General features: G+C 43.6%; 3 protein-coding genes across 5 annotated transcripts; 2 read left to right on the top strand and 1 right to left on the bottom strand.

Annotated features, from left to right (window-relative positions):
- Positions 1–9,944: 9,944 nt before the first annotated feature.
- Positions 9,945–24,837, top strand: ash2l (ash2 like, histone lysine methyltransferase complex subunit). 2 transcript variants are annotated; one of them, XM_014128148.2, is made up of 17 exons: positions 9,945–10,051; positions 11,455–11,521; positions 11,612–11,757; positions 11,946–12,034; positions 12,146–12,240; positions 12,433–12,528; positions 12,670–12,765; positions 12,864–12,939; positions 13,130–13,147; positions 13,748–13,844; positions 14,054–14,271; positions 17,763–17,930; positions 18,070–18,263; positions 19,859–19,951; positions 20,503–20,601; positions 22,440–22,499; positions 22,627–24,837. In XM_014128148.2, exons 1-17 carry the CDS (start codon positions 9,993–9,995, stop codon positions 22,732–22,734), a joined length of 1,779 nt encoding a protein of 592 aa, XP_013983623.1. In that variant the 5' UTR covers positions 9,945–9,992; the 3' UTR covers positions 22,735–24,837. The 2 variants fall into 2 exon arrangements, with proteins under 2 accessions (XP_013983623.1, XP_082814240.1); XM_082958114.1 differs by lacking the exon at positions 13,130–13,147.
- A 2-nt stretch (positions 24,838–24,839) lies between these two features.
- LOC106562980 (G protein-coupled receptor kinase 5) lies at positions 24,840–58,383 on the bottom strand. Its single transcript, XM_014128146.3, has 15 exons — positions 58,000–58,383; positions 41,860–41,949; positions 39,261–39,373; positions 38,731–38,808; positions 38,451–38,548; positions 38,191–38,283; positions 38,032–38,095; positions 37,703–37,843; positions 37,369–37,559; positions 37,062–37,099; positions 34,900–34,989; positions 26,801–27,009; positions 26,081–26,218; positions 25,829–25,966; positions 24,840–25,661 (listed from the first exon to the last, which is right to left on the bottom strand). The coding sequence occupies exons 1-15, from the start codon at positions 58,049–58,051 to the stop codon at positions 25,512–25,514; spliced, it is 1,683 nt and encodes a 560-aa protein (XP_013983621.1). The 5' UTR covers positions 58,052–58,383; the 3' UTR covers positions 24,840–25,511.
- A 5,537-nt stretch (positions 58,384–63,920) lies between these two features.
- Positions 63,921–116,802, top strand: ttll11 (tubulin tyrosine ligase-like family, member 11). Of its 2 annotated transcripts, XM_014128145.3 has the most exons (10): positions 63,921–65,199; positions 75,352–75,451; positions 76,977–77,110; positions 83,490–83,780; positions 84,036–84,320; positions 85,164–85,259; positions 85,327–85,439; positions 112,236–112,463; positions 112,697–112,803; positions 114,955–116,802. In XM_014128145.3, exons 1-10 carry the CDS (start codon positions 64,630–64,632, stop codon positions 115,323–115,325), a joined length of 2,295 nt encoding a protein of 764 aa, XP_013983620.1. In that variant the 5' UTR covers positions 63,921–64,629; the 3' UTR covers positions 115,326–116,802. The 2 variants fall into 2 exon arrangements, with proteins under 2 accessions (XP_013983620.1, XP_082814239.1); XM_082958113.1 differs by lacking the exons at positions 63,921–65,199; positions 75,352–75,451; positions 76,977–77,110; positions 83,490–83,780 and adding an exon at positions 83,830–83,844.
- Positions 116,803–129,254: the final 12,452 nt, after the last annotated feature.

Genomic DNA, 129,254 nt, shown 5'->3' with positions numbered 1-129,254 from the left:
ATTACTGTAGCATGTAACCAGTCACCCAATCAGTCATACTGATGTCTCTATTGTATCATCTGTATCTGTGTGTCTCATGGAAAATTGGCAATTTATTTCCATAAGATCTCGTCTCTCTCTCTTCTGTTCACTTACACACATTTGGCCTTGCTGTTAGTGACTGTGATAGGCCTACAACTGTGTGTGTGTGTGTGCGTGCGTGCGTGCGTGCGCGCCTGAACTATTGGACTAAGTCTTATATTAGTCCCACAGTGACTGAGATCATTTCATGGAGAGAACCAGAGAACCCACCCTCCATTGTTAAAGACAGAGTCAGTGTTGACACTCTGCCCAACGGCTGTGTCCAATTATCAAAGCAAGGACAACGAGCTACATTTAACCCAATGAAGAAGACCATCCAATGACCCATATATTAGCCTGGGTACCAGTCTGTTTGTGCTATCATTCCACTCCTTGCCACTCTTTGTCATGTGAAACATGAATGATAACACAAACAGCCTGGTACCAGCTACCACATACAGTATATCAACAGAACCAATAAAGTATATACCCACGGAAATCAATCCAGAGATCAAATATCCTATCACAATCCATGTGGATGTTGTTCTTTAATTCTGGAAGAAAAAATGGTTTGTTTCTTAAATGTAATAGAAATTCAAGTTGCCATTTTCTATCTGTTTGAGTTAACATAATGTTCTCCCTGTTGTGCATTCTTTTGCGGTGGATCCATCTGGTTGTAATAGTGGTCCTGGAGGAGGTGCCTGGTGGTCAAGGAGGAGTTCTGCTCCTCTAAGATCTCTAGAACAAAACAATCTGCTATAGTTCAGATGGATGTAATGGACAGAGATTATTACATGGAAAGATCTTCCATGTAAAGAGCATAAGTGTTAATATTCTGTTAGAGAGATCTCTCTATCTCGGTGGTTACAGAGCACCGTCAACGAGTTCCCTTATAACTTGAAGTGCTCTCTAACTTCTGTCTCGGACTGTCTGTCCCCTTTGGCTACATGACAAAGTACAAGGAAATTGCTGTGAAACAACCAAAGCCAAAGAGCGATTTACACCAATGGGTATATCTATTATTTTACTGTTCCTCTTTGGTTTTTGAGTGACACTTGGAAGTTACAGATTGCAGTGCTCTGAATGGTCATATTAGGGCTGCCCTAAAATACCCTGAACATTTAGATCTGCTTATTTGTGAGGAGCCATAACCTACCGATCCACATTAAGAAAACCTAAGAAGCATAACAAGGATTATTTAATAGCTGCATCTCCTTAGTGATTATTCTGCTGGGGTTGGTGATAGTGAGGGAGGTGGTGGAGGGGGGATCTAATATCTGATGACCCGATAACACAGAGCACGTGTTTGGTCACACACTGATGTGCTCTGGCTGTTTGGATCCAGTGTGTGTATATATATGTGTGTGCTCCTGCTGGCCTGATTGGATGCATTCCTCATCCAAGTGGTGCCGTCTCTCGTCTGAGACCAGGAAACCACTAGAAGGACTGGCGGCTATTACGAGCATATCCGCTCCATCTGTGCGTGTCTTTCTTGCGTAATAAAAATGCAGGATTGATTTACTTATTTTATTTGGAAGAACACTCATTGTACAGTACAAAAATATGTCATCTTCATGCATGGCAATGTATCAAAATAACTTCAAAGCTTTCAACAGTAAGAAAGATAAGCCTATCAGTCAACATGTCACAGCAATAATCTTTTGGCACATTACAGGATAGCTTGGCATAGTTTTCCCACTGGCTTTCAAACAGCACATAAATAGTAACTCATTATAAATACTTACATTCATTTACAGTGGACTATAGTATATTGCACAAATACATTTATGATAGAGCAGGTTATAGTATCTAAACTGTGAACTCTGACGTCAATCTCCTTACAAACACCAATGTTAGCTCTTACAAACAGGCTACATCCTTTCTCATTTAATACGGATGACGGTGGTATTGTGGAACGAGGAAGCTTGGTGGCGTGAATAGTTGAATCTGTGGTCCCTGGTGACAATGCATAGTGTTGTATAGTGGCAGGGTTGTCGGATAGACAGGAGGTGGTGAGGGGTATCCGACTCCACACTGGAGCTGCTCTTCAGGCACCCCTTTCCCCTCACACTCTTTCTTCCACTTGGTGCGTCGGTTCTGGAACCAGATCTTCACCTGGTTCTCTGTGAGACAGAGTGTCGAAGCAATAGCATAACGCTCAAATACAGACAGGTAGTGGCTGCTATGGAAACTATGTTCTAGAATGCGTAGTTGGTCCAGGGTGAATGCTGTCCGGACCCGCCGCAACTTGCCCTTTGACCTCTCCAGACAGTGGAACGCAGATGCAGGATGGGCCTCGCTCGCTACCGACGACATAGCTGATTCCACTGTGGTGGAGCATTCGCTGGCTGCTGGACCACTTGGGAATTCTACTCTGGATTGGCGTTCAGGAATGGCTGCCCCATCTGAATAGAAAATAGTGAGTTTAGAGCAGGAACTCATCCATTCTTAAAAATCAGCAGTTATGATGATATTAGTTGAATGCTGACGAAGAAATAACCTTTTCATGAAAGTTTGTCATTATGATACTAGTTTGAGGCTGGGCCAATAATAAATAAACCAACACTGACCTCTACTGGGATAAAACTAATACTACTGCATCTAACGTAGGAGGATACTCTTATTAAACTAAACTTCTGTCTAAAACCTATACCTCAGTCCAAGGATCATATTTATAAAAAGCAACAGCTCACGAGTAAGTAAATAGCTTCGAAGCCATTCATGTATTTGTAAAGCTTTAAAGCCCTTAAGCTTTCAAAATAAATAGATAGAATAACAGATATCTCACCTGGGGTCCCTCTCGCTGCGTCAGTCTCAATTGAACCATGGTTTGGATGAGTAATGCTTGGTCTCCCAGTGAATTTAGACGGATCCAGGATGTCTGCTACAGAGAAAGAGGTTCTGCTGACCTGCAGCAACTTGTCTGGCTGCATTTCAATTTTTTGTGTTCTGTAAAATTGGACGAAAAGGCACGTTGTTCGCTGAAGAAGGTGGCAGAGAACTCGAGTAGGCTACCACTGCGCGCGTGTCTTATATCCACCTTGCTTCCCTGTGATCTGATGCATGTGGCCCTTTCGCCACATCTATTTATACAGGTCAAGAACACGCCCATCACAAGCATAACATTTACATTTCCAAAACAGTAAAGGTCCACAATGACAAGTCACTGCGCAATGCAAGACAAAACACACGCTCCTTCTTCCTGCGTGCCTACATTTGGCACGCGCCACACACACACACACACACACACACGATATCGATTCGTGCGCGGAAAAAGGAACCCCCGCGCGGGTACTTTTAAATGCTAATGCTAGCTGGGTTACTTATTGCAGGGCATCTGGTTAAAATGTGCCCCTCGCGCTCAGCTAGCTGGGTTACTTATTGCAGGGCATCTGGTTAAAATGTGCCCCTTTCTTTACAACCGTGTTCCTGTTTGTCGTTTGAGTTGTCGTTATTTGCAATTGTGTGATTTTACGCTGGTAGGACACGTAAACGCGTGTTGTAATGCTAATTAATCGACTCTACTCAGAGGGATTTGTAAGGCAAAATTCTGCTGCTTCACTTGTGCACGAATATCAATAGAGGCATTTGGGTTTTTTATTGAATGTGGTTAAAGTGTATAGCTTTGTAGTCAGTCTAATCAGACAAAGTACTTAGCTATAATTAGAGGGCCACACAATTAGAACTAACAAGATTATGAGTGCCCATCTGCCTGTTCAACAGGAGGAAACTAGACTGATTTTTATCATTGGGAAACATGTTGTGCCTTTTTGTTCATTTATTTCCAAGTGCTGCTGTAGCCTACTGTTAGAAAGTTCGTTTAAAAATCCCTTGATATTGGTTCTCCAAATGCTATTCATTGGTGTACAGTTTCTCCAACGTTTCAAAATACACCTGCTGGGGTCGAAGTGGGAAAATATTGCGATCCGATTGTGGACTGTTGTAGGTTGCAGTTCAAACCAGTCAACAAACGTCTATACAAAATCTCTTAGTCTCTTTCATATCAACCAAACCGAGATGAAAGCAACATCAGCCACAGAGCATAATATGACCACAGAGAGATCCACCGGGAAGTTTTTACTGTATAATAATCAAGCCCACTGATAAGTGCAAACTTTGTTTAGGTGGTGCAGCTCAGTGCAGTCTACAAGTCTTCCAAATAACTGTAGGGCCTACTATATGTAACAGTTTAGGTTCCGTCCCTCTCCTCGCCCCTACCTGGGCTCGAACCAGGGACCCTCTGCACACATCGACAACAGTCACCCTCGAAGCATCGTTACCCATCGCACCACAAAAGCCACGGCCCTTGCAGAGCAAGGGGAACAACTACTTCAGGTCTCAGAGCGAGTGACGTCACCCAATTGAAACGCTATTAGCGCGCACCACCGCTAACTAACTAGCCATTTCACATCGGTTACATATACATTATTTGCAGCCTACATGTTGTATATCTGCATCCTCTATCAGGAATGGTCTATTATTGCACCAAGCACTTTTAAGCCTTAGTAATAGTCCTGTCCTTAGCTGTACAGTAGTAATATGACTTCTACTGATCTGTAGTCTCCAGAGAATGAGTAAAGGGGGGGGGGGGGGGGGAGGCTCCAACCGAAGAGTGGTCCGAAGGGGTATATGAGGGGGTTAAATGACCTGACCCCTTGGAGCAGGCCAGATCGTAAAGGTGGGGTAGCAGGATGGCATCTGCCAGCGTCCTCCCAGCAGTGACCCCTACAGAGCGGCTGGTATTGAGGGGAGAAGAGAGGCCGGCCCACCGGGACAATTAGCAGATGTCACCAGTGGGCCTGACCCTCCCTGACCCATGCCTTTGTCCAGCAGGACCAGAGGAGACCAGGGGGGACCATTTATGATATGTGTGGTGAAGAGCATCAAACTTGCCAACCCACACCATGCACTGGCTTACCCAGAGTCGAAGAAAGAGTCCTAAGTATTATTGCATCAACTTTATTCTATATTCTTGACATAATCTTGACTTCAAAAGTGAGTGTATTTACCTTACATTTCACATGACCTTCCATATTGCTAAAAATCTAATAAAACTGGTATCTGATCTAAATCTGACGGAGAGGGGTGAGAATGAGGTGAGGATAAGGAGGGGGGAGGGCAAGAAGAAGACCGGAAGTGGCAGAGGTTTTCTAGATTATACAGCATACTTTTTAACTTTAACCAGGCCCAGGTCTATCCTTTGTGTCTATTAGTAAAGCCTAAATAAAGGTTGAATTTACCCATCAACATTGTTTCATGATAGACATCATGCATTGTGGTTAGATATCATTAGCTATACCGATGGTAGGGCCTAGGCTACAGTGGGTGAAATGTATGTATCCTGACAGTCATGGTGTAATTGAGAATTGAATGGGCATACAGGGGGTACCCCATTCATAACTACCCCTCAGCCCTTTCCTCCTTAACCCCCCCCATTCGACCTGCCTCTCTCCACTCTACCTCACAGATGGGCTCCACTACAATAAGAGAGCGAAAAGGAGGAGAACCTACAATATGTAATCTCCTTAACAACAGTTAAAAGCCCTTCTAACCACACTCAGGGGTGCTTTTAGCATTCCACAGCATTAGGATTCCTTTATGGTCTATCTGTCTGCCACACTTTTGGCCACACGCCTATGGGGTATAATGGTGCCCTTCTGTCCTCATGGTAAAGCCGGAGGAAACTGCCAATAAATATCAGAAGGGCATTATAGCATTGATGGTGGTAATAAAGGTGTTTTAGACATGTTTAACCACACATTAGGAAGGGGTTTGTCTGTGGTCATAAATGTAAGCTTATGTGTTCAAACAAGAAACTGCTATTTCATTTATAGACGTGGGTTTTGACTAAAAAACATGTTCTACAGCAATTCCAGTCCCCGAGGGCCTGATTGGTGTTACAGTTTTGACCCAGCCCCAGCTAACACACCTGACTCCAATAATAACCTAATCATAATCTTCAGTTTAGAATGCAATTTCATTAATCAGCTGTGTTTCTGTTTTACAATAATGCTGCACTCAGAGTGTTTTTTTTTTTTTATACGGACCATCCTAGCAGAGAAAAGTCTAAGTGGGAACCTTGGGACGTTCACCTCTGACCCAATTTAAGTTGAAATGTAAAACGGGTTATGGTATGGTATGATTGATGATTTCCGGAACTCCAATTTGAGCAGCAGCAGCTGAAAAATGAGCTCCTACAAATATTGAAATTTACATGGTTTTTAGAGTGAAGTACATCGGAAAAAAGCAAAAGAAAACTGCAAGACTGAATAGGAGAAAAAACAAGCAACAAACAAAGAAGATAGGCTTTTGAAAAATAACTATTTTTCATAAAATTGTAGTTATCTTAGCTAGCTGAATTGTTTACCAGTTGCTAAGCAGTTGCTAGGGACTCTTTTGGAAGAAGCTAGCTAGCTAACGAAGAACAACAAAGAATATCTAGTTAACAGAAGAAAAGAAAGAGAAAATCAGGACAGAAGAAAAAGGATATCAAAGTGAAACAGTTCTCTAAAGACACAAGAGACAATAATACAAGAAACAACACTTCTGTAGCTTGTCAACTATGTGTCTGTCTATCCCTGTTCTCTCCTCTCTGCACAGGCCATACAAACGCTTCACACCGCGTGGCCGCTGCCACTCTAACCTGGTGGTCCCAGCGCGCACGACCCACGTGGAGTTCCAGGTCTCCGGCAGCCTCTGGAACTGCCGGTCTGCAGCCAACAAGGCTGAGTTCATCTCAGCCTATGCTACCCTCCAGTCCCTAGACTTCCTGGCGCTGACGGAAACATGGATTACCACAGATAACACTGCTACTCCTACTGCTCTCTCTTCGTCTGCCCACGTGTTCTCGCATACCCCTAGAGCATCGAGCACTGGAATCCTCATCTCTCCCAAGTGGACATTCTCTCTTTCTCCCCTGACCCATCTGTCTATCTCCTCATTTGAATTCCATGCTGTCACAGTTACCAGCCCTTTCAAGCTTAACATCCTTATCATTTATCGCCCTCCAGGTTCCCTTGGAGAGTTCATCAATGAGCTTGACGCCTTGATAAGTTCCTTTCCTGAGGATGGCTCACCTCTCACAGTTCTGGGTGACTTTAACCTCCCCACGTCTACCTTTGACTCATTCCTCTCTGCCTCCTTCTTTCCACTCCTCTCCTCTTTTGACCTCACCCTCTCATCTTCCCCCCCTACTCACAAGGCAGGCAATACGCTTGACCTCATTTTTACTAGATGCTGTTCTTCCACTAATCTCATTGCAACTCCCCTCAAAATCTCCGACCACTACCTTGTATCCTTTTCCCTCTCGCTCTCATCCAACACTTCTCACTCTGCCCCTACTCGGATGGTATTGCGCCGTCCCAACCTTCGCTCTCTCTCTCCCGCTACTCTCTCCTCTTCCATCCTATCATCTCTTCCCTCTGCTCAAACCTTCTCCAACCTATCTCCTGATTCTGCCTCCTCAACCCTCCTCTCCTCCCTTTCTGCATCCTTTGATTTTCTCTGTCCCCTATCCTCCAGGCCGGCTCGGTCCTCCCCTCCTGCTCCGTGGCTCGACGACTCACTACGAGCTCACAGAACAGGGCTCCGGGCAGCCGAGCGGAAATGGAGGAAAACTCGCCTCCCTGCGGACCTGGCATCCTTTCACTCCCTCCTCTCTACATTCTCCTCTTCTGTCTCTGCTGCTAAAGCCACTTTCTACCACTCTAAATTCCAAGCATCTGCCTCTAACCCTAGGAAGCTCTTTGCTACCTTCTCCTCCCTCCTGAATCCTCCTCCCCCTCCCCCCCCTCCTCCCTCTCTGCAGATGACTTCGTCAACCATTTTGAAAAGAAGGTTGACGATATCCGATCCTCGTTTGCTAAGTCAAACGACATCGCTGGTCCTGCTCACACTGCCCTACCCTGTGCTTTGACCTCTTTCTCCCCTCTCTCTCCAGATGAAATCTCGCGTCTTGTGACGGCCGGCCGCCCAACAACCTGCCCACTTGACCCTATCCCCTCCTCTCTTCTCCAGACCATTTCCAGAGACCTTCTCCCCTTCCTCACCTCGCTCATCAACTCATCCTTGACCGCTGGCTACGTCCCTTCCGTCTTCAAGAGAGCGAGAGTTGCACCCCTTCTGAAAAAACCTACACTCGATCCCTCCGATGTCAACAACTACAGACCAGTATCCCTTCTTTCTTTTCTCTCCAAAACTCTTGAACGTGCCGTCCTTGGCCAGCTCTCCTGCTATCTCTCTCCGAATGACCTTCGTGTTCCTAATCAGTCAGGTTTCAAGACTGGGCATTCAACTGAGACTGCTCTTCTCTGTGTCACGGAGGCTCTCCGCACTGCTAAAGCTAACTCTCTCTCCTCTGCTCTCATCCTTCTAGACCTTTCTGCTGCCTTTGATACTGTGAACCATCAGATCCTCCTCTCCACCCTCTCCGAGTTGGGCATCTCCGGCGCGGCCCACGCTTGGATTGCGTCCTACCTGACAGGTCGCTCCTACCAGGTGGCGTGGCGAGAATCTGTCTCCGCACCATGCGCTCTCACCACTGGTGTCCCCCAGGGCTCTGTTCTAGGCCCTCTCCTATTCTCGCTAAACACCAAGTCACTTGGCTCTGTCATATCCTCACATGGTCTCTCCTATCATTGCTATGCAGACGACACACAATTAATCTTCTCCTTTCCCCCTTCTGATAACCAGGCGGCGAATCTCTGCATGTCTGTCAGACATATCAGTGTGGATGACGGATCACCAGCTCAAGCTGAACCTCGGCAAGACGGAGCTGCTCTTCCTCCCGGGGAAGGACTGCCCGTTCCATGATCTCGCCATCACGGTTGACAACTCCCTTGTCCCCTCCTCCCAGAGTGCTAAGAACCTTGGCGTGATCCTGGACAACACCCTGTCGTTCTCCACTAACATCAAGGCGGTGACCCGATCCTGTAGGTTCATGCTCTACAACATTCGCAGAGTACGACCCTGCCTCACGCAGGAAGCGGCGCAGGTCCTAATCCAGGCACTTGTCATCTCCCGTCTGGATTACTGCAACTCGCTGTTGGCTGGGCTCCCTGCCTGTGCCATTAAACCCCTACAACTCATCCAGAACGCCGAAGCCCGTCTGGTGTTCAACCTTCCCAAGTTCTCTCACGTCACCCCGCTCCTCCGCTCTCTCCACTGGCTTCCAGTTGAAGCTCGCTTCCGCGACAAGACCATGGTGATTGCCTACGGAGCTGTGAAGGGAACGGCACCTCCATACCTTCAGGCTCTGATCAGGCCCTACACCCAAACAAGGGCACTGCGTTCATCCACCTCTGGCCTGCTGGCCCCCCTACCTCTGAGGAAGCACAGTTCCCGCTCAGCCCAGTCAAAACTGTTCGCTGCTCTGGCACCCCAATGGTGGAACATGCTCCCTCACGACGCCAGGACAGCGGAGTCAATCACCACCTTCCGGAGACACCTGAAACCCCACCTCTTTAAGGAATACCTAGGATAGGATAAAGTAATCCTTCTAACCCCCCCCCCCCCCCTAAAAGATTTAGATGCACTATTGTAAAGTGGTTGTTCCACTGGATATCATAAGGTGAATGCACCAATTTGTAAGTCGCTCTGGTTAAGAGCGTCTGCTAAATGACTTAAATGTAAATGTAAATGTAATTGATATAAGGGTTAAGGTTATGGTTAGGCAAGGGTTTGGGTTTAGGGTAGGGACGTCCCAAGGATTCCAATTAGAAACTACCATCCGAGCAGTGCGACACAATTTCATGGCACACTCACAGAAGTTTCTACTTAATTGTCACTGATATAGGATCATATTTCCCCTACCCCAATGCATGTATAATGTTTACATGCGAAAAGCTGAAACTGACTCCAGATCAGCGCTTGGCGTCTAGCGTCAGTTTACACCAAAACGTCTCGCGAGATGTCATATTTCATAGATTTGAAACATGGCGTCGGAAGGAGAAGCGGGCAGTGCTTCTGTTGTTGAACCAGATACTGGAGACTGGTAAGTCTCCGTTAAAACAGGGAAAGGGTAGTCGCTTTGTTTGTTGTGTAAGTTTGATGCTAGACAACCAGATAATTATTGCTCAACAAGCTATCCCGCTGACGTTACCTAACTGAACTGAAGCTAGCTGGCTAGCAAGCTAACAACGTTAGATGTCTCATTCAAATGCCCAACTTGTAAGCTAACTTGCAATACACTAACTAAAGCATAAAAGAACAGGTTGATTTCCTTGTCGAATATTTGCTACTAAATAAATCTCTAGCATGAATCCCGCAGAACCTAGCTAACTAGCAAACCAAGTGATAATAGCTAGCTCAGGTCCGGGGAGTTACGTGTGGCTTGCGGATGCTGAGCCAAGGCTGAACGTTCTTCAGTGGGGTTCTGCATCTTTCTCTATTACTTTCGTTACTCACAAAAGTAAAGATGTTACTTATAGTGCTGAATAACGTTTGTCTGTGTGCACAAGCTGTCATTTATCCAAAATACGAAATAAACGAGTTTTGAGCGCTTTATCCTAGCTGTCAGCATTGGTATTCTTTTAGGATCCATAATACTAGTCGTTGCGAAAGCCGCAGCTACTCGTACTGTGGTCCACACAGAACATTACATAATACAGAACATTAATAGACAAGAACAGTTCAAGGACATAACTACATACATACACAAAATATCTAGGGCAAATATGGGACAGTTCTTGTGCTGTGAGGTGTTGCTTTATCTGTTTAAAAAAAACAAAAACAGGTTTGCTCTAAATTTGAGCAATATGAGATGGGAGTGCCATGCAATAATGGCACTATATAATACTGTAAGCTTTCTTGTATTTGTTTTGGATTTGGGGACTATGAAAAGACCCCAGGTGGCATGTCTGGTGGGGTATGTGTGTGTGTCAGCTGTGCATAAGTTGACTATGCAAATCATTTGGAATTTTCACGTTGTTTTTTATAAAAAGTGATGCAGTCAGTTTCTCAACTCTTAGCCAAGAGACTGTCATGTATAGTATTTATATTAGCCCTCTGATTACAATGATGCTCTACTCTGTTCTTGGCCAGCTGCAACTTAACTAGGTCTGTCTTAGCACCACTTGACCACATGGCTAGGCAATAATCAAGAGAAGACAAAACTAGAGCCTGCAGGACTTGCTTTGTGGAGTGTGGTGTCAAAGAAGCAGAACATCTCTTTATTACGGACAGACCTCTCCCCATCTTTACAACCATTCAATCTATGTTTTGACCTTGACAGTTTACAATCTAAGGTAACACCAAGTAATTTAGTCTCAACTTGTTCAACAGCCACATCATTCATTACCAGATTCAGCTAAGGTCTAGAGCTTAGGGAATTATTTGTAACAAATACATAGTGGAAGCTAAGCTAATGTTCATGTTGATATGTTTGTTTACTTTCAGTGATGCTGGATTTGGGGACCTGACAGGCAACATGGACACTGAGTCATCAAATGGCAAAGAGGCCATGGTATTACACCTCTTATACAGCAGTTATCTGGGCATCCCTGTTCTCAAACAGACAGACAGTAGCTAACCCTTTTCCCTGCGTTCTCCTCAGGACACGGGTGGTGAGGGTATGGAGGCGGCTGACACCCAGACAGGTTCTGGGGACGAGGAAAGCAGCAGGCACCAGGGAGAGGTGGAGCTGCAGTGTGCTCTCTGTATGAAGTGGTTCACAGCCGACACCTTCAGCATCGACACCGCGTACGTCTGACTCACTGAGCAACTCAATCTCTCTCTTATCATGGAGGCCTTTGGCCAACTGATTTTAAGACTAAGCTTGTTAGACCTTTTTAAATTGCTCCCTGTAGCTCGACTAACCAGGTACTGGCTGAGATTAACATATCAGGGTCAAGGTTTTTTGATGAGTCTTTCTCCCCCTCTCTCTCCAGGACTTGTTTGCCTTTCATGACCAACTATGTGTTCCATTGTAACGTGTGTCATCACAGCGGCAACACCTACTTCCTCAGGAAACCAGCCAGTAGGTGTTCTCATTCAGCTGATACACTTCTGTGTGCATGTGTGAGCTTGGGGATTATCGATGGTCTGTTATCGATTGCTTGTTCTGACTGAGTGTCGCTGTGTGTTCCAGACCTGAAGGAGATGTGTCTGACTGCCCTGGCTAACCTCACATGGAGGTCCAGGACTCAGGAGGAGCACCCCAAGACTATGTTCTCCAAAGACAAGGTCAGTCCTCTCAACAGTCCCTACATAATCCACTTTGAAAGCCAATGTGATCTTTTGAAAATGCTTGGCAATACATGTCACGCCAAGATACGACACAGTCGTTTGCGTATGTTTTTCTGTTCTCTGCACCTGCTTAAAGACTCCGAATGTGTTTTCTTCGTGTTTTCCTGTCCTCCCCCTCTCTCCTTGCAGGACATCATCCCGTTCATTGATAAATACTGGGAGTGTATGACCACCCGACAGAGACCTGGAAAGCTCACCTGGCCCAACAACATCGTCAAAACCATGGTGATTCTATGACCAACCACCGACTTACACACATGCACCAAACTGCACACGTCACACCAAATGTTCACTGTTGCACCATTGAAAAAGTAGCCGGGCTTTCTCTTTAGAATCACGTCTTTAGTTGATTTTACTGTGTTTCAGAGTAAAGAGCGGGATGTGTTCCTGGTGAAGGAGCATCCAGACCCAGGCAGTAAGGACCCAGAGGAGGACTACCCCAAGTTTGGCCTGCTGGACCAGGTAGGAAAACACAACTCACTCACTCACTCACTCACTCACTCACTCACTCACTCACTCACTCACTGTGAGGCTGACTGTTGGTTGATTTTTCATCTCAGGATCTGGGCAACATTGGACCATCTTACGACAACCAGAAACAGACTACCACTGCTCCCACTCCTGGAGGGCTCAACGGTAAGCTCAAAACATACCAACACACTCGCTAAACACATCAACACACATTCGCATCAAAAACACAACACATGTCACACACAAGGTTTTTCATGGAATTAGTTATCAAAGTGTCACAGAGCATAATTCCACGCTAAAGCCCTAAGGAGTTGTCCTGTTATAAATGCTCTGTACATGCTGTGTTGCGTTCCAGGTGGACCTTTTTTCTCAGGTGAATATGATGTGGTGGTTTGGCATCTACCTCTGAGCTCTGTGTTTTGTGCAATCACAACTTTCCGGTTAGAGGTTGCCATAGGCACAGATCTAGGATTAGCTTACCCTCCCACATTCCTTAGCTAAACAATTAAGGGGCAAAATGCAATCTGACCTTAGATCAGCGTCAATGGGCAACTTCACCTTACTCCAATGGAAACCCCATCCCTCACCTGCTCTGCGCTTATGCTTGGTGCCCTGAAGCTTTTACCCTTCTGATCTGGCTTTTGATTAGTGGACTGATTGAATGATTTCATTTCCTCTGGCTTTCTGCTCCTGAGTTCCCGGGCTTCATCCCAATGCTCTGGAACAGCCTCGTCTTCCTTTCCGTACCCAGTGATGAGTGGTAAAGGACAGACCAAAGGAGGCTGCTATTGTTGGGATGCAGCTGCGAAATGGTGTGAAATAATCCCCTGACTTCCTCTGTGTGGCTGCTACTCTCCTTTCACCCTAATATGTGGTGTCCCTCCCTGCTCCATCCATGCTTGTGCCTCTTCGGTGACTTTTTGCTGAAAGTGTGTGTGTTCTATATTGTAACTTGTGTATTTGTCGTGTGAAGGTGGTCTGGCCCCCGGCCCAGGGAAGGGTAGAGGAGCCAAGCGTAAGCAGCAGCAACAGGAGGGAGCCACAGCCGGAGCAGCCAAGAGAACACGCAGGTACAACACAGACTGAAACATATGTCCTTGGTGTTCTTATAGGTCTGAAGAGATATAGGATGTATTATAATATGCAACTCTCCTCTCTCTCTCTCTCTCTCTCTCTGTTATTCTCCTTCTCTTTCCCTCCACCTCATTTCTCTTTCTATCCCAAATACACACAATCCTGTTCTCTCTCTCATTCTTTCCTCTCTCCTTCCCCTCTGTAGTGACCCTCTGTTTTCGGCCCAGCGTCTACCCCCCCATGGTTACCCCCTGGAGCACCCCTTCAACAAAGATGGCTACCGCTACATCCTAGCAGAGCCGGACCCCCACGCCCCCGACCCAGAGAAACTCGAGCTGGACTGCTGGGCTGGGAAACCCATCCCCGGAGACCTCTACAGAGCCTGTCTCTACGAGAGAGTACTGCTAGCCCTGCACGACAGAGGTACACACACATAGGAAATCCTACTTTAATGTAGTGGAGATGGGCTTCTTCTTACTAGCCTTACCCAGTAATGTATTTCACCTTCTCTGAGAATAGTGTGTGTGGGTGGGTGGGTGGGCGGGTGGGCGGGTGGGTGGGTGTGGGCGTCTTTGTGCTTGTGTGTGTGTCTTTTATTTCCATTTTATGGTACTGATATCGTGTGTGTGTGTGTATACAGTTGACGTTGGAAGTTTACATACTTAGTTTGGAGTCATTAACTTGTTTTTCAACCACTGCACAAATTTCTTGTTAACAAACTATAGTTTTGGCAAGTCGGTTAGGACATCTACTTTGTGCATGACACAAGTAATTTTTCCGACAATTGTTTACAGACAGATTATTTAATTTATAATTCACTGAATCACAATTCCAGTGGGTCAGAAGTTTACATACACTAAGTTGACTGTGCCTTTAACTTCCCTGGGCTACGTGGGACGTGAGCGTCCCACCTAGTCAACAGCCAGTGAAATCGAGTGGCGCGAAATACAGAAACCTGAAATATGCTATAACTTCAATTTCTCAAACATATGACTATTTTACACCATTTGAAAGACAAGACTCTCGTTAATCTAACCACATTGTCCGATTTCAAAAAGGCTTTACAGCGAAAGCAAAACATTAGATTATGTCAGGAGAGTACCCATCCAAAAACAATCACACTGCCATTTTCAAAGCAAGCATATATGTCACAAAAACCAAAACCACAGCTAAATGCAGCACTAACCTTTGATGATCTTCATCAGATGACACTCCTAGGACATTATGTTATGCAATACATGCATGTTTTGTTCAATCAAGTTCATATTTATATCAAAAACCAGCTTTTTACATTATAATGTGATGTTCAGAACTAGCATACCCACCGCAAACTTCCGGTGAATTTACTAAATTACTCACGATTAACCTTCACAAAATACATACATTATTTTAAGAATTATAGATACAGAACTCCTTTATGCAATCGCGGTGTCAGATTTTAAAATAGCTTTTCGGCAAAAGCACATTTTGCAATATTCTGAGTAGATAGCTCGCCATCACAGGCTAGCTAATTTGACACCCACCAAGTTTGGCGTTCACTAAACTCAGAATTACTATAAGAAAAATGGTATTACCTTTGCTATTCTTCGTCAGAATGCACTCCCAGGACTTCTACTTCAACAACAAATGTTGTTTTGGTTCAAAATAATCCATAGTTATGTGCAAATATCCTCCGTTTTGTTCGTGCGTTCAGGTCCCTATCCGAAGGGTGACGCGCGAGCGCATATCGTGACAAAAATTTTCTAAATATTCCATTACCGTACTTAGAAGCATGTCAAACACTGTTTAAAATCAATTTTTATGCGATTTTTCTCGTAAAATAGCGATAATATTGCAACCGGGCGACGTTGTTTTCATTCAAAGGCTGAAAGAAAAGATGGAGAATTCTCATGAACGCGCATATCCAGTGTCACTGTCCCCAGTCTGACCACTCACAAAATCTGCATCAGTTCTTCGCCCAGCGACAGCAGACGCCCCAATCCACTTTTTGGCGCCTTCAGACAGCCAATGGAAGCCTTAGAAATTGTCACGTTACAGCAGAGATACTGTATTTTCGATAGAGATGCCACAGAAGGACAACAATGGTCAGACAGGGCACTTCCTGTATGGAATCTTCTCAGGTTTTGGCCTGCCATATGAGTTCTGTTATACTCACAGACACCATTCAAACAGTTTTAGAAACTTTAGAGTGTTTTCTATCCAAATCTACTATATGCATATTCACGTTTCTGGAAAAGAGTAGTAACCAGTTTAAATCGGGTACGTTTTTTATCCGGCCGTGCAAATACTGCCTAGCCCCAACAGGTTTTAAACAGCTTGGAAAATTCCAGAAAATGTTGTCATGGCTTTAGAAGCTTCTGATAAGCTAATTGACATCATTTGAGTCAATTGGAGGTGTACCTGTGGATGTATTTCAAGGCCTACCTTCAAACTCAGTTCCTCTTTGCTTGCCATCATGTAAAAATCTAAAGAAATCAGCCAAGACCTCAGAAAAAATATTGTAGACCTTCACAAGTCTGGTTCATCCTTGGGAGCAATTTCCAAACGCCTGAAGATACCACGTTCATCTGTACAAACAATAGTACGCAAGTATAAACACCATGGGACCACGCAGCCATCATACCGCTCAGGAAGGACACTGTCTCCTAGAGATGAAGGTACTTTGGTGCGAAAAGTGTAAATCAATCCCAGAACAGCAAAGGACCTTGTGAAGATGCTGGAGGAAGCAGGTACAAAAGTATCTATAGCCACAGTAAAACGAGTCCTATATCAACATAACCTGAAAGGCCGCGCAGCAACGAAGAAGCCACTGCTCCAAAACCGCCATAAAAAAGCCAGACTATGGTTTGCAACTGCACATGGGGACAAAGATCATACATTTTGGAGAAATGTCCTCTGGTCTGATGAAAATAAATAGAACTGTTTGGCCATAATGACCATCGTTATGTTTGGAGGAAAAAGGGGGAGGCTTGCAAGCCGAAGAACACCATCCCAACCGTGAAGCACGGGGGTGGCAGCATCATGTTGTGGGGGTGCTTTGCTGCAGGAGGGACTGGTGCACTTAACAAAATAGATGGCATCATGAGAAGGAAAATTATGTGGATATATTGAAGCTACATCTCAAGACATCAGTCAGGAAGTTAAAGCTTTGTCGCAAATGGGTCTTCCAAATGGACAATGACCCAAGCATACTTCCAAAGTTATGGCAAAATTGCTTAAGGACAAAGTCAAGGTATTGGAGTTGCCATCACAAAGCCCTGACCTCAATCCTATAGAAAATGTGTGGGTTGAACTGAAAAAGCATGTGTGAGCAAGAAGGCCTACAAACCTGACTCAGTTACACCAGCTCTGTCAGGAGAAATGTGACAAAATTCACCCAACTTATAGTGGGAAGCTTGTGGAAGGCTACCCAAAATGTTTGACCCAAGTTAATCAATTTAAAGGCAATGCTACCAAATACCCATTGAGTGTATGTAAACTTCTGACCCACTGGGAATGTGATGAAATAAATAAAAGCTGAAATCATTCTCTCTACTATTATTCTGACATTTCACATTCTTAAAATAAAGTGGTGATCCTAACTGACCTTAAACAGGGAATTTTAACTCTGATTAAATGTCAGTAATTGTGAAAAACTGAGTTTAAATGTATTTGGCTAAGGTGTATGTAAACTTCCGACTTCAACAGAGATCGCACTCTGTTGAATATCTATATATATAGCGTGTGCATTTTTTTTTTTACTTAGTATTGATTCCATGTTTTTTAAGTCTATTCTGGATTTGACAGTTTTCCATTTCTTTACATTGAATACTGTGTTGAGGAAGAGCTTGCAAGTAAGCATTTCACTGTTCTTTTTACGCCTGCTGTATTCTGTGCACATGACAAACGTTGATTTGATTTGTCTGTGTATGCAGCCCCCCAGCTGAAAATCTCAGATGACCGTCTGACAGTGACAGGGGAGAAGGGTTACAGCATGGTCAGAGCCTCCCACGGTGTCAGGAAAGGATCCTGGTACTTTGAGGTCTCCATCGATGAGATGCCCGCCGACACCGCAGCCAGACTGGGCTGGTCTCAGCCTCTAGGTAGATACTACAGAGACACGCACTCACACGCACTGAGAGACAGGTACAAACACCGCAGCTATATCTAGTTGGTCTCGATACTACACGTTAAAACATGTCCTGTCTCCCTGTGTGTGTGTGTGTGTGTGTGTGTGTGTAGGTAACCTGCAGGCCCCTCTGGGCTATGATAAGTTCAGCTACTCATGGCGTAGTAAGAAAGGGACACGCTTCCACCAGTCTGTGGGGAAACACTACTCCTCAGGCTACGGACAAGGAGACACTCTGGGCTTCTTCGTAGAACTACCGGACGGCACTGAGACAGCCAAGGCACTGCCTGACACGTACAAAGACAAGGTACTTTAAAAAATATATATTTTTCAAATACTATAGTTGATTAACCTCTATGGGCTAGGTGGGACGCAAGCGTCCCACCCGTGGTGCACTCCATCAACAGCAGGTGCATTTCAAGAGCGGCAAATTTGAATCCAAATAAATGTCAAAATTCAAATTTTTCAAACATACAACTATTTTACACCCTTTGAAAGATAGACATCTCCTTAATCTAACCACGTTTTACGATTTCAAAAAGGTTTTACGGCGAAAGCATAAATTTAGAGTATGTTAGGACAGTACATTTACAAGAGTTGTGTGTAATGTTTTGTCAATTCAAAGACAGGGTCACCAAAACCATAAAACCAGCTAAAATGATGCACTAACCTTTTACAATCTCCATCAGATGACACTCCTAGGACATTATGTTAGACAATGCATGCATTTTTAGTTCTATCAAGTTCATATTTATATCCAAAAACAGCGTTTTACTATGGCATTGATGTTGAGGAAATCGTTTCCCTCCAATAACCGGCAGTCAAGTCAGCACCACAAATTCAATAATTAAAATTAGAAAACATTGGTAAAATATTATATTGTCATTTAAAGAATTATAGATTTACATCTCTTGAACGCAATCAACTTGCCAGATTTAAAAATAACCTTACTGGGAAATCACACTTTGCAATAATCTGAGCACTGCGCCCAGAAAAATACGCGTTGCGATACAGACTAACCTTCATGTTGGGGAGATCTAAAATCGAAAATACTATGTAAATAATCCATTACCTTTGATTCTCTTCATCAGATGTCACTTCCAGGTATCACAGGTCCATAACGAATGTAGTTTTGTTCAAAAAAGCTCATCATTTATGTCCAAAAATCTCCGTCTTGTTAGCACATGATCTAAGCCCGCCGGACTTCACTTCATGAACGAGGGGAAAAAATATATTTACGTTCGTTCAAACATGTCAAACGTTGTATAGCATAAATCATTAGGGCCTTTTTTAACCAGAACATGAATAATATTCAAGGTGGACGAATGCATTCTCTTTTATAACGTATTGGAACGAGGGTACCCAACATGAACTAGCGCGCCAGGTGTCTAATGGGCCATCATCGTTCCATGGCTCTTGTTCGGTCAGATCTCCCTCCAGAAGACTCAAAAGACTTTGTAAAGGCTGGTGACATCTATTGGAAGCAATAGGAAGTGCCAAAATATTCCTCAGCCCCTGTGTTTTTCAATGGCATAGGTTTAAAGGTAATACAACACATCAGGTATCCACTTCCTGTCAGGAAATGTCTCAGGGTTTTGCCTGCCAAATGAGTTCTGTTATACTCACAGACACCATTCAAACAGTTTTATAAACTTTAGGGTGTTTTCTATCCATATATAATAAGTATATGCATATTCTAGTTACTGGGTAGGATTAGTAACCAGATTAAATCGGGCACATTTTTTTATCCAGCCGTGCAAATACTGCCCCCTAGCCCTAACAGGTTAATGAGTAACTGAGAATCAATAAAATATTCCAATGATATTTGCTAATCATAAGACATCCACTCTCTGTTTTTCTGAGACTTGACCGCTCATTCCTTTGTGTTTTGTGTTCTCTCAGGCGCTGATTAAGTTTAAGAGCTACCTTTACTTTGAGGAGAAGGACTATGTGGACAAGGCAGAGAAGAGCCTGAAGACTGTTACCCCCAGCAGGGTGAGGCTCCAGCATAGAACTAGAACCAATATCTCAGACATTCAAGCAATGGAACGCATAACTAGAACCAGTAGATCATTCAAAGCAGTGGAACACATAACTAGAACCAGTTGGTCATTCAAAGCAGTGGAACACATAACTAGAACCAGTTGGTCATTCAAAGCAGTGGAACGCATAGCTAGAACCAGTTGGTCATTTAAAGCAGTGGAACGCATAGCTAGAACCAGTAGATCATTCAAAGCAGTGGAACACATAACTAGAACCAGTTGGTCATTCAAAGCAGTGGAACACAACTAGAACCAGTAGATCATTCAAAGCAGCGGAACACATAACTAGAACCAGTTTATCATTGAAAGCAGCGGAACACACAACTAGAACCAGTAGATCATTCAAAGCAGTGGCAACCATAGGCCATTTTGGATGTACCATTTGGAATGTTGATGAATTTGGATCATCTCAATCAATTTTTGTCAATATCAAACGTTTGTTGACAGTAGGTATAGGAATCGGCTTTTCCATTTGTTGAAATCTCTGTTCTTCCCTCTTTCTAGATGCTGTTCTATAAGAACGGGGTGAACCAGGGTCAGGCCTATGAGAACCTGTTTGAGGGGCTTTACTTCCCTGCCATCTCTCTCTACAGGGGCTGCACGGTTAGTGCTGTGTGTGTGTGTCTGTTTGAAGGGTTCTATTTTCTCTATCTCCATCTGCAGCAGCCTTTCTTAAAGTATGGGTCGTGACCCACGGACCTGTTAATGGGTCGCGACGTGTCAGAGTAAATTTATAATTATTTCATTAATTACTGAAATTGATTTGGCAAAGTGCATTTGCTCTCTCTGTTCAGTGTGATCTCTGCTTAGCAGCGGTCTCTGCTCAGTTTGGCAGCTGCGGAAGTGTGAGAGGGAGATGCCCGTGTGCTTCGCGGTGTACCGGAACTTTTTTCTGCAGTTTTCTTTAAAGATCACTCGGCGACCCACATGATGCAGCGCTGTTGTTCAAGTCACTGACTTGTTATTCCCATTCGCCATCACTCACCGCTGTCATCAAATGGACTCATGCTAGCCACAAGTTCTGACTGAGCTCAATTCATACAAACTTATAACGAGGAGCGTCCACAATGTGTTTTGTGCGGGGAAGTGCATAGTAATGACTATCTCATAACAAACAAATTAATAAAACGACACGTCTTGACCAAACATCCACAGCATGATGGGAGTTCTTTCAGAACAGGGCTTAATGCTTCAGGAAACGGTGCTTCAAACGTGGGAAAGTAAGTCAGCTAGCAAGACATTGTTGGGGCGGCAGAGTAGCCTAGTGGTTAGAGCGTTGGACTATAACCGTAAGGTTGCAAGTTCGAATCCCCGAGCTGACAAGGTACAAATCTGTCGTTCTGCCCCTGAACAAGGCAGTTAACCCACTGTTCCTTGGCCTTCATTGAAAATAAGAATTTGTTCTTAACTGACCTGCCTAGTTAAATAAAGGTAAAATAAATTGTCATTTTATAACATGATAATAAGCAGAAATAAGGGCGTACTAACTGTCATAGTAGTAGATGTGAGTTTCTCTTTCAAACAATCCCATGTCCTTGTACACAGCTAATAGCTAACATTCGCCAAAGCAAGCTATGTACTGATAGTGCAACCCTAGTAACAGTACAGATGAAGATGATCAGGCCTAATGTACATCTTACTGTAGAAATGATTGTTGAAAACTAGTCTAGGATGGAACTGTTGCTGCTAAAATATAATCATATTTTTTATTCTTAACTGGAATAAACTGATTGAAGCAAGATGCTTTTTGAGGCAAACACACACACACAGTTCTGGGTTGCTCATCTACAGCAGGAAGTGGTCTCCTGCCTGACTGAGAAAGTAGTAGATGTTCTGGTCCAGTTTGGCACCACATACCTATGCAAGTCAGGGTTCTCAACTCTGACATACTTAAAAAACAAGTACAGAAACAGTTAAGGCTGAGCATGACCTCAGTGTTACACTGTCAAAATCGGAGCCCAGAATAGACATGCTCTCATTAGGACTGTGTGTGTTTTCTGGTCTACATCTGTGTGATGTGATCAATCAGTTTATTCCAGTTCAGAATTTAAATGATTTATTGTATTTTATCAGCAACAGTTGCAACCTAGATAGATATGTACGAGTGTTTTTAATGGGGGAAAATAAACATGAATATATATTTATAAGGATTTTTAATTTCACTGTTATTTGTTTTTGTCTGTATTGCATTTGTTTTAGGCATAAGGGCAATGAAATGTACCGATATTTATGTATAGTTGCATATTGTCCTAAGCTTGGGTCCCAGGAAAAACACAGAATTTCTCATTTGTGTCCCAGGCTGAAAAAGTTTAAGAACCCCTGCCCTACAGCACTGTAAATAATTCAATGCCCCAAAGTTTTGTGCTCTGATATAGCCCAGTATCTACTTCAGGGATTTCCATTTGAATCACATTATGTTGATTGTCCCTCCTTTCTCCCAGGTGTCCGTTAACTTTGGACCACATTTCAAACACCCTCCAAAGGTCATCAAGTACCAGCCAGTGAGTACACAATCATGCATGCTTTTTATTTGATTAGACAAGCAATAGAGATACAGTACTTGGGCGTTTTGACGTCATTTGAGGTGTAGATGGGATTAATTGGTGTCCGTTTGTGTGTCTCCCCCAGATGAGTGACATGGGTTGGGGAGCGGTGATCGAACACACGTTGGCTGACATGCTGTACCACGTAGAGACAGACGTGGACGGACGACGTAGCCCGCCCTGGGAAGGATAAGCGCACACCAGAGCTCAACACACAGACGGCCAGTTGAGTGCTCGGACAAAGGCACGGAGGAGTCCATTCCAGCAGATATAGGTGGATTGATGTCGACCTGAACACCGACACACTGTACTCTCGTTGTGGCGTCCCCTAAACATTACCTTCATTGGTAACTTTGAATAAATCCTAATGGAAAAGATGTGTGTGATCTGAAATAGGGAGACTTTGATGTCAGTTGACATTGATTTTTACATGTGTCTGAACATAACACTCTTAGCTTATGAAGCACTTCCAGGTGTTTCAGCACTGTAAATTCATGTACTAGTATGCATAAACAGTTAAAGGGAAGTGTTCATCATCTCCAGCATCACCCCAACGTCAACATATGTGAAAATGGCACGTTTCTATGTTTTGTAGTAAAAAAGATAGAGAACGTTGTGTTTCCAATGACATCATCGGTGTGCATCATGTGATTTTAACCAATTACGAGTAGGCATTGCCTACTAATTGGAAACACTTATTTTCCTTTTACTACAAAACATAGAAACGTGCCATTTTCACATATGTTGGAGTGGAGATGATGAATATGAAGTTAAAAATTTTGAAATTTTCCACAAAAGGAACAAATCTGTACATTGTTTTGACCCAACTAAGTTTCAATTTCATTATCCAGTTTAATATATCTAACGTTTGTCAGCACCCCAGGTAGTCTTATTGACAGACATTCTCTCTTCAAATGAACCGATTCAGTTGCCTATGTATTGTTTTTTGTCATAATACACTATATATACACAAAAGTATGTGGACACCCCTTCGAACTAGTGGATTTGGCTGTTTCAGCCACACCTGTTGCTGACAGGTGTATAAAATCGAGCACACAGCCATGCAATCTCCATAGACAAACATTGGCAGTAGAATGGCCTTACTGAAGAGATCAGTGACTTTCAACGTGGCACCGTCATAGGATGCCACCTTTCCAACAAGTCAGTTCATCAAATTTCTGCCCTGCTAGAGCTGCCCCGGTCAACTGTAAGGGCTGTTATTGGAAGGTCGAAATGTCTAGGAGCGTTGAGCAATAACGAAGTCTGAGGCTCAGCTGCGAAGTGGTAGGCCACACAAGCTCACAGAATGGGACCACGAGGGCTGAAGGGCGTAGTGCGTTATCGGTCATTGGTTGTAACACTCACTACCGCATTCCAAACTGGCTCTGGAAGCAACGTCAGCACAAGAACTGTTCGTCGGGAGCGCCATGAAATGGGTTTCCATGGCCGAGCAGCCGCACACAAGCCTAAGATCACAATGCGCAATGCCAAGCGTCGGCTGGAGTGGTGTAAAGCTTGCCGCCATTGGACTCTGGAGCAGTGGAAACTCGTTCTCTGGAGGGATGAATCACGCTTCAGTATTTGGCAGTCCGACGGACGAATCTGGGTTTGGCGAATGCTACCTGCCGCAATGTGTAGTGCCAACTGTAAAATTTGGTGGCGATGGAATAATGGTATGGGGATATTTTTCATGGTTAGGACTAGGCCCCTTAGTTCCAGTGAAGGAAAACCTTAACGCTACAGCATACAATGACATTCTAGACGATTATGTGCTTCCAGCTTTGTGGCAACAGTTTGGGGAAGGCCCTTTCCTGTTTCAGCATGACAATGCCTCCATGCACAAAGCTAGGTCCATACAGAAATGGTTTGTTGAGATCGGTGTGGAAGAACTTGACTGGACTGCACAGAGCCCTGACCTCAATCCCATTGAACACCTTTGGGATTAATTGGAACGCCGACTGCGAGCCAGGCCTAATCACCCAACATCAGTGCCTGACCTCACTAATGCTATTGTGGCTGAATGGAAGCAAGTTTCCGCAGCAATGCCTTCACAGAAGAGTGTGTGAGGCTGTTATAGCAGCAAAGGGGGGACCAACTCCATATTAATGTCCATGATTTTGGAATGAAATGTTTGACGAGCAGGTGTCCACATACTTTTGGTCATGTAGTGTAGCTGCTAGCAGGTCTCGTAGATGTAAAATATGATTGTTTTACCAAGTAGTTTGGTCAGTTTTTTTTTTTTTACGATGTTATGTTTTACATTCATACTGGTTTTAATAAAGAAGATTTTTGGAAAGATTTGTTTTCAGGCTCTTTATTCTGAGGTTACATACAAAACACAGGTAGGTACAAAATCAAAACACTGTCTTAGGGTTCCCTTTGATTGTTCTCATTCTAAATGAGTGTTTTACAGGAATAAGACCGCGTCTCCTCAGTATGATAGAATGGGGATGGTCCCTTTGGCCTGTGCTGGTGAATGATAGACAGTATGGCCCGAGTGTGTGACAGAGACATCTTTAAGACATCTCTTATATAAAGCCGTCTTATCCCTTCATCTTAAAAGTGTGCGTTCTGTAAATGCCGGAGAGAAAGTGACAAAATATTGCCACAGATTCTTGTTCTTCTTTGGCTGTGTTTGGGTTGTTGATTTGCAGAAAGCGGCAGGGTAGCTTAGTGGTTAGAGCGTTGGGCTAGTAACCGAAAGGTTGCAAGTTCAAATCCCCGAGGTGACAAGGTACAAATCTGTCGTTCTGCCCCTGAACAAGGCAGTTAACCCACTGTTCCTAGGCCATCATTGAAAATAAGAATTTGTTCTTAACTGACTTGCCTAGTTAAATAAAGGTTTAAAAAAAAAAAAGGCCTACCGTACTAACTGGTTGATCATCAACACCAACAAATCATTAATATATATTCATTTTACTCTACTCTATATTCTCATTTACAACAAAAGTTGCAGAGGAAGCCCATCCATCAACGGGTGTGTGTCTTGTGGAAGATGCGGTCCAGCAGGCTACGTTTAGGTTTCTGTGGGGCAGGATTCTGGTCCCAGTCCAGGTCAGGGGGTCTAGAACCCTGAGGGCCAAACACATTCAGCTCCTTGAAACAACCCATCTCTATCATCTATAGAGAGAGACGGGGGGGGGGGGGGGGGGGGAGAGAAGGGAGTGATCTCTATTAGCCTATGACATAACCATACCTAACCTTGTGTAACCATACCTAACCTTGTGATAGATTGAATTGAACAAAATGTAACTAAATCAAAGGTAATTTGCTGCAGTTGACTTTACCTCTGTCTGCCAGGGTATGGCCACGCAGCCTGTGTTAAACTTAGTGTAGAAGTCGTCGTCTGTCCTCTCCAAAATGACTCCTTTTACTGTGGAGAACTCATCAATGTCCTGAACATCCTTGCAGTACACCGCCCTGGGCTGGACAGAGGGAGGGAAGGATGGGGATGATGACGACATGCCTTCCATTAGGATTAAGGCTATAGTTGGGGGTTAACAAGTAGAGAGGTTAGTGGTTACAGATAGGGTATGTACATTTGGTTTGAAGGGTGGCTCAATGACTCCGGCCTCCAGCCTCCTGAAGTTGACGGTGCTGAAGAAGGGATGGGACTTGACCCCTTCCACCCCACACCTTCGACACCCCAACCTCTGTCTCGGGTCTTTGGTCAACAGCTGAGAGAGTGGTGGGGAGTGAAAGAGAAGGATTAGTGCGAGCGAGAGAGTGAGAAAAGCATCGATGCAGTTATAATATAGAACTATAGGTAACTGCTAAAATAAAGGAAACACTTGAGTATATTGAAAGCAGGTGCTTCCACACGTGGTTCCTGACCCATGCTTCGGGTCATGTATAAAAATGCAGTTGTCCATTATAAGAGATCTTAGTGACTTTCAAAGAGGGGTGTCAAAAGAACATAGGGTGTTTAAAGGTTGTCTCTGTCACCAGATCTTAACCCAATAACACTTATGGGAGATTCTGGAGTGGTGCCTAAGACAGTGTTTTCCACCACCATCAACAAAATACCAAATTAGGGAATTTCTCAGGGGGAAAATGGTGTTGCATCCTTTCATCAGAGTTTCAGACACTTTTAGAATCTATGCCAAGGTGCATTGAATCTGTTCTGGCGGCTGGTGGTGGCACAATGCCCTATTAAGACCTATTGTTGGTGTTTCCTTTATGTTGGCAGTTACATTTACATTTGAACTACATTTAGTTGACAAGCTTCAGGTCAAAGCTGAGCAAAAATCTAGTCTCACAGAGCGGCAGAAGTCTTCTGTCTCGCTGCTAAATGTCTTCCTGTACTTCTCTTCCGTCTCCTGTATCCTTCTCTCCATCTCCTTTTCCGTCAATTGCTCTCCTTGTCTCTTGAACGGGGATCGTCCGGCCGTCATCTCGTACACAAGGCAGCCCAGGCCCCACCAATCAGGGCTTATCCCGTAGTACTCATGGCCAATCACCTCTGGAGCTGAGGGAAAGAGGGATGGGTTTGGAAATGTCCACTCCCTGTTTGTTGTTGCGCCTAAATTAGATCTTTAATGAGACTTAGTGATAATACAACATCTGGAAGGAAAATGTGAATATAAAAAAAAATATATATATTCATTTTGACCACTGTGGGTATTTGGCATCTAAACAGTGTGCAAGTATTGTAATGATATTTCATATACCTTGCACCTTTTCAAGTCCGCAAGATATGAATACACAGCCTGTTTTGGAGCCAACTTCAAGACCATGATTGTAATTTTGTCAAATCGCCATCACAAAAGTTCAAAATGTCCACTATTTCAACTGTATTAGGGCAAAATGTTGAAGTGGAATCAACTAATCACATTTTGACTTAATGGATGGGACCATTTTTACAATAATTTAGGGGAACTTTGTCTTCTTGAAGGCCAACAGCTTACTATGCAATAGCGAGCAGTAGTGTTCCCATGTACAGGCTAGCTAGCTTTTGTTGTTGGCTAGTTTGCAGCGGCTGCAGCAGGTGTTATCAAAGAGGATGTTGTTGCTAATTTGTTAGCTTCTCCCTTTTCAGGAATAACTTTCAACAAGAAATTAAGTTTCAAATGATCACCATCTGGTGAGTGGAACTGTTTTTACATTTTTTTTATTGCAGCTCGTTTGCTGTTAGCTATCTCTTTGAAAATAACTTGTGTGTGTGGCTCAGTTGGTAGAGCATGGTGTTTGCAACGCCAGGGTTGTGGGTTCAATTCCCACGGGGGACCAGTACAGAGAAAAAAATGTATGAAATGTATGCATTCACTACTGTAAGTCGCTCTGGATAAGAGCGTCTGCTAAATGACTTAAATGTAAATGTAAACATTGTTGCACTTAAAGTGGTACTGACAGCATTTTAGCAACTTAAAATCAGTTAATATAAACCCCCAGGAAGAATATGACACTTAAAAAAACATTTTCTGACAAGCGACTACTTAGATATGGTCATTTTAATGTTTTCATAAATTCTTAGAATGTTAGAGAATTACATATACTAAGGCATTTATGAAAATTCTATAGCCATATAGAGTGGGAAAGCGGTCGTGCATTTGGACAATTAATACACTGCAGTAAATAAACCTGAATAAAAACATCTGTGTTGTCCAGGACCGGTCTACACAGACTGGTGCACTATAGCCAATCAGAGCTACAGTAGGCCTTTATACAAACAAGCCATTTGTGTCGGAAATACTTCTTAAAAATATATCTTAGACACCGGAGCTTGTGAATTCAATATTGATTTTATTACACAGTAACAAGCCGAACTGGTCCACGGAGCAACTGCCGGTCCCAGACTGAGATCACTTTATATACAGTTTCAGTTTGACACAACATTCATAGTCACTCCTCTTTATGTATATGATCCACATCTTTTGGTATTCTGCCCACTATTGTTTCCTGATCTTACTTCTAGTCTGTCTATGACCATCTACTTGGTTTCTCCTCCCCTTCTTGACACATACTTAAGGGAATAGATTATATTGATGGTGTAACCATAGCAATGATACAGAAAATAATACAGACATGCATTCATAATGCAGGTGCATGTCCAAGGACACCCACGGGACTAGACAACGGCCTCCCCCAAGCCCACAATGGCCCAGTCACACACACACACACACACACACACAATGGCCTCCCCCCAAGCCCACACTGATTGTGCTCACCACTCCGAGACACACAACACATGCACCGGAAATTCCCCGTATTTGCCACACGGGCCTGTCATCATTCACTTTGAAATTAACTGTTTTTACAGTCAGTTGCAACAGCGTGACTTTAGATCATTACAACACATTCACCAAAACCCACCAAATACACCTAGATGGATTTCTGTAAATATGTAAACACCACGGGAGTCCTCTTACATTTGGGAACTTTACCGTCTTATTGATCAAACTATGAAAAAGGTAGTCTCCCTCACACACATCACACACAACGAAATCAACAACTAACGCTAGCCAGAGCAAGATGAGCTAAAATCTAATGAAGGAACATTAGATAAACCTTCTCAAACTTTTTCAGCTACTTGGCCATCAAAATTGCACTGAAAAAAGATGGGGATTTGTAGTCTCCTCCACCTACTGCAGCTCGCCTGCCAATTCTTGCTTGTCCCAACCAAGCACCCAAGCTAACTGGCTAAAGTTGGCTAGCTAGCTTCTTCCAGACACAAATGAGAGAACACCCCACGCTGACCATTTTACTCACTGTAGCAGAGCTGGTTAGGCTGTTTACATGTTATCTAGGGCGTTCTTGACTATTACTTTTTTTGCCTACGTTTACTGACACCGGTCATATTCAGCGGGTGTTGAGAGTTCGTAAATTCATCAGTTGTTCTGCGCTTTGGCACACTCAGATGAGAGTGCTCTGAAATCGGAGTAGATAGCCAGAGTAAATGTGTGAACGAAAGAGATATGCTAACTGGATAACAGTTGTTCAAGTTATTGCTAGCTAACCAAATGAAACCTCTATCTCTAGCTGTGTTTATCCACCGAAAAACAATATGAGGGGAAAAAGTCAGTCACTCACCCACTCCTTCCATGACATGACATCCTCCAAGCAGCTAGCTAGCTGTTAGGCTCTGTGTTTTTATCTTGCTACATAAATATATATGCTAGCCTATTAGCCACGTTATGACTGACTTGTGATGATTGCTCTTGCTAGTTTGATTGTATTGACATTCCTAGACTTAGTTACATTTCTGTTTTTGTCCAGAATATTGAGTCATTGAAACTGAAACAGTGCATCCCGAATGGAGGCAGCAAACAATGTACCAGGCCAGCTGTGATTTACAACCTGATAGTAATATTTTTTGGAATATCAATAAATGTATTGGTGAATTCTATTAATCATGCATTGAACTGCATCCATCTATTCGGCTAACAATTCCTTAGTGTACGTCATGGAAAGTTGAGATAACTGTAACATATTTTTAAAACCTCTTTATAAAGTTGGTTTTGTAGCATTAACTGGGAGTTTTATATTTTTGACTGATATGATTGTCTGTTTCATATTAAAATGCTGACAGCTCCACTTTAAACTTTGTCACTGGTTACTTTGTGTGCTAAATGTGATGTTTCTTTGGGAAGTAATAGCTGTACATTTCGATTTGGGAAATGCTTAATGGTTGTGTTTTTGTATTCTTATGATTGGGACCTCTACAGCCTTTTACGTCTGAGTGAATGGACTGTTTATCCTTTAAACGTCATGGGAGCTCCCGTGTGGCGCAGCAGTCTAAGGCACTACATCTCAGTGCTAGAGGTGTCACTACAGACCCTGGTTCGATTCCTAGTTAAATAAAGGTAAAATAAATGTCATGTTTGACCTGTCCCCAAATGAATATAGTTGGTTCAGGGTTCATTTTGATATTTCAACCTGCTTGTCCTGATCGCGTCTAGTCAGCATGTAAGCCGTACACCCACTTTTTTTTCAGTGGGCATTACGTATATTCACTTCTTATTCCCTACTGATGCGTATCGAAGTAGTGTAGTGGAGGTATACGACTTATTATTATGTAGTACAATAGAGAAATCATGCAAAAAGTTGCCTACACAATTGCAAAGTACATGAAATATATTCACATATGCGCCGCACACATAGCTTACTTTCAACGGAATATCATCTGCAGGCAGCAAGTGTGTGCAGCTCAACTGGTTTTGGCATGGAGCAGCTCACGAAGAATGACATCGGTAGCCGGTAGGGTAGGAAAGACGTTTCAATTTATATCTGCCAGTAAATGCTAAGGCAACAATGGGTATGCAAACCAGGTATTGAAAAAGTTTAGTCTGAGGTGTTGGTTAGTAGGTTATTTGTGATGTGCAATTGTCTTCATGTGCTATTTGCATCAGGGGCGTAGATATGGATGGGGCCTGGGTGGACAGAGGCCCACACACTGGTGAGCCAGGCCCTGACTGGCCCACCCAATCAGATTGATGTGGTTTAAGCGTTGTTGTAGACTTAGACCATCAAATTGTAACATTTTTTTTATATTTAAAAATAAAACTACTGGCAGTGAAAATCAGAAAAATCTATAGGAAAACAAACAAAACAGGATTTTTCACACAGGGTGCATTTCCTTTGCTGGGCGGGCCGTGTGGGAACTTCTTGGCAAAATTTGAGTATACCCACTCCTCCACTGCATAGGGCCGATAGAAAAACAGCAGTCACACAGAGCATATTTAAATTTTATTTAACCTTTAACTAGGCAAGCCAGTTAAGAACACATTCTTATTTACAATGACGGCCTACACCGGACGATGCTGGGCCAATTGTGCGCCGCCCAATGGGATTCCCAATCACGGCCGGTTGTGATATAGCCTGGATAAACATTCATGGCGATTTAGCTATCTAATTTGTCCTGGGATATAAACATTGGGTTGTTATTTTACCTGAAATACTCCGACAATTAATCCACAGATAAAAGAGTAAACCGAGTTAGTTTCTCGTAATCTCTCCTTCAGTCTTTGTCTTCTTTGGACTTTATATGGTGGTTGGCAACCAACTTTTAGGTGCATTACCACCACCAACTGGACTGGAGTGTGGACCTCAGTTCATCTTCAATCACCCACTTGGGTATATGCTCCTATAAACCAATGAGGAGATGGGAGAGGCAGGACTTGTATCGTGTCAAGCGTCACAAATAGAACCAAGTTATATTTTAGCGCCTGGCTACGCAGACGCTCGTGAGCAGTTTGGATGCAATGATTGAATAACTTATGTGTACATTTATTTTGCAACGCTCGCATTACGTGAGCGAGTGGTGTGGTTAGCATGTTATACCAGCCTATAGCCTCCACTACACCACTGGCCCTTTTGTGTTTGACGAAAAGTATACTCGCCTACATTAGTATGCTGGTATTACATTTCTGTCCTTTCAGAATCACAAACCTGTCACACAATGAAAGACTATAGGTTCACCACTGTGCAAACATGGCTATAAAATATATAACGGCTGTTAAGATACTGTATTAATGTTTCAAGAAAGGAGTGTATATATCTGGCAAAGTGGTTTTATGCACTGACTTAATAGATGCTGATAATTGAGTTTTTTACTCAGGCTGGTCTCGGGAAGAAATTATGAGTGCTCGCTGTCCGAGACCGAGTCAAGGCCGAGTACAAATGTATCCAATCAATATGTGGTCTCGAGACCGGTCTCGGGTACTACAACACTGACTGAAGCTAGTGTAACTCTGACTGATTTTGATTTCCGCTTCGTGCTACTCACTGTGGAGAAGGGTTATGAAGTGTGGTTACTCTTTCTATTACTCAATCTGCTCGAGGTGTTGGATGAATTCGGGAATTTTTGAGATTGTGGAACTTTAGTTTGTGTGTGTCTTCTGTTGGATACGCGCTCTGAGTTGAGAGCTCTCTTAGACTACAGGTTCTTTGTTCGTGCCTTTGAACATGCTATTGAAGACAGTACGGAGAACACCAAAGACAGGCTGTACTTTTTGGAGCAATTCACCCTGGGCCAACCTAGACATCTAGTCTGCAGTTGCCAACATGTGGAGGCTGACAGAGATTATGCAGATGCCAAAAGGCTTCTGAAAAAAACCACTGGAGATGAGTATAGAATCGCCACAGCTTACATTGAGAAGGTTCTAAGCTGGTCGCCAATCAGGGTTGAAGATTCCGAAGTTTTTCTCACTGGATGCCTCAACACTATGGATAATGTTCAATATAGGGAGGAAATGGACAGCCCAACAAATGAGAGCTATAGTCTCAAATCTGCCATAAAAGTTTAAAGAAAATTGAAGAGGGTCGGCTACCTACAAGAGAAATGGAAGAAGAGCCAGGTTTGCTGATCTGGTTACCTTTGTTGATTGCCAAGCCAGGATAGCATAACATCCTGTGTTTGGAAACCTAAGGGAAACCCCCCACCTCAGCAGTGAAGGGAGGTTCAGGACCTGTACATAGGCCAAGTGTTTTGAAAAAGAGGGAAGATGGTTTTGCCATCAGTGTCACACCAGCTGTGAAAACAGTGAAGAGCTGGGTTGGCAATCCCTCTGGTGCGGCACTCTGGCAGTGTCCGTTCTGTCAAAGAGAACACAGTCCAGGCACATGCACAGAACTGAACAAAAAGCCACATCAAGAGAAGTTGGACTTGTTGAAGACCCATAGGAGTCTGCTTCGGTTGTCTGACCCCTGGAAATATGAGCAAAGGATGCACACAGACTTACCCGTAAAGTTTGTTCACGTAAACATCCTACCATGTTGCACATCACCTACAAAAAGGTAAACCGCTGCAAAATATATGAAAACGGAGAGCCACATTTGGATGGAGATGCTGAGAGCCACACACGGGCCGGGAATCCTGATTGCATCTTAGTCATCGTGCCTGTCAGGGTTAATAAAATAAAATAAAAAGTCAGAATTTAACTCTGATTGGAAATTGGACTAATGGATCATTGCATGCAGAATGTCAGGTTATTGGAATCACTCATGCTATGCCTGTGACAACGAACAAGGATTGTGGCAAACATTTCCCGGCAAAACGAGAAGAGTCCGGGAGCCAAATCTTCCGCGCCATTGCTCATCAAAGCACATTGGTATGTGTGCTAAACTCTTGTGTTGCGCGATGCAAGTTGAACATTTTGTTTTGTAAATTGAAGCGTTGTGGAATAGGAATTGGAGTCAGTGTTTCATAGGGAAATGCTATCCAGTATGTTGATGCTTCATTTATGAACATTAGAACAGAGTATTGGGCTCTGTATTATCTTCGCATTGGTGAAAAGGCAAAGAGTGGCGTCATGTTATTGAATAATCAAACATTCTGGTGAGTGGGCTGCATGAGATGAAGATGGATTGTAAAGGAAGAAGTGGAGAACCACTGCTCTGATAACATGTAAGAAATTGACAGATAAAAACTCCAAAATGGTGGATTGGCAGCGATGCTCCACAGGCCATCGACCCTGCTGGTGACGACCGTGTTGGAGATGTATCCGATTGGTGTGGGTCTTTGGCGGTACCTTAGGAGAAGGTGGTGGCAACCCAGGACAGATTGGTTGCCCTGCTGTTACTGCCCATCTACACACAGGAGTGGCACACTGGGGTGAAGCTCCCTTTTTAAAATGTAACTAGGCAAGTCAGTTAAGAACAAATTATTATTTACAATGACGGTCAAACCCGGACAATGCTGGGCCAATTGTGCACCACCCTGTGGGACTCCCAATCACGGCCGGATGTGATGCGGCCTGGATTCGAACCAGGTACTGCAGTGATGCTTCTTGCACTGAGATGCAGTGTCTTAGATTCAGAAGCTACTACAGAACTTAACTTGTTATGCTGAACAGGGGCAAAGTGCTAGCAACCTCTGGTCCTAAAGATCATCCCTCCATGAAGACTCATCCACACACATACATTGTGTAATTTGTGTAATTGTTTCTTCCGTAAATCAGAGAACAATTAGGGGCCGGTGTGTAGGAGCCATTTTGGCCTGTTTATGTGTTGTCTGTCAAGGGCTATTTTAACTTGTTTTGTACACTATATGATGGGGTCATTGGTCGTGTGTGTGTGTGTATGTGTGTGTGTGTGTGTGTGTGTGTGTATGTGTGTGTGTGTGTGGCACAGGTGACCAGGAAGGGTAAGCACAATTGAGAGGAGAGCGCTTACAGTTCTTAACCATATCACAGATACAGCTTATAAAATGCTTCTCTCTGCACCTTTTGTATAGGAATGTGTGTATTGGAGCTATTTATATTTTATTTGCGCAATAAATGGGAACTTCACCCGACAAGAGTAACGTTTGGAAAGTTGATTCTTGTGGTCGTGTTATGGACGGCTCTCTCCTGTGCCAGCGGCTTTTCACAGGGAATCACCACTACAACCTGTAAGTGTACAGTAGGTTAGAGCCACGTACCCATGTACCCCAGGGTCCCCACCCTGCCTCGTACCAGATTCCCTTCAGATAGCTTCACCGCCAGGCCCAGGTCTGAGATACGGATGTGCCCTAAGAGAGGAGGTGAGGGGAGGGGTTAAGTGGGGCATTATTTCATATAGTATGGTAGCCACAGATGATTTCACATAATAGATCGTTTTCCCATGACAGGGAAAATCATGGAACACAAAGTACAGTGCATTTGAAGTGTTCAAAGCCCTTCACTTTTTCCACATTTTGTTACGTTACAGCCTTATTCTAAAATTGATTAAATAAAAACGTTCCTCATCAATCTACGCACAATACCCCATAATGAGAAAGCGAAAAGAGGTTTTTTGAATTTTTTCAAATTTATTGAATTATCTACGTAAGTATTCAGTCCTTTTGGTATGAGACTCGAAATTGAGCTTAGTTGCATCCTGTTTCCATTGATCATCCTTGAGATGTTTCTGCAACGTGATTCAATTGATTGTACATGATTTGGAAAGGCACACACCTGTCTATGTAAGGTCCCACAGTTGACGGTGTATGTCAGAGCAAAAATCAAACCATGCGGTCGAAGGAACTGTCCGTAGAGCTCCGAGACAGGATTGTGTCGAGGCACAGATCTGGTGAAGCATACCAAAAAAATTCTGCAGCATTGAAGGTCCCCAAGAACACAGTGGCCATCATTCTTAAAATGGAAGAAGTTTGGAACCACCAAGGCTCTTCCTAGAGCTGGCCACCCGGCCAAACTGAGCAATCGGGGGAGAAGGGCCATGGTCCGGGAGGTGAACAAGAACCCGCTGTTCACTCTGACAGAGCTCCAGAATTCCTCTATAGAGATGGAAGAACCTTCCAGAAGGAAAACCATCACTGCAGGACTCCACCAATCAGCCCTTTATGGTAGTGGCCAGATGGAAGCCACTCCTCAGTAAAAGACACATGACAGCCCTCTTGGAGTTAAAAGACACCCATGGGACTCTGACTATGAGAAACAAGATTCTCTGGTCTGATGAAACCAAGATTGAAGTCTTTGGCCTGAATGCCAAGCGTCACATCTGTGGAGATGTTTCCAGTGGCAGGGACTGGGAGACTAGTCAGGATCGAGGTAAAGACGAACGGAGCAAAGTACAGAGAGATCCTTGATGAAAATCTTCTCCAGATCGCTCAGGACCTCAGACTGGGGCAAAGGTTCATCTTCCAACAGGACAACAACCCTAAGCACACAGCCAAGACAACGCAGGAGTGGCTTCGGGGAAAAGTCTCTGAATGTCCTTGAGTGGCCCAGCCAGAGCCCAGACTTGAACCCGAACAAACATCTCTGGAGAGACCTGAAAATAGCTGTGCAGCGACCCTCCCCATCCAACCTGACAGAGCTTGAGAGGATCTGCAGAGTAGAATGGGTGAAACTCCCAAAATACAGGTGTGCCAAGCTTATAGCATCATACCCAAGAAGACTCAATGCTGTTATCGCTGCCAAAGTACTAAGTAAAGGGTTTGAATACTTACGGTATGTAAATGTGATTTCTGTTTTTATTTTTAGTAAATTGCAAAAGTTACTAAACCAGTTTTTGCTTTGTCATTATGGGGTAGTGGGTGTAGATAGTTTTCCCCCCCTATTCAATGTAATCCAATGTCGAATAAGGCTGTAACGTAACAAAATGTGGAAAAAGTGAAGGGGTCTGAATACTTTCCGAATGCACTGTATATGAGGGAAGGAGTAGGATGTTTCTGGCAGGTGACATTGGCAGTGTGTGTGTGTCCTGTGAGGTAGTTACTAATTACAGTGGTATGGTTGATATCATCTACGGGTGCCTCCAACACACTGCCAAGCTTGGAACAGGTGCAAATAAGTTGATCTAAATATATACTAGACCTGCTTATCACACACTGTTAACTTACTTGCTGATAGACCAACCGTTTGTGTGAAAAGAAAATCTGAAATTACGTCACCAGGATATCCTGCTTGGAGAAACTAGATTCTGCATTGATGGAAGAGTGATCTGATCTGGGCGTGAAGCACAGATAAGGTTGCGACAGGGGCGCAACTTTCAACTTTTGTTTGGAGTGTTTATCTGACTGGATAATAATAATGTCCCCCCCCACTTCTAAAACTAAAGTTGTGCTCCTGAATTATTATTATATTATTAAAGTATGCCTACCATTGTCATCCAGAAGTATGTTCTCCGGTTTTAGATCCCTGAAACAAAAAACAAAAGACAGAAGTCAGTACAGTGCCTTTTCAATGTCACAATCTGTTTTAATCTGGTCGTGTTCCAATTCTCCACCCTTTTCCAGAAGTGTGCAAGAAGTGTGCAAACAATTTCTCGCACAGATTTAACAACGGGGGAACTCCTTCCAGTCAATGCTTACACCAATCCTATGCTTTTAAAATCCATGAAGGGGAGTGTCCAAGTGCACACTTCTGGAAAAGAGTGTAGTATCAGGACAGAGCCAGTGTCTACTGACCTGTAGACAATGTTCCTCTGGTGGAGGTGGTGGAGACCACAGCAGACCTCAGCAGCGTAGAACTGGACCCTGGCCGGCTCCAGGCCTGGAGGACCAATGTTATAGATGTGGAACCGCAGGTCTCCTCCGTTCATTATGCTTAGCACCAGACAAAGAGATTGTTTGGTCTCATACGCATATGCCAGACTCACCTAGAGATAGAGTTATAGGAGGATGGAGGGGAAGAGAGGACATAGAGAGACAAAAAGAAAAGAGGGGATGAGAGAAAAGGATGGAAAGAAAGAGAAGAGGATGGAGAGAGAGAGAGAGAGTCCGATTGTGTGAAGAACCCTACCACAAATCTGCTGTTGAGCTTTTCCAGTATCTGTTTCTCGTTGAGGGCCATGGCCTCTCCTCTCCTCTTCTTCATGTGAGTCTTCTCCAGCTTCTTACACGCATACATCTTCCCAGAGGCTCGCACCTGGCATGCCCACACCTGGGGGAGAGGGGAGGAAGGGAGAAAAGGATGGGGAGGCGGAGATTGTGTGAGCTGAATCCTCACTATCAAAATTGTAGTTAATAATTTGCATCTCAAGTTGGATTTGGGCTCTATGTTTTCAGAGTTTTGATTTCGCTCCAAAACTTTGTGAAAACATGTTTGTTTTGTAGTGAAAGAAGCCTAACCTCCCCGAAGCCTCCCTTGCCCAGCATCCTGTACTGTCTGAAGGTGTGTTTGGTAACGGGCTGTCTGGGGGGAGAGAAATACACATTTAGTGGCTGGGGGGACATATCTCACTTAGTTTGATTACTCAGTCAAACACACACCCGTCCATATGCACTGACCTCTCTACCATCTTCCACTGCAGAAAACGCTCAAAGTACATGCTCTGCAGGTACTGAAGGAAGGGGTCACCGCTCAGGTACTCATGGAGGTCACTGTAATCACACAGTGAAAGAAGGGTGAATTAATTCCCAGAACAAACATTTACTCACATGTGTTGGGTAAGATAGTGGAGGGAAGGGTGAGAGCAACATGGGGAAGGTTGGAGTAAGAGGGAGGTCAGGGTTTAGACATCTGTGGTTAGGATAAGGGTCAGACTCACTCTGTGCAGTCAATGAAGATGTCTCTACCGTGCCACACCTCCAGACTCTCTCTGCACCTCTTACCATAGCTCTCCACAACCTGTACACACTCAGATGACTGGCAGGAGAACATACACACAGTTATTTAGCACAAATCTAAAGTGAGAAATCAACCTTTAGTGTGTTTGTGTGTGTGTGTGTGTGTGTGTGTGTGTGTGTGTGTGTGTGTGTGTGTGTGTGTGTGTGTGTGTGTGTGTGTGTGTGTGTGTGTGTGTGTGTGTGTGTGTGTAAAGACGGTACCTGTCTACTGAGGAACCTGTTAATGATTTGCATTCCAAAACTCTTCCTATCTTCATCTGATTGCACCTCATACTCCCCCTGGAAAAATTCAAAGACATCTGCACTTGTGATTCCTGTTTTGTCAACATGAATTTTGAAGATCCCTGTCTAGTATCTGTCACTGATCGCTTGATCGTTCTTCATGAACGACCCAGGTCACTAAATCTCAGCATGCCATTGAGTCCAGGCCAATAAGGAAATACATTAGAGATATGAATAACAGAGTTATTTATAACCCAGTAGACTTAACTCGTAATCTGCATACTGTAACATACTTTACATTTCAAACAAAGTTATCATATTAGAACTCTTTCCTGGCCGTGCGCCCAAAACACACACCCTTCGGAAATATGGCATCACTTTGCTATGACACAGGTCTTTCAGCAGAGTGTACTTTAACATCAGCTCGCAGCATTCAGTCGGATCATCTCCCCCAAAATGGACCATACCACCTCCTTCATAGTGAATAAGGCCTATATAGTGGATCATACCATTTTGTCCAGTAGGGAGTTGCAGTGCCGTAGCTCAGGTTTGCTCTGACAGAAGAGACAGAATAGTTGTCTGCCAATAGGCTGCTTCACACACAGACTGGAGTAGTCTCTCGCTGAAACAAACACATTACAAACATACAGTATTCCAAATACAAAACTTGCACTCACACATGCACATAGACACACATACACACCAGGGTTGTGCTCAATTCAGAATTGAATTGAGAATGCGTCGTAAATCATTTTGAATTGAAGTAGTGAACACGATACAGAATTCCAATTGAAATTGGTATTAAAGGCAATAGAACTGAATTCAGTGAAATTAATTGAAATTCAAATGCCTCTTCTATTGTATATTAGGTGTAGTCTATACAAATATACATATTGTACATAAAACATCAACCATGTCGTTATATACAGTTGAAGTCGGAAGTTTACATACAGTTAGATTGGAGTCATTAAAACTCGTTTTTCAACCAATCCACAAATTTCTTGTTAACGAACTATAGTTTTGGCAAGTCGGTTAGGACATCTACTTTGTACATGACACAAGTAATTTTTCCAACAATTGTTTACAGACAGATTATTTCACTTATAAATCACTGTATCACAATTCCAGTGGGTCAGAAGTTTACATACACTAAGTTGACTGTGCCTTTAAACAGCTTGGAAAATTCCAGAAAATTATGTTATGGCTTTAGAAGCTTCTGAAAGGCTAATTGACATCATTTGAGTCAATTGGAGGTGTACCTGTGGATGTATTTCAAGGCCTACCTTCAAACTCAGTGCCTCTTTGCTTTACATCATGGGAAAATCAAAAGAAATCAGCCAAGACCTCAGAAAAGAAATTGTAGACCTCCACAAGTCTGGTGCATTCTTGGGAGCAATTTCCAAATGCCCGAAGGTACCACGTTCATCTGTACAAACAATAGTACGCATGTATAAACACCATGGGACCACGAAGCCGTCATACCGCTCAGAAAGGAGATGCGTTCTGTCTCCTAGAGATGAATCTACTTTGGTGTGAAAAGTACAAATCAATCCCAGAACAACAGCAAAGGACCTTGTGAAGATGCTGGAGGAAACAGGTACAAAAGTATCTATATCCACACTAAAACGAGTCCTATATCGACATAACCTGAAAGGCTGCTCAGCAAGGAAGAAGCCACTGCTCCAAAACCGCCATAAAAAAGCCAGACTACGGTTTGCAACTGCACATGGGGACAAATATCACACTTTTTGGTCTGATGAAACAAAAATAGAACTGTTTGGCCATAATGACAATCGTTATGTTTGGAGGAAAAAGGGGGAGGCTTACAAGCCGAAGAACAACATCCCACCGTGAAGCACGGGGGTGGCAGCATCATGTTGTGGGGGTGCTTTGCTGCAGGAGGGACTGGTACACTTCACAAAATAGACGGCATCATGAGGCAGGACAATTATGTGGATATATTGAAGCAACATCTCAAGACATCAGTCAGGAAGTTAAAGCTTGGTCACAAATGGGTCTTCCAAATGGACAATGACCCCAAGAATACTTCCAAAGTTGTGGCAAAATGGCTTAAGGACAACAAAGTCAAGGTATTGGAGTGGCCATCACAAAGCCCTGACCTCAATCCCATAGAATATTTGTGGGCAGAACTGACAAAGCGTGTGCGAGCAAGGGGGCCTACAAACCTGACTCTGTTACACCAGTTCTGTCAGGAGGACTGGGCCAAAATTCACCCAACTTATTGTGGGAAGCTTGTGGAAGGCTACTCAAAACGTTTGACCCAAGTTAAACAATTTAAAGGCAATGCTACCAAATACTAATTGAGTTTAAGTAAACTTCTGACCCACTGGGAAAGTGATGAAAGAAATAAAAGCTGAAATAAATAATTCTCTCTACTATTATTCTGACATTTCACATTCTTAAAATAAAGTGGTGATTCTAACTGACCTAAGACAGGGACTTTTTAATAGGATTAAATGTCAGTAATTGTGAAAAACTGAGTTGAAATGTATTTGGCTAAGGTGTATGTAAACTTCCGACTTCAACTGTACATGCGTATGAAATATTGTTGAAACAATAGATTTTCAGGACAAAACCTTAAAATGTATGATCAAGGAAAACAAAACCTGCATGTGAATTTTCTAAGTTATTTTTTTTCAGTAATCACTTCAATATGGGAAAAATAATACATTTCCCAGAATGCATTCGTTTAACCCTCAAGTTGACCCTGAGGCCTTACATTTATTTTCCAAACAAATGAAATGGTTGGTGGAAATATAATTGGCTATTATTAAGTTTCAAAGAGCATATGAACATTGTTTCCAGAGAAAAGTTAGATATTCTTTGTTATCTGGAAGTGTGACCTGTCAGATTCAATGAAACTCTCATGTTCAACGATTGAGTGGAATTTCTTTGAATTGAACCAAATTAAATTCTACTTCCTGATATTCATATTCAAATTCTACATCCTGTTGGGTGTGGTAAATTCAATTCAAATTTCAACTCATGAGTTGAATGGGAGCCAATTCCAAAATGATGAACGGAGCACAGCCCTGATATATATATATATATATATATATACACACACACACACAAACACACACTGACCGATGGTGTTGCCCAGCTCCATACACTGGCTGATGTGAGGGAAGCGCAGCATCTTTTTCCATTTCCGACTCCTGCCTTTTCCTCCTCCACCTGGAGAGAGATGCAATAGGGTAGAGAAGAATGAGAAGACATTTGATATTACAGCTGAGCTGTCATAGCATACTGTTTTTCTTACCCAAAAGCATGTGAGTTCATTCAACCCTTTGGGTTATGTATTGTGTGTGATATGTTAGCAGGGGGCTTCAGAAATAAAATAAATAGATAAACAATATCAGCAGTAAGACCAAGACATCTCATATTTGATAACTGGACCGATTCAGGCTTCTAGTTGAGCAGTTACAACCTTAACCTGAAGGTCTTTGCTCTGTTTACCTTTTCGTTCACCTCAACACACTGGAAATAGATTACTATCAGTCTGTCAACAACAGCCTTCCAGTGTGTGTGTGTGTATAGTTGTTCGTTGTCAATCAGGTTCCAGCCCTGGCATCCATCCACTCCAAAAGAGAGATCTATAAATAGGTCTAGGAGCAGGAACAAAGCCTATGAGCCCACATACAGTAGCACTGCATCCTACACACACACACACACACACACACACACACACACGTTTGTTTTACAATTCTTGTGGGGACCAAATCATTGATTCCCATTCAAAATCCTATTTTTCCTAACCCTAACCTTAACCCCTAACCCTAATTCTAACACTAATTGTAAACCAAACCCTAAACTTAACCCCTAAGCCTAAAATAGCCTTTTTCTTTGTGGGGACCAGCAAAATGTCCCCACTTGTCTGAAGTTGTCCGAAATTTCTGGTCCCCACAAGGATAGTAAAAAAATAAAAAAAACACACACATACTCACAGTGCAAAAAAATAGCCGTTTCCTGCCCTACAGGTGTCCCCTACTGATGATGTCAATGACAGATAGAATCTAGAGAGGAGTCCAACCTGTTTTGTGACCTCACGCAAAATCCCAACATTAACGTCTCACAGAATGGACAAACAAAATATAAATTCAACTTTTGATGCGTGTGCCTACCACAGGAGGTTGGTGGCACCTTAGTTGGGGAGGACAGGCTCGTGGTAATGAGCCATCCTCCCCTCAGCAGCCTCCACTGGTGTCTACAGTACTCCTTGGGGAGGGTATACCCAAAAAAAGCCAATAAGAAACGTTATGTATGTTACATGAAATGGACAAACTTTTTTGGGCAGACTGAACATATAAGCAGAAGTCTGAGTTTGTAGATCTTAGGTCAAAATATGCATTGTCAGTTGGAAGGAAAGGCTTGGTGAAACACAAAAACAATAATTAAAAGAAATGTGTCATTTCCATTAGTACTTTATAGAGGAAAAAAACAACCGCTTTGGATGTTACAGAGTCTGAATTAGACATTCAAATCTTTAAAATGTCTTGATCAAAATCTATCACAACACATTTGTTGTCATTTAGGCTGTTTTTAAAAAGTCCTGTAGAAGGCATATTATATTAGGATTGCATACTTAACATGTAGCCTGGATAATATATGGCCAGGCACCACACCCTAATAGGTCATTTTTTTCCTCTTGATGTATTTATAAATGTACCTTTACCAGTTAAATAAAACATTTTGAAATATTTAAATGTTTCTGAAATATTGTCACAAAGCATGCAAATAAGACCATAGACGTGCCTATACTGCCAATCCACTTTTCTGGACACTGGACGAAGTCAGTATATTTTGAAAAGGACACTTATCTTTCTATCTAAAAAACAGTACTGCCATATATGACAAATGTATTTCAGCATATATTTTCCAAGAGAATCTTAGCTAGAACCCATAATTTTCAAGATATCAACAATTGCTTCAGTAAAAGTCTGAAGAACACAGTGCATTCGGGAAGTATTTAGACCCCTTGACTTTTTCCAAATTTTGTTAAGTCACAACATTATTCTAAATTTGATTAAATAATTTTTTTCCCTCATCAATCTACACACAATACCCAATAATGACAAAGCAAAAACAGGTTTTTAGATTTTTTTGCAAATGTATTAACAGTAAAAAACAGAAATACCTTATTTACATAAGTATTCAGACCCTTTGCTATGAGACTCAAAATTGAGCTCAGGTGCATCCTGTTTTCATTGATCATCCTTGAGATATTTCTACAACGTGATTGAAGTCCACCTGTGGTAAATTCAATTGATTGGACATGATTTGGAAAGGCACACACCTGTCTATATAAGGTCCCACAGTTAACAGTGCATGTCTGAGCAAAAACGAAGCCATAAGGTGAAAGGAATTGTCCATAGAGCTCCAAGACAGGATTGTGCCAAGGAACAGATCTGGAGAATGTTACCAAAAAATATCTGCAGCATTGAAGGTCCCCAAGAACACAGTGGCCTCCATTAATCTTAAATGAAAGAAGTTTGGAAGCACCAAGACTCTTCCTAGTGCTGGCCGCCCAGCCAAACTGAGCAATCAGGGAGAAGGGCCTTGGTCAGGGAGGTGACCAAGAATCTGATGGTCACTCTGGCAGAGCTCCAGAGTTCCTCTGTGGAGATGGGAGAACCTTCCAGAATGAATACCATCTCTGCAGCACTCCAACAATCAGGCCTTCATGGTAGAGTGTCCAGATGGAAGTCACTCCTCAGTAAAAGGCACATGACAGCCCGCTTGGAGTTTACCAAAAGGCACCTAAAGATTCTCAGACCATGAGAAACAAGATTATCTGGTCTGATGAAGCCAAGATTGAACTCTTTGGCCTGAATGCCAAGCGTCACATCTGGAGGAAACCTGGTACGGTCTGAATACTTATGTAAATGTGATATTTCAGTTTAAATTCTTTCAGAATTTTGCAAAAATTCATAACCTGTTGTCTTTGTCATTATGGGGTTTCGTGTGTAGATTGATGAGGGGTAAAAAACTATTTAATCCATTTTAGAATTAAGGCTGTAAAGTAACAAAATGTGGAAAAGGTCAAGGGGTCTGAATACTTTCCGAATGTACCGTATATCACAGAACAAGCACAAAGCATGTAGTGAATTCACATGCTTCTGAAACTATGATATAATACATACAATACCCATCACATCCAGAACCGTTATGGATGTTACAGATATCAACACGCTGAAAAAGGATACTGACAATGAAAAGAGAGAGAAACCAATGATAGACCATATAAAAACTTAATCAAAGTTCGCTTACAGAGAAAGTTTCAAGAGGATCTGATGTAAGATGCATGTTTTACAAAAGCCTTTCCTAAAAAACGTTATGAATGTTCCATTGCCTCTCCCAGTCCCCCCCCTCCCCATCTTTACACGGCTGTAGAACACGCAAACAAAACTCAAGACGCTTCAGTTTGGCCTGTACTGGTTGAGGCTTTTACTTCTGGCCTGTACTTCTCATCTTCATTACCAATACTATGGTATAGCTGTAAGTGGGAGGGTTTGTGACCCCTTTCTCAAAGCCATGAAATATGATTGATGCAATTTCCAACTTCAACTTTTTTTAAACGCCTAAACCTTTTTTCAAAGCCTGAACTCCAACATATAGACCTTAAGGCCAGGAACCACACCCCTCATCTTTATCAAGGGATCCAATCATTCTGGACACCACTGTATACAGATATGTTTTACCCATGACCCACAGACAGGTCATTTATTAATAGAAACATCTGTCTTCTACCTGCTTTTACAACAATGACAGAATGTGCATTCATTACATTCTGCTTCTAAAGAATTTGATGAATGCCTTTTGAAGTGCCTCCTCGTTTCTCCTTCAAGGAATGGAGGAAGGTGAGATGCTTTTCTTAAGTATTAGAACAGGCTTTTATATTCCTATTTCTGTGTGTGTGGGGGGGGGGGGGGGGGGGGGCTGAGGAAAGCAGAGGAAGTAGTACTGTAGAAAATACCTGCATGTTAATTCTAAGAGATTCCTTCACCACATACATTGTTCCTCAGAAGGGAATAACATTCTCTGGGACCCGTACTCTCAGGTTATGAATTTCTATTGGGCACAAAATCATCTGAAACACAACCAAAATAAACAGCAAATGTATCCAACAAATTTGAAGTCATTGCGTGCTATGAATATGGGACCAAATGCTTAACTTTTGGTCCCCTAAAATGTACAAAAAGTGCTGTAATTTCTAAACGGTTGACCCGATATGTATGAAAATCCCCTCAAATTAAATTCGACATTCTGCACTTTAACCTCATATTCATTGTATATTTTCAAATCCAAAGTGCTGGAGTACAGAGCCCAAAAAAAAAAAAATCTGTCACTGTCCCAATACTTATGGAGCTCACTGTACGGGACATTCATAATAATGTAGTACTAGTCAAAAGTTTGGACACACCTACTCATTCAAGGGTGGCAACTATGAAAAATCTCAAATATAAAATATATTTTGATTTGTTTTGTCACACCCTGATCTATTTCACCTGTCTTTGTGCTTGTAATAAACTTTTGTTACTTTGACACTGTCTGCATCTGGGTCTTCCCTCAAACTTGATAGTACGAACTGGTCATGACTGACCAAGCAGACTTGGACCAGCTCCGCAACACCTTCTCCTTCCAAGGAGCCACCATTGGAAGGCACGAGGTGTTGCTTCGTGGTCTTATGGAAGGGTTCCAGACATTGGACTGAACGCCATGACCGCGTGTTGAACACATTGCTGGAGCAATTCCGTGGGTTTTCTGTTAGACAGCCTACCACGACGGTAACCTCCCAGCCCCTCAGTACTTCCCCCGGAACGCTTCGATGGAGGGTCGGGCACCTGTCGGTGTTTCTCGCTCAGTGTTCCCTCATCATCGAGCTGCAGCCCTCCTGCTTCCCCTCGGACCGGTTTTCGATACTCCATTGTCCGGGAGGGAGGCTGCCTGGAAGTTACTCCCGCAGTGTGGCAAACTTAGCAGTGGATTTCCGCACGTTGGCAGCTGAGAGTGCCTGGAATCCGGAAGCACTGTTTCGACACGTTCCTGCACGGAGTATCGGAGGAAGCAAAGGATGAGCTTGCAGCTCGGGAACTACCGACTCTGGGGCCGATGAGAGCTTTATGGACACTACCCTGGCGTCCGAGTTGAACATCCCCACTCAGCCCCTCTCCATTCCCATGGACGTTAGAGTGCTGGACAGCCGCTCTATAGGCCGGGTCACCCACAATACCACCTCCATCAACCAATCTGTGTCAGGGAACAACAGCGAGACAATCCAATTCCTGCTCATTAACCTGTCTGGGGTATGTGGGATGTTACCGTCCCACCTGCGGGACACACTGCCAACAGCCAGTGAAATAGCAGGGCGCCAAATTGAAAACAACAAAAATCTCATAATTCAAATTTCTCAAACATACAACTATTTGACACCATTTTAAAGATAAACTTCTTGTTAATCCAACCACATTGTCCGATTTCAAAAAGGCTTTATGGCGAAAGCAAATCATTAGATTATGTTAGGACAGCACCTATACAAGAAAAACCACACAGCCATTTTCCAAGCAAGGAGAGGCGTCACAAAAACCAGAAGTACAGCTAAAATTAATCACTAACCTTTGATGATCTTCATCAGATGGCACTCATAGGACTTCATGTTACACAATACATGTATGTTTTGCTCAATAAAGTTCATATTTATATCCAAAACCCCCATTTTACATTGGCGTGTAATGTTCAGAAATGTTTTGCCTCCCAAAACTTCCGGTGAATGAGCACATCAATTTACAGAAATACTCATCATAAACTTTGATAAAATATTAAACTGTTATTCAAAGAATTATAGATAAAGTCCATATATATGTCCAAATACCTCCTTTTTGTTAGCGCGTTCGGTCGAGTACTCCAAATGCGCTGTGCTCGCGCATTAAGTTCAGACGAAAAGTCTAAAAAGTTATATTACAGTTCGTAGAAACATGTCAAACGATGTATAGAATCAATCTTTAGGAAGTTTTTATCATAAATCTTCCATAATATTCCAACTGGATGATTCCTTTGTCTTCAGAAATGAAAAGGTACACAGCTAACTCTCACGTGAGTGCACGTCACTGAGCTCATGTCATTTTCTCTGTCATCTATTTCCAGGAGCTCTTATTCTCTCCCTATTCACAGTAGAAGCATGAAACAACGTTCTAAAGACTGTTGACATCTAGTGGAAGCCTTAGGAAGTGCAAAATGAACCCTAAGTCACTTTATACTGTATAGGCAGTCACTTGAAAAACTACAAACCTCAGATTTCCACACTTCTTGGTTGGATTTTTCTCAGGTTTTTGCCTGCCATGTGAGTTCTGTTATACACAGACATCATTCAAACAGTTTTAGAAACGTCAGAGTGTTTTCTATCCAAATCTACTAATATATGCATATCCTACCTTCTGAGCCTGAGTAGCAGGCAGTTTACTACGGGCACGTCTTTCATCCGGACATCAAAATACTGCCCCCTACCCTAGAGAAGTTAAGTCTCCTCAGGTTCCCGTGATGTTAGGATTCTCTTGGCTCCAGCGACACAATCCCCTTATTGACTGATCTGCTCCCAAGGTTCCGTTCACGTGGTCCCCAGCTGCTAACAGGGCGTTTCGGGATCTCAAACACGGTTTCACCACAGCTCCCATCTTGGTTCATCCTGACCCATCCCGCCAGTTCGTAGTGGAGGACAATGCTTCGGATGTTGGAGTGGGGGCTGTCCTGTCCCAGTATTCTGCCCTGGACCTCAAGTTACATCCCTGCGCCACCTTCTCCCATCGCCTCTACGCCATGGAGAGGAACTACGATGTGGGGAATCGTGAGCTCCTCACGGTGAAGATGGCGTTGGAGGAGTGGAGGCACTGGCTGGAAGGGGGTGGAACATCCATTCATTGTGTGGACCTGGACAAGAACCTTGAATATCTCCGCCCCGCCAAGCATCTCAATTCCAGGAAAGCTAGTGGCGCCCTGCTTTTCTCCCAGTTCAACTTCTCCCTCTCATACCGACTGGGATCCAAGAATGTCAAGCCGGATGCTCTGTCACGCCACTATAGACCCACGGCTACAACCCCAGAACCCGAGACCATCCTTCCCACCTCATGCCTGGCGATTGCAATCAGCTGGGGAATAGGGAAGCAGGTTTGTGAGGCTCAGCATTCCCAGCAGAACCCTGGGGGAGGCCCAGATAACCGAATGTTTGTTCCTGACGTGGTCTGCTCCTCGGTCCTGGAGTGGGCCCACTCCTCCAGGCTTGCCTGCCACCCGGGCTCCCGTCAAACCCTGGCCTTTGTGCGACAATGCTTTTAGTGGCCATGACGTCGCTGCATTCGTCGCCGCATGCACGATCTGTGCGCAGGACAAGACTCCTCGGCAAGCTCCGGCTGGTTTCCTTCAACCTTAGCCTGTCCCTCACCGTCCCTGGTCTCACATATCCCTGGACTTTGTCACGGGTCTCCTCCCGTCTGATGGCAACATCGCCATTCTGACAGTAGTTGACCGGTTTTCCAAAACTGCCCACTTCATTCCTCTCCCCAAGCTACCCTCTGCCAAAGAGACGGCCCAGGTCATGGTGCAGCACGTCTTCCGGATCCATGGACTCACATTGGACATGGTCTCCGACTGGGTAGGCTGTCATTGTAAATAAGAATTTGTTCTTAACTGACTTGCCTAGTTAAATAAAGGTTAAATAAAAAAATTATAATAATTCTCGTCCCGGTTCTGGAAGGCGTTCGGCACACTCATTGGGTCGTCGGCCAGCATGTCCTCCGGGTTCCATCCCTAGTCCAACGGCCAGTCGGAGCGAGCCAACCAAGACTTGGAGATGACTCTTCACTGCCTGGACTCCACCAACCCCACCACCTGGAGCCAGCAACTAGTGTGGGTCGAATACGCCTGCAACACCTTTCCTTGCTCTGCCACGGGTCTCTCGCCCTTTGAGTGTTCCCTGGGTTATCAAACCCCGCTCTTCCCTGAGCAAGAGCGGGTGGAGTCCCGCAAACTTTCCCCCCGGGTTTATCGGTCCTTTCCCCATCTCCAAGGTCATTAGCCCCTCTGCTGTTCGTCTTCTGTTGGCCCGTACCCTCCTTATACATCCACCTTTTCATGTGTCTAGAATCAAACCCATGTCTCACAGCCCTTTGTCTTCTGTTTTCAGGCTCACCCCTCTCCCCCGTCTCATTGACGGCCAATCGGTGTACACGGTGAGGCGTCTCCTGAATGTTCGACCTCGGGACAGGAGACTCCAGAACCTGGTTGACTGGGAGGGTTATGGCCGGAGGAGAGGTGCTGGGTCCTCGCTAGGGACATCCTGGACCCAGGCCTCATCACTGATTTCCAACGCCGGCATCCTGGTCAACCACTCATGTGCCCAGGTAGAACGCCAGGTGGCGCCCCTAGAGGGGGGTTACTGTCACACCCTGATCTGTTACACCTGTCTTTGTACTTGTCTCCACCCCCCCTCCAGGTGTCGCCCATCTTCCCCATTATCCTCAGTGTATTTATACCTGTGTTCTCTGTTTGTGTGTTGCCAGTTTGTTTTGTTCGTCTAGCCTACCAGTATGTTTACCCTTGCTCTTGTCTGTTTCTAGTTCCTGTTTTCCCGGTTTGACCATTCTGCCTGCCCTGACCCTGAGCCTTCCTGCCATTCTGTACCTTGTCACACCACACTGGATTATTGACCTCTGCCTGCCCTGACCCTGAGACTGCCTGCCGTTCTGTACCTTGACCTGTTGTTTTGCCTGCCCCCTGCTCTAGTAATAAACGTTTGTTACTTTGACACTGTCTGCATCTGGATCTTCCCTTAAACAAGATATGTTTAACAATTTTTTTGGTTACTACATGACTTCATATGTGTTATTTCATAGTTTTGATGTCTTCACTATTATTCTACAATGTAGATAATAGTCAAAATAAAGGAAAACCCTTGAATAAGCAGGTGTGTCCAAACTTTTGACTAGTACTGTATATCAGGTTAAGAATAACAAGGGTGCACCGCAATATCCCACAAAGCAGGGCATGGCCTGTAGCCAGTGGCGACGTATTATTCAGGGTCATGTTTAACTAAAAACTAATAATATATAGATTTTTTTTCCTGTTTTGCATGTTATTTTGGTATTAATATATGTCACATATCAGTTTACAAAAGCTGCATACAAACATTTGTCTCTTTTTGCTTTCTTGAGTAAGGCAGCTCCAAAATTCATGTGTTTCAGCCTAGCTCAGTGCTTCTGTGGTGGTGGGGCAGCCAGCGGAAAATATGGTGTGTAGAGGTTGGAAATGTTCTCTAGTTGCGCCGTGATTGGCTCAGTGTTCTGTCACTCATGGGGACACCTCACCGCAAAATCTACAGGTAGAGCTAGAAAATTCAAGCCACTTGGGTGCTGCCATAAACCTACATTAGAAGTGCCCATCCAAGAAGGCTCAAGGTCATTGGCCACAGATAAAATGATGTCAAATCACGTTATATCTACTGTGGCTTTGATTGGACTGACCATCATACTTTCAAAATCTTAGCGAGCAAGCTAGACAAGCAGTCATGCATCAAGTAGGCAATCTACTGGCAAATCTTTTTCAATCCTTGTCATATGAAAATAAATTATCGATAAAACATATCGGTGCCTATCGGCCATTGGACATAAACAAAGTTGGAAATGGCAAATTCAACAATGAGTGCTGAGGCGCCACCGCAGCCCCGGGTTCGATCCCAGGGTGTGTCTCAGCCGGCTGTGACCGGGGACCCATGAGGCGGCGCACAATTGGCCCAGCGTTGTCCGGGTTAGGAGAGGGTTTGGCCGGCCGGGATTTCTTTGTCTCATCATGCTCTAGCGACTGCTTGTGGCGGGCCAGGGGCCTGCAAGCTGACTTCGGTCGTCAGTTCGACAGTGTTTCCTCCGACACATTGGTGCGGCTGGCTTCCGGGTTAAGTGAGCAGTGTGTCAAGAAGAAATCCGTAGGGGAGTTGCAGCGATAAGACAAGATCATAACTACCAATTGGATATTTAAAAAAGGGGGGTAATGCCATGGGCCAGAAAAGTTTTAATATATTGGCCATGCTGTCAATCCAGCATGACTTCTGCCGCGTTCAAAACAACTGGAAACTCGGATAAAACTAGCTCAGACTGGGAAAATACGGAAAATAATTTTGAACAGTCATCCATCTCGGAATTCCAAGTCAGGATTTCGGGCCTCTTTCTAGAGCCCACAAGAAGGACCGCCGCGCCACCTTCCTGTTCAAGTGAGCACAACACAACAAGGTGAGTCCAAAATTGTCTTGTATGCTGCTGCATAAATTATGTAATATGCCAGGGAAATATGTATACTGAAAGTAATACTAAGTGTATGTTGTGTAGTAAGCTGTTAGTAGCCCAAGTGCCTCACCCTAATAATTTGGTCCCTTTCCTACCTCATAATTTAGCCTACTGTTCTGACTGTTCTTACTGTTAAGATGGCATTGAAGAACACGGTTTACATTCTCCCAACTAATTGTGCTATTTAGTTATTTTTTTGTGTGTTTTGTGTAACTTGTTTTTTAACTTATTGTGTACATAATGTTGCTGCTACCGTCTCTTATGACCGAAAATAACTTCTGGACATCAGAAAAGTGATTACTCACCGCGGACTGGAAGAAACTTTTTCTTTTAACGAGTCCAACAAGAAGGATATCCTGCTTTCCCTGGAACAGGCCCAGATCCACGTCTTTTGCATGAAGAAAAGACGCTGGAAAAGGGGACGCAGATCGGGGATCCTTCTGAGAATCCGGAGGCGAACGAGTAAACTCCCAATGCCTTCCATTCTTCTTGCTAACGTGCAATCATTGGAAAATAAAATTGATGACCTACTATTAAGATTATTCTAACAACGGGACATTAAAAACTGTAACATCTTATGTTTCACCAAGGCATGGCTGAACGAAGATGCGGACAATATAGAGCTAGGTGGATTTTCCATAAACCGGCAGAACAGAGACGCTACCTCTGGTAAGACGAGGGGTGGGGGTGTGTGTCTTTTTGTCAATAACAGCTGGTGCTCTCCCCCACCCTACATTTGGCAAATCTGACCATAATTCTGTCCTCCTGATTCCTGCTTACAAGCAAAAACTAAAGCAGGAAGTACCAGTGACTCGCTCAATACGGAAGTGGACAGACGAGCTAAATGCCTTTTATGCTCGCTTCGAGGCAAGCAACACTGAAGCATGCACGAGAGCACCAGCTGTTCTGGATGACTGTGTGATAATGCTCTCGGTAGCCGATGTGAACAAAACCTTTAAACAGGTCAACATTCACAAAGCCGCTGGGCCAGACGAATTATCAGGACTCAAAGCATGCGCGGACCAACTGTCAAGTGTCTTCACTGACATTTTCAACCTCTTCCTGACCGATCTGTAATACCTACATGTTTCAAGCAGACCACCATAGTCCCTGTGCCCAAGGAAGTGAAGGTAACCTGCCTAAATGATTACTGCCCCGTTGCACTCACGTTGGTAGCCATGAAGTGCTTTGAAAGGCTGGTCATGGCTCACAACAACAGCATCCTCCCGGACACCCTAGACCCACTCCTATTTGCATACCACCCCAACAGATCCCCAGATGACACAATCTCAATTGCACTCCACACTGCCCTTTCTCACCTGGACAAAAAGAACATCTACAGTGAGGGAAAAAAGGTATTTGATCCTCTGCTGATTTTGTATGTTTGCCCACTGAAAAAGAAATGATCAGTCTATAATTTTAATGGTAGGTTTATTTGAACAGTGAGAGACAGAATAACAACAACAAAAATCCAGAAAAACGCATGTCAAAAATGTTATAAATTGATTTGCATTTTAATGAGGGAAATAAGTATTTGACCCCCTCTCAATCAGAAGGATTTCTGGCTCCCAGGTGTCTTTTATACAGGTAACGAGCTGAGATTAGGAGCACACTCTTGAAGGGAGTGCTCCTAATCTCAGCTTGTTACCTGTATAAAAGACACCTGTCCACAGAAGCAATCAATCAATCAGATTCCAAACTCTCCACCATGGCCAAGACCAAAGAGCTCTCCAAGGATGTCAAGGACAAGATTGTAGACCTATACAAGGCTGGAATGGGCTACAAGACCATCGCCAAGCAGCTTGGTGAGAAGGTGACAACAGTTGGTGCGATTATTCGCAAATGGAAGAAACACAAAAGAACTGTCAATCTCCCTCGGCCTGGGGCTCCATGCAAGATTTCACCTCGTGGAGTTGCAATGATCATGAGAACGGTGAGGAATCAGCCCAGAACTACACGGGAGGATCTTGTCAATGATCTCAAGGTAGCTGGGACCATAGTCACCAAGAAAACAATTGGTAACACACTACGCCGTGAAGGACTGAAATCCTGCAGCGCCCGCAAGGTCCCCCTGCTCAAGAAAGCACATATACATGCCCGTCTGAAGTTTGCCAATGAACATCTGAATGATTCAGAGGACAACTGGGTGAAAGTGTTGTGGTCAGATGAGACCAAAATGGAGCTCTTTGGCATCAACTCAACTCGCTGTGTTTGGAGGAGGAGGAATGCTGCCTATGACCCCAAGAACACCATCCCCACCGTCAAACATGGAGGTGGAAACATTATGCTTTGGGGGTGTTTTTCTGCTAAGGGGACAGGTCCGAGACTCCAAGTTATAGACTGTTTTCTCTGCTACCGCACTGCAAAAGGTACCAGAGCGCCAAGTCTAGGACCAAAAGGCTCCACAACATCTTCTACCCCCAAGCCATTAGACTGCTGAACAAATCACAAAAATCGCCACTGGACAATTTACATTGACCCCACCCACCCCCTTTTGTAGACTGCTGCTACTTGCTGTTTGTTTGTTATCTATGCATAGTCACTTCGCCCCCACCTACATACTGACTCGGTACCGGTAACCCCTGTATGTAGCCTCGTTATTGTTATTCTTATTGTGTTACTTTTTATTATAACATTTTATTTTAGTCTACTTGGTAAATATTTTCATCTTGAACTGCACTGTTGGTTAAGGGCTTGTAAGTAAGAATTTCACAGTAAAGTCTACACTTGTATTCGGCGCATGTGGCAAATAAAGTTTGATTTAATTTGACTTGATGGTGCCCATGTAGCCTATAGACTGTTTTAGAGAAATGTAATCATTGAATATTGTAAGAGCTTTCATTGTCTGCTTATATGCCCCCAAGCCATAAGACTGCTGAACAATTAATCAAATGACCACCTGGAGTATTTACATTGACCCACCCCCCCATTAGTTTTTACACCGCTGCTACTCGCTGTTTATTATCTATGCTTGGTGGGGAAAACAAACTAAAATGTGGGATGCATGCCAACAAAGCCACTACACAACACTAAACAATACATTAATTGCACTATAACGATGACAAACGGTGACCACAAACTGTTCGGGCCTACATAAAGCTGTCCCAGCAGAGTCCCAGCACCTTACCACTGCTACACCTAGCTTTCAACGGAGCCTTGTCTGGCAGCGAAACAGTTCATTCAGCCTCATTTACTGCCTTTTAAAGAATCATAGCTGATATGGCTGACTTGCTTAAACAAATGTGGTTTCTACTTACAATTGAGATGTACAAACTATGGCATAAGGGGACGACAAGCAGATAAGAGGCAAACCGTAGTTTCGATATAGACATTAATGAGCGAGCGACGACGGACGTAGTCAATATAACTATTTGTTCAGCACTTTTGAAATGTACAGCGAGAGAATTCAGAACATGGGCCATTCTTACAGTGTACTCCCTGTACAACAGGTCAGAACCGTACGATAAATAAAGGGGGCCTATAAACAGACAATGAAAGCTCTTACAATATTCGATGATTACATTTCTCTAAAACATATTATAGGCTACATGTGCACCATCAAGTTAGAACAGTAGGTGAAATTAAGAGGTGAAAATAGACTAAATTATTAGGGTGAGGCACATTGAACGCTGTTTGGGTCTTTGTGTCAAAAAGGATACACGTCATATAACACGATTTGACGCGTTAAATAAGCTTTTCATTTGACAGGTCAAATAACACAATTCTATTATAGAAGGTTGTGTGTGCTGAATTTGCATGTGCAAGCCAAACGCCACCACTACTATCAGTAGCACTGTCAAAGCAGCACACCAGCCACGAACGATGTCTTTACAATACCGCGTTGGTGAAAACAGACCAAATTATTAGGGTGAGGCACATGGGCTTACTAACAGCTTACTACACAACATACACTTAGTATTACTTTCTTAGCTACAGTATACATATCTCCCTGGCATCTTACATAATTAATGACGAAGCAAAATACATTTTTGGACTCACGTTGTTGTGATGTGCCTGAACAGGAATGTGGTGGTCCTTTGTGGGCAAATTTTGTCACCAAAGAGAAAGATGCCGGATTTACAATTCTGAGTTGAATGACTGTTCAAAGCGTATTTTCCCAGTTTGAGCTTGTTTATTCCCGACTTCCCAGTTGCAATGCTTGCAGTTAGCCACTGTCCCCGATTCCTTACAAACCATTCATTGTTGAATTTGCGATCTCTAAATTGTTGTGTATGTTTATGAGCGCCGATACATTTTATCTGTATTTTCTCTTAATTATTTATCTTCATATGACAAGGATTAAACAGGATTTGCCAGTAGACTTGATTCATGATGATGACTGCTAGCTAAGATTGTGAAAGTAAGATGTTGACATGACCAGTCCAATCAAAGCTACTGTACATATAATGTGATTTGACGTCATTTCTGTGGTCAATGACCTTGAGCCTTCTTGAAAGGGCACTTGTAATATAACTCTATGACAGTACCCACAGGGCTGAAATGTTGGATGTCTACCCTTACTAAGGACTTAAGCTTGGCGATTGCGTAAGGTCCCCATGAGTGACAGAACACTGAGCCAATCACGGCGCAATGTTCTTATTTTCTGCTAGGCCCACCCCACCACCACAGAAAGCACTGAGCTAGGCTGAAACACTTGCATTTTGAAGCTGCCTTACTCAAGAAAACAAAAAAGAGACCATATATATTATTTGTATTTTTTAAAATTGTTTGCTAAAAATGTGGGTCTCAAAGCCCCACCTGCCCTGAATGACGGGTCGCCACTGGTCACTTTACCCCTACCTACATATACAAATTACCTTCACTAACCTTTACCCCCGCACACTGGCTCAGTACCGGTACCCCCTGTATATAGCCTCATTATTGTTATTTTATTGTGTTACTTTTTCAAATTTTTTACTTTAGTTTATTTGATAAACATTTTCTTAACTCTTTCTTGAACTGCATTGTTGATTAAGGGCTTGTAAGTAAGAATTTCACGGTAAGGTCTACACCTTTTGTATTTGGCGCATGTGACAAAGTTTGATTTGATTTATCCTTCGGTTCTGACTTGGTGTACAGGGAGAATAATGTAAGGACTGCCCATATTCTGAGTCCTGTCACTGTACATTTCAAAAGTGCTGGTCAAATAGATATATTGACTAAATCCGTCCTAGCTCGCTCATTATAATGGCTTAATTCGAAATTATGGATTGCCTCTTTTCCACTCGTCGTTCCCTTATGCCATAGTTTGTACATCTGAATTGTCAGTAGAAACCACATTTGTTTAAACAAGTCAGCCAGATCAGCTATATTTTTTTTTTAAAGCCAGTAAATGAGTCTGAATGAACTGTTTCGCTGCCAGACAAGGCTCCTTCACTTCATCATGTTGAAAAGAAAGCTCTGCTGTTGGGACAGCTTTATGCAGGCCCTATTATGCAGGCCCTAACAGTTTGTGGTCACCTTTATGGTGCAATGAATGTATTGTTTAGTGTTGTGTAGTGGCTTTGCTGGCATGCATAAAAAAATGTTTTTAGTTTGCCCCACCAAGATGTACATGCTAAAATCGCCACTGCCTGTAGCCTACTGTAACCCCCCTACTCATATGTGGCAACACAGCATTGTAACAGAGGGCAACACAAACTGGAATAATGTTGAGCTCTGAAAACAGTACTGCTTGAGTTAGGTGTAAATAGGCTATGTTTTTCTAAACTTCTTAAACTAATATATTGTACAACTAACTGTAGACGCATCAGTACTGACTTCCATGGTTAAATAAAACGAATACATAAAGACAGACATGTTGACAAGTGACAGCTAGAAAAATGTAATTTCCTGAAGAAAATGTTTTCTTGCTTCTGTATGGTAATGGCAGAAGTCGTTTTTCCTATATCTTTCTTACCTTCCCTGGCACGGAGGAGTGCGCTGTTTGCAACCATACCATCTATTTCCATTGTTGCAGAGGGATGCGGTCTGGAACAACTTTCGTTTTTCTCTCCTTTTCCTTATTCAAACCATCCGTCTGCAGTGACAGATTTAACCACCATCCATTCTACAGATGACGCGCATAGCCTGGTTCTCGTTCTCATGTGGAGATAGATTCCATAAATTGTGAAAGTGTTTCTTAACCAAATACCGATCTAAAAACGCAGTAGCCGACCCTACCCTAACATAAACTTGTTTAAAAAGTGGGATAAAGTAGACTAGGCTAAAGCGTTCAATCTGTCAGCGTTTAGGCCTACAGTAACCGACCACACGAATACAGGTGCGCCCAGGTGCACCGGCAGCGGCATCACAGGGGTGGGGTAAGTGCCCCCCCCGTAAATCACATTAAGACCACAAGATGTCACCAATTATTTCCCCAACAATTTCCCTGGCTGCCACTGCTCTTGCTCAATAAAACATTTCCTCTGTTTCATCACAACTTTTGGAGATATTTATATCATTATTTTTTTTAAAGCCTTAAGATAAGTAATCCACTTTTAGCTAATTTACACAGCATTTTATGTTATATAAATTAGCTAGCTATGTTTTTAAGAGAGAACTTTTCAATTGGCATCTCTCCCCCTGTTTTCAGTCACAGGTGGGGGCTGGATTAGGCGTGAGCAGTGCAGACAGGTAGGCTCATAAATTGTTCTCCAATTTTACTGGGGATTGCTTTATTTGTCACCTAGAACCGTGCAATAGCAGAGCATAAGAGAGTTGCCACATCAATGTTACACTGAATTAATGAGTTATTGTTATTAAATGTTATATTCCAATGTTATTTACTGTTATTAGTTATATTCCATTCCAATATTATATTCCAATTAATATTTTTTCATGAATTCATGAAAACAACAATTGAAAACCTTGTGCTCCTGAATTTCCTTTTTAAGACGGCTGAGATTTAGTGCAATTGTACATAATGGATTGTATGGAAAAGGAACAACAAAGAAAGAACAAAGAAAATGAATGTGCATGTGAGTTAAAGAGGGACTTTACATCAAATCTCCTCATAGTGTGGATATCAATGGTGACATGTGCAACACCATTTATCCCCCATATTTTATTTAAATAATTAAAATAAGACAACTAGATTTAGCTTTTAAGTATTACTTACTAAATATTTTCTAAATAAAACTGACTGAATGGATGTTAACACACTTGTGTGAAACCCCATGCCATAATCTTCTGTCGTTGTACCGGGGTAACTGGCACCCCCCATGAAATAACAAAAACATTTATTTCCCTTTATAGTTTATTCGCCTAAGCATGATCTTCATTAACATCCACATTTTTTTCTCCAAAATGTTTTTTTTTTTTGTGTCAGCAATTAGACATTGTTCTTAGGGGGGCTAGTTAGCTCCTAGTACCCTAAGTTGCTGCCAAAGGCAAGCCATGAAAAAATGATAAAAGTGTACTGCAGTTGAACTGCAGTTATCCTCTACAGGATGCATGAGGTTGTAGGTAACAAGAACATGTCCCAGGACATAGACATATCTGTTAGGTGCAGAAAGCTTAAGTTATTGGTAATCTAACTGCACTGTCCAATTTACAATAGCTATTACAGTGAAATAATACCATGATATTGTTTGAGGAGAGTGCACAGTTATGAACTTGAAAATGTATCAATAAACCAATTAGGCACATTTGGGCAGACTTGATACAACATTTTGAACAGATATGTAATGGTTCATTGGATCAGTCTAAAACTTTGCAAGTACACTGCTGCCATCTAGTGGCCAAAATCGAAATTGCGCCTAACCTGGAATAATGCATTGTGATCTTTCTCTAGCATTTCAAAGATGATGGAACAACAAAAAGAAAATGCATGTTTTTTTCTTTGTATTATCTTTTACCACATCTAATGTGTTATATTCTCCTACATGAATTTCTAATTTCTGCAAACTTCAAAGTCTTTCCTTTCAAATGGTATCAATAATATGCATATCCTTGCTTCAGGGCCTGAGCTACAGGCAGTTATATTTTGGTATGTCATTTTAGGCGAAAATTGAAAAAAGTTACACTGCAAAATTACTGTAGTAAAAAAACGTATTTTGAACACGTGTTTTCTGCAGTAATACCACAGTAGTCTGACTGCAATATTTTTGTCTTAAGGGTGGGCACAATACAGGTACTTGTGCAACCTTCACAACCACTAATACTTCACCACACCTTCCGCGTCACTAATCCGCGTAGAGGGAGTGTTGTTAGAAATAACACATTGGCAGCATATCGGAGAAACAGTAGATAAATGTACCTAAAATAGAGAAAGCACGTCCTCTGTTGGTAATAGAACTACAGCACTGCCAGCTTGTCAACTGTTTTGTCCCTCAAACTTTTCCGTCAGTTGCGTTGTCAAGGGGATAAAAAAAATAGGCGCTGTCCACCGTACAACAAAATTAGATGACCGTTCTCCTCCTGGAAGCGGGATATCATGCTGGCAGCACGATGGTGCATTTCTTTTCAAAATAAGAGTCGCCTTTGGAACCACCTTTGGAAAAATAAATGGATAAATGGATATTATATTATTTATACCAGCATTTCTTTAGAAGGTTTACTCACCAATACTGGTATGTTAAAAGCTATTGTGTAGGCTATATTTAAAGAAATACAATTTAAATAAAACACTAATACACATTAGGTACAAAAGTATGTGGACACCCAGTCAAATGAGTGGATTCGGCTATTTCAGCCACACCTGTTGCTGACAGGTGTATAAAATCGAGCACACAGCCATGAAATCTCCATAGACAAACATTGTCAGTAGAACGGCCTTACTGAAGAGCTCCTTGTCTTTTAATGTGGCACAGTCATAGGATGCCACCTTTCCCTTCTAGAGCTGCCCCGGTCAACTGTAAATGCTGTTATTACATCTAGGAGCAATAAAGGCTCATCCACGAAGTGATAGGCCACACAAGCTCACAGAACGGGACCGCAGTGTGCTGAAACGGGTAACACGTAAAAATCGTCTGTCCTCGGTTGCAACACTCACTACCGAGTTCCAAACTTCCTCTGGAAGCAATGTCAGCACAATAACTGTTCATCTGGAGCTTCATGAAATGGGTTTCCATGGCTGAGCAGCCGCACACAAACCTAAGATCACCATGCGCAATGCCAAGCGTAGGCTGGAGTGGGGTAAAGCTCGCTGCCATTGGACTCTGGAGCAGTGGAAACAGTAATCTGACGGACAAATCTGGGTTTGGCAGAAGCCAGGAGAATGCTACCTGCCCGGATGCATAGTGCCAAATGCAAAGTTTGGTGGAGGAGGAATAATGGTCTGGGGCTGTTTTTCATGGTTGGGGCTAGGCTGCTTACTTCCAGTGAAGGTAAACCTTAACGCTACAGCATGCAATGCCATTATAAACGATTATGCGCTTCCAGCTTTGTGGCAACAGTTTGGGGAAGGCCCTTCCCTGTTTCAGCATGACAATGCCCCCGTGCACAAAGCGAGTTCCATGCAGCAATGGCTCGTCAAGATCGGTGTGGTAGAACTTGACTGGCCTGCGCAGAGCCCTGACCTCTGCCCCATCCAACACCTTTGGGATGAATTGGAAGGCCAACTGCGAGCCAGGCCTAATCGCCCAACATCAGTGCCTGACCTCACTAATGCTATTGTGGCTGAATGGAAGCAAGTCCCCGCAGCCATTATGGCAGCAAAGGGGGGACCAACTCCATATTAATTCCCATGATTTTGGAATGAGATGTTTGACGAGCAGGTGTCCCCATGCTTTTGGTCATGTACTGTATATGTAATTGGAATTACTCAATAGAGTCTGCAAAACTTCAGTTGGTCTCTTGTGCTGATCAATGAGTTTAATATAGAGTGCTGGTGACTACGTACTCCACCCACTCCATTCACTGCAATGCATTACACTGTATATAATTTACATAATTGACTCAAATTGGCTCATAGAGAAAAAAACGATTCTATGTGTAAAAAGTAAAAGTGAGGTTGGAAATACTCAGTAGGGTCTGTAGAATCTATATATGGTGTTATTTGTTGGGGGACTGAGGTCTAATTACCCAGCAGCACTTTCTACTCCACCCAGTCCTTTCACTGCAATGCAAGACACTATAGGCCTGTAAATTACATATTGGCTTATAGAGAAACTATTCTATGTGCCGAGGTAAAATTGGGGTTGGGAATACTCAGTCGGGTCTGTATAATCTATATATTGTGCTATTTCATGGGGGATTGAGGTCTAAAACCCCAGCAGCACTTTCGACTCCACCCACACTCCATTCACTTGCAATGCAATAAGCCTACACTAGACTCTTAGAAAAAATATGCTGTCTAGAAACTAAAATGGTTCTTCGGCTGTCCCCATAGGAGAACCCTATTGAAGAACCATTTTTGGTTCAAAATAGTTTGACCAAGAACCAAAAAGGGTTTTCTTATGGGGATCACCGTAGAATCCCTTTGGAAACCTTTTACATATTGGCTTGTAGATACAAAAAAAAACTATTCTACATGCCGAGGTAAAAGTGCGATTGGGAACACTCAGTAGGGTCTGTATAATCTAAATATGGTGTTATTTGTTGTGGGACTGTTGTGTAAATACCCAGCAGCACTTCCTACTATGCAATTTATAGGCCTATAGTGTATTACAGTGAATGTAGTGGGTGCAGTATAAAGTGCAGCTGGGTATTTATACCACAGTCCCCCAAGAAATAACACCTTATACAGTACCAGTCAAAAGTTTGGACACACCTACTCATTCAAGGGGTTTTCTTTATTTTTACTATTTTCTACATTGTAGAATAATAGTGAAGACATCAAACCTATGAAATAACACATATGGAATCATGTAGTAACCAAAAAAGTGTTAAACAAATCTAAATATATTTTATATTTGAGATTCTTCAAAGTAGCCACCCTATGCCTTGATGACAGCTTTGCACACTCTTGCAATTCTCTCAACCAACTTCATGAGGACTGCTTTTCCAACAGTCTTGAAGGAGTTCCCACACATGCTGAGCCCTTATTGGCTGCTTTTCCTTCACTCTGCAGTCCAACTCACTCCAAACCATCTCAACTGGGTTGTCTCAGAGGGGGACAAGGGGGGAGTGAGGCCAAATAGGGTTTTATAAATAAACATCAACCAGTGGGTCTTGCGACGGGTATACAGAGATGACCAGTTTACAGAGGAGTATAGAGTAATCTCTAATATAAAATATATTTTAATTTGTTTAACACTTTTTTGGTTACTACATGATTCCATATGTGTTATTCCATAGTTTTGATGTCTTCACTATTATTCTACAATGTAGAAAATATGAAAAATAAAAGAAAACCCTTGAATGAGTAGTGTGTCCAAACTTTTGACTGGTACTGTATACATTCTACAGACCCTACTGAGTAATCCCAACGCGACGTTTACTTCGACACATAGAATATTTGTTTCTCTATAAGCAATTATGTAATTTATGTGCCTATAATATATGCCTATAGTATGCCTATATTGCAGTGAATGTAGTCAGTGGAATAGAAAGTGCTGCTGGGTATTCTACAGGCCCTACTGGGTATACAGACCCTGCCACAACCCATCTTTTTCCTCTGCACATAAAATAGTTTTTTCTGTACAGCCCAATATTGTGAACATAGCAGTCTGAACATTGTATTCTTCGATAGTGGCGTTAATTTTTTTGGGGGGAAGCATAATTTTTTCCATAAATTCCTCATCCTTATAAGCACAATACAAATGGACATTGGTTAAAATGTCTTATCTTTTGAATGAGTTATTCACATTTGCAATGTTTTGAAATGCGGGCTTTTATTTTGAAGGTTTCAGTCTTTCCATACGAAGTGACGTCATCATTTGTGCTGCTGGCCTTGCATAATTGTTGTCAAAATGACTCTTCCACCGACCCAGGCACAGTGACAGCCTGGCAGGGGCACATCTGCTGCACGACAGTCTTGTCCCGATGATCGGACGATATTCACTACCTATCAATGCATTTGAAAGGTAACTCGATACAATCTGTAGATGAAATGGCGAAATTCTATTCTGTGGATGACACAAAAGACAATTGATGTATTATTGTTCGCTAGGTGCAAGCTAGCGGTGTGAGGCAGTCAAGCCAGCAATGTCAACTGGTGTTAGCTAGCCTGCTAGCCCTGCAATTTACTCTATTCAGCCACAGTGATTGAATAATGATAGCCAGCTATCGCAACCTAAACAAACATTTGCTTTCCGGGGATGAAACAAAGTGTCTAGCTAGCTAACGTTAGCTATATATTGTGGGAAGATTTTGCCCAAACGTCACTTACAATAGCCTAGTTTAAAGCCTTACTTAGTTAGCTACTAGGTAACTTAATGATGACAGCTGACATGGGCTTCGTCCATGGGCGGTTTCACTGAATCATCTGCAGTCTAGCTGAACTGTCGGCACCGTTGTAACGTTAGACAAGCCGGTCCACGAGTGGTTACACTGTAGCTAGCGTGTGACTGGATAGCTATGCAAAATTCTGTTTGTCACTGGCACACACATTATTTTCGGGCTGTGCATTATTGCCGAGCCCTGCCTTGTGGTATTGATTCGTATAATGAGTGATCATTATGTAAAAGTGAAGGTTCAACTCGAACAAATGAAATCATCAGGCGAGGGTGTGGAGAAGGAGGAGGCAGATATAATCGAGGATGAGGTGCTGGTGGCATCCTCGCCCGCATCTGTCTCCCCAATCCAGGCTAGTGGTACCCCCGCAGCCCAAAGGGAAACACCCAAGACCTCTGTCACTTGCAGGAATCAGAGTAAAAGTAGGAGCAAACTAGGCAAAGATGAGAAGAACACCTGCACCAAGCAGGATTCAGTCCCTGCACTGCAAGGGACAATAGTAGCTTCCAATGCCAATTCGGGGAAACCTGTGAATCGAAAAGACAATGAACAGCAGATGCTTCAAATCAAAGGGACTGGGAAGATGCTGCAGGGGAAGACGGAAACAAATGGTAACACTGTTCCCATCCACCTGCCGGAAGACATCAAAGTAGGCCCACACAACAAAGAGGACGCCAACAAAGTTGCGAAGAGGAGGAAGCCAGTCACCGTGGACACGTTCAAAGCCAAAACCTCTTTGGAGGCACTGAAGCTCAGCATCAGGCAGCTCAAATGGAAAGAGGTAAGTCCTTGCTTCATTGATTAATATTTATTGCCAAAATGTAGGCTATAGATAGTCATCATTGTCTCTGTGCTTAAGTTAGGGAGTTCAGAAGCCTCAGGGCCGGTCCTTGCCATTCCGCCGCCCTAGTCGAGACCAAAAAATGTGGCCCCTGCAAAACTAGTATAGTCCCAATAAGCTAAATGACATTGAAAATATGTCTAAAATACGTATTTTCCAGATGTTGAAGTTGTGTTCAATTTAGGTTCTGAATGAAAGGTGAAAAGACCTATTTTCCGTATGTTTAGAATACATATTTTCCAGAACATTGAGAAGGCATCTTCCGGACATTGAAAAATACTTATTTTCCGGAAGTTGAAACTAGGTCATTTTTAGGTTCTGAATGAAAGTTGAAAAGACGTAATTTATAGACGTCTATGTTTGGGCCAAATCAAGGCTGGTCCAGACCTGACCAAATCTGAACCAAATATAGATGTCTATGATTGGTTCAGATTTGGTCCGGACCAAAAATCTATGTCCGTGGATGTCAAGGCCGGTCCGGACTGCACCAAAAAAAGCATCCAGTCGGAGTCGGCCTGTGCTTACTGAGGTGTAGCCTACAGTGTTACCTGAAATTTAATTTTAGGAATACCCAATTATGTGGTAAGCCTACCGTTTGTAATACACCAAAAAAAAAAGATGTCTGGTCAAGACCAAAAAAACAAACATCCAAAAGACGTTGGCTCTTGTTAACTGGGGTGTAGTTTACCATGTCAGCCCTCAATGGAATTGTATGAATGACCATCACAGGAGGTTGGTGGCACCTTTTTAATTGGGGAGGACAGGCTTGTGGTAATGGCTGGAGGGGAATACTATCAAACAAATGGTTTCCATGTGTTTGATGTCATTCCATTTGCTTCGTTCCAGCCATTATTATGAGCCGTCCTCCCCTCAGCAGCCTCCACTGGTACTCATCCATGTGGTAGGCCCACCATTTATAAAAAAAGGCTGTCCATTTTACTTTGACCTGTCCTGTTACTTTGACCTGTCCTGTTACTTTGACCTGGCCATTTAGGTTAGGCTATTTGACTGGATAAACCTGTTATATAAAGTGTCTGTCTCATTACATCGTTATACATTGTATCTCCAGCTTGTAGGCTACAAAAAAGGCCACATACTCTTTCTGCCATATCCTTTGCCTCCTACGTCATTTATATTAATGTATTTCTATGACTGAACGTTGGTAGAGCGCCGCAGCGGCGCGTCTCTCCAACGGCACCCTGGAGAGGCACGCTGGGAATGGACAAGCATCATATTTTGACAAAGTGGGCACTGCTTATCACAGGGCGACATCAACACTCAACCTAAAAAGCCGTTATGCCACTGGATGAAGTAAATTGTCATTGTTTTTGGGGGCAGGATTATGTGAGGTTTTATGTGTTGTTGTTGGGCAGTTTACCTCAGAAAAGGCCGCCCGCGTCAATCTGCCGCCATAGACGGCCGCCTAATCCTGCCTAATGTGCGGGCCGGCCGTGAGTGGCCTACATCTATCAGGGGTGCACGACTCCAGTTTACTGTAGGACTGACGCTTATTCCGCTTACGTAATAATACAAACGGCATAAATTACTATAACAACTATATAAAGGAACAACAATGTTATAACAGGTATAGCAGCTACCACTATACACCCCATTAATCTTTGTTGCATCGACAGTTTTAATCTGTTCATAGTCTTTTGTCCCTCAAGGGCTTGATAAAGAATAGTATATTCTTCAATGTTAAAGTGTTGATAGACAGCGTCCTACAACACATTGAGGTCACACGGTCTCTGTTAACCCTTTCACACCGGCCTGACCGCTCCAAGTCCAGTATACGTTTACACAGCCTGCACCTGGGTATGTGCCGTCTGAAAGTTGTCCTTAATGGAAAGGAATGTCTTTAATACATTTATGAGATGGCTAATTGATACGGGTCCCCTCACGTCGCCAGGCGAGCTCCATCTGTTCGGCCCTACAGGCATTGAATGTGACGCAATTAATACCTGCCTTCAGCCATTATCAACAGTGTGGTTCATTATACATGAGACCCAGGAGTTTGTGAGAGGTAAACAACTCTCTTTTCTATCACCATGGATGACCGTCATGCGTAGAAACGTAATCCTTTCCAAGTCCGCCTCAGCACGTCTGATCTGGTTTCAAAACTCTTGTAGCTTGAGGCCCTATACGTTACCCTTTGTTCTGACAGACACATCTTTAACATAGTCAAAGGCGTAACTGATCGCCTGTCAGTCTGAAAAGAGTTTTGAGGCATGCAGTGCTGAGGTGTAGTGAGTGATTTCTCACAACTAGAACAGAACAATATCATTTTTTGGGGGGGGGGGGATTTTCGCAAATTTCTATCCATATTTAGGGTCATTTGGAGGAAGGATTGTTGACATACAGTACCAGTCAAAAGTTTAGACACCTACTCATGCAAGGGTTTTTATTTTATTTTTTACTATTTTCTATGTTGTAGAACAATAGTGAAGACATCAAACCTATGATATAACACATGTGGAATCATGTAGTAACCAAAAAAGTGTTAAACAAATCAAAATATGTTATATTTGAAATTCTTCAAAGTAGCCACCCTTTGCCTTTGACAGCTTTGCACACTCTTGGCATTCTCTCAACCAGCTTCAATGCTTTTCCAACAGTCTTGACGGAGTTCCCACATATGCTGAGCACTTGTTGGCTGCTTTTCCTTCACTCTGCGGTCCAACTCATCCCAAACCATCTCAATTGGGTATAGGTCGGGTGATTGTGGAGGCCAGGTCATCTGATGCAGCACTCCATCACTCTCCTTGGTCAAATAGCCCTTACACAGCCTGGAGGTGTCCTGTCATTGTCCTGTTGAAAAACAAATGATAGTCCCGCTAAGCGCAAACCAGATGGGATGGCGTATTGCTGCAGAATGCTGTGGTAGCCATGCTGGTTAAGTGTGCCTTGAATTCTAAATAAATCACAGACAGTGTCACCAGCAAAGCACCATCACACCTACTCCTCCATGCTTCATGGTGGGAACCACACATGCAGAGATCATCCGTTCACCTACTCTGCGTCTCACAAAGACACGGCGGTTGGAACCAAAAATCTCAAATTTGAACTCATCAGACCAAAGGACAGATTTCCACCGGTCTAATGTCCATTGCTTGTATTTTTTGGCCCAAGCTTGTCTCTTCTTCTTATTGGTGTCCTTTAGTAGTGGTTTCTTTGCAGAAATTCAACCATGAAGGCCTGATTCACGTAGTCTCTGAGCAGTTGATGTTGAGATGTGTCTGTTACTTGAACTCTGAAGCATTTATTTGGGCTGCAATTTCTGAGGCTGGTAACTCTAATGAACTTATCCTCTGCAGCAGAGGTAACTCTGGGTCTTCTTTTCCTGTGGCCTTCCTCATGAGAGCCAGTTTCATCATAGCGCTTGATGGTTTTTGCGATGGCACTTGAAGAAACTTTGACTGACCTTCATGTCTTAACCTCTATGGGCTAGGTGGGACGCTAGCGTGCCACCCGTGGTGCACTCCATCAACAGCAGGTGCATTTCAAGAGCGGCAAATTTGAATCCAAATAAATGTCAAAATTCAAATTTTTCAAACATACAACTATTTTACACCCTTTGAAAGATAAACATCTCCTTAATCTAACCACGTTTTACGATTTCAAAAAGGTTTTACGGCGAAAGCATACATTTAGAGTATGTTAGGACAGTACATTTACAAGAGTTGTGTGTAATGTTTTGTCAATTCAAAGACAGGGTCACCAAAACCATAAAACCAGCTAAAATGATGCACTAACCTTTTACAATCTCCATCAGATGACACTCCTAGGACATTATGTTAGACAATGCATGCATTTTTAGTTCTATCAAGTTCATATTTATATCCAAAAACAGCGTTTTACTATGGCATTGATGTTGAGGAAATCGTTTCCCTCCAATAACCGGCAGTCAAGTCAGCGTCACAAATTAAATAATTAAAATTAGAAAACATTGGTAAAATATTATATTGTCATTTAAAGAATTATAGATTTACATCTCTTGAACGCAATCAACTTGCCAGATTTAAAAATAACCTTACTGGGAAATCACACTTTGCAATAATCTGAGCACTGCGCCCAGAAAAATACGCGTTGCGATACAGACTAGACGTCATGTTGGGGAGATCTAAAATCGAAAATACTATGTAAATAATCCATTACCTTTGATTCTCTTCATCAGATGTCACTTCCAGGTATCACAGGTCCATAACGAATGTAGTTTTGTTCAAAAAAGCTCATCATTTATGTCCAAAAATCTCAGTCTTGTTAGCACATGATCTAAGCCAGCCGGACTTCTCGTCATGAACGAGGGGAAAAAATATATTTACGTTCGTTCAAACATGTCAAACGTTGTATAGCATAAATCATTAGGGCCTTTTTTAACCAGAACATGAATAATATTCAAGGTGGACGAATGCATACTCTTTTATAACGTATTGGAACGAGGGTACCCAACATGAACTCGCGCGCCAGGTGTCTAATGGGACATCATCGTTCCATGGCTCTTGTTCGGTCAGATCTCCCTCCAGAAGACTCAAAACACTTTGTAAAGGCTGGTGACATCTAGTGGAAGCAATAGGAAGTGCCAAAATATTCCTCAGCCCCTGTGTTTTTCAATGGGATAGGTTTAAAGGTAATACAACACATCAGGTATCCACTTCCTGTCAGAAAATGTCTCAGGGTTTTGCCTGCCAAATGAGTTCTGTTATACTCACAGACACCATTCAAACAGTTTTAGAAACTTTAGAGTGTTTTCTATCCATATATAATAAGTATATGCATATTCTAGTTACTGGGTAGGATTAGTAACCAGATTAAATCGGGTACATTTTTTTTATCCAGACGTGCAAATGCTGCCCCCTAGCCCTAACAGGTTAACCTGTTGAGTATAGGGGGCAGTATTTTCTCAGCTGGATGAAAAACGTACCCAAATTAAACTGCCTACTATTCGGGCCCAAAAACTAGAATATGCATATTATTAGTGGATTTGGATAGAAAACACTCTGAAGTTTCTAAAACTGTTTGAATGATGTCTGTGAGTATAACAGACCTCATATGGCAGGCAAAAACCTGAGAAAAATCCAACCAGGAAGTGGGAAATCTGAGAATTGTAATTCTTCTTTTGAATCCCTATCGAAACTACAATATCTGTGGGGTCACGTTGCACTTCCTAAGGCTTCCATTGGCTGTCAACAGCCTTTAGAAAGTTTTTTTCATCCTTCTCCTGTTACTGGGCAGAGAATAGTAGGTCAGTCAATGAGTGGACTGCCTGAGGACAAAGGGCTTGGTGATGCGCAAGCACGCGAGCGTGCCGTTCCTTCTTTTTCTCCTGGAATGAATACGCTATTGTCCGGTTGGAATATTATCGCATTTTTACATTAAAAATACCCTAAAGATTGATTGTAAACAACGTTTGACATGTTTCTACGAACGGTAATGGAACTTTTTGACTTTTTGTCTCTGGTACTGCGCTCGCGCGTTATGCCTTTGGATAGTGACCTGAACGCACGAACAAAACGGAGGTATTTGGACATAAATATGGAGTATTTCGAACAAAAATAACATTTTTTGTGGAAGTAGGAGTCCTCGGAGTGCATTCTGACGAAGATCAGCAAAGGTAAGAGAATATTTATAATACTAATTCAGAGTTTTGTTGATGCCAGAACTTGGCGGGTAGCTGTATAGCTTGCTTCGATGGCTGAGCTATGTACTCAGAATATTGAACAATGTGCTTTCTCCGTAAAGTTATTTTGAAATCTGACAAAGCGGTTGCGTCAAGGAGTAGTGTATCTATAATTCTTTCAATAACTGTTGTAAATGTTATCAACGTTTATGATGAGTATTTTTGTAAATTGATGTGCACATTCACCGGCGGTTTTGGTGGGAATACATTTTCTGAACATCACGCGCCAATGTAAAATGCTGTTTTTGGATATAAATATGAACTTTATCGAGCAAAACAAACATGTATTGTATAACATGAAGTCCTATGAGTGCCATCTGATGAAGATCATCAAAGGTTAGTGTATATTTTAGCTGTACTTTTGGTTTTTGTGATGCGTGTCCTTGCTTGGAAAATGGCTGTGTTTTTTTTGGTGAAGTTTATGTCCTAACATAATCTAATTTTATGCTTTCGCCGTAAAGCCTTTTTGAAATCGGACAATGTGGTTAGATTAACGAGAGTCTTATCTTTAAAATGGTGTAAAATAGTTGATTGTTTGAGAAAATGAAATTTAGGTTTTTGCTGTTTTGTATTTCGCGCCATGCTATTTCACTGGCTGTTGAATAGTGTGTCCTGCAGGTGGGACGCTAGCATCCCACGTAGCCCTGAGAAGTTTAAAGGATGGACTGTCATTTCTCTTTGTCTATTTGAGCTATTCTTGCCATAATATGGAGTTGGTATTTTACCAAATAAGGCTATCTTCTGAAGACCAACCCTACCTTGTCACAACACAACTGATTGGCTCAAACCATTAAGAAGGAAAGAAACTCCACAAATTAACTTTTAACAAGGCACACATGTTAATTGAAATGCATTCCAGGTGACTACCTCATGAAGCTGGTTGAGAGAATGCAAAGAGTGCGCAAAGCTGTCATCAAGGCAAAGGGTGGCTATTTTGAAGAATCTCAAATATAAAATATATTTTGATTTGCTTAACACTTTTTTTTTGGTTACTACATGATTCCATGTGTTATATCATAGGTTTGATGTCTTCACTATTATTCTAAAATGTAGAAATAAAGAAAAACCCTTGAATGAGTAGGTGTGGCCAAACTTTCGACTGGTACTGTAAATCTGATATTTGTATCTTAAAGCATAATTTACATAAATCATTTTAAGTTGGAATATTTGTGGCATTTTGGCCTTACCCAGGCCTCCTTTAAAACTCTGTTTAATCTGTAGGTGCTAAAAAGCTAAAGTTGGTGTCATATGAAACTTGCTCTGTAATATGATTTGGTATTTTGATTTCAATACCAATTTTCTTACATATATATTTTTTTCAATTTTCATAAATGAAATGTGTGTGTGTGTGTGTGTGTGTGTGTGTATATAATGAATAATGGAGGCCAACGTGTCATAAATTACTTCTCAATTATGTTTTAAGATATATATGTCAATAATCCTTCCTCCAAAAGACCGTTCTATGGATGACATTTTGTGAAAATCCCCCAAATCATGGTATTTTAGTTTCATAAGGAATTACACTAGTGTAGGTAGGAAAGTATGTTAAGGCCCACCCACCTTTCAGTGGCAAGAGAATATTCAGCTTAACATGTTTTGAGTGACACTTTGACCTTTTGTAGGTGTATGGAGAAGAGGAACTTGAACGATTTGATTATCTAATGTAATTTATTATCTGAGTAGCTCTTTGAAGATTTTGACCCATATGTGAACTCAGAGAGCGGTTCCTCCCTCTATATTCAATTACCATAATTACATTACAATAATGACATCTAATTCCCCCATTCCTTCTTACGGCAGGAAGCAGGTCTAGTTAGTTGATTCCAGAGCCATTTACTGTACGGCTCTGGTTCTCAACTCAGCTTTTCACTGATAACCAGTAAGGAACATGCAGTTTAGAGTTTTGCCAGTAGCCTAACATGACATTGGATATGCTTGCGGTGCATTGCCTCGACGAATACTCAAACATGACGTAGCCTAGGCCTATAGACGAGATGCACAGCGGGAGAATCGCACAGTCTTCCCGCTAAGCCTAAATGTATTGATCGACGGCAGAGAGAAAGTGACCCATCTCTCCTCTCATTTCCTATACTACTCCGCACTCTACGGTTGTTATTGATCCATGCTCCACTGCAGATGACCCACCCTACTGTCATCTGTCGTTAGACATTATCCTCAGTCGCTCACTACACCCACTCACTGCTATCCATTTCCTGATATCTTTTTTTTTTTGTTTTTTTTTATAGGATGAGAACCGACGCTGGTGTTATTCCCCAGGCGTAGGCTAGTCTTGTGTAGAGTAGCTTCAGCCTGCATGAGAGAAACTGTCCAAAGCCTGGCTCTGCTATGGGGGAACAAGCCCTCTGTATCATTGACTGTCACTAAGGGCATTTTGTTCGTTAGATTATAGTACTATAATAGGCCCTGGGCAGGGTCCTAATCCATGGTTTGCTCACTGAGTTAGTGTAGCCTATAAGGCTTGGCCATAATGTTTCAGTAAACCAGGCCTAACATCCTGGCCGCTGTCTAACCGGGTGGTTTTGATGGCACAGCACTTTTGAAGCCTCAGAGGCATCTTCCTGCTGACTTTCAGCGTCTGGCCTTCTCTTAACGGTAGGAAATGATTAGAGGTAATCTCTGATAATCCAATATGATTATATTCCCCTCAGGGAGCTGCACAGGAAAGAGTCAGATTGAGAGGGAGAAAGAGAGTCAAACGTGAAATAGGGAGGATAATGTCTGTTTTTTAATTTGGATCTGATAGATTATCTTTCTGTTTTCTTTTACTTGCGAAGTGAGGTTGAGAAAAAATAAAAAGACAGTAGGCTGTCATCATTGACCTTTTATGGATTAAAATAAAATTATTTTAGTCTTTCTGTGGAACCAAAAAGGGTTGTCCTGGAACTAAAAAAGGGTTGTCCTGGAACTAAAAAAGGGTTGTCCGATAGAGGCAGACAAAGAACCCTTTTTTTTCTTCCTAAGAGTGTAGGCAAGTCTTCAGGTCTTGGGCAAGGTTACCAATCACCTGAACGTGGTTCACCAAGTCACCTCTATTAAACCTGTCTGTCTCTCACTTGTCCTCTACCAACAACACCATACATAGCCACGTGTGCCAAGTGCTGACTTAACCGCTTGGTGTTTTCGGCCACGGGGTAGTGTTGTTGACATGGATAGCTTGCCTAACAACTCCAACTTTAGTATGATGTGAAAGAATAGACAGGCAGAGTCCAGGTCTTGTTATACAACTGTTACGTGCCCACTGCCAGGCAACCTTACCAGGCTGGATCGGGAGGAATGATCAGGCTTGCCAAGACAAGTCTGCTAATTCATGCCAATGTCTCTCAGCCAATTATGATTGAATGTTAAGAAGATGAGCTCATGTCCTCTTCTGAACTGTGGGATGGTGCCAGGGGAACTAGAATTGTTCATTATTCACTCAAATCACGCAATGTCCACAAGTGACTCTTTGTGTGTGTGTGCGCATGTGTTAGTGTGTTTGTTCTGGAATGCACTCTCAGATGGGGCTATTCCCGTCTCTCTTCCCCCTCCTCCACTAGATACTGCCCAAATTAATGTGACCCAATTGGCTGATAAGATTAAGGGGTGGTTAAACATCGAAATCTACGAGATTGTATTTATAGCAGGCTTTGTCTGTCATGCATGTTTTCTCTCGCACTCTTTCTTTATTTATTCCGTTTCGCACGGGATGGTCCTATACCTCCCCTGGCATGTAGCTCCCCATACAGGAAAAAAACGAAATGACTTCACGTGGAAAATCCCGATTTTCATATTTCACATGTTTCGTGTTATCACGTTGCTTTGCGTGTTATCACGTTAACTTCACATAAGATCACGTGTTCACATCCGAAATTCAAGTCGTTTTTCTTCAAGGGTCGCGCCTTGGGCCTATTCACTGAGGTGGCAATGAGGATATTTTAAAAATATTGCAGATAGAAATACAATGTGTAGAGAGTTGTGAGATTCCTTAACTTAACCGTCATAAAGGTACATTCCAGACAAGGACCTACATTTTCTGTCTGATGTGACGAGACAGTATGTTGCCACCGCTGGTGACCCCAAGGGTTTCTGAGTGGGTCATGGTGTGTGTGTGAAGGGTTAGCAGGAAGGTTTCAGTGGTCCAGGGCAGGCCCCAGCAGAGGGTTGTTGTAATCCTGTCAGAATATCATGTCGTCCCCCTGCCAGGGCTCCTCCTAACCGTAGACTTACAGTATATGATTAGCTAACACAAGATTGCAGTCTCATTCACTTTACCCACTGGGAGGATAAGCTCTGTCTCCTAGTGTCACTGGAAGGGCCACCCCTACGCCTTGGCCTGAAATGATTTTTCTATTCGTTACAATCAAATGGCCTCATCAAAACCCCACCCTCAAACATCTCTCTCCTTCCTTTTACAGTTCCCTGTGGGTAGACGGTCTGCCTGTGACATCTACTGGCATGGAGTCTCTTTCCATGACAATGACAACATCATCTCTGGACAGGTCAACAAGTTCCCAGGTACACTGATCCCCTCTATTTATGGAAAGAACCTATGGGAGATGCCGGACACCATTTTGTATGTTGTCACAGTGTTTCCCATAGATGATTTTCCAGCTTCCCAATTCAACATCCAGTGCCTCTTTAACTAAAAATGTATTAGTCGGTCCTACCCCCTGTATAATGTTATTGTGGGAAACACTGTTGTCAGGCAGATTTTTGGCATGCATCCTGTTATGTGAGCCTTGCAAAGCCCAGCTTTGTTAATGCCTTGTCATGCCAAGGTAAAAACCAAGTATTACGGACTATTGTAATGTCTTTCTACATCACCGGGTGATGTAGAACCCTTTTGGGTTCAGTGTAGAACCCTTTCTACAGAGGGTTCTACCTGGAACTAAAAAGGGTTGTCCTATGGAGACAGCCACCCTTTTGGAACCTTTTTTTGTAAGATCTTAGGCAAGTCTTCAGGTCTTGGGCAAGGTTGCTAATCACCTGAACGTGGTTCACCAAATCACCTCTTTTACACCTGTCTATTTCTCTCTTGTCCTCTACCTCTCAGTATACACTATATATACAAAAGTATGTGGAAACGTCTAGGAGCAACAACGGCTCAGCTGCAAAGTGGTAGGCCACACAAGCTCACAGAACAGGACCACCGAGTGCTGAAGCACATAGCGTGTAAAAATAGTCTGTCCTCGGTTGCAACACTCGCTACCGCGTGCCTCTGGAAGCAGCGTCAGCACAAGAACTGTTTCTTCAGGAACTTGGGTTTCAATGGCCAAGCAGCCGCAAACAAGTCGAAGATCACAATGCCAAGCGTCGGCTGGAGTGGTGTAAAGCTTGCCACCATTGGACTGTGGAAAGACGTTCTCTGTAGTTATAAATCACGCTTCACCATCTGGCAGTCCGATGGACGAATCTGGGTTTGGCGGAAGCCAGGAGAACGCTACCTTCCCCAATGCATAGTACCAACTGTAAAGTTTGGTGGAGGAGGAATAATGGTCTTGGGCTGTTTTTCATGGTTCAGGCTAGGTTCCAGTGCCGGGAATTCTTAACGCTACAGCATACAATGACATTCTAGACGATTCTGTGCCACTTTTATGGCGACAGTTTGAGGAAGGCCCTTTCCTGTTTCTGCATGAAAATGCCCCCGTGCACAAAGCGAGGTCCATACATAAATGATTTTTCGAGATCGGTGTGGAAGAACTTGACTGGCCTGCACAGAGCCCTGACCTCAACCCCATCAAACACATTTGGGATGAATTGGAATGCCGACAGAGCCTAATCGCCTAAAATGAGTGCCTGACCTAACTAATGCTATTGTGGCTGAATGGAAACAAGTCCCTGCAGCAATGTTCCAACATCTAGTGGAAAGCCTTCCCAGAAGAGTGGAGGCTGTTTTAGCAGCAGCGGGAGGACCAACTCGATATTAATGCCCATGATTTTGGAATGAGATGTTTGACGAGCATGTGTCCAGATACTTTTGGTCATGTAGTGTACCTTTTTAACTTGGCCTCTGTCTGGCCATCTGTGAATTGTTCTGTAGGTATGATTGAGATGCTGAGGAAGATCAACCTGACCCGAGCTGTGAGGACCATGCAGGAGCTGTTCCCTGAGGAGTACAACTTCTACCCCCGCTCCTGGATCCTGCCCGAGGAGTACCAGCTCTTCTCCACACAGGTACAGGACAATAATTGGGCAAAAGATTAGAATTGGGCTGCCTGTGTAAATGCCTGTCTCCCCACCTCTGTTTTCAGCTGTGCTCAGCGTTTCCCCTAGGATTTTTTTCAACAACGGTGGCAAAGTTAGTGTGGGTTTTAGAGGCCCTCTGTTTTAAAGCAAATTTATTGCAATTCTACACATTTTGCCATGGCTTATGCCGTGTTCTTATATCTAAGTTAATTTTTTTTAAGTAAAATCAACGGGGTCCCCATGCCATGACACTAACTCAAGTTGATTTTTGATTCTCCCTGACTCTATTTTTTGGGGTGATTGTTAGTTCTCAAAGATGATCTTATTAAAAAACTATATATAGCGTTATCATTTCTGCATACTTTATCTGGTTTTAGTAGTTTAAGTTTACAATGAACACGTTTTACCATCCCCAAAATTATATAAAAACATACAGTATATACTCTGTGGACTGTTTATTTGGTACACCACCCCATTCATGAAAATGGTTTGCTCCCACAGACAGTGGCCGTGGCTTGTTATATAAAGCAGGCATCGAGGCATTCAGTTACTGTTCGATTGAACGTTAGAATGGGCAAAACGAGTGACCTAAGAGACTTTGAGCGTGGTATGATCGTCGGTGCCAGGCGCGCTGGTTCCAGTATCAGTCAATGTTTTCCTGGCACACGTTAGGTCCCTTAATACTAATTAAGCAAAGTTTCCATGCCCCGAAGAATTCAGGCTGTTCCAGAGGCAAAGGGTGGGTCTGACCCGGTACTAGATTGGTGTACATAATAAACTGAGTATATATTATCATTAATCTTTTTTTGTGGTGGCAACGATTTAGCACTGGCGACCCGCCCCTACTAAATTAAAATAGGTGAAACACTGGCACTGTAAGACTCTACTTCCCTCCAGAGACTGTCCTCCATAGTGGACCAGGGACATTCACTCCCCATGGCATCCAGTCACAAGGCTGAGCTCTTGACCTTAATTGGATGTTGTAAAATAGTGTAAGTGCTCGCTGGCTCCTCTGAGTCAATGATGAGGTTTTACTATTCTTAGTTAACTTTCTTTGGCACAGTTTGGAGATGTACCGCTAACCCATCTGTCGAAAATGGCAAACTAGACAGTGTCTTAACTCCTATGGCACAGTTTTGCGTCCAATGATTTCATGCAAACTAGTGGTGAACAGGCCTTTGTGTATTCCACACACACGTGTACACACACACGTACACTAACACACACACTTCTGGGGTAATTGGCAGGGACAGTGGATCTGTGCTGAGCGTGCTCAGTGCGAACAGGGCATGGGCTAAGCAGTTTAGCGCAGAGAGAGCCAGCAGCAGCTGCTAATAGTGAATGACACGCTCTCTAACAGGCTGTGACACACCCTGGTCCCTACCATACCACAGGATACCACACACGCATACCGTACCACAGCGCCAGCTGTGTTAAACACACACATACTCTAATGCTCGCATGCATACATGCATACATATACAGCCCCCCTCTCCCCTCTACTCCTCCTGCCCCCTTATTGAAGCCTCAGCATTGGCACCAATGACTGTATATACAGTCAGGTCCATAAGTATTTGGACAGTGATACAATTTGCATCATTTTGGCTCCGTTCTCCACCACAATGGATTTGAAAGGAAACAATCAAGGTGTGCTTTAAGTGTAGACTTTCATCTTTAATTTAAGGGTTTTGTCAAAAGTATTGTATGAACGGTGTAGGAATTACGACCATTTTTATACATAGCCCCCAATTGTAGGGGCTTAAAAGTAATTGGACAAACTAATCTAAATTAAATTGTGAGTTAATTCTTGGTTGCAAATCCTTTGCAGTCAATGACTCTCTGAAGTCTAGAACCCATAGACATCACCAGATGCTGGGTTTCTTCCCTGGTGATGCTCTGCCAGGCCTTTACCTCTGCTGTCGTCAGTTCCTGCTTGTTCTTGGGGCGTTTTGCCTTCAGCAAGTGAAATGCATGCTCAGTTGGATTCAGGTCAGGTGATTGACTTGGCCATTTGCAGAACGTTCCACTTCTTTGCCTTAAAGTATTGGGTTGCTTTCGCAGTGTGCTTTGGGTCATTGGGGCGGCACGTAGCCTAGTGGTTAGAGCGTTGGACTTGTAACCTGAAAGGTAGCAAGATTGAATCCCCGAGCTGACAAGGTAAAAATCTATTTTTCTGCCCCTGAACAAGGCAGTTAACCCACTGTTCCTAGGCCGTCATTGAAAATAAGAATTTGTTCTTAACTGACTTGCCTAGTTAAATAAAGGTAAAAAATGTAATTGTACATCTACACTGTGACATGCTGTCCAATGAGTTTTGATGTATTTGGCTGAATCTGAGCAGATAATATAGCCCTAAACCCTTCAGAATTCATACTGCTGCTTTTGTCAGCAGTCACATAAATCAATAAATACAAGGGAACCAGTTCCATTGGCAGCCATACATGCCCACGCCATAACACTACCTCCACCATGCTTCACAGATGAGGTGGTATGCTTCGGATCATGAGCAGTTCCTTCCCTTCTCCATACTCTTCTCTTCCCATCTTTCTGGTAAAAGTTGATCTTTGTCTCATCTGTCCATAGGATGTTGGTCCACAACTGTACAGACTTTTTAATGTTTTTTTTTGACAAACTCTAATCTGGTCTTCCTGTTTGAGGCTTAACAATGGTTTACATCTTGTGGTAAACCGTCTGTATTTACTCTGGTGACGTCTTCTCTTGATTGCTGACTTTGACACAGATACGCCCACCTCCTGGAGGGTGTTCTTGATCTGGCCAACTGGGGGTTTTTCTTCACCAGGGAAATAATTCTTCTGTCATCCACCACAGTTGTTTTCCGTGGTCTTCCCGGCGTTTTTGTGTTCCTGAGCTCACCAGTGTGTTCTCTCTCTTTAACCTCTCTTGGGGAGGTGGGTAGCTAGCGTCCCACCCACGGTTCACACTATTCAACAGCCAGTGAAAAATCAGAGCGCCAAATTCAAAACCACAAAATGTCATAATTCTAATTTCTACTATTTTACACCATTTTAAAGATACGTCTCCTTAATGTAACCACATTGTCCGATTTCAAAAAGGCTTTACGGCGAAAGCATAAAGTTAGATTATGTTAGGACAGAAAATGACACACAGCAATTTTCCTAGCAAGGACAGGCGTCACAAAAACCAGAAAACCAGCTAAAATTATGCACTAACCTTTGACGATCTTCATCAGATGACACTCCTAGGACATCATGTTACACAATACATGCATTTTTTGTTCGATCAAGTTGATATTTATATCCAAAAACAGCCTTTTATATTGGCGCGTGATGTTCAGAAAATATTTTGCCTCCAATACTGCCGGTGAATCAGCACTACAATTTACAAAAATACTCATCATAAACGTTGATAAAATATTAAACTGTTATTCAAAGAATTATAGATGAACATCTCCTTTATGCAACCGCTGTGACAGATTTCAAAAAAGCTTCACAGGGAAAGCACACTTTGCAATAATCTGAGTACTGCGCTCAGAAAAAGACATCAAGCAATACAGATACCCGCCATTTTGGAGTCATCTAAAATCATAAATAGCATTAGAAATATTCACACACCTTTGATGATCTTCATCAGAAGGCACTTCCAGGTATCCCAGGTCCACAATAAATGTTGTTTTGTTCGATAAAGTCCATAATTTATGTCCAACTAGCTCCTTGTTGTTTGCGCGTTCAGTAAGCTACTCCAAGTGTAGGAAGCGCGGCCAAAATGTCACGACGAAAAGTAAAAAAAAGTTATATTTACGTTCGTTCAAACATGTCAAACGTTGTATAGCATCAATCTTTAGGGCCTTTTTAACTTAGAACTTCAATAATATTCCAACCGGATGATTCCAATGTCTTAAAATGTTTTGGAACACAGCTACCCCTCACGTGAATGCGCGCCAATGAACTCATGTGCTTTCCTGAGTTGACAACTTCCAACTTCCTTTGTTGGCTCTCTGTTCACCATAGACGCCTCAAACAACTTTCTAAAGACTGTTGACATCTAGTGGAAGCCTTAGGACGTGCAAAATGAACCCTAAGTCACTGTGTGTTAGATATGCAATCACTTGAAAAAACTACAGCCTCAGATCCTCCACATCCTGGTTGGATTTTTTCTCAGGTTTTTGCCTGGCATATGAGTTCTGTTATACTCACAGACATCATTCAAACAGTTTTAGAAACGTCAGAGTGTTTTCTATCCAAATCTACTAATAATATGCATATTCTAGTTCCTGGGCCCGATTTAGTAGGCCGTTTAATTTGGGTACGTTTTTCGTCCGGCCGTGAAAATACTGCCCCCTACCCAAGAGAGGTTAAGAATGTACCAAATAGTTGCTTTGGCCACACCTAATGTTTTTGCTATCTCTCTGATGGGTTTGCTTTGATTTTTTTTCAGCCTAACGATGGCTTGCTTCACTGGCAGTGACAGCTCTTTGGACTTCATATTGAGGGTTAACGGCAACAGATTGCAAATGCCACACGTGAAATCAACCCTAGACCTTTTATCTGCTTAGTTGTTAATGAACTAATGAGGGAATAACACACACCTGACCCTGGAACAGCTGAGCAGCTAATTGTCCAATTTACTTTTGGTCCCTTTAAAAAGGGGCGGACCACATGTATAAAGTACTGTTATTCCTACACTGTTCACCCGATTTAGATGTGAATATTCATTATTTAATATGCTGTGGTAGACAGGTAAAATAATAATAACTTGGTCAATATCCAAATAGTTATGTACCTGACTGTATGAATGGATAAAGCCTTTGATCACGTGACACCATATATGTCTAATAACGCATTGAAGCCAAATGAAGTCGGTTATGATGGTGTCTCATGGAGACATAACATGTGCAGTTTGAGCTACTCCAGGAAGTGATGCTGCAGGCTAGCTCAGTGCTGCCCCCTCTCATTGAGTAACTCAAGTTGATGGCCGACCGGGGTACTGCAGGCTCCCATTAGCAACTCGATTATCTTTATAGCTTATTTTGTGTGTGATTTTTAAAATGATTGGTTCAAGGACATACATCTTGTGTAAGAAGCAATTATTGGTACCTTGATTATCTTTGAAACATTTTATTATTTACAAGAAGATTGACCTATTCACTATTCACCTATTCACATCCTGTTTTCTGCTAACAATGCCTGCCGTACAGAAGTTGGCCTTGAACTATTGTGGCTTCGATGAGAGGGGGCAGTCGTTCTCCCCTGGTTGGCACGCAGGATTATTTAGAGCTAGGAAATGTAATGGTGTTTGACCTTTCGGAGGTCACTGACTTTGAGAGGGTGCGTCCTCAGACGGCCTCCCCTGCCTAGCATAGGGATGAATGGTGGATGGGTCATTCAACTGGCTTTGTGAATGAACTGACATTGAAAGGGCACAGTGTAAAAAGATACAGCTCAGCTAGTCCGACAGAGGGGGGCACTACAGCCCCTTTTAAAAAAAGGCTCTGCATCTTAACCACAGACCGTCTACAGCAGGGCTCTCCGATTCCGGTTCCTGGAGAGCTCGCGTCGTGTAGGTTTACGCTCCGACCCTAATCTTGTGCACCTGATTTTAATAATTAGCTGGTCGGTAAGATGAATCAGGTTAGGTTAGTTACAACTGGGGTTGAATTGAAAACCTAGAGGACGGTATCTCCAGGAACAGGGTTGGAGAGCCCTGGACTAGACATAGACTAACCTTGATGGGGCTGTGCCATAGGATACTATCAGAGCTGAGGGCATTAAGTATTAACATTAGTCTGAATTACTTCATTCTTCAAACAAGGTAGGTCACAATAAGGAATGAGACTGTGTATGTAGTTAATATGAATGAATCCCAATGTAGGAAATTGCTGTAGATGAATATAAGCCCTCCGAGCTCAATATCTGGCCTTGGGATGTGGTGTCTGACTGGTGCAGAAATACTCATGAGAGAGTGAATATTGAAAAATGTCCATACAGACATTAGCAGTAATGTTTTTCCAGAGAGACACGGACAGGATAATGTCCTCCGCTAAAGATGCAGTCATGCATAGACGAAGCCAATAGCTATACGATTAGACTCCTTATATCACTCTGTATGAGCTTAAGTCACGTTTACGGGGATGACAGGAAGTCCGCTATCATCTTTCAGCACTAAATGTAATGGGATTTGACTCGGAGGGGGCTCCTTTACAATCCAGCTGATTTGGCCTCTTTGCCATTGAGGAGAATTGGTTTGAAAGTTAAAGAGCAAAAATATTTGGCATTTTCCCCTAAACATCAAATCAGATGACCCTTGCTTGATTGACCTTTAACGTCTTCTTCCATTTAGACTCCTGGTTGGTCAATGTTTTATTTCTGAGTGTTGCTGTCTGTCTCAGATCAGTCTGGCCAAGGACAGTGACCTGTCCCAGAAGCCCACCTTCATCATCAAGCCGGACGGAGGGTCCCAGGGGGACGGCATCTACCTCATCCGTGACCCCGGCGACCTCAGGGTCATAGCAGGGTCACATACCAAGCAGTCCGTGGTCCAGGAGTACATCCACAAGCCCCTGCTCATCGACAAGCTCAAGTTCGACATCCGTCTCTACGTGCTGGTCAAGTCCCTGGAGCCGCTGGAGATCTATATCGCGAAAGAGGGGCTGTCGCGTTTCTGCACCGAGCCATACCAGGTAAGAACATGCATAATGACTTTATAACATGTTCATAAACCCATTCTGCACCGAGCCATACCAGGTATGAACAGTAGGAACACTTTATCTGAAGAGTACCTACGCATGGACTTCATGACGCATACAGCATTCATAAGCAGTACATAAGATATCTCATCTTCCATTCGGCCTAAAAGCATACTACTAGCATTTTAAACATTGAGTGAATATACAATTCTGAAATCTGTTTCTCCCATCTCCCTGCCACCCCACTAGGAGCCCAGTCAGAAGAACCTGAGCCATGTGTTCATGCACCTGACCAACTACTCCCTCAACGTCCAGAGCGGGAACTTTGTCCACTCAGACAGCCTGTCGTCGGGCAGCAAGCGCACCTTCTCCAGCGTGCTCTACCGCCTGGCCTCTAAGGGAGTGGACATTAAGAAGGTGTGGTCAGATATCATCTCTCTGGTCATCAAGACGATCATCGCCCTGGTTCCTGAGCTCAAGGTTTACTACCAGGCCGACATACCGCCCGGCAAACCAGGACCCACCTGTTTCCAGGTACGGAGTAGGGACAGGAGAGTGTGTGATTCAGTTAGTTGTCATGTGAATGTAATGGGAAAGAGGTTTTACAATATAATATAACTATTGTCGTGGAATATTCTACTCAAGTGAGAGAGACTTTGTCATTTCTTCAACCAATCATCTTTATTCAATATTGATTAATTATTGCAATAATGAGGCTGGTTGAGTAACCTAACCTTTACACAAATGCAGAGTCCTATATTTAGCTGACACTAAAAATGCTTAGTCATGATTGGTTCCACCCATCCCATGCAGATTGGGGCATCATAAGCCACTCTGGGTTCATCCAGTCGTTATCTGCACGGGGTTGTTGTCTTAACCCCACCCTGTTTTTAGTTTCCCAGATGCAAGGATGATTTTGAGACAATGAGGGATTGTTCTACTCCTAAGCTATCCCTAGTAAAAACACATGCTTGTGTTCTGTAATGCAGTCTTTAACTCATTTGTCAGCTCAAGCTCAAGCCATACGCCCAGATTAGCTGCAGGGAACTAGAGTGGAGACCATTTAAAAACACAGACACTCGTAGGACAGAAATGTCTTTACTATTAGTTAAATATGAGTTGTTAACCATTAATATGAAATAAATCGGGTAAATACGTAATTTTCCTCTCACACTATCTTCAGTTGTATCAAGGAGAAAGACCATGAATCCACGTGTCGAGAGCTCAGACGGAGTTATGAAAAACTACACTAATATGGACGATATTAAAATGTCTTCTTAGGTACTAGATGTATTTTAGGGATAATGTGACTGAGTTTTAGATGTGGTGTTTTGCAATACATAACGCCCATTTCTACCGTGTGTGTGTGTGTGTTAGATCTTGGGATTTGACATCCTCCTGATGAAGAACCTAAAGCCAGTTTTACTGGAGGTCAACGCCAACCCCAGTATGAGAATAGAACACGAGCAGGAGGTGAGTAGGACCATCATCATCACCACCACTGCCGTGCTCTGAAGTGCTAATGGTGTGTCTGTTGCAGGTGTCCCCGGGGGTGTTTGAGTACGTCCCCAGCCCAGTAGATGAGGAGGTGAAGGTGGGAGTCATTAGGGACACACTTCGTCTCATGGACCCTGCTCAGAAGAAATCACTAACGTGAGTCACGCACACACGTGGCCATGAAGCTATGGTTAGCTTCATGGGGTTTGGATTGACCTGGGATGTGGACGTGAAGTTAGGGTTCAGGGCTCTACGACATCACAGCGTTAGGCTTTCACAATGCAATTCAAGGAAACAGGTTTGTAATTTTGACGCGCATAGAAAGGAGTCCTCATGAGTGCGTTCAAGTGCGTGTGTCCCGGCCAATTCTCTTCACAATATACAAACACAGGCTCATTCTGTTCAGAACAACCCAGGGTAGCCTAGCGGTTAAGAGCATTGGGCCAGTAACCGAAAGGTCGCTGGTTCGAATCCCTGAGCTGACTAGGTGAAAAATCTGTCGATGTGCCCTTGTGCAAAATAAGTTAACCCTAATTGGTCCTGTAAGTCGCTCAAGATAAGAGCTTCTGCTAAATGACTACAATGTAACTTTACATCAAGCGTAGTGATCGTAAATGTTATGACATCATAAACTATATGACATTTTTGTTTTTATGCTGCGGAAATGTGAAGTGCGCATTTGGACTCGGGGGTGTTGCTTGTATGGCATGAAAGCGGTATTTATTATAATCCTCAATATCTTATCGTTCAAAATACAGTCCTCTTAACTTATAGTATTTCCCTCACTCAGACAACAACATCGGGAGGGATGGGGGGGTGTGTGTGTGTCAACGTCTTGTCACGCGAGGTGCTCAAGTTCAGATCGGCTTTCAGTCAAAACCCCATCCAGCGCAGAGCCAGAGCTCTGACGTCTTGTATAGCATGTTACTGTACAGCCACTGTTCCAATTTTAGGCATTTATCGGTGACCAAATATGCAATGTAGTGTAAAAGGCTACAAAGCTTTATGACATATTTGAGCAAGGTAAGACATTACTCTATTCTTTAGAATTGCATTGCGTTTATTTTTGTTTCCAAAGTAGGCCTGTCTTTTTAAGTTTGACTACAGTAGGCTAGCCAAGACAAATGCTAGGTGTCTTTTTGTACCTTTTTTCTTTTTGTAGACTATCAGTAGCCAATAGACACATGTTTTTTTCCCAGTGACAAGTAAGACAAACCTAGATGGTAGCCTAAGATTAAACAAGTAAGCTATTTCATCTGACATATCCAGGGAATGCGTGATTGATATTTTGATGCGCAACCTATCGAATTATCAGATTTTCTTGAATTTTTAGGTTGTTTTTGTGCATATTGGCCTGGGCTATATTATTCACCACCTGAGGAAGTGGGAACTCCAAAACACTTAGATTTCTAACTCTAAATAGGATATTGTTGCTAGATAGCCATGTAGGCTATTTGAGTCATCAATCAGTAAATGTAATGTCCTACAACAACTTTCCAGCGCTGGGCCTATACAGGCTACTTTAGGTAGGCCTAGTCACCGCAAGTGGTGTGCTCCGCTCTGCGGGCGCATCAAAACCATATACTACATACCACTAATATAACTAGTAGTATGTACGGGATACACCTGGTTTCTTGCAGGTTCCTTCTCGACGATGCAGCAAACAATACGAAATAATAAGAATACAAATCTAAAGTAAATGGCTCAGTAGAATGTGTGTGTATGCATAATACAGGAAGACACAATTTATAGTTCAATATTTACACTTGTTTTGGCGAAGGGGGGATTGGCGGGCAAGTGTTTTAAACTGTGCAGTATTTAGCAATCATAATAAGTGTGTGTGTGCTAACGTGTGTAGAATCAGTGCAGGTGGTCCGTCCAATTTAAGTCTTCGACAATCTGATGGCTTGTAGATACCAACAGGCTCCGAGAGTTTCTATCAGACCTCATGCTTCCGATACTGTCTGCCCGACGGTAAGGCACAGCTCTTGGCTGGGGTGTGTGGAGAGCTTGAGGATGCCGCCTTAGGAAGTAGAGATGCTGTTGCGCCCTCTTGACAAGAGTGGTGGTGTTGTTGGTCCATGTCAAGTCCTCAGTGATGTGGACGCCGAGGAACTTAAAACTGCTGACTCTTTACTGCAGTCGTGTTGATGTGGATCGGGGCGTGCTTGGATCGGGGCGTGCCTCTGCTTCCTGAAGTCAACAATCAAGTCATTTGTTTTGCTGACGTGGAGGGAGAGGTTGTTCTCCTGGCACCACAATGCCAGTTCACTCACCTCCTCCCTATAGGCTGAGTCGTCATTGTTGGTTATCAGGCTACAACCGTGGTTTTGTCAGCAAACTTGAAGCAAATTTGATGGAGTTGGTGTCCTGCAAAGCTGTGCAGTCGTGGGTGAACAGGGAGTACGGCAGAGGACACACCCCAGGCCCCTGTGTTAAGAGTCAGTGTGGAGGAGGTGTTGTTGCCAATCCTCACAGCCTGCGGTCTGCTTTTCAGGAAGTCCAGGATCCAGTTGCAGAGAGAGGTGTCCAGACCCAGGGCTCTGACCTTGGTGTCGAGCTTGGAGGGAACAATAGTGTTGAAGGCTGAACTGTAGTCAATGAATAGCATTCTCACATAGGTGTTCCTCTTGTCCAGATGTGTTACGGTCGTTTGAATAGCGATGGAAATGGCGTCTTGCGTGGAACTGTTGGCGGTACGCAAACTGGAGTGGGTACAGTGTGCCTGGCATGTTGGCCTTAATGTGGGCCGTGACCAGCCTTTCGAAGCACTTCATGATGACCGGGGTGAGTGCGAAGGGGCGATAGTCATGTCACCTTGTTTTTCTTGGGCACTGGGACGATGGCGGTCTCCTTGAAGCAAGTGGGGGCTACAGCCTGGGACAGGGACAGGTTTAAGATGTCCAAGAAGAATCGAGGGGTGAGAGGTGAGAAATAAATGCTGTACTCCCAGAAAGCCGTGACTCTACTCTATGTAACTGGAACAACAGTAGTTGCTTTGAAAACGGTATATTTCCCAGGATAGCGTTTTGAGCAACGGTGATATGGTTGTGCTTATTCGAATGCACCACTCTCTCCTCCGTGCTAACAGCAAGGAGAGGGAGTGGCTCAATCACACAGCACCCGACAGCGAAACAGGGACAGGCAGATACTTTCATATGGTTTATTTTTGGTCAGTTGCACATTTGCTTGAATAAATCATGATGATAATAATTTAAAAAAGCAAAAATGAGCGTGACCAGCTACATTGTTTTTACTGGCACCCTAGCGACCAATACATTTTTTTTTTTTTTTAAGTATTGTCGCACTGCCAAGTCAAAGGCGAGTGTTTTGATCACAGTTTTGAGCCCTGGGTTTAGGGTTATGTTTGAGGCTAGGGTTAGGGTTCAACTGAGATGTGGATGAAGCTTAGGGTGAAGATGCATCATTCCTCCATTACCATAGATGGTGTCAGCGACCCAAGTCTCTCCTTCCCTACCTCCCTCCATCTCGACTAAGTTCATCCTGTGTGTGTGGTGATATTAGCCAATCAGTGTGACGTGTCTGGGTCTGGGCTCTAGGCTGGACCTGGGGATTGCTGATAGGGGAAAGTCTCTCTCTCTCTCTCCCTCTGGTCTCTCTGGCCAGCCAGCTTTAGAAACGCCCCAGTGAGCAGCTCTCCATAAGCCTGTTAAAGGGAAACATTCAATTCCAGCCCAGACGTGATGAAATTTCACACGACTGCCGTGTGTGTGTGTGTGTGTGTGTGTGTGTGTGTGTGTGTGTGTGTGTGTGTGTGTGTGTGTGTGTGTGTGTGTGTGTGTGTGTGTGTGTGTGTGTGTGTGTGTGTGTCTGGCAGGCAGCTCGATGCTCTGCGGCCCATGGGATGGCCATCACTAACCTCCCCTTACCACTATTTCATTGAGACTTACCATAACGAAATGGTATCTCTCTCTCTGCCTCTCTCTGTGCTTTCTCTGCCCTTTTCTATCATTTTCATCCTCTCGCTTTCTGTCTTGATCTATCCCTGTTCTCTCTCGCTCTCCCTTCCTTGGTTATCAAGACATGGCTTTCACAGTCAGAATGATCTCTCTCTCTCCGCATCTTTCTCTATACGATGATCTTCCATTTGTGACTCGTTTCAGGAAACTAGGCACATGTTGCACGTCACTACTTCACAGGAGCGCCATTTGAACGTAAACTTCTGGAACATGTGATCTTTCATGTGCCTTAATAACAAACTTGTATGCCATCTGTATGCCACCAACTTGTATGCCACCAGCCTAGTTGGTTTAGCCACGGAAAAAATCAGCAACCTTCCCGCTAGCCATGACTGGCTGAAATAACGAGTTGGCTGGACATGCCGAGAGATTAGTTCAGATTGGTCTGCCATGTAGCACGCTTCTGTCTATTAATGAGCTGGTCAGTATATGTAGGTAATCCTTTCTAACGTGTAAAAAATAATAATAGATATCACGACGTAGAGCTGCATAAGTGTTGTTCTCAGCTTTCTGGAGGACTGAGTATTGAAATCAGTGGAATTAGACTATGATAGCTAAGGAGAGAGAGAGAATTCTGCCGGGTTGATTGCAAATATGCAGACAGAGTCGAAAAGAGAACGCACAGAATTCTGTTGTATAAAACACCTGTCTCCGGATTACATCTTCAAACAAAGGGCAACCATGGCATCCGTGACAGAGGGAGAAGCTTTCATCCATGTAAGAGAGTCTAGCTAGTTACATTTTCAGATACTACATGTCTCTAATTTTGTCAGAAAGTCATTTTATATTTCAAGTTAGTGTACTGTTAGCTAGCTAGCTAGTTAACATTACGTGTATGATCTGTGTAGGAATATTATTCATATCTCAGAGCCATTTGCATTGCTAAACTCAGCAAAAAAAGAAACGTCCCTTTTTCAGGACCCTGTCTTCCAAAGATAATTTGGAAAAATCCATATAACTGGGCTCACAGATCTTCATTGTAAAGGGTTTAAACACTATTTCCCATGCTGTTCAATGAACCATAAACAATTAATGAACATGCACCTGTGGAACGGTTGTTAACTTGTTATGGATAGGGGGCAGTATTTTTCACGGCCGGATAAAAAACGTACCCGATTTAATCTGATTATTACTCCTGCCCAGAAACTAGAATATGCATATAATTATTAGCTTTGGATAGAAAACACTCCAAAGTTTCTAAAACTGTTTGAATGGTGGCTGTGAGTATAACAGAACTCATTTGGCAGGCCAAAACCTGAGAAGATTCCTTACAGGAAGTGCCCTCTCTGACCATTTCTTGGCCTTCTACACTCTCTTTATTGAAAACTGAGGATCTCTGCTGTAACGGGACACTTCCTACGGCTCCCATAGGCTCTCAGAAGGCGGCAAAACGTTGAATGATGACTTTGCAGGCCATGGCTGAAAAACAGTAGCGCATTTGGATAGTGGTCGATCAGAGAACAATGAGACTGGGGGCGCGTGCACGAGCCGACACCATGTTTTTATTTTTTCGTCTTTGAACGAAAACAGGGTTTCCCGGTCGGAATATTATCGCTTTTTGACGAGAAAAATCGCATAAAAATTGATTTTAAACAGCGGTTGACATGCTTCGAAGTATGGTAATGGAATATTTACATTTTTTTTGTCACAAAACGCGTCGGGCGCGTCACCCTTCGGATAGTGTCTTGAACGCACAACAAAACGCCGCTATTTGGATATAACTATGGATTATTTGGAAGCAAACCAACATTTGTTATTGGAGTAGGGAGTGCATTCTGATGAAGAACAGCAAAGGTAATCCAATTTTTCTTATAGTAAATCTGAGTTTGGTGAGGGCCAAACTTGGTGGGTGTCAAAATAGCTAGCCTGTGATGGCCGGGCTATCTACTCAGAATATTGCAAAATGTGCTTTCACCGGAAAATAATTGTTATGTTTTATGTGAACGTTTATCGTGAATAATTTAGTAAATTCACCGGAAGTTTCGGTGGGTATGCTAGTTCTGAACATTTACATTTTTTTTACATTTTAGTCATTTAGCAGACGCTCTTATCCAGAGCGACTTACAAATTGGTGCATTCACCTATAATATCCAGTGGAACAACCACTTTACAATAGTGCATCTAAATCTTTTAAGGGGGGGGTTAGAAGGATTACTTTATCCTATCCCAGGTATTCCTTGAAGAGGTGGGGTTTCAGGTGTCTCCGGAAGGTGGTGATTGACTCCGCTGTCCTGGCGTCGTGAGGGAGCTTGTTCCACCATTGGGGTGCCAGAGCAGCGAACAGTTTTGACTGGGCTGAGCGGGAACTGTGCTTCCTCAGAGGTAGGGAGGCGAGCAGGCCAGAGGTGGATGAACGGAGTGCCCTTGTTTGGGTGTAGGGCCTGATCAGAGCCTGAAGGTACGGAGGTGCCGTTCCCCTCACAGCTCCGTAGGCAAGCACCATGGTCTTGTAGCGGATGCGAGCTTCGACTGGAAGCCAGTGGAGAGAGCGGAGGAGCGGGGTGACGTGAGAGAACTTGGGAAGGTTGAACACCAGACGGGCTGCGGCGTTCTGGATGAGTTGTAGGGGTTTAATGGCACAGGCAGGGAGCCCAGCCAACAGCGAGTTGCAGTAATCCAGACGGGAGATGACAAGTGCCTGGATTAGGACCTGCGCCGCTTCCTGTGTGAGGCAGGGTCGTACTCTGCGAATGTTGTAGAGCATGAACCTACAGGATCGGGTCACCGCCTTGATGTTGGTGGAGAACGACAGGGTGTTGTCCAGGGTCACGCCAAGGCTCTTAGCACTCTGGGAGGAGGACACAAGGGAGTTGTCAACCGTGATGGCGAGATCATGGAACGGGCAGTCCTTCCCCGGGAGGAAGAGCAGCTCCGTCTTGCCGAGGTTCAGCTTGAGGTGGTGATCCGTCATCCACACTGATATGTCTGCCAGACATGCAGAGATGCGATTCGCCACCTGGTTGTCAGAAGGGGGAAAGGAGAAGATTAATTGTGTGTCGTCTGCATAGCAATGATATGAGAGACCATGTGAGGATATGACAGAGCCAAGTGACTTGGTGTATAGCGAGAATAGGAGTGGGCCAAGAACAGAGCCCTGGGGGACACCAGTGGTGAGAGCACGTGGTGCGGAGACAGATTCTCGCCACGCCACCTGGTAGGAGCGACCTGTCAGGTAGGACGCAATCCAAGCGTGCGCGGTGCCGGAGATGCCCAGCTCGGAGAGGGTGGAGAGGAGGATCTGATGGTTCACGGTATCAAAGGCAGCAGATAGGTCTAGAAGGATGAGAGCAGAGGAGAGAGAGTTAGCTTTAGCAGTGCGGAGAGCCTCCGTGACACAGAGAAGAGCAGTCTCAGTTGAATGCCCAGTCTTGAAACCTGACTGATTAGGATCAAGAAGGTCATTCTGAGAGAGATAGCAAGAGAGCTGGCCAAGCACGGCGCGTTCAAGAGTTTTGGAGAGAAAGGAAAGAAGGGATACTGGCCTGTAGTTGTTGACATCGGAGGGATCGAGTGTAGGTTTTTTCAGAAGGGGTGCAACTCTCGCTCTCTTGAAGACGGAAGGGACGTAGCCAGCGGTCAAGGATGCGTTGATGAGCGAGGTGAGGTAGGGGAGAAGGTCTCCGGAAATGGTCTGGAGAAGAGAGGAGGGGATAGGGTCAAGTGGGCAGGTTGTTGGGCGGCCGGCCATCACAAGACGCGAGAGTTCATCTGGAGAGAGAGGGGAGAAAGAGGTCAAAGCACAGGGTAGGGCAGTGTGAGCAGGACCAGCAGTGTCGTTTGACTTAGCAAACGAGGATCGGATGTCGTCAACCTTCTTTTCAAAATGGTTGACGAAGTCATCCGCAGAGAGGGAGGAGGGGGGGGGGGGAGGGGGAGGAGGATTAAGGAGGGAGGAGAAGGTAGCAAAGAGCTTCCTAGGGTTAGAGGCAGATGCTTGGAGTTTAGAGTGGTAGAAGGTGGCTTTAGCAGCAGAGACAGAAGAGGAAAATGTAGAGAGGAGGGAGTGAAAGGATGCCAGGTCCGCAGGGAGGCGAGTTTTCCTCCATTTCCGCTCGGCTGCCCGGAGCCCTGTTCTGAACGTCACATGCTAATGTAAAAAGCTGTTTTTTGATATAAATATGAACTTGATTGAACAAAACATGCATGTATTGTATAACATAATGTCCTAGGAGTGTCATCTGATGAAGATCATCAAAGGTTAGTGCTGCATTTAGCTGTGGTTTTGTTTTTTTGTGACATATGCTAGCTTGAAAAATGGGTGTCTGATTATTTCTGGCTGGGTACTCTGCTGACATAATCTAATGTTTTGCTTTCGCTGTAAAGCCTTTTTGAAATCGGACAGTGTGGTTAGATAAAGGAGAGTCTTGTCTTTAAAATGGTGTAAAATAGTCATATGTTTGAAAAATGGAAGTTTTCGGATATTCGAGGACTTTGTATTTCGCGCCACGCCCATCATTGGAGCAGGTGTTCCGCTAGCGGAACGTCTAGATGTAAGAGACACTAACAGCTTACAGACAGAAGGCAATTAAGGTCACAGTTATAAACTTACGGCACTAAAGAGGCCTTTCTACTGACTCTGAAAAACACCAAAAGAAAGATGCCCAGGGTCCCTGCTGATCTGCGGAAATGTGCCTTAGGCATGCTACAAGGAGGCACGAGGACTGCAGATGTGGCCAGGGCAATAAATTGCAATGTCCGTACGCACAATCCCTCCATCAGTGCTCAGACTGTCCGCAATAGGCTGAGAGAGGTGGGACTGAGGGCTTGTAGGCCTGTTGTAAGGCAGGTCGTCACCAGACATCACCAGCAACAATGTTGCCTATGGGCACCCACCGTCGCTGGACCAGACAGGACTCGCAAAAAGTGCTCTTCACTGACGAGTTGCAGTTTTGTCTCACCGGGGGTGATGGTCGGATTTGCGTTTATCGTTGAAGGAATGAGCGTTACACCGAGGCATGTACTCTGGAGCGGGATCGATTTGGAGGTGGAGGGTCCGTCATGGTCTGGGGCGGTGTGTCACAGCATCATCGGACTGAGGTTGTTGTCATTGAAGGCAATCTCAACGCTGTGCGTTACAGGGAAGACATCCTCCTCCATCATGTGTTACCCTTCCTGCAGGCTCATCCTGACATGACCCTCCAGCATGACAATGCCACCAGCCATACTGCTAGTTCTGTGTGTGATTTCCTGCAAGACAGGAATGTCTTGGTGGAAGAGTGGGGTAACATCTCACAGCAAGAGCTGGCAAATCTGGTGCAGTCCATGAGGAGGGGATACTGACTGCTACTTTGGATTTTGACCTTTGTTCAGGGACACATTATTCCATTTCTGTTAGTCACATGTCTGTGGAACTTGTTCAGTTTGTCTCAGTTGTTGAATCTTATGTTCATACAAATATTTACATGTTAACCTCTCTGGGTTAGGTGGGACGTTTGTGTCCCACCCTAGTCAACAGCCAGTGGAATCGCGTGGCGCGAAATACAAATACCTCAAATGCTATAACTTCAATTTCTCAAACATATGACTATTTTACACAATTTTAAAGATAAGACTCTCATTAATCTAACCACATTGTCCGATTTCAAAAAGGCTTTACAGCAAAAGCAAAACATTAGATTTGTCAGGAGAGTACCCTGCCAAAAATAATCACACAGCCATTTTCAAAGCAAGCATAAATGTCACAAAAACCAAAACCACAGCTAAATGCAGCACTAACCTTTGATCTTCATCAGATGACACTCCTAGGACCATTATGTTATACAATACATGCATGTTTTGTTCAATCAAGTTCATATATATATCAAAAACCAGCTTTTTACATTAGCATGTGATGTTCAGAACTAGCATACCCACCGAAAACTTCCGGTGAATTTACTAAATTACTCATGATAAACGTTGACAAAATACATAACAATTATTTTAAGTATTATAGATACAGAACTCCTTTATGCAAACGCTATGTTAGATTTTAAAATAGCTTTTCGGCGAAAGCACATTTTACAATATTCTGAGTACATAGCTTGGCCATCACAGGCTAGCTAATTTGACACCCACCAAGTTTGGGGCTCACTAAACTAAAAATTGGATTACCTTTGCTGTTCTTCGTCAGAATGCACTCCCAGGACTTCTACTTCAACAACAAATGTTGTTTTGGTTCCAAATAATCCATAGTTATATCCAAATACCTCCGTTTTGTTTGTGCGTTCAGGTCACTATCCGAAGGGTAACGCGCGAGCGCATTTCGTGACAAAAAAATTCTAAATATTCCCATTACCGTACTTAGAAGCATGTCAAACGCTGTTTAAAATCAATTTTTATGCTATTTTTCTCGTAAAATAGCGATAATATTCCAACCGGGCAACGTTGTATTCATTCAAAGGCTGAAAGAAAAAAATTTAGAAATCTTGTGAACGTGCATCTCAGTCTCACTGTCCCCAGGCTGACCACTTACAAACTCTGCTGCTGTACTTTGCCCAGAGACAGCAGACACCCCATTCCACTTTCTGGCGGCTTTAGAGAGCCAATGGAAGCCTTAGAAAGTGTCATGTTACAGCACAGATGCTGTATTTTCGATAGAGATGCAACAGAAGGACAACAAATTGTCAGACAGGGCACTTCCTGTATGGAATCTTCTCAGGTTTTGGCTTGCCATATGAGTTCTGTTATACTCAGACACCATTCAAACCGTTTTAGAAACTTTAGAGTGTTTTCTATCCAAATCTACTAATAATATGCATATCCGTTTCTGGGCAAGAGTAGTAACCAGTTTAAATCGGGTACGTTTTTTTTATCCGGCCGTGAAAATACTGCCCCCTAGCCCAGACAGGTTAAGTTTGCGGAAAATAAACGCAGTTGACAGTGAGAGGATGTTTATTTTTTTTGCTGAGTTTAGTTATAGCCTAATGTTAGCTAGCTGACATTGAACCCTTTTGGTTAGCTACCTGCAGATTCATGCAGGGCGGTAACGTTATTAGTTGGGATTATGTTTCATTGTTTAGCTAGCTAGCTACATGTCTAAAAAATAAGACTCCACAATGCAAGTAACTATTTCAATAGAATGTTTACGATGTCACTGCGACAACTGTCAATCGACGTAGCTGGTAAATTCACTCTGGTGATCTACTTTATTTAAGAGCACTCTTGTCTGAGTGTGCCGGAGCGCAGAATAACTGACAAATTTACGAAACACCTAACACCTGTTGAATATGGCCGGTGTCAGTAAACATTGGATTCACCAACGCTCTGGATAACATAACATCTTAACCAGCTCTCTTGCGGTGAGTAAAATGGTCAGAGTGAGCTGTTCTCTCATTTGTGTCTGGAGGTAGCTAGCCAACGTTAGCCAGTTAGCTTGGGTGCTTGACTGTTGCTGTTAGGGCAGAACGCTCGAATCAACCCTACACCTCATTCAGAGCATCCAGTGTGCGCTCTGAACGCTCCGAGAGTGAAACGCTCTGAATTTACGAACGGATCTGAGTTTATGCAAACCCAGAGCGCCTTCTGGCACTCCAGATTACATTTAGGAACACACCCGTGGTATAAACCAGCTGTTAATCTTGAAATCTTTGGTTGTTTAATAGAGTGGTCACCAACAGGTGATCGTGATCGACTTGTCGATCTCCAAGTCATTTCTAGTCGATCGCCAAACATTTCTGTAAGAAACCCTACAATAAAGCCTTGTGTTCCTATTTTTTTTTATTAGTCTCAGGCTGTTGATAGTAGGTGCAGCCAATTCAGCTGCCCTGCGTGCCAGGTGGGCAAACTGTTGCCATTTCATGTGTCTGAAGGCACAAGCTCTGCCTTCCCGGTGGGCCTGGAAAGGAAATCAAGTGCACTATGTCACCACTGGCCAATCAGATTGCTCAGATGACCGAGTCTGCAGTAACGTAGCAGGCATAAAAGAAAGCTATGGCAACATTGATACTGTGAGATTTCAAAACGTGTAAAACCATGACTAGAGAGAGACTGTCAACGAATACAGCAAAGAGCTGCTGTTTTTATGAGTGAGTTCATGTTTAAGTTCTTACTCAGCACTGTCAACACTTTGTATTCAACACTTTTATAAGCCATAAAATGCGCGTTCTTCCTATTTCCACTCAGCGCTACAACAAGCAGTGCAGCAATAATGAATGAGTAGGAAAGTGTATCTTTTGGTTTGCGTTGTTTTTGTTATTATTAGCGGCTTGGGTCTTTATTTTTTTATATCAAGGGATATTTCCCTTTCTCTGTTCATAGGAGTAACAACATGAGTTTGTGCATGAGGCAGATGTAATGCGGTGCGACTCGAGTTTCGCTATCAGCTGGAAGACGGTGTCCCTTTTTGGTCAGTGTCAGTGGAGGAAAGGGAGAGTGGAGGGATGTTGAGAGACGGACCTTCAGTCTGCTGCTCTCTCCTCCGCTGAGACTGATCATCAGATGCAGGCACCATCAGCCCAGTAAAATTAAAAGCTAATTATTTTAATGTATGCTCACTCAGCTGTGCCTCACAAGTAATACAACAATGGATCTATTACCGGTGTGATCATATAGCCTACCTCAAATTTGGAAATATATATATTTTTTAAATGTCCCGAACAACAATGCATTGGCAGGTAAATTCAAGCAAAGCCAGTATGTGGTGATAATGTATTGGACTTATCGCTTACTGCACAAACATCACTGCTACAGTATTGTTTTTAATTGGTTAATGTTGCATAGGCTTACATTTCTTAAGTCATGTTAATAAAAAATCTGAGCGGTAGATCTCTGCATACATTTTGACTCAGGAAAGGTTGGTGACCACTGGTTTAGTACATAGCCTCACATTTGAATCCTTAAAGAGATGGGTGGGGCTAAAGCTTAAGAGGGTGTGAACAATGCTGAATGGGTGTAGACAAAGAAGAGCTCTCCAGTAGGTACCAAAACATTCAAGGGCCATTTTCTCAAATGTGAGGTTACAAGTTTATCAACATTCAAAGCAGAATTACTTTCCCATTGTTCCTCAACTGTAGTGTATGATAGAAAATGGTATATCTCTGAGTCTCTACTTTTATCCAATGTAAAAAAATAAAATAAAATACAATTTAGCATGTTGCTACATAAGACCGAATCGAGCCGGTCGGTCACATATCTTCTATGATCAGGCAGTTTTTCCTCTGTGAGAGGAATATCTGCTGGGGGATAATGCCCTTTCAGCTATTACCATATTCATGACCAGGACCTTATTGATATAATCCTGTATAATATCTATAATTCTAGATCATCCTCGCTGCATATCTCTTGCTCTTTATACAACAGGTGTGGAGCTAAACCTGGATGCTGATTGGTTAAAACCGCATTCCAGCCGGTGTCTATTCCACAAGTTACCACCAGCTAAACCTTATGTTGAAATGCCTATTTTACTCTCTTCCATCTGACTGTTAAATCCACTGTCTTTTCAGCTCAGCCAGGCAGTTTATATACTAGATCTACACTGTAAAAAGCATCAAGACATTATCTTCCATTTTCTTTTCGTCTAGCATTTGGTTTTCAACAGCAGAGATTTGTAATAAACTTGCCGTCTGTCTCCAACGTTTGCAACGTTTGTTTCAATATTGAAGTTTGATCTCCAACGTGTCGGGACAAGAAACAGGCTGGCAGCTTTTCTTAGCCAGTCGAAATCATGAATTGGCATAATTTTTTTTTAATGGATGTACATAAAGAAATATCAATAGAAAAACACAACATGCAGCTAATTTGCTTTCATTCCAGCTTAATTTTGAAGTGATTGTGTTAGCTGTGTGGTTGGCGATCTCGTCTGAACAGTGGCCTGGCGAGAGAGCAAGTGTTCTATGCCAGGTGAAATCGTGCATCATCATCTCATTGTTATGGATGTCTCCCCCCCCCTAAAAAAATATATATTAAAAAATCACTAGAAAACAGCTTAAATGTAAATGCAGCTACTTTGATGTTATTCTGGAAGCACTGTTTAACTTTGTTAGCCAAAGTTGGCTAGCTAGCGAGCAAGAGATAAGAATGTTGGCAGCCATCATGGCCACCAAACCGATAGAACAAACGACCAGCTGGCTTGGGTAGTAAACCCTATATTTGTGTCGGGGCTATATCTCGTAGACGGATGAAATATAATGAAAATAATTAATTAATTAATTCATGAAAATAATGAAAAAATGTCTATTTGAATATGTTGGTAACCCGTTGAACAAAAGTGAGTGAAGCGTACATCACAGCTGAATAGGGCAGTATTTTCATATTTTATGAGTGATTTCATACTTTCTGTGAAGTCGTTCGCTGAAAATAAACTGAACAAGTAAAGTGATTTCTGGATTATTTTCCTCAACAAGGTGTAATGCCATAGTTACAGTACTGCCATAGATATCATGTATGACACCAATGACAACCAATGACAATGGTTCCTACTACCAGGAGAGCTATGACCTTCAGTTGTCATGGTGTTTGGCATTGGTATTCCCTTGTCGTCATTTCTGCCTTAGCCCACTTGTTTTCTATATCAGATGACGGGAGTATTGAGTTGCTTTTAAGCCGTCAAGAGTTTCGGATTGTCTTCTAGCCCACAATTCTGTTTGATTTAGCGTTTCAGTCTGCTGAAATCTGCTGAAAACTATAAAGTAGTGGAAAATGACACAACAAATCAAATTGCTTTGGTTCCCTTTATGTATTCTGCTAAGACGCACGCACCCACACACAGTACACACTCCCCCTGCTTTCTGCCAGGCGGGAACAAAAATGTGAGCGATCGTGTCAGGCAGGTGAGGCCGTGATTGCGTGGAGATGTGTTGTCAGCTGTGCAGATGGAGTGTGACAGAGTCCGATGGCTGCCTGTAGTGGAAAACGCTAATTATCCCCAACTAGCTAGCGCTAATGCTTATTAATTTAGCCATTTTAGATTTGATGTGTTGCTAAAACACGCAATCAGTGCAGCGCCGAGCGATACAGTGAACAAAATGAGAAGACGTTAATCATGTCTTCTTTTTTTTGAGTCACTGTGTGTGTGTGTGTGTGTGTGTCATGTGCTGTGTTTATCAACTCTATGCCTATCAAACCCATCGTTAAGAAAACTACGTGACGCAGCTATGGCAACAGCGGCCAAAACTTGCTGCTGATGTCTTCATCTGATATATGCTGAACTAGCCGCACTGACAAGCTCATTCCTCCCCCTCCATACCATCCACAGCAGCCAAACACGTCTGATTTACAGTAATGATCTGCAAAATTCAAATAAATGAAGTGTAAAAATGGATGGGAGACATTTTTGATTCGGGAATCGTCACGGGAACAAATGAACAATGTAATGCAGGGTGGCCAAGCGAGATTAGTGTGAGGTCACATCTGTGTGTCAAACCCACCCTGAAGGTGGTTCTAAGGCCAGGGCCCATATCCACAAAGCGTCTCAGATTGCTGATCCGGGATTTGTCCATATAATATTATGATCTAAAAGGCATAACTGCTCCTAGATCAGCACTCCTTCTCTGAGATGCTTTGTGAATACAGGCCTAGATCTTACTACCATCCATCCATAGCTTCTGGTACTGTTCATCTCTCTACTTCTCTCTCTCCCAGGGGATGTAGTGTGCTCAAAACAGAACAGGCAATAACAATGTTAGCAGGAAAGCAATAACAACTCGAACAACTCTGCAGTTTTCCCTGGTTTCACTGGAATTGGAATGGATACACTTCTGTTTTCCTCATCCTTGCTCTGGCTGGCTATTAATGAGTAATAACTGCTCACTCTCTCAGCATACCTCTAATTATCCAACATTTACTGTTCCAGAATGCATTTAAAACGATGATCAGGGACTCTCTTTAACTGTAGGAAAACAATGTGTTTTCAGCATCATTTGGGGAACTAAGACATTGCTTACTCAGCAGATGGTGCAGGTACATCCGTAACCAAACGTACCAGAGTGGATTATAACAGCAGGCAGCTTTAGACGCTGTAGAGAGGTAGGATGTAGGAAATGTAGGATGTAGAAAAGATGGCACATAGAAAGGTAGGATGTAGAATAGAGACATTCACAAATACAAAAGTATGTGGACACCCCTTCAAATTTAGGGATTTGGCTATTTCAGCTACACCGTTGCTGACCGGTGTATAAAATTGAGCACACACCCATGCAAACTCCATAGACAAACATTGGCAGTAGAATGGCCTTACTGAAGAGCTCAGTGACTTTCAAAGTGTCACTGTCATAGGATGCCACCTTTCCAACAAGTCAGTTCGTCAACTTTCTGCCCTTCTAGAGCTGCCCCGGTCAACGCTGTTATTGTGAAGTGGAAATGTCTAGGAGCAACAACGACTCAGTTGCGAAGTGGTAGGCCACACAAGCTCACAGAATGGGACCGCCGAGTGCTGAAGCTCATAAAAATCATCTGTCCTCGGTTGCAACACTCACTACCGAGTTCCAAACTGCCTTTGGAAGCAGCGTAAACACAAGAACTGTTCATCGGGAGCTTCGTGAAATGGGTTTCCATGGCCGAGCAGCCTAAAATCACCATGTGCAATGCCAACAGTCGACTGGAGTGGTGTAAACCTCGCCATCATTGAACTCTGGAGCAGTGGAAACACGTTCTCTGGAGTGATGAATCGCGCTTCACTATCTGGCAGTCCGACGGACAAATCTGGGATTGGCGGATGCCAGGAGAACGCTATTTGCCCCATGCATAGTGCCAACTGTAAAGTTTGGTGGAGGAATAATGTCTGGGGCTGTTTCTCATGGTTTGGGCTAGGCCCCTTAGTTCCAGTGAACGGAAATCTTAACGCTACAGCATACAATGACATTCTAGACTATTATGTGCTTCCACTTTGTGGCAACAGCTTGGGGAAGTCCCTTTTCTGTTTCAGCATGTCAATGCCCCCGTGCACAAAGTGAGGTCCATACAGAAATAGTTTGTCGAGATTGGTGTGGAAGACCTTGACTGGCCTGCACAGAGCCCTGACCTCAACCCCATCGAACACCAGTGGTGTAAAGTACTTAAGTAAAAATACATGAAAGTAGTTTTTTGGGGTATCTGTACTTTACTATTTATATTTGACTACTTTTACTTCCCTACATTCCTAAAGAAAAGTATGTACTTTTTACTCCATACATTTTCCCTGATACCCAAATGTACTCATTTACATTTTGAATGCTTAGCAGGACAGGAAAATGGTCTAATTCACATACTTATCAAGAGAACATCATTGGTCATCCCTACTGCCCATCCCTATCTGGCGCTCACTAAACACATGCTTTGTTTGTTAATTATGTCTGAGTGTTGGAGTGGCCCCTGGCTATCTGTAAAAAAATAAATGTATAAATGCAAATAGTCTGGGTAGCTATTTGATTATCTGTTCAGGAGTCTTATGGCTTGGGGATAGAAGCTGTTAAGAAGCTTTTTGGACCTAGACTTGGTGTTCCGGTACCACTTGCCGTGTGGTAACAGAGAGAACAGTCTATGACTAGGGTGGCTGGAGTCTGGCAATTTTTAGGGCCTTCAACTGACACCGCCTCGTATAGAGGTCCTGGATGGCAGAAAGCTTGGCCCAGTGATGTACTGGGCCGTACGTACTACCCTCTGTAGTGCCTTGTGGTCGGAGGCTGAGCAGTTACCATACCAGGCAGTGATGCAACCAGTCCGGATGCTCTCGATGGTGCAGCTGTAGAACTTTTTGAGGATCTGAGGACCCATGCCAAATCTTTTCAGTCTCCTGAGGGAGAATAGGTGTTGTCGTGCCCTCTTCACGACTGTCTTGGTGTGTTTGGACCATGATAGTTCATTGGTGATGTGGACACCAAGGAACTTGAAGCTCTCAACCTGCTCCACTACAGCCCCGTCGATGAGAATTGGGGCGTGCTCGGTCCTCCTTTTCCTGTAGTCCACGATCGTCTCCTTTTGTCTTGATCACGTTGAGGGAGAGGTTGTTATCCTGGCACCACACTGCCAGGTCTCTGACCTCCTCCCTATAGGCTGTCTCATCATTGTTGGTGATCAGGCCTACCACTGTGTCATCAGCAAACTTAATGATGGAGTTGGAGTCAAATATAGAGGCAAAGTAAAAAATAGAGAGCGGGGAAATACATTGGTGAGGTTTGACAGGAGGGAGTGAGAGAGCTAGACAGGCAGGATGAATAATTACGCTTCGACCGACACCCAGAGAGAGGTAGAATGGAGAGGTTTGATGGTATCACTTGACACACTCAGACATGCAGCACTCTCACCTAGCACATTAATCTTTCAGCACAGACTGTGTTACGGTGTTACACTGAGCTACGGTGAGCTGAGGTGTGTCGCGGTGAGCAACGACGTGTGTCCTGTGCCGTCGGCGAGGGCGATTTGAGTCGGAACAAGGTGTGTGTGCGTGTGTGTGTGTGTGTTTTTTTTTTTTCAAATTTTTATTTATATTTTTTATTTGTTTAAAATGTTTTTTTTATTTTTTTTAAATGTACATTTAATTTTTTTTTATGTTTTACCTTTTATTTAACTAGGCAAGTCAGTTAAGAACAAATTCTTATTTTCATTGACGGCCTAGGAACAGTGGGTTAACTGCCTTGTTCAGGGGCAGAACGACAGATTTTGTACCTTGTCAGCCCGGGGAAGCTTTACCTGACTAAAAGCCACTTCACTTAGGGCTGCGTGAGGGCTGTGTGAGTTCCCCTATCCTCTTCACGCTGTATCCTACTACTACTACTACTACTACAACTACAACAACAACAACAAGCTCTCGGACAACACCGCTGTCCTCGGGCTCCAGATTCGTCCGTCGGACTGCCAGATGGTAAAGCGTTCATCACTCCAGAGAACGCGTTTCCACTGCTCCAGAGAGCTTTTACACCACTCCGGTCGACACCAACGGCCACAACCCAATTGAGATGGTTTGCGTCATCACTCTTTTTCCCCAACACTCCTATTCAACTTCAATGGGATGCTTCAGCCTGAATCTGCATTTCATCTTTAAATCCGTCTTTTCCCATCCAGTGAAGGCTCCGATTCAGAAGTAGAAAATCAGTCAGCTGCACACTTTAGTAAACAACAACAGAGTTGTTGATCAATGCTACTTTCTCGCCTCTGTATTCACGTTGGTTACTGGAGGGTGAAGATTCACAAAGTTGCTGTGAGAAAGTGGAATATAGATTGTTTTAGCTCCTTAGCTGGCTACGGTTGGCTTGGCAGGGAGTGTTTTGGAAACGCTAGCTGCTGGTTAAACCCCCTTCTGCAGTGTGACAGCAGGTTTAAGAGTTATGTGGCCACTCTGCTGCTACCACCACAGCAATTTCAGTGGAGAGGGAGAGATGTGGGAGGGAGAGCGAGAGATGGAAAGGGATATGGGAGGGAGAGATGGAGTGGATGACAGGAGAGTGGACAGATAAAGGGTGGGAATGAGGTTTTTTCTTCTGTCATTGATTTGCTGTAGCTCAGCACTGTGAGGGCTTAGTGGTTACCCTTTCCAATGGACAGACATTATCTCCTCTCCATCTCTCTTTCTCTCTCTCAGCCCTACTATGCACCAACAGTAGACCCTAATCGCTCCTCTGCACTCTATCCATTCTCCTATTTCTCCACAATTTTTTTTAGCTTCTCTGTCCTTTTCTCTCTCCCTCTCTTGCTCAACCTATTGTGCACTCTTTCTCTTGCCTCCACCCTGTTACCATCACCCGCACATAATCATCCAGGGTAAATCTACTTTCCAGTTTGTAGAAACAAAGTCAGACAACACTTTCTTTGGACAAGAAATGTCATCATTTCTCTCCTAGATGAGCCGTATTTAAAGGGGAAAATCATTTTGATGATGTGGCTGGTGACACTTTGCTTCTTGAAAGTCCAATATCTTGACAACTTGACTGATGACATGCACAACACTTTGGGACTGTATTAACAGTCAACTAATGAAAAAAATGTTGAGTGGATAATTGGTCGTTGCTGTTTTCTGGGCCTGTCGAATAGTATAGTTGTAAAGCTCTCTTTCTCTCTTTCGCTCTCTGCTTTTCACATCTGCAGCATTCGTAAGCTCACAAGGACAGACTATACAGTACCAGTCAAAAGTTTGTACACACCTACTCATTCAAGTTTTTTTTATTTTATTTGTACTATTTTCTACATTGTAGAATAATAGTGAAGACATCAAAACTATGCAATAACACATGGTAACCAAAAAAGTGTTAAACAAATCAAAATATATTTGAGATTCTTCAAAGTAGCCACCCTTTGCCTTGATGAGAGCTTTTCATACTCTTGGCATTCTCTCAACCAGCTTCATGAGGTAGTCACCTGGAATGCATTTCAATTAACATGTGTGCCTTGTTAAAAGTTAATTTGTGGAATTTCTTGCCTTAATGCGTTTGAGCCAATCAGTTGTTGTGACAAGGTAGGGGTGGTATACAGAAGATAGCCCTAGTTGGTAAAATACCAACTCCATATTATGGCAAGAATAGCTCAAATAGGCAAAGAGAAATGACAGTCCATCCTTTAAGACATGAAGGTCAGTCAAAGTTTCTTCAAGTGCCATCGCAAAAACCATCAAGCGCTATGATGAAACTGGCTCTCATGAGGACCGCCACAGGAAAGGAAGACCCAGAGTTACCTCTGCTGCAGAGGATAATTTCACTAGTCAACTGCACCTTAGATTGCAGCCCAAATAAATGCTTTACAGAGTTCAAGTAACAGACACATCTCAACATCAACTGTTCAGAGTAGACTGCGTGAATCAGGCCTTCATGGTCGAATTGCTGCAAAGAAACCACTACTAAAGGACACCAATAAGAAGAAGAGACTTGCTTGGGCCAAGAAACACGAGCAATGGACATTAGACCGGTGGAAATCGGTCCTTTTGGTCTGAGTCCAAATTTGAGACTTTGGGTTCCAACTGCCGTGTCTTTGTGAGATGCAGAGTAGGTGAACAGATGATCTCTGTGTGGTTCACACCGTGAAGCATGGAGGAGAAGTTGTGATGGTGCTTTGCTGGTGACACTGTTTCATTTATTTAGAATTCAAGGCACACTTAACCAGCATGGCTACCACAGCATTCTGCAGCAATACGCCATCCCATCTGGTTTGCGCTTTGTTTTTCACCACACAATGACCCACAATGACACCTCCAGGCTGTGTAAAGGCTATTTGACCAAGAAAGAGAGTGGAGTGCTGCATCATATGACCTGGCCTCCACAATCACCTGACCTCAACCCAATTGAGATGGTTTGGGATGAGTTAGACCGCAGAGTGAAGAAAAAGCAGCCAACAAATGCTCAGCATATGTGGGAACTCCTTTTAAGACTTGGAAAATAATTCCAGGTGAAGCTGCATGAAAGAATGCCAAGAGTGTGCAAAGCTATCAAGGCAAAGGGTGGCTACTTTGAAGAATCTCAAAAATAAAATACACTGCTCAAAAAAATAAAGGGAACACTTAAACAACACAATGTAACTCAAAGTCAACCACACTTCTGTGAAATCAAACTGTCCACTTAGGAAGCAACACTGCTTGACAATAAATTTCACATGCTGTTGTACAAATGGAATAGACAACAGGTGGAAATTATAGGCAATTAGCAAGACACCCCCAATAAAGGAGTGGTTCTGCAGGTGGGGACCACAGACCACTTCTCAGTTCCTATGCTTCCTGGCTGATGTTTTGGTCACTTTTGAATGCTGGCGGTGCTTTCACTCTAGTGGTAGCATGAGACAGAGTCTACAACCCACACAAGTGGCTCAGGTAGTGCAGCTCATCCAGGATGGCACATCAATGCGAGCTGTCGCAAGAAGGTTTGCTGTGTCTGTCAGCGTAGTGTCCAGAGCATGGAGGCGCTACCAGGAGACAGGCCAGTACATCAGGAGACGTGGAGGAGGCCGTAGGAGGGCAACAACCCATCAGCAGGACCGCTACCTCCGCATTTATGCAAGGAGGAGCAGGAGAAGCACTGCCAGAGCCCTGCAAAATGACCTCCAGCAGGCCACAAATGTGCATGTGTCTGCTCAAACGGTCAGAAACAGACTCCATGAGGGTGGTATGAGGGCCTGACGTCCACAGGTGGGGGTTGTGCTTACAGCCCAACACCGTGCAGGACGTTTGGCATTTGCCAGAGAACACCAAGATTGGCAAATTCGCCACTGGCGCCCTGTGCTCTTCACAGATGAAAGCAGGTTCACACTGAGCACGTGACAGACGTGACAGAGTCTGGAGACGCCGTGGAGAACGTTCTGCTGCCTGCAACATCCTCCAGCATGACCGGTTTGGCGGTGGGTCAGTCATGGTGTGGGGTAGCATTTCTTTGGGGGGCCGCACAGCCCTCCATGTGCTCGCCAGAGGTAGCCTGACTGCCATTAGGTACCGAGATGAGATCCTCAGACCCCTTGTGAGACCATATGCTGGTGCGGTTGGCCCTGGGTTCCTCCTAATGCAAGACAATGCTAGACCTCATGTGGCTTGAGTGTGTCAGCAGTTCCTTCAAGAGGAAGGCATTGATGCTATGGACTGGCCCACCCGTTCCCCAGACCTGAATCCAATTGAGCACATCTGGGACATCATGTCTCGCTCCATCCACCAACGCAACGTTGCACCACAGACTGTCCAGGAGTTGGCGGATGCTTTAGTCCAGGTCTGGGAGGAGATCCCTCAGGAGACCATCCACCACCTCATCAGGAGCATGTCCAGGCGTTGTAGGGAGGTCATACAGGCACGTGGAGGCCACACACACTACTGAGCCTCATTTTGACTTGTTTTAAGGACATTACATCAACGTTGGATCAGCCTGTAGTGTGGTTTTCCACTTTAATTTTGAGTGTGACTCCAAATCCAGACCTCCATGGGTTGATAAATTGGATTTCCATTGATTATTTTTGTGTGATTTTGTTGTCAGCACATTCAACTATGTAAAGAAAAAAGTATTTAATAAGATTATTTCTTTCATTCAGATCTAGGATGTGTTGTTTAAGTGTTCCCTTTGTTTTTTTGAGCAGTATATATTTTGATTTGTTTAACACTTTTTTTTTTTTTTTGGTTTCTACATGATTCCATACGTGTTATTTCATAGTTTTGATGTCTTCACTATTATTCTACAATGTAGAAAATAGTACAAATACAGAAAAACCCTTGAATGAGTAGGTGCGTCCAAACTTTCAACTGGTACTGTATGTTTTTCACTTCTGTCTTTATTCTCTGCCTTATTCTGCTCTCTGTCATTCATCAAAGCGTGGCACGCAATGCATAAAGGTCAAATCGAATAGGTAACGTCAAATACAAAGATATTCCTAGAGAACTGTCTTGAGACAGAATGGGTTCAAACTGAGTCTGACATAGAAACATGACAGTTAGTCTGTGCGAGCAGAGGGATGAGGTGTGTGTCTCTCTCTACATTCTTTGTCTAAGTCATGAATGTCAAGCGCTCTCTGTTCTCCCGAGCAGCAGTAGGCCACTCAGAACTCAACGCTAATTGTTCTGCCGCAACAGCTCTGCTCAACACTGCTGAATATCCTCCACAGCCAACGCTGAGTGTTTCTGAATTGCTCACATAGGACACACAGATACAGTATCTCACAAAAGTGAGTACACCCCTCACATTTTTGTAAATATTTGAGTATATCTTTTCATGTGACAACACTGAAGAAATGACACTTTGCTACAATGTAAAGTAGTGAGTGTACAGCTTGTATAACAGTGTAAATTTGCTGTCCCCTCAAAATAACTCAACACACAGCCATTAATGTCTAAACCGCTGGCAACAAAAGTGAGTACACCCCTAAGTGAAAATATCCAAATTGGGCCCAAAGTGTCAATATTTTGTGTGGCCACCATAATTTTCCAGCACTGCCTTAACCCTCTTGGGCATGGAGTTCACCAGAGCTTCACAGGTTGCCACTGGAGTCCTCTTCCACTCCTCCATGACGACATCACGGAGCTGGTGGATGTTAGAGACCTTGCACTCCTCCACCTTCCGTTTGAGGATGCTCAATAGGGTTTAGGTCTGGAAACATGCTTGGCCAGTCCATCTCCTTTACCCTCAGCTTCTTTAGCAAGGCAGTGGTCGTCTTGGAGGTGTGTTTGGGGTCGTTATCATGTTGGAATACTGCCCTGCGGCCCAGTCTTCGAAGGGAGGGGATCATGCTCTGCTTCAGTATGTCACAGTACATGTTGGCATTCATGGTTCCCTCAATTAACTGTAGCTCCCCAGTACCGGCAGCACTCATGCAGCCCCAGACCATGACACTCCCACCACCATGTAGGCAAGACACACTTGTCTTTGTACTCCTCACCTGGTTGCCGCCACACACGCTTGACACCATCTGAACCAAATAAGTTTATCTTGGTCTCATCAGACCACAGGACATGGTTCCAGTAATCCATGTCCTTAGTCTGCTTGTCTTCAGCAAACTGTTTGCGGGCTTTCTTGTGCATCATCTTTAGAAGAGGCTTCCTTCTGGGACGACAGCCATGCAGACCAATTTGATGCAGTGTGCGGCGTATGGTCTGAGCACTGACAGGCTGACCCCCACCCCTTCAACCTCTGCAGCAATGCTGGCAGCACTCATACATCTATTTCCCAAAGAAAACCTCTGGATATGACGCTGAGCACGTGCACTCAACTTCTTTGGTCGACCATGGCGAGGCCTGTTCTGAGTGGAACCTGTCCTGTTAAACCACTGTATGGTCTTGGCCACCGTGCTGTAGCTCAGTTTCAGGGTCTTTGCAATCTTCTTATAGCCCAGGCCATCTTTATGTAGAGCAACAATTATTTTTTTCAGATCCTCAGAGAGCTCTTTGCCATGAGGTAAATGTTGAACTTCCAGTGACCAGTCAGTATGAGAGAGTGTGAGAGCGATGACACCAAATTTAACACACCTGCTCCCCATTCACACCTGAGACCTTGTAACACTAACGAGTCACATGACACCGGGGAGGGAAAATGGCTTATTGGGCCCGATTTGGACATTTTCACTTAGGGGTGTACTCACTTGCATTGCCAGCGGTTTAGACATTAATGGCTGTGTGTTGAGTTATTTTGAGGGGACAGCAAATTTACACTGTTATACAAGCTGTACACTCACTACTTTACATTGTAGCAAAGTGTCATTTCTTCAGTGTTGTCACATGAAAAGATATACTCAAATATTTACAAAAATGTGAGGGGTGTACTCACTTTTGTGAGATACTGTACATCCCTGGAGCTCCCCTGTCTCCTTCCAGCATGTGTGAATGTATATTAACCTGCTCTTAGGTCTTTAACCAGGGCAGCCCAAAACTCCTAACTACCTAGCAGAGCTAGCACTTAACCACCTACCTCTGAAAGAAGGAAGTTAAGAAAGACTAAGTTCTTACACAGCTTCTGGAAGGGCGAGTTGTGTTCGTCTCCTCTGCTAGAACACGTGTGAGGGATTTGTTCCACTTCGACTAAAGGAGCAGAACAGCAAAATGTTTTTAACAACATTTACAGTTTTTCCCCAATGTGCTGCTGATTTGGACAAGTCAGTATCCTGTCGAGATGAAGGTGAGGTGGTATGCGGGGAGAGTGAGGATTAGAGATTGCATTGTAAGCTCAAATGTTTTGTTCTCGGGAAGTGGTACTCTGATCCCCTGTTTTTAGTTGTGTTTGTGACTGGTTTTCCGGATTGGCTTTACATTTCTGTTGACGTTGTCCTTTGTTCATTAAACACAAGCCTACTTCAGCATATTCAGCCATTGTATAGGAGAGGAATACAGATATAACCTACAGCAATTTAAACCAGAGTGCTGAGAGTGCTACCTCATTTGTCCTCTGTGTGCGTGCGGGTTCTTTTACCTGTGTGGGTGCTGCGGGCAGTGGGTGCATTATCCTAATGATTCGCCACAGTGGGCCATTGGTGGTAGACCCCTGGTCCCTCTCTCTGAGTACATGGGAGCACCGCTAGAAGGATGGTGGGATGAACTCCTGCACTCTGTCCTCTCTGGCCCTCTCTCTCCTCCCTTCGGGCCCCTCTTCCTCCCCTGCCTCAAGGACTAATTGAAAGTAAGGCGTGTGGCCTGCATCACATTAACATAATTCAAAAATAATTGCTTTTGTTTATCCTTGAACCATAAGAATCTTATGTTGTTCTCTCTCCTCCTCTCCCTTGGTCCGCTAAGACAGGCCTAGACGTCTGGGTAAGGCCCAGGAACAGAGAGGAGAGCTTAGCATCTTCCTCTCTTCACCACTTAGTTTCTGTCTTGTTTGTAGTCCGTCTGGTTGCTGGCCTTTTAGGTGACATTTGCGACGTGCGTGTGGGCCAGGCATGAGTGTGTTATCTGCTCCAGTGAAGAGCCACAGCACAGTGCTTGTATAGACAGATTATTTAATCTCCCGGCAGAGCGCAGTGAAACCTTCCATCCATATATCCTTACCTTCCGTCCTCCTTTTCCTCCGGCTCCCCTGTCCAGCTTCTTTCTTTTTTTCTTTCTTTTCTCTTCTCTTCTCTTCTCTTCTCTTCTCTTCTCTTCTCTTCTCTTCTCTTCTCTTCTCTTCTCTTCTCTTCTCTTCTCTTCTCTTCTCTTCTCTTCTCTTCTCTTCCTCTTCTCTTCTCTTCTCTTCTCTTCTCTTCTCTTCTCTTCTCTTCTCTTCTCTTCTCTTCTCTTCTCTTCTCTTCTCTTCTCTTCTCTTCTCTTCTCTTCTCTTCTCTTCTCTTCTCTTCTCTTCTCTTCTCTTCTCTTCTCTTTTCCCTCTCCAGTATACCAGCTGACTCATTAGGCTGGCCTTATGCTCCTATGTCCAGAAGGACTATAGAGGCCATTACTCAGCCCTGCTGCCTGGGTACATAGGGTCAGGCACGCATCAGTGTTACATCACTATAGGCGTCTACACAAGATGGATACCCGCTCTTATTCACTCATAGATCACCTCCTATCAACACACAATTCCCCTAAATAACCTCTCTCTCTCAATCTATCTCTGTCTTCTCTCACTCACTCACTCTCACACACACCTGACCTCCGTAGAATAGGTGAATCTAGTGGATACACCCACTTCCCATCAATAACCCTCCCCCTCTCCTCCCCCAGGTCCTACCCAGAGCACCAGCAGGAGGAGATGTTGGGGTCACCAGTGAGGGGGACTGGGGAGGAGGGGCGTGTCCTGCCCTCTATGTGTCTGAAGCAGGTGTTCCCTAAGTACACCAAGCAGTTCAGCTACCTGCGGACCGTGGAGCGCATCACTGCCCTCTTCCTGCGCTTCCTGGGGGTCAAGGGCAACATGCGCCTGGGGCCCACTGGCTTCAGAACCTTCATCAGGTACTAGTTCCTCTTCCTCACCCCTACACACAGAGTCAGAGAGCTTACATTGGTATGCGTGTGTACTTATTGTCAACTAGTTCCTTGGCATGGTGCTTTTTAATAAGTAACCTATTTGGTCAGTTGTATCAAGCAATTCCGCTTCTTGGATGCCAATGGTATGGTGTGTTGTGCTTTTTCTACTCAATGAAACCAGTAGGCTACATAAAACCATACTATCTGTCTGTGTGTAGGAACTGTAAACTGAGCAACAGTCATTTCTCCATGGCGACTGTGGATATCCTCTACATCGACATCACACGACGCTGGGCCAGCATGCTGCCTGACTCCAGAGAAGCGGGTAACCCTCCAGCCAATCACAAGTCACCTCTCACACAGCTCACCAGTCACGAATCACTCTGCCCACCAACAACAACAAACCGTAATTGTGTTAGCCCGCTGAACTAAATACTAAGCATTAGTTGGGGGAGCTAATGCATGTCTTCAGCTCTCTGGCAGAACTAGCTGTGACCTTTTTAGAATTGGCCAGGTTTTGTTTTTGGCTCTAACTGTTCACGGAATCCCCTCTCACATCATTGAAATGAGCTCACAGCGTAGTGACAACATTTGTGAGAGCATCCACTCTGAATAATTCACCAGCTTCCACCTGAAAATATGCAGATGGGGCAGGATGATGAGGAAGAGAGGGGTACAGCGGTACGATTTGATTGAATGCTGTTCGAGTTTCCTCTTGTTGGGCTCGGTTGGCATGGCGGGACAGTTTTTAGCAGGACGCAACGCGAGGAGTGAGTTGAATATTTGGTTCCAGACCAAAATCAAGGGGTGAGAATTTGGTCATTACCCCTACGGGTAATAGGAAAACAGAGCCAATCTCTCTCTGATGATTGGGTTGCAGTGTTGGGGAGGGAAGGATTGTGGAGTAGGGGTAGGGATAAGGCAAGTATTTATTATTAATAATTAAGTTTTGTGTTTTGGGAAGAGGGAAGCGCTGACTCAGGACTTTAGCTGAATGCTAAAAGCCCCTTATCACCTCAGAAGAAAGTCGCTCTCTCTCTCGCTCTCTGGCTTTCTCCCCCCCCCCCCCCCCCCCACCCATGAGACTTTATAGGAAAATAACTCTCGCCCTCACTTCAATCCTTGTTTTTCACTTTCTTCGCGTGTTTCACACACTCATCCTAACGTTTTATTGAGAACCACAGCACAGTTTGAAACGTGTGGTAAATAGTAAAAGCTAGAATAAATGGTGTGCAATGTGCAAGTACTATATATTTAAGAGATGTAGTGTACCTACCTGGATGGTGTGTCTCTGGGTGTGTTCTGGGTGTTTTAAGTTTAGGACAGTCAGAGCTTCTGTGTGTAGTTGTTAGGTTGATTTATTAGTTTGACTTCATCTTGATGTGGATACCTAGAGGTGTGGCATATCAAGAAGCTGGTTAAACTGGGGACAATAAAAGGTCACGCTCTAAAATGTGCAGTTTTGACCAGGAATGTCGACCAGAGCCGTTGCCAGAGAATTGAATGTTAATTTCTCTACCATGAGCCACCTCCAAAGTTGTTTTTAGAGAATTTGGCAGTATGTTCAACTGGCCTCAAAACCACAGACTACGTGGCGTCTTGTGGGCAAGCGGTTTGCTGATGTCAACAGAGTGCCCCATGATGGCGGTGGGGTTATGGCATGGGCAGGCATAAGCTACTTACAAGAGGGATGTGGGAGAGCTAGTGGACAGCTACGGACACAATTGCATTGTATTGATGGCAATTTGAATGCAGAGATACCGTGACGAGACCCTGAGGCCCATTGTCGTCCCATTCATCTGCCGCCATCACCTCATGTTTCAGCATGATAATGCACGGCCCCATGTTGTAAGGATCTGTACACAATTCCAGGAAGCTGAAGATGGCCCAGTTCTTCCACGGCCTGCATACTCACAAGACATGTCACCCATTGAGCATGTTTGGGATGCTCTGGATCGACGTGTACGACAGCGTGTTCCAGTTCCTGCCAATATCTAGCAAATTCCATTGAATAGGAGTGGGACAACATTCCACAGGCCACAATCAGCCTGATCAACTTAATGTGAAAGAGATGTGTTGTACTGCATGAGGCAAATGGTGGTCACACCAGATACTGTCTGGTTTTCTCATCCACTCACCTACTTTTTTTTTTTTTTTTTAAGGTATCTGTGACCAACCGATGCATATCTCTATTCCCAATCATGTGAAATCCGTAGATTAGGGCCAAATTTATTTATTTAAATTGACTGATTTCCTATATGAACTGTAACTCAGTAAAATCTTAGAAATTGCATGTTGCGTTTTATATTTTTGTTCAGTATAGTTACTCATTTTTGGAGAGTGACTCAAGGATCAGGGAGAATCAGTTTGATACACAGCAAATACTCTCTCTCTTCCACCTCCCTGTTTCTTCCTTTTCCCGCTCTCCTCTGACCCTTCTCCCTCTACCACATCTCTTCTATTTGTCTCCTCTCAGGGATGGGTCTGCAGGCATTTGTGGAGGCCTTCTTCTACCTGGCCCAGCGCCGGTTCAAGTCCCTCCCCCTGAGGGAGCAGGTGGTGTCCCTGCTGGAGGTGTGTGAGGCTCAGCTGGAGAACCAGGGAAGAGGGGATCCTGGAGGAGCTCTACCCGAGGACAGCACCGCCTCCACCAGGCGCTCTGTAAGCTGCGGCAGGACCCAGACAGGCAGGACTCAACACCCCCACCATATGTCAACCTCCGCCCCAGGCCAGGCTCTGTCGGCCCCCCAGCTCTGCTCCCCGGCCACCCCGCGCAGGGCCTCGTCCCAAGACTACAGGCTGCATCAGAGACTACGGCCCACACACAAGGGCAATGTAGAGAACTGACCCGACTGGGGCCTAAGGAGCTATACTCACACACGCTCACCCACACACACACACTGCTAACAGAGGAACACAAAGACTGGCTCAAATTCCCCCAGGGGGTCCTGTTGAGAGAAGAGACACAGATTGTTGGGAGCTGACCTCAGAGGCTCAGCACCATGAGGCCTTTTCTGGAATTCATTACTTTTCCTTAAAAAGAAGAGGAGGAAGTCCACAGGGTGGTTGAGGAAGTGGGAGAACGAGGTGTGTGTGTGTGTGTGTGTCAAGAAAGGCCACTCAGGTCCTGCGGGGGAGATGGTTGGTTGTAAGGCCCTGCTTGAGATGCAATTATTGATTAATAACTTCAGGGTCGGTTGTGTCTCGCTTCAGCCCTGTCGAGCAACCCACTGAGCAATCACACACACACGCTCTCTCTTCAGGGAAACACACGTACTGCAGTTTTACACACAGTGTATGTTGCGGGTATGGATCTGAGCATTTCCACGATAGCTTTAGAACCTACAACATTTGCACAAATGTGTGTGTGTGTTTGCATGCATGTGTGTTTAGTGTATTTGATATAATGGCCATAAACTGTAAGGGCCAGCGGTTCTGCCATTCGGCTGTTCCTGCTCACAGAACCAATCAGTGATGAGATGTCTCATCATTGTACCAAAGGGAAAAGGACATCCTCCCAGACAGTTCCGCCCAATCACAAATCGTCCCTTAGCCCAACAGTACCCCCATGCACTGAAGACCACCTGAGAAGATTGGATGGTATATAAATAATATGAAGAAAAAAACCCAGCCTATCTGAAGACAAAGTGAAGTAATTAAAGAATTGCCAATACCTATCATATACTCTCAGATCTCCAGAAGTGCATAGGTTGTATGGGCTATGGTTTGATTTGGGACTGGGCATTTCCTCTCCTTTCATAACAGCAGCTACTCCAATAACATAGCAGCCTTAGACAAACAGCAGTGAGAGAGACAGATGGTTACTCAAAATGGCCGCCACAGACACAATAGGAGCACATCTCCTTTGCTTTGACACCCTACATGGGGAATAGGAAGTTATGAGACAGAACCAGGACTGTATCAGGAGAATGCTGTCATTCAACACTGCTTGTTTACGAATACTGTGTCATCCGTATCCATAGGAATGTTTTTGAATTGTATTTGATTTTGTTCGTTTTTCTCAACATAATTTATTCCCGTCAGTCAGTGTCACCTATAAACAGTTGCTGCTTGCAGGAGAATGAAACTAAACACTAAAGCTATCATATTGGTTCCTTCAGTACCATATGGGCTGCTGCTTGTCCACATGCCCATAATTAAGAACACACACTACACTACTAAGACTATAGACGTTTGCTCCATCTACTACTGTACTCCACCACAGCATCTGAGAATAGAGATACTTAACCATAACCTCCATTGGGATGTACTGTGCGTCTGTTCATAGCACTGCAATACAGAATAAAGGACTGTATTTAAACCAGTTGAAAGGGTTTTTCTTGGTCTCTGAATGAATACTGACAGATTGTTGTTTTACGATCTCTTAACTCCCAATAGGTTTTGAATGTACAGTACATATAAATATTTTCCTGCGCCAGTGTGGATGAAGGTGTATGGGGTCAATTTAGAGCCATATGTATTGAATTCAAAATAAAATAAATCGTGAACATGAAAAATAAAGTTGAGAATGTAGGCGGCGCTGCGGCAGGTAGCCTAGTGGTTAGAGCGTTTGGGCCAGTAACCCGAAACGTTGCTAGGTGGAATCCCCGAGCTGACAAGGTAAACATCTGTCATTCTGCCCCTGAACAATGCAGTTAACCCACTGTTCCTAGGCCGTCATTGTAAATAAGAATTTGTTTGCCTAGTTAAATATAAAAATGTAAAAATTTTCGAGGACGGGTGAAATATTGGATGTTGAAATCAAAAACCAAACGATTGAAAGCAAAATGTATAGAATTGGAAACAAAAATAAAATGTCAAAAGCAAAACCCCAAAACTTGTAAGCAGATAATTTAAAGCGAGAGCAAAATTCTATGACAAAATATATTTTTTTTTAATATTTGAAAACGAATGCAAAAAATCGTTTTCGGTTAAAATTTCCACCAATCCTATTGAATAGATTTTGCCTGCATGTACTACCTTTTGGTTACGCTACTCGTATTTTTCCTTTTGAATGTCTGTTTCTTTGCTTTCACTGCCGAGATTTTCGATTGCGAGTTTTGGCATTATTTTTACGTGAATGGAGGGGTTTAGAGGGAGGCGTAGACAATGAGTCTCCATTGGTCCGCTAGTTTTGGACTGACGGTTCGTCTTAACCCAATCGATGCTTTGTCTGACGTCACCTCGTTTTAGGGTTTTAGCTAACGTACTTGAACATTTGGAGACCCAAGATATAGGCTTCAGTAGCCATGCGCAAATGAATAACACTATAGCGCCAAACCTACTGAGTTGATTTATAGAATGTTTTAATTCTATGCCAGGACTTTTCACAGCATTTTTTACCATTTGCATCTTGTTAAATGTTAGCCACTATCAGTAACCACCATCAGTTATACCCATAACCTACATTTATAACTGTCATTTGAATGTTAATTTCCTTAAATTTAGCATCATTCCATTACAATGTTATTTTAGCATTCTTTCCTCTGTCACATTCATGTGGTTGTTCCTGAGTATCCCTAGCAATAGTGGATCATATTAGACTAGCGTATTACAAGTTGTGCAATAATGTAGCCTGCTTGAATGATTATGGAATGCTCGTTTAAACCTGGAGCCTGGCATAGTTCATGAAGGTTCACGACTAAGTTCCATGATTAGTGATAATTATTAGAGTAAATTTATAGGACTAACTGTTCAACCCCTATTGTACACTTTAAGCACCTTCCAATATTATTATTTTATTAGATTTTTTTTTTACACTTTTTACCCAATTGCAATTGGTAGTTGCAGGCTTGTCCCATCGCTGCAACTCCCGTACAGACTCGGGAGAGGTGAAGGTCGAGAGCCATGCGTTCCCCCGAAACACGACCCTGCCAATCCGCACTGCTTCTTGACACACTGCTCGCTTAACCCGGAAGCCAGCCGCACTAACGTGCCGGAGAAAACCCCGTGCAACTGGCGAACGTATCAGTGTGCATGTGCCCGGCCCGTCAAAGGAGTCTCTAGAGCACGATGGGACAAGGTCGTCCCGGCCGGCCAAACCCCCTAACCCGGACGACCCTGGGCCAATTGTGTGTCGCCTCATGGGTCTCCCGGTCGCGGCTGCGACACAGCCTGGGATCGAACCGGATCTGTAGTGACGTGTCAAGCACTGCAGTGCCTTAGACCACTGCGTCACTCAGGAGCCGAATTGAATATTATTTAATATGGCAATTTTCAGGATGAATCAAACCACAGTATTTTTTTTTATTCAACAATATATTTTGGCCATAAAAGCTCTCCAAACCGTTTTTTTTACTATTAATAAATGTTTTCCTCACCCTAAATAATATACAAGATCAGAGTATTTTAAATATGCTGAAAAGGAGACTAATATGCATGTATTTAAATGGATTTCTTTTATTGACCCCTAATATTCTGAACTGTTCTGTCCATATATTCTTGTGAATCTGTTGAGAAAACATTTGGTGTGCCTTTAATTAGAGTTAAGGAATTGCTTTAGATAAATGTACTGAAAACCCTATTGAATGAAAACTCCACAAAAAAATCTGTTGACCAGCAAGTTTTTAACGATTTAATTAAATCTATTCAGCACGCTCAAGGGAATCACGCCTGCAACGCCCGTTAACTTATGTAGGTGCTTAAGTCGGAATACCAACTACGGAGAGGTGCGTAGGAAAGGCATGTATAGGAAAGGCGTACATTTCCTAAGTCTGATTCGGGCCTTAAGTGAGCCTCATGGGAGCAATTAAAGGCATCTCTGTGAAATAAGCATGAGGAGGCATTATGAATGAGGTCCGTTCCCTATCCACCGACTTCTCGCTAGCTCCCTGCTCCTAGGCCTGAGTCAGCCTCTGAAGTGTATGTGGAAAGACAAGGCGTTATGTTATAGGATGATGGTAATGCTCTGCTTTGCATCATTCTGGGCTGCTTGTGTCTAATCTTAGATTTGTTAGATCTTACATAATGTACATTTTCTGCACAGTTTAATATGTGGTCCACAGCATGTGTGGTGAGGTCCGTGGCTGGGTAGGCACTGGCTATGATCAAATCCAGATATAAGGACCTATTCAATCTGTATCGCTGAAGTGTTACAGATTGCACGATAGAAATTTAAAGGTAAGTTCCGATTGAGCTGACATACTGTGTGCAGCATTTAACGTGAATGCGGTCTCCGCTAACATGGAAACATTGCCTTTAAATTTCAATCACGCTGTTACGCTGAACTTCCGCGATACGGATTGAGTCGAGCCCTTAGTCACAGATACACATTGATAATGCCCAACTTCACCATACAACAGATAGCTCTAACAACCAGTGATATAGGCTATTAACTGAAATTGACAAACAATTTTCACCAAATGTAAATACCAATGTAGCCAAGATAAAAATAAATTAAAAAGAGCCTCCAATGGCAGCATATTTCGTATCATCTGACAAAATGACACTGCACAACTGAGCTCCGCTGTAGACCGATGTAGCATCCACAGTTACAACCAATAGGTGGAAATAAAAGACCAATGTATGGACACATTTTATCTGAATAGTTTTCATTTCAAACTCCATAGCCTTTCACAATGGATTTACAATTCTTCCAATGCACTGTGCGCGCACTCACACATAATATTATTATGTGAAATATTATTACACACAAATATATAATAAATACGGTTCTAATGGATTTTTGATATCAATAATCGGAATGACTGAAAAATGCAGTTCAAAACGTCAGTCTCATCAAAAAATTCGAGCTTGATAAATCAAATGCATCAAAGGGAATGCTGTCTATTCAACAGTTGACTAACCCGCAAATTGCAAAAGAAAATGCATTTAGAACTAACTTTACTTGTAAATGAAGTCCATTAGTCTATCCTTCAGAGTGAACCTCTCAGTGACAGGATTGTAGGGCCAAGGATGACAAAATGATCAAACCTGGCTTTCATTTGAACACTGATATTGTCCAAAATGATGTAAAACATTCCTCTCATATCCGTCTGCTACAGATTACTTTGTCTGTTAGGCCGAGTGTGGTGCATTTCTCCTCAAACCGATCATAGAAACACTTGCCTCCTGGCATCCACAACTTTCATCGTTTCGCTGATACGTGCACAGCAGAACCCCATGTCCATTATTTTATGCTGCAGAACACGAAAGAGTGCATCAGTTTCTCTTAAAATCTTTCCATAGACCATCAGCAGAAACCGGTTGAAGCCTGTGAAAGCCAGGTATCATATCCAGAGGCCTTGGGCAGCGTGTCCAGACCCGGCGCCAGGATAAAGTGACTAAGGGGGCAGTTGAAATCGGTGAGGGTTTGACACGAAATCTGCATCCCATCTCCGCTGCGCTGTATCAGCACAATTGACAGCGCCCTAGACACTAAAGCAAGGCCTATTTGGCAATGAATTTAGACTACAAGCTAGATAGACTGTTTGTAATAGGTGAATTACCCGATGTGAATGCAGCCGTACACACAGCTATCTTACCAAAATAATACAAACTAAATGCTGAAAGTAGCTTATTCATTCAAAACAAAAATACTAAATAGCAGTTTGGCTTAGACTACTGACACAACTGCGAATGAATGAATGAATGAATGATTGCGAACAGAACAAAACAGTGGTAGGCCTACTATAGGCCTATAAATAAAATATCAGATTGATAAAGTTAGGACACGATCTGTATTTAGGATAGTTACATTAATAGTAAACAAACGCAGTAAACAAAAGGTGAATGCAAATCACCAAAACATAGCCTTCTACAGCCTACTACAGTGAGATGCAGCCATGCACAGCTGCCTTGTCAAATAAATAGACCTATAGGCCCGCTCCAAACAGAGAAAATCCCGCCGCTCATTAGTTCAGCAACATGTTGCGATATGGCAATACACTTCCGTGGCTCAAATTCGACCCACCCACGTAATCAATTAAGCAATGCCGGCCTACCATAAACACGGTTCCAATATGTACAGTTCCATTTACAACCAGGAAAAGCCATAGGCTACCAAGAAAACATAGAAATAGAATGTAACCCATCTGTTTCTATGATGAAACCTACCGATATGCAACTATACCCTGGGGCATTGGAATTATATTGAATTCTGCTTCTATCATGCTATACCACAACAAACATAAAAGTTCTCTTCCCATTTTGCTATTTTTTGCTATTCCCTATTCCCTATGTTTTTGCTGAAAATGACGCCACTGGCTATACCACCAAGATTTTGATCAAAACCAACCAGCTAGATTGTTAACTTTTCAGAAGAGTTGAGAAATCGAGCTTTTCATTCCCGCCGAAATCTTCTTCTAAAGTCCCCCTCAAATCCCAGTTGGATTAGTTGAGCTTTCCTTGAGTGTAGCATGCTTCATCTGTGCTGACTGAACACGTCTATGTGCCAGGGGGCTAGGGTCAGTCTGTTATATCTGGTGTAATTCTCCTGTCTTATCTGGTGTCCTGTGTGAATTTAAGTATGCTCCCTCTAATTCACTCTCTGTCTCTCTCTCCCTCCCTTCCCTGGAGGACCTGAGCCCTAGTACCATGCCTCAGGACTACCTGGCCTGATGACTCCTGGCTGTCCCCAGTCCACCTGGTCGTGCTGCTGCTCCTGTTCTGCCTGCGGCTAGGGAACCCTGACCTGTTCACCGGATGCGCTACCTTGTCCCGGACCTGTTGTTTTCGGCTCGCTCTCTCTCTCTCTACTGCACCTGCTGTCTCGACCTCTGAATGCTCGGCTATGAAAAGCTGTTGCACCCCCTACAACCACTGTGATTATTGTTTGACCCTGCTAGTCATCTATGAATGTTTGAACATCTTGAAGAACAATCTGGCCTTAAATAGCCATGTACTCTTATAATCTCCACCCGGCACAGCCAGAGGAGGACTGGCCACCCCTCAGAGCCTGATTCCTCTCTAGATTTCTTCCTAGGTTCCTGACTTTCCAATTAGTTTTTTCTAGCCCCCGTGCTTCTACATCTGCACTGCTTGCTGTTTGGGGTTTTAGGCTGGGTTTCTGTATAGCACTTTGTGACCTCTGCTGATGTCAAAAGGGATTTTTCAATACTTTTGATTGATTGATTGGTTTGTCAAAGTGGAAATCAAATCAAATCAAATATATTTATATAGCCCTTCTTACATCAGCTGATATCTCAAAGTGCTGTACAGAAACCCAGCCTAAAACCCCAAACAGCAAGCAATGCAGGTGTAGAAGCACGGTGGCTAGGAAAAACTCCCTAGAAAGGCCAAAACTTAGGAAGAAACCTAGAGAGGAACCAGGCTATGAGGGGTGGCCAGTCCTCTTCTGGCTGTGCTGGGTGGAGTTTATAACAGAACATGGCCAAGATGTTCAAATATTCATAAATGACCAGCATGGTCAAATAATAATAATCACAGTTGTCGAGGGTGTAACAAGTCAGCACCTCAAGAGTAAATGTCAGTTGGCTTTTCATAGCCGATCATTGAGAGTATCTCTACCGCTCCTGCTGTCTCTAGAGAGTTGAAAACAGCAGGTCTGGGACAGGTAGCACGTCCGGTGAACAGGTCAGGGTTCCATAGCCGCAGGCAGAACAGTTGAAACTGGAGCAGCAGCAAGGCCAGGTGGACTGGGGACAGCAAGGATTCATCATGTCAGGTAGTCCTGAGGCATGGTCCTAGGGCTCTGTTCTAGGCCCTCTCCTATTCTCGCTATACATCAAGTCACTTGGCTCTGTCATATCCTCACATGGTCTCTCCTATCATTGCTACGCAGACGACACACAATTAATCTTCTCCTTTCCCCCTTCTGATAACCAGGTGGCGAATCGCATCTCTGCATGTCTGTCAGACATATCAGTGTGGATGACGGATCACCACCTCAAGCTGAACCTCGGCAAGACGGAGCTGCTCTTCCTCCCGGGGAAGGACTGACCGTTCCATGATCTCGCCATCACGGTTGACAACTCCATTGTGTCCTCCTCCCAGAGTGCTAAGAACCTTGGCGTGACCCTGGACAACACCCTGTCGTTCTCCACTAACATCAAGGCGGTGACCCGATCCTGTAGGTTCATGCTCTACAACATTCGCAGAGTACGACCCTGCCTCACACAGGAAGCGGCGCAGGTCCTAATCCAGGCACTTGTCATCTCCCGTCTGGATTACTGCAACTTGCTGTTGGCTGGGCTCCCTGCCTGTGCCATTAAACCCCTACAACTCATCCAGAACGCCGCAGCCCGTCTGGTGTTCAACCTTCCCAAGTTCTCTCACGTCACCCCGCTCCTCCGCTCTCTCCACTGGCTTCCAGTTGAAGCTCGCATCCGCTACAGGACCATGGTGCTTGCCTATGGAGCTGTGAGGGGAACGGCACCTCCGTACCTTCAGGCTCTGATCAGGCCCTACACCCAAACAAGGGCACTGCGTTCATCCACCTCTGGCCTGCTGGCCCCCCTACCTCTGAGGAAGCACAGTTCCCGCTCAGCCCAGTCAAAACTGTTCGCTGCTCTGGCACCCCTATGGTGGAACAAGCTCCCTCACGACGCCAGGACAGCGGAGTCAATCACCACCTTCCGGAGACACCTGAAACCCCACCTCTTTAAGGAATACCTAGGATAGGATAAAGTAATCCTTCTAACCCCCCCCCCCCCCCCCTAAAAGATTTAGATGCACTATTGTAAAGTGGTTGTTCCAATGGATATCATAAGGTGAATGCACCAACTTGTAAGTAGCTCTGGATAAGAGCGTCTGCTAAATGACTTAAATGTAATGTAATGTAATGTAAATGTTGCTCCAGGGCCTTTCCGTTCACCTTCACACTCCTGGGCCAGACTACACTCAATCATAGGACCCACTGAAGAGATGAGTCTTCAGTAAAGACTTAAAGGTTGAGACTGAGTCTGCATCTCTCACATGGGTAGGCAGACTATTCCATAAAAATGGAGCTCTATAGGAGAAAGCCCTACCTCCGGCTGTTTGCTTAGAAATTCTAGGGACAATTAGGAGGCCTGCGTCTTGTGACCGTAGCGTACGTGTAGGTATGTACGGCAGGACCAAATCGGAAAGATAGGCAGGAGCAAGCCCATGTAATGCTTTGTAGGTCAGCAGTAAAACCTTGAAATCAGCCCTTGCCTTAACAGGAAGCCAGTGTAGGGAGGCTAACACTGGAGTAATATGATCAAATTTTTTGGTTCTAGTCAGGATTCTAGCAGCCGTATTTAGCACTAACTGAAGTTTATTCAGTGCTTTATCCGGGTAGCCGGAAAGTAGAGCATTGCAGTAGTCCAACCTAGAAGTAACAAAAGCATGGATTAATTTTTCTGCATCATTTGTGGACTGAAAGTTTCAGATTTTTGCAATGTTACGTAGATGGGAAAAAAGCTGCCCTTGAAACAGTCTTGATATGTTCTTCAAAAGAGAGATCAGGGTCCAGAGTAACGCCGAGGTCCTTCACAGTTTTTTTTGAGACGACTGTACAACCATCAAGATTAATTGTCAGATTTAACAGAAGATCTCTTTGTTTCTTGGGACCTAGAACAAGCATCTCTGTTTTGTCCGAGTTTAAAAGTAGAAAGTTTGCAGCCATCCACTTCCTTATGTCTGAAACACAGGCTTCTAGCGAGGGCAATTTTGGGGCTTCACCATGTTTCATTGAAATGTACAGCTGTGTGTCATCCGCATAGCAGTGAAATTTAACATTATGTTTTCGAATGACATCCCTAAGAACTTGTCCGTGTAGACCAATTTGGGTTTCCAATCTCTCCAAAAGAATGTGGCGATCGATGGTATCAAAAGCAGCACTAAGATCTAGGAGCACGAGGACCGATGCAGAGCCTCGGTCTGACATCATTAAAAGGTAATTTACCACCTACACAAGTGCAGTCTCAGTGCTATGATGGGGTCTAAAACCAGACTGAAGCATTTCGTATACATTGTTTGTCTTCAGGAAGGCAGTGAGTTGCTGCGCAACAGCTTTTTCTAAAAATTTTGAGAGGAATGGAAGATTCGATATAGGCCGATAGTTTTTTATATTTTCTGGGTCAAGGTTTGGCTTTTTCAAGAGAGGCTTTATTACTGCCACTTTTAGTGAGTTCGGTACACATCCGGTGGATAGAGAATAGTTTATTATGTTCAACATAGGAGGGCCAAGCACAGGAAGCAGCTCTTTCAGTAGTTTAGTTGGAATAGGGTCCAGTATGCAGCTTGAAGGTTTAGAGGCCATGATTATTTTCATCATTGTGTCAAGGGACATAGTACTAAAACACTTGAGTGTCTCCCTTGATCCTAGGTCCTGGCAGAGTTGTGCAGACTCAGGACAACGGAGCTTTGGAGGAATACGCAGATTTAAAGAGGAGTCCGTAATTTGCTTTCTAATGATTATGATCTTTTCCTCAAAGAAGTTCATGAACTTATTACTGCTGAAGTGAAAGCCATCCCCTCTTGGGGAATGCTGCTTTTTAGTTAGCTTTGCGACGGTATCAAAAATACATTTTGGATTGTTCTTATTTTCCTCAATTAAGTTGGAAAAATAGGATGATCGAGCAGCAGTAAGGGCTCTTCGATACTGCACGGTACTGTCTTTCCAAGCTAGTCGGAAGACTTCCAGTTTGGTGTGGCGCCATTTCCGTTCCAGTTTTCTGGAAGCTTGCTTCAGAGCTCGTGTATTTTCTGTATACCAGTTTCTTATGACAAATGTTTTTAGTTTTTAGGGGTGCAACTGCATCTAGGGTATTGCGCAAAGTTAAATTCAGTTCCTCAGTTAGGTGGTAAACTGATTTTTGTCCTCTGATGTCCTTGGGTAGGCAGAGGGAGTCTGGAAGGGCATCAAGGAATCTTTGGGTTGTCTGAGAATTTATAGCACAACTTTTGATGCTCCTTGGTTGGGATCTGAGCAGATTATTTGTTGCGATTGCAAACGTAATAAAATGGTGGTCCGATAGTCCAGGATTATGAGGAAAAACATTAAGATCCACAATATTTATTCCACGGGACAAAACTAGGTCCAGAGTATGACTGTGGCAGTGAGTAGGTCCAGAGACATGTTGGACAAAACCCATTGAGTCGATGATGGCTCCGAAAGCCTTTTGGAGTGGGTCTGTGGACTTTTCCATGTGAATATTAAAGTCACCAAAAATGTGAATATTATCTGCTGTGACTACAATGTCCGATAGGAATTCAGGGAACTCAGTGAGAAACGCTGTATATGGCCCAGGAGGCCTGTAAACAGTAGCTATAAAAAGTGATTGAGTAGGCTGCATAGATTTCATGACTAGAAGCTCAAAAGACGAAAACGTCGTTGTTGTTTTTTTTTTGTAAATTGAAATTTGCTATCGTAAATGTTAGCAACACCTCCGCCTTTGCGGGATGCACGGGGGATATGGTCACTAGTGTAACCAGGAGGTGAGGCCTCATTTAACACAGTAAATTCATCAGGCTTAAGCCATGTTTCAGTCAGGCCAATCACATCAAGATTATGATCAGTGATTAGTTCATTGACTATAACTGCCTTTGAAGTGAGGGATCTAGCATTAAGTAGCCCTATTTTGAGATGTGAGCTATCACGATCTCTTTCAATAATGGCACGAATGGAGGAGGTATTTTTTCTAGTGAGATTGCTAAGGCAAACACCACCATGTTTAGTTTTGCCCAACCTAGGTCGAGGCACAGACACGGTCTCAATGGGGATAGCTGAGCTGACTACACTGACTGTGCTAGTGGCAGACTCCACTAAGCTGGCAGGCTGGCTAACAGCCTGCTGCCTGGCCTGCACCCTATTTCATTGTGGAGCTAGAGGAGTTAGAGCCCTGTCTATGTTCGTAGATAAGATGAGAGCACCCTTCCAGCTAGGATGGAGTCCGTCACTCCTCAACAGGCCAGGCTTGGTCCTGTTTGTGGGTGAGTCCCAGAAAGAGGGCCAATTATCTACAAATTCTATCTTTTGGGAGGGGCAGAAAACAGTTTTCAACCAGCGATTGAGTTGTGAGACTCTGCTGTAGAGCTCATCACTCCCCCTAATTGGGAGGGGGCCAGAGACAATTAATCGATGCCCACACATCTTTCTAGCTGATTTACATGCTGAAGCTATGTTGCGCTTGGTGACCTCTGACTGTTTCATCCTAACATCGTTGGTGCCGACGTGGATAACAATATCTCTATACTCTCTACACTCGCCAGTTTTTGCTTTAGCCAGCACCATCTTCAGATTAGTCTTAACGTCGGTATCCCTGCCCCCTGGTAAACAGTGTATGATCGCTGGATGATTCGTTTTAAGTCTAATTTTGCGGGTAATGGAGTCGCCAATGACTAGGGTTTTCAATTTTTCAGAGCTAACGGTGGGAAGCTTCGGCGTCTCAGACCCCGGAACGGGAGGAGTAGAGACCAGAGAAGGCTCGGCCTCTGACTCCGACTCGCTGCTTAATGGGGAGAACCGGTTGAAAGTTTCTGTTGGCTGAATGAGCGACACCGGTTGAGCATTCCTACAGCATTTCCTTCCAGAAGCCATGAGAAAGTTGTCCTGCTGCGGGGACCGTGCGAGGGGATTTATACTAACGTTACTATCTGCACTTACTGGTGGCACAGACACTGTTTCATCCTTTCCTACACTGAAATTACCCTTGCCTAACGATTGCGTCTGAAGCTGGGCTTGCAGCACAGCTATCCTCGCCATAAGGCGATCGTTCTCCTGTATATTATGAGTACAGCGACTGCAATTAGTAGGCATCATGTTAATGTTACTTAGCTTCGGCTGTTGGAGGTCCTGACGAACCATGTCCAGATAAAACGTCCGGAGTGAAAAAGTTGAATGAAAAAGAGTTGAGTGAGGGAAAAGCTAAAAATATAAACGGTAATTAAAAAGTAAAAAACGTAAAGTTGTCAGGTAGCAAAGTAAGGTTGGCAACAAAATCGCACAGCAGCACGTAAACAAGTCTGCAAGTTGTGACCGGAAATGACGAAAATCAGTTACTGCCAGCTGCCTATCATTAACAAGTGTTGACATCTCATTTCCCATAGAACTTCGAACTTGTTTTTCATTCCACAGTGCAAGTACCTTTAAAATTCTCCTTGCTTGATGCATGTCTAGCGAATCATTTGGATGTATCAATAGCATGCTTCCAGTTACAATATCCGCCTTGGGTGAAGGCCCTGTTTGCATTAGGATTCTAGGCTAACCTGGGCTGGCTCCTCTGTTCCGAGATCGTCAGGAACTGTTGGAGGGGGCTGTTGAGCCGTTATCCTGGCGCCACTTTTGGTGGGGGATAAGCTCTTCAAGCATCATCGCTGCTGTGCTTGGTGGCGGCCTCGTGGTTTGATTTCTGAGATCCATTGTGGCAGATTAGCTGGTTGAAGCTAAATAGGCTAAAAACGCTAATGCCTTTTACAGCTAGCTAAGAAGCTAACTAATTTCTGTAGTGGTGGGGTGTGAGGCAGAGTTGAGTGACGCAGCTTCAAATGTAAACTTGACCCCGTCCTTATGAATCAAAATCAAAATTACAGGCGGAGGCGTATCACAGTACGTTATTCACGTAGCCTACAACATTATTCACGTAGCCTACCACAGATAAGTAGCGTTTTTTCACACTTATGGAAACCCAAAGGAGTCATAGCCTACCTAACCGCCCAGTGGCTTTCCATAGCCTCCTTACACACACACACACACACACACACACCACACACACACACACACACACACACACACACACACACACACACACACACACACACACACTCTCCGCGGGGCGCTCTGTCCATGGTTGCTGATACAGCGCAGTGGAGACATAGATTTTGCGGCAACCTGTCACTAAATAATTTTCACTT

Source organism: Salmo salar, chromosome 11 (genome assembly GCF_965601325.2).
Source record: "Salmo salar chromosome 11, fSalSal1, whole genome shotgun sequence".
Lineage (NCBI taxonomy): Eukaryota > Metazoa > Chordata > Actinopteri > Salmoniformes > Salmonidae > Salmo > Salmo salar.
Note: the sequence above shows the minus strand (reverse complement) of the source record. Positions and strands in the feature narration are given on the sequence as shown.

Coding starts and splice junctions, on each gene's coding strand:
- ttll11 (XM_014128145.3), top strand. CDS start 64,630: ATGAGTGATCATTATGTAAAAGTGAAGGTTCAACTCGAACAAATGAAA. Junction 83,781..84,035: donor TCTGCACCGAGCCATACCAG/GTAAGAACATGC, acceptor CCACCCCACTAG/GAGCCCAGTCAGAAGAACCT. Junction 85,440..112,235: donor GCTCAGAAGAAATCACTAAC/GTGAGTCACGCA, acceptor CTCCTCCCCCAG/GTCCTACCCAGAGCACCAGC.
- LOC106562980 (XM_014128146.3), bottom strand. CDS start 58,051: ATGGAAATAGATGGTATGGTTGCAAACAGCGCACTCCTCCGTGCCAGG. Junction 37,844..38,031: donor GCAAGGGAGGCTTCGGGGAG/GTTAGGCTTCTT, acceptor CCTCTCCCCCAG/GTGTGGGCATGCCAGGTGCG. Junction 27,010..34,899: donor GGGGACCCTGGGGTACATGG/GTACGTGGCTCT, acceptor TCTTTCCCTCAG/CTCCAGAGGTGATTGGCCAT.
- ash2l (XM_014128148.2), top strand. CDS start 9,993: ATGGCGTCGGAAGGAGAAGCGGGCAGTGCTTCTGTTGTTGAACCAGAT. Junction 13,845..14,053: donor GCAGCCAAGAGAACACGCAG/GTACAACACAGA, acceptor TCCCCTCTGTAG/TGACCCTCTGTTTTCGGCCC. Junction 17,931..18,069: donor GGGCTGGTCTCAGCCTCTAG/GTAGATACTACA, acceptor GTGTGTGTGTAG/GTAACCTGCAGGCCCCTCTG.